Source organism: Schistocerca americana, chromosome 10 (genome assembly GCF_021461395.2).
Source record: "Schistocerca americana isolate TAMUIC-IGC-003095 chromosome 10, iqSchAmer2.1, whole genome shotgun sequence".
NCBI classification, from domain to species: Eukaryota; Metazoa; Arthropoda; class Insecta; order Orthoptera; family Acrididae; genus Schistocerca; species Schistocerca americana.
In genome coordinates this window covers 191,477,669-191,607,213 of record NC_060128.1, presented here as the reverse complement: position 1 = coordinate 191,607,213, position 129,545 = coordinate 191,477,669, and the positions used below count along the sequence as shown (strand labels likewise).

The window sequence follows — 129,545 nt, the reverse complement described above, 5'->3', positions numbered from 1 at the left end:
TCCAGAGACTGGTTTGATGCAGCTCTTCATGCTACCCTATCCTGTGCAAGCTTCTTCATCTCCCAGTACCTACTGCAACCTACATCATTCTGAATCTGCTTAGTGTATTCATAACTTGGTCTCCCTCTACGATTTTTACCCTCCATGCTGCCCTCCAATGCTAAATTTGTGATCCCTTGATGCCTCAAAACATGTCCTACCAACCGATCCCTTCTTCTAGTCAAGTTGTGCCACAAACTTCTCCCCAATCCTACTCAATACCTCCTCATTAGTTATGTGATCTTACCTAATCTTCAGCATTATACTGTAGCACCACATTTCGAAAGCTTCTATTCTCTTCTTGTCCAAACTATTAATCGTCCATGTTTCACTTCCATACATGATTACACTCCACACAAATACTTTCAGAAACGACTTCCTGACACTTAAGTCTATACTCGATGTTAACAAATTTCTCTTCTTCAGAAACGCTTTCCTTGCCATTGCCAGTCTACGTTTTATATCTTCTCTACTTCGACCATCATCAGTTATTTTGCTCTCCAAATAGCAAAACTCCTTTACTACTTAAAGCGTCTCATTTCCTAATCTAATTCCCTAAGCATAACCTGATTTAATTCGACTACATTCAATTATCCTCGTTTGACTTTTGTTGATGTTCATCTTATATCCTCCTTTCAAGACACTGTCCATTCCGTTCAACTGCTCTTCCAAGTCCTTTGCTGTCTGTGATAGAATTACAATGTCATCGGCGAACCTCAAAGTTTTTATTTCTTCCCCATGGATTTTAATACCTACTCCTAATTTTTGTTTTGTTTCCTCCAGTGATAGTGACCGGGCCAAATATCTCACGAAATAAGCATCAAACGAAAAAACTACAAAGAACGAAACTCGTCTAGCTTGAAGGGGAAACCAGATGGCGCTATGGTTGGCACGCTACGTGGCGCTGCCATAGATCAAACATACATCAACCGCGTTTTTTTTAAATAGGGGCCCCCATTTTTATTACATATTCGTGTAGTACGTAAAGAAATATGAATGTTTTAGTTCGACCACTTTTTTTCGCTTTGTGATAGATGGCGCTGTAATAGTCACAAAGGTATAAGTACGTGGTATCACGTAACATTCCGCCAGTGCGGACGGTATTTGCTTCGTGATACATTACCCGTGTCAAAATGGACCGTTTACCAACTGCGGAAAAGGTCAATATCGTGTTGATGTATGGCTATTGTGATCAAAACGCCCAACGGGCGCGTGCTATGTATGCTGCTCGGTATCCTGGACAACATCATCCAAGTGTCCGGACCGTTCGCCGGATAGTTACGTTATTTAAGGAAACAGGAAGTGTTCAGCCACACGTGAAACGTCAACCACGATCTACGACAAATGATGTTGCCTAAGTATGTGTTTTAGCAGCTGTCGCGGCTAATCCGCACATCAGTAGCAGACAAACTGCGCCAAAATCGGGAACCTCAAAAACGTCGGTGTTGAGAATGCTACATCAACATCGATTGCACCCGTACCATATTTCTATGCACCAGGAATTGCATGGCGAGGACTTTGAACTTCGTGTAGAGTTCTGCCACTGGGCACAAGAGAAATTACGGGACGATGACAGATTTTTTGCACGCGTTCTATTTAGCGACGAAGCGCCATTCACCAACAGCGGTAACGTAAACCGGCATAATATGCACTACTGGGCAACGGAAAATCAACGATGGCTGCGACAAGTGGAACATCAGCGACCATGGCGGGTTAATGTATGGTGCGGCATTATGGGAGGAAGGATAACTGGCCCCCATTTTATCGATGGCAATCTAAATGGTGCAATGTATGCTGATTTACTCCGTAATGTTCTACCAATGTTACTACAAGATGTTTCACTGCACGACAGAATGGCGATGTACTTCCAACATGCTGGATGTCCGGCACATTGCTCGCGTGCGGTTGAAGCGGTATCGAATATCATATTTCATGGCAGGTGGATTGGTCGTCGATGCACCACACCATGGCCCGCACGTTCACCGGATCTGACGTCCCCGGGGAAAGTTGAAGGATATTTGCTACCGTGATCCACCGACAACGCCTGACAACATGTGTCAGCGCATTGTCAATGCATGTTCGAACATTACGGAAGGCGAACTACTCGCTGTTGAGAGGAATGTCGTTACACGTTTTGCAAAATGCATTGAGGTTGACGAACATCATTTTGAGCATTTATTGCATTAATGTGGTATTTACAGGTAATCACGCTGTAACAGCATGCGTTCTCAGATATGATAAGTTCACAAATGAACTTCTATTACATTGGAACAACCGAAATAAAATGTTCAAACGTACCTACGTTCTGTATTTTAATTTAAAAAACCTATCTGTTACCAACTGTTCGTCTAAAATTGTGAGCCATATGTTTGTGACTATTACAGCGCCATCTATCACAAAGCAAAAAAAGTGGTCCAACTAAAACATTCATATTTCTCTACGTACTACACGAATACGTAATAAAAAATGGGGGCCCCTATTTAAAAAAAGCGGTTGATATCCGTTTGACCTATGGCAGCGCTATCTAGGGGGGCCAACCATAGCGCCATCTTGTTTCCCCCTTCAAGCTAGACGAGTTTCGTTCTTTGTAGTTTTTTCGTTTGGCTCTTATTTCGTGAGATATTTGGCCCGGTCACGAGCAATGGACCACCCTGTATTCACAATCAATTATATGCAGTCAGAAATAAATATACTATTACATGGAGTATGTTTTAAATATAGTTTCTGTAATAAAGCTTACCGATTCAGAGTGAGAAGTACAGTACAAGTTATCGAGGATATTAAACGGAGAAATATTTTGAATGATGCAGAAGGTGTTTTATCTGCATTTTCGGTATTATAAACTCCCTCGCTATTCTTTCATTCGAGTTACGTTTCTAAACAAAAAGATATTAAAAGAGTGAAACGGCATAACACGCCTCAAGTAGCCCATAGAGGAAAAGAGCCTTTTTTTTAGATGACTTCGCAACGCTACACACACACAAATCACGTGGACATAACGTTTATCCAGAAGAACGAAAATAAATTTTAGTGGTGTAATAACTTTCGTGTTTGAAGTAAAAATATGAACGGCTGCAAACCAACGTGAAATTAGTCCAAAAACATCAGTGCAAACATACAAAAAACCAAACAGTGTGCATTCATCATACACGTCTCCATATTATCGGAACCAAAAGCGCCCTAAGTGAAATCACTCTTCAATATCTTTTACATCTTCGGAGCAAAGCAAAACTGTAAACACATTTCATTCCAAACCACTGAGGACGTTTTAAACGAATAAAACAAAACGCATGTGGTGAACGAATTACGATGTTTTTAAGTTACAAGGACGTCTTTGAATACCTTAAATGCTTCGCATATATTTCTCTAAGTATGTGAATTAATACATAGTTTAGTTTGTTGCGTAACCGAGACGATACCTCCAGAAAAGTGGTCCCCAAAATATCCCACTGCCCACTGGTTCTGGTAGAGACAGGCTATTTGACTGCTTTCTGGAAATCGTCTTAAATGGTTAATTATGTCATTGTATGCTCGTAACATGCTTTTTTCCTATTGTGTTGGCAGAAGAGCCAACACCGTGTTGCTAGAGGAGGCCGAAACGCACGCTTTTAAGCTCACCCAGGCTGGCGTTAGGTCTGGAAAATGACAATGTAATTAATATAGCCAATAAGGTACGTTGCTGCTGGAATACTTAACTTTAATCCATAATTGGTGTACATCGCTCTTGACTGTACAGGTTTTACAATCTCAATAGCAACTGATAATGGCGCTTTGCTAGGTCGTAGCAAATGACGTAGCTGAAGGCTATGCTAACTGTCGTCTCGGCAAATGAGAGCGTAATTTGTCAGTGTAGGATCGCTAGGAAAGTCGGCTGTACAACTGGGGCGAGTGCCAGGACGTCTCTCTAGACCTGCCGTGTGGTGGCGCTCGGTCTGTAATTACTGACAGTGGCGACACGCGGGTCCGACGTATACAAGCGGACCGCGGCCGATTTAAAGGCTACCACCTAGCAAGTGTGGTGTCTGGCGGTGACACCACATTTCCCGCTCTTGAATTTCAGTATACTTTTATAAAAGCCCCCAAGACGCTCCATTCGACTGACGTGACAGCTGGCTCGCTGCTTCTACTGGCATAAAGATAATTCATAGAGTTGTCTTGTTTTGGAATTAACGTTTCGGAAAATGGATAACAAATGGTGTGTAGTACCACATTGTACAAATACATCCATAAAAACTCTTGAAAACTTGTTTTTGAACGTTCCAAAGAAGGAGCGTAAAGAGTGGTTGCACGGTACCGGCAAAATGCCACCTCATCGATGCCCAAGTTCCCTTACTTAATTAAAAATGTCTTGCACTCTGAAATTAACATTCATTCAACTCCGACATACGCTTTCCCACTGTTACAAAGAAAGATAACGTCATTCTAAGAAATCAAGCTTCTAGTAAAAATTGTGGTTGTACCGCTTCATCTCACATCATTTCGTAGCTTGGTCGGCAGAGCGGTGGACGGTAGAATAAAATAAGAAGATATCCGCAGGTCGTGCGTTCTAATCCAGCCTGCCACAATATTTTGACTTATTTGTAGAAAGAATCGGCAGCTCTTTCATGTGAACACAAAACCACAATTAGAAACAGTATTATTGTGTTTTCCTTGGCGTTTAAATGCTCTTACATTTTCAATAGTGTTCACACACGTCACGTTCAAAAAGAGGTTTTCTAGTTATGTGACCACACACTTTTTACTTTATTACAAACAAGGCTTTTTTCTATCTTCGTATTGACCAGCTAGTATCCTTATTGTTTAAGCTTTTAAAATTTCATCTTACAGAAGGTGAAATTAAGCCTGCTTCAGACGCTGACGTTAGTTTACAAACAGCACAATCCTTGTGTTTGTGTTACCTGCATGTTGTACATGTTTTATATCTGTCTACATATAAAATCCCATCGTCCTACAGCTCATTGTACTGAGGGAGTTTCAAATCAAGTGATTCCAAGCACTATGGGACTTAACATTCTGAGGTCATCAGTCCCCTACACTTAGAACTACTTAAATCTAACCAACCTAAGGACATCACAAACATCCATGCTCGAGGCAGGATTCGAACGTGCGACAGTAGCAGCAGCGCGGTTCCGGACTGAAGCGCCTAGAACCGCTCGGTCACAGCAGCCGGCTGAGGGAGTTTGGCGACATCTTCAGTACTGGCAATGATTTCCAAAACAACTGAATTGTTTGTACGCAAGTGCATTTGTCCATTTCTCAGATTAAGATTGATGCGACGCAATAAACCGGGTGATCAAAAAGTCAGTATAAATTTGAAAACTTAATAAACCACGGAATAATGTAGACAGAGAGGTAAAAAATGACACACATGCTTGGAATGACATGGGGTTTTATTAGAACAAAAAAAAAAAAGTACGCCATATTGCTAGACTCGTGAAAGATCACCTGCGCGCGTCGTTTGGTGGTGATCGTGTGCTCAGCCGCCACTTTCGTCATGCTCGGCCTCCCAGGTCCCCAGACCTCAGTCCGTGCGATTATTGGCTTTGGGGTTACCTGAAGTCGCAAGTGTATCGTGATCGACCGACATCTCTAGGGATGCTGAAATACAACATCCGACGCCAATGCCTCACCATAACTCCGGACATGCTTTTTACAGTGCTGTTCACAACATTATTCCTCGACTACAGCTATTGTTGAGGAATGATGGTGGACATATTGAGCATTTCCTGTAAAGAACATCATCTTTGCTTTGTCTTACTTTGTTATGCTAATTATTGCTATTCTGATCAGATGAAGCGCCATCTGTCGGACATTTTTGAACTTTTGTATTTTTTGGTTCTAATAAAACCCCATGTCATTCCAAGCATGTGTGTCAATTTGTACCTCTCTATCTACATTATTCCGTGCTTTATTCAGTTTTCAAATTTATACTGACTTTTTGATTACCCGGTATAATACAGGCACCATCGGAACAACTATTATAATGAATTCTTGCTAACGCAGTTGCCGTATTTCGTGTAAAACTTTTAAAAATGTATGACACTTTTAAGGTTGGAACTTGTGTTATGTTCATCGGTAGTCACATTCTCTATCTGTTGCGCCATTGAGCGCTTCCTAGAGCTGGCCTCTCTGCTGAGTATCCTATGTAGCGGAAATCAGCACTAAGATTTCCCAATAATTAATTTATTGTGCTTTGGGTCATAGTTCATGACTGACAGTAGACTATCTAGATATAAGATAGGAGGGACCCATTTGGGGAAGTTCTGCAGTTCCTTAGTTTTGAGCGATTTTGTAGGGAGCAGAGAAACGAATGTCCGTCGCAAAGTATATCGCCGCTCTAAATGGGTGGGCATAAGCGCATCAACTTTCACAAGACATCCACTATCACCGTTCAAAAAATTCCTTTCTATTGTCATTTAACAGTTGTAAATGCGTTTTCCATCACTAAATAGCTAAACTCGTTGCAGAAAAAGTACGTAAAAACCTCGTAACTGCTGTTGGCAGTCCTGCAACACACACACTGCTTCGTGCTACTCCAAGTCTGTGACGTCATCAGAGCTGGCCAATTTCAGAGCGTTTTCGATAACGTGACCAAGTACTGATATTTGACGATTTTTAAAGCTTTAATTACAGAAAAATAACATACTTTGTGACAATATTGACTGTAAATGCGATCTGAATGTTATAATCATTCAGAACAACAACAAGCCAAAGCAAATTTCTAACACACGAAAGTAGCCTATTGGCAGTATTCACATCGCATCGCCGAATGTGTTCGCATTTGGGAAAATTTTTAAATGTTCTGAAGAAAGTAGAATGATGGAGCTGGTATCCCATTTTTCAGTCAGAGTCTTTTAACAAGAACCTATTCGCAATTTTGTGCTCTGGTATGAGCATTTTCCGCTGCTTGATCGTTATGTAAAAACTCTAACGGCAACGTAGTTATTATATAACTTTATTCCCATTCCTTAGGAATATTTTACCAGTACACTAACAGTTGCTTACACGGATTTTGTAACTGTAATGTGACGGCTAGCGCAAAGCGCTCCAGCTATACAAATGGTAACATATACGCTATTGACAGTCTAGTAATATATATATATATATATATATATATATATATATATATATATATATATATATATATATATATATATATATATATGTGTGGTTTGCATCACAACTTGCACATAAGGTAACGTACGTAGCGCACTGAACTGTAGCAATAAAGAAATAAGGATACAAAATGTGGCACTCTACTGTATGTGTTTCCTACGGGCCAGAAGAGACTTGAAACAGCGCATTACAGAACTGCTTAGCTATGATTTACTTTCATCCTACAGACATTTACTGAAGAACAAGAAATGGTAAACAGCAGAAGACATGATGAATTGCAGAAAGACGTCATATGTCTACACAACAACATGAAATTTAGTTCATTACGCTTCGAAATAAACCAATTTATGAATGCGTGCCGGCCGGTGTGGCCGAGCGGTTCTAGGCGCTTCAGTCTGGAACCGCGCGACCGCTACGGTCTCAGGTTCGAATCCTGCTTCGGGCATGGGTCTGTGTAATGTCCTTAGGTTAGTTATTGGTTTAAGAAGTTCTAAGTTCTAGGGGACTGATGACCTCCGATGTTAAGTCCCATGGTGCTCAGAGTCATTTGAACCATTTATGAATGCGTAAATTAAAAAATGGAGTGGAACTACCTAAATTACCTAACGTACCAGACAAGCCACGATACCTATTGCTGAACAGAAAACGACCACACAGGTGTCATAACAAAACGAGACAAAAAGGCTTGTTTACCGAGTAAGAGGTTTAGCAGTTCCACGTTTGCAACTACACTACAACCACAAAACACAGTCGTGTTTTGAAGAAGTAGTAAATGTCATCATCATCATCATCATCATCATCATCATCATCATCATCATCATCATCATCATCATCATTTAAGTCTGCTTATGCCTTTCAGCGTTCAGTCTGGAGCATAGCCCCCCTTATATAGTTCCTCCATGATCCAGACCAACGACGACGACTGAAGAGAATCGTTCAACGTGCCCGAAGTGTAGCCCTTGCCTTGATAGCTGCAGATTTCAGTACGGCGCCATCATCAAGTGTCAGCGTGCGAACGATTCAACGAAAACATGATCGACATGGGCTTTTTGAGCCGAAGGCCCACTCTTGTACCCTTTATGACTGCACGACACAAGGCTTTACGCCTCGTGTGGGGCCGTCAACATCGACATTGGACTGTTGATGACTGGAAACATGTTACCTGGCCGGAGGAGTCTTGTTTCAAATTTTATCGAGCAGATGGGCGTGTACGGGTAAGGAGACAATCTCATAGGTCCATGGACCCTGTATGTCAGCAGAGGACTGTTCAAGCTGGTGAAGGCTCTGTAATGGTGATATGGGACCCGTGATACGTCTAAATACGACTCTGACAGGTAACACGTATGGAAGCATCCTGCCTGATCGTTTGCATCCATTCATGTCAATTGTGCATTCGGACGGACTTACCCAATTCCAGCAGGACAATGCGACACCCCACACGTCCAGATTTGCTACAGAGTGGCTCCAGGAACACTCTTCTGAGTTTAAACACTTCCGCTGTCCACTAAACTTGCAAGACATGAACATTATTGAGCATATATGGGATGCCTTGCAACGTGCTGTTCATAAGAGATCTCCACCCCCTCGTAGTCTTACGGATTTACGGAGAGCCCGGAAGGTTCATGGTGTCAGTTCCCTCCAGCACTACTTTAACATTTGTCGAGTCTATGCCACATGGTGTTGCGTCACTTCTGTGAGTTCGCGGGGGCCCTACACGTATTAGGCAGGTGTACCAGTTTATTTGGCTCTTGAGTGTATATATTTCTCATGGATCAAGTACTGTGTTCCTTGCTTTCAATGAAGTAATATGCAATTACGTACGATTTCGAGAGTATTTCTACGTGAATACTTCGTAGTTTACACCATTTCGTTCATGAGTTCTGCCTGTGTTTACATTTGTTTTGCTAATTAACTAACTCTTGGGACCCAAAATATACAATAGGTATTTTGAACACGACATTATCTTACCGAAAGTGTCTGGACGGCCATTAGTGGATATCAGTATGGATGGTGTGTGTGTGTGTGACGTTTGTTTGAACGCTGCTGAGTACAGTTGCAAAGAGATTTCTGATCTCTGTCGAGGAATGGTAGCGAACTGTTGCTCTAGAGCCGGAATCAGGAAAGGTAGTGACGCCGGTCTCTGGGGTGTGGAGCGAAGTCAAAGCTGTAACACATCCCAAAGGCGTTCAATTGGGATCAGGTGGGGATTCTGAGCAGGACAGTCCACTTGAGGAATGTTGCTGTCCAAGAGAGAATATATCCTCACAAATGCAGCTTTAGACTGAGGTGACGAAAGTCCTGGGGCAGCTCCTAACACCGTGACGGAGTTCCTTTTGTCTAGCCTAGTGCAACAGCTACACGTGGCACAGACTAAGTCATCAGAAGTCTGCTGCAGAAATAAAGAGCCGTGCTGCCATAATTGCGAAAGTGTTGCCTGTGCAGGTTTTTGTGCACGAACTGAACTCTTTATCGAGTCTCATAAACGTTCGATGGAAATCATGATGCTGGCCGGTGTGGCCGAGCGGTTCTAGGCGTGTCACTCTGGAAACGCACGACCGCTACGGTCGCAGGTTCGAATCCTGCCTCGGGTATGGATGTGTGTGATGACCTTAGGTAGGTTTAAGTAGTTCTAAGTTCTAGGGGAATGATGACCTCAGAAGTTAAGTCCCATAGTGCTCAGAGCCATTTGAATCATTTTTGAAATCATGTTGGAAGGTAGGGGAGGCGAACTGATTTTATCGAATTGTCCAGAATGTTTTTCAGACCAATCTGGAACAATTGTGGCCAGGTGAGATGGCGTATTGCCATCCATAAAAATTCCACCTTTGTTTGGGAACATGAAGTCCATAGATGGCTGCAAATGACCTCCAAGTAGCCGGCCGTAGGCATTTCGAGTCAATGATCGATTCATTTGGATCAGAGGACCAACTCCATCCCATGTAAACACAACCCAGAGCATCATGCAGCCACAACGCACAGTGTCTTGTTGACAACTTGGGTCTATGGGTTCGTGGGGTGTGTGCCACCCTCTAATTTTAACGTCAGCTCTTACTAGCTGACATCGCGACTCGCCTGACCGGGCTACGGTCTTCCAGTCGTTTAGGGACAAACCAGTACAGTCACGAGCCCACGAGATGCGCTGCAGTCGTCCTGTTAGCAACGGCACTCGCGTCAGCCGTCTGCTGGCACAGCCTCGCTGTCGTGACGGATACGTTCGTGGTACGCCCAACATTGACTTCTGCTGTTATTTCATGCAGTGTTACTTGTCTGTTAGCACCGACAACTCTACGCAATGAACCGAGCGCGGTGGCGCAGTGGCAGGCACAGAGGACTGGCATTCGGGAGGGCGACGGTTCAAACCCGCGTCCAGCCATCCTCATTTAGGTTTTCCGTGATTTCCCTAAATCACTTCAGGTAAATGTCGGAATGGTTCCTTTGAAAGGGCACGGCCAAATTCTTTCCCCATACTTCCCTAACCCGACGGGACCGATGACCTCGCTGTCTGGTCCCCTCCCGAAATGAAGCAATCAAACAACTTCATATACCAAGGGACCAATTTCAGTCAAACTTGGCACACGTAACATTTACCGTCTGTAAAGAATCGCTGTGGGGTAAGAACCTCCCACCTAGCAAACGAGTGGCGGTGAGAGTGAAAAACCATTGCGGCCAACGAGATGAGAATACCCGTACTGCAGTATTCGAGAATGAGAACACTTCGAGTAGATTTCCCCACCATGTTATAGTTCTGGGTGGAGATTTTAATTTGCTGGATATAGACTGGGAGACTCAAACGTTCATAACGGGTGGCAGGGACAAAGAATCCAGTGAAATTTTTTTAAGTGCTTTATCTGAAAACTACCTTGAGCAGTTAAACAGAGAACCGACTCGTGGCGGTAACATATTAGACCTTTTGGTAACAAAGAGACGCGAACTATTTGAAACAACGTAGAACAGGGAATCAGCGATCATAAAGCGGTTACTGCATCGATGATTTCAGACGTAAATAGAAATATTAAAAAAGGCAGGAAGATTTTTCTGTTCAGCAAAAGTGACAAAAAGCAAATTACAGAGTACCTGACGGCTCAACACAAAAGTTTTGTCTCAAGTACAGATAGTGTTGAGGATCAGTGGACAAAGTTCAAAACCATCGTACAATATGCGTTAGACGAGTATGTGCCAAGCAAGATCGTAAGAGTGGTCTAACAACCGAGTTAGAAAACTGCTGCGGATGCAAAGGGAACACAGCAAACATAAACATAGCCAGAGCCTTGCAGACAAACAAAAATTACGCGAAGCGAAATGTAGTGTGATGAGGGCTATGCGAGAAGCGTTCAGTGAATTCGAAAGTAAAGTTCTATGTACTGACTTGGCAGAAAATTATAAGAAATTTTGGTCTCATGTCAAAGCGGTAGGTGGATCAAAACAAAATGTCTAGACACTCTGTGACCAAAATGATACTGAAACAGAGGATGACAGACTAAAGGCCGAAATACTTAATGTATTTTCCCAAAGATGTTTCACAGAGGAAGACTGCACTGTAGTTCCTTCTCTAGATTGTCGCACAGATGACAAAATGGTAGATATCGAAATAGACGACAGAGGGATAGAGAAACAATTAAAATCGCTCAATAGCGGAAAGGCCGCTGGACCTGATGGGATACCAGTTCGATTTTACACAGAGTACGCGAAGGAACTTGCCCCCCTTCTTGCAGTGGTGTACCGTAGATCTCTAGAAGAGCGTAGCGTTCCAAAGGATTGGAAAACGGCACAGGTCATCCCCGTTTTCAAGAAGGGACGTCGAACAGATGTGCAGAACTATAGACCTATATCTTTAACGTCGATCAGTTGTAGAATTTTGGAACACGTATTATGTTCGAGTATAATGACTTTTCTCCAGACTAGAAATCTACTCTGTAGGAATCAGCATGGGTTTCGAAAAAGACGGTCGTGTGAAACCCAGCTCGCGCTATTCGTCCACGAGACTCAGAGGGCCACAGACACGGGTTCACAGGTAGATGCCGTGTTTCTTGACTTCCGCAAGGCGTTCGATACAGTTCCCCACAGTCGTTTAATGCACAAAGTAAAAGCATATGGACTATCAGACCAATTGTGTGATTGGATTGAAGAGTTCCTAGTTGACGGAACGCAGCATGTAATTCTCAATGGAAAGAAGTCTTCCAAAGTAAGAGTGATTTCAGGTGTGCCGCAGGGGAGTGTCATAGGACCGTTGCTATTCACAATATACATAAATGACCTTGTGGATGACATCGGAAGTTCACTGAGGCTTTTTGCAGATAATGCTGTGGTGTATCGAGAGGTTGTAACAATGGAAAATTGTACTGAAATGCAGGAGGATCTGCAGCGAATTGACGCATGGTGCAGAGAATGGCAATTGAATCTCAATGTAGACAAGTGTAATATGCTGCGAATACATAGAACGATAGACCCCTCATCATTTAACTACAAAATAGCAGGTCAGCAACTGGAAGCAGTTAATTCCATAAATTATCTGGGAGTACGCATTAGGAGTGATTTTAAATGGAATGATCATATAAAGTTGATCGTTGGTAATGCAGATGCCAGACTGAGATTCATTGGAAGAATCCTAAGGAAATGCAATCCGAACACAAAGAAAGTAGGTTACAGTACGCTTGTTCGCCCACTGCTTGAATACTGCTCAGCAGTGTGGGATCCGTACCAGATAGGGTTGATAGAAGAGAGAGAGAAGATCCAACGGAGGGCAGCGCGCTTCGTTACAGGATCATTTAGTAATCGCGAAAGCGTTACGGAGATGGTAGATAAACTCCAGTGGAAGACTCTGCAGGAGAGACGCTCAGTAGCTCGGTACGAGCTTTTGTTGAAGTTTCGAGAACATACCTACACCGAGGAGTCAAGCAGTATATTGCTCCCTCCTACGTATATCTCGCAAAGAGACCATGAGGATAAAATCAGAGAAATTAGAGCCCACACAGAAGCATACCGACAATCCTTCTTTCCACGAACAATACGAGACTGGAATAGAAGGGAGAACCGATAGAAGTACTCAAGGTACCCTCCGCTACACACCGTCAGGTGGCTTGCGGAATATGGATGTAGATGCAGATGTAGGCACTTGCCGTTGGCTACTGCGTTGTCCATGGTGACAGGTAATGCCTGAAATTTCCTATTCTCGGTATACTTTTTTACGCTCTGTATCTCGGAATAATAAATTCCCCTAACGATTTCCGAAATGGAATGTCTCATGCGTCTACCTCCAACTACCAAACCGCGTTGAAAGCATGTGAACTCCCGTCGCGTGGCCATAACCACATTCGACATGCTCTCACACGAATCACCTGAGATTAGATTAGATTAGTACTTGTTCCATAGATCATGAACACAACACGACACTTCGTAATGATGCGGAACGTGTCAGGTTAATAAACCGTGTCTATACAAGATACTATATTACACAGAATATTATGTGACAATTAACATTTTTAATTTTTTTTGTGAGGGTTGGGGAAATTACCCAGTTACTATATCCAAAAATTCATCTAATAAGTAGAGGGAGTTGCCATTAAGAAATTCTTTTAATCTCCTTTCAAATGCTATATGGCTATCTGTCAGACTTTTGATGCTATTAGGTAAGTGACCAAAGACTTTTGTGGCAGCATTTTACCCCCTTCTGAGCCAAAGTTAGATTTAACCTTGAGTAGTGAAGATCATCCTTTCTCCTAGTGTTGTAGCCATGTACACTGCTATTACTTTTGAATTCATTCGTATTGTTAATAACAAATTTCATAAGTGAATATATATAATGTGAGGCTACAGTGAAGATCTCCAGCTCTTTAAATAAGTGTCTGCAGAATGATCTTGGATGAGCTCCACAATTATTCTGATTACACGCTTCTGTATAATGAACACTCTTTTAGTCAATGACGACTTACCCAAGAATATGATGCCATAGAGAGAATGAAAATAGGCGTGGTAAGCTAATTTACTGAGAAGTATATCGCCAAAATTTGCAATGACCCTAATAGCATAAGTAGCTGAACTCAAACGTTTCAGCAGATCCTCAGTGTGTTTTTTCCAGTTCAACCCATCATCAGTGCATACACCTAGAAATTTTGAATATTCTACCTTAGCTACCGATTTCTGATCGAAGTCTATATTTATTAATGGTGTCAGTCCATTTACTGTGTGGAACTGTATATACTGTGTTTTGTCAAAGTTTAATAATGAGAGCCCATTTGCAGACAACCACTTAATGATATTCTGAAAAACATCGTTTACAGTTTCACCAGTTAATTCTTGTCTGTTGGGTGTGATAGCTATACTTGTATCATCGGCAAAAAGTACCAAATTTGCATCTTCGTGAATATAGAATGGCAAGTCATTAACATACAGTGTGGTCAGAAAATGTCTGAAACGCTTGTAGGGATGTTGCAGGGCAGGTTGTACTGAGATATGAATGTTACAAAAAATGCGATACGTTGCATCGTTTCCGAGTTATTTAGCATTGAAGTTAGGCAATTAGATCGTCGCGCCCGTAACTTCAAGTTCCAGCTAACGAGACAAAGCACTCGTTGGGCAACACCGCCCCTGGCAGGCCGCTTGAATGCGAGCGCGCGACGCCCCGATTGGCTAAATTCTATGCTAAATAACTCGGAAACGGAGCAACGTATCGAATTTCTTTCTTAACATTTATGTCTCAGTACAACCTGTCCTGTAACATCCCTACGAGCATTTCACACATTTTCTAACCACCCTGTAAACGAAGAACAGCGGAGGACCCAAGACCGAACCTTGTGGCACCCCATTCTTTTTGTTCCCCAGTTTGAGAAATCGCCAGTTTTTTGCTTATTTCAACTCTCTGCACTCTTCCAGTTAGGTATGATTTAACCATTTGAGCACTGTCCCATTCATACCACAGTACTTGAGCTTATCTAGAAGTATTCCATAATTTACACAATCAAAAGCCTTTGAGAGATCACAAAAAATCCGAACGGGTGACTTCCAGTTACTCAGAGCATTCAACATTTCATTAGTGAAAGTATATGTAGCATTTTCCGTTAAACAAACCCTTCTGGAAACCAAACTGACATTTTGTTTAACTTTATGTTTACAAAGGTGTGAAGCTACTCTACAATACATTACTTTTTCAAGAATTTTGGATAAGGCAGTCAGAAGAGATATTGGGCAGTAGTTGTTGACATCAGTCGTATCCCCTTTCTTATGCAGTGGTTTAACGATGGCATACTTCAGTCTATCTGGGAAAATACCCTGCTTCAGAGAGCTATTACATATGTGGCTAAGAATCCCACTTATTTCTTGGGAATAAGCTTTTATTATCCTGCTTGAAATGCCATCAATTCCATGTGAGCTTTCATTCTTGAGAGAGTTTATTATCTTCCTAGTTTCAGAAGGAGAGGTGGGTGGAATTTACATTGCATCAAATGGTGTGGGTAAGGCCTCTTCCATTAACTGCCTTCCTTCTTCTAATGAACGCTTAGATCCTATTTTCTCTACAACATTTAAATTCAAAATGTTTTCGACTTCCGGATTGTTATTTGTTAAGCTTCCATTCACTTTGATAGTAATGCTGTCATCCTGTACTCTTGGTTGTCCTGTCTCCCTTGTAATAATATTCCAAATTGTTTTGATTTTGTTATCAGAGGTGTTAATCTCGGACATGATGCCCATGCTTCTGGATTTTTTAAATAACCTTTCTTAATGTAGCACAGTAGTTTTTATAATATTTTGCTGTTTCTGGGTCATTGCTCTTTCTTGTTGTTAGATACAGTTCCCTTTTATGGTTACAAGATATTTTTATTCCTTTAGTAAGCCAAGTTTTTTGGCATGTTTTCTTATAATTGGATTTAACTACTTTCTTGGGGAAACAGTTTTCAAATTCTTACGAGTGTATCATGAAATGAGTTATATTTTAAATTAGTATCGGGTTCCTTGTACACCTCATCCCAGCCGAACTGCTGAAGATTTTCTCTGAAATTTATAATTGTTGAGTCATTAATTGCACTCACAACTTTGGAGGGTAGTTTTGAATTACTGAATGGAGCTATGTCATATACTGTAACTAGCTGAGCATCATGATCAGAATGGCCATTCTCAACAGGACAATAATTTATGTTTTTAAACCTATCTTGGTCTATAAAAGTGTTCTCTATCAATGTGCTGCTGTCCTTTACTACCCGAGTAGGAAAATTAATGGCAGATGTCAAATTGAAAGAACTGAGCAAGACTTTGGGTCATTCTACCGTTTACACTCTTTCAGTGAATCAACACTGAAGTCCACACAAATAATAATTTGCTTTCCCCTATCTGACAGATAGCACAACAAGACATCCACGTTTTCCAGGAATAAATGAAAGTTTCCTGATGGGGACCTATATACTGTTAAAATTATAAAAGAGTCCTCCTTCAGTTTAAGTTGACAGGCACATGCTTCTGTATGTTGCTCTAGACAAAACTTTTTTGTATCTATGCTTTTTACACAGTGATAACGTTTGACATATATGGCAACTCCTCCTCTCACCTTATTGTCTCTACTCATATGTGCAGCTAGTTTATAACCACTGATACTTACCTTTCCCATATCAGACACAATGTGATGCTCAGACAGACATAGTATATCTATTACATTATCAGATTCAATGTCATCTAAACAAACCAGGAGCTCATCTACTTTATTCTTCAATCCCGGAATATTTTGGTGAAAAATGGTAATATTATTTTTTACTTTACTTTTTTGTGAGAATGTACTTTTTTCTTTAATCCACCAATATTTTCGTTAAATGTGGTAACATTATTATTTATTTTCCTGTTGTGAGAATTTTGTGAGTTTGGGACCTCTGTAGCACCTGCCTGCCTGAACTTCTCATTGGACACTGATATTAGTCTAAAAAAGAGGTACATCCATGAGTACTAGTGTACCCCCTTATGGATTTCGCTAACAACCCTGCCAGTTTACCCTTCCCTTTCCTATTGAGATGTTGGCCATGCCTTGTGAAATCCCCCCTATCAATAGCGTCAACAGGAACCAAGCCAATGTTTGACAGAGTGGCCGGCCTATGCAACTGATCCAACTCCATATTTACCCTCCTGACAGATCGGTTCAACTGGGGCTGATCATGCCGCACGAAAGCAGGCACCAGCCCAGCATTGGTATGGGTCGTTGCCGAGGCTGTTTTCACCAGGTTGCACTCAATACTGTAGCCCTGATCCCTATCAATACTGTTTCCCACTCGACCCACTATCATCACAAGTGTCACACGTTTATAATGTGTATGTGCAGACTGAAGAGACCGAGTGGGCCTCCGTGTGAATAGCAATGTGGATTGAGCAGGGAGGTGAGCTAGGGTAGTCTGTGAATTTCTACTAAGCCAGTGCGCCAGGATCGCGTACTGCTTAGCGCATCTGTCCACTGAGCGGAAGACCCGGGTTCGAATCCCAGTCAAGGTGCAAATTTTTATGCGTCGCTTCATTCTGCGTGTATAGAACGCACCTGAATGTCCACTAATAGGTGTCGTGAACTTTTGATCGGACTGCATAGTTTATGCAAGTCTGTAGGCTTTCGTAACCGTTGTCACTGAAGTTAAAATCTTCTGGGTTATTAGGCCGCGCCAAGTTTCTTCTAAAATGTTCGACGTTTCGACCCCTCTGCTGGGATCTTCCTCAGGATCTTTTGGTGTCCACTACTGCTAGAACACATATTTTATGAATTTTGAAGGCGAATACTGCGACAGTCATTACAACGAGCTGTTTCATAAAAATGCTTTTTCTTTCATTTTCTCCGTAAACAGCTGGAGAGCTGGTCCTCGGATCACGAAGTATTACAGAAGCTTGGATTCTGACCCATTCGTCTTCTGAAATAAAGCAGCTCCCTGCTGTGTGTGTGTGTGTGTGTGTGTGTGTGTGTGTGTGTGTGTTTGACTGCGCTGTAGGTGAAGGCAGGAGGAACGGCAAGCGACTCACTCGGGGAGCGGTCGGCCGCTTTATCTGTCCCGTGTCGTATCTCAGCGTGCGATAACGGGCGAGCACTTAAAGAGCCGCTACTTAGCACAGTCACACGCGCAGTGCAAGGTCGGAGAGCCACGCCGCTACGTCTGCTGCTGACGGGTAAGTGCGTTGCTCACTGCCTCTATGATTATTAGTGGACCTGCATGTCAACCTGTATACCACACACATACTTCGTCTACGCCAACACAGACATCTGCACGTATTGGCTTAGTGCATACGTTCATAGCGTTTTTCCATAAGTTTAATGAACACAACACATAACGGAGACTTTAGTCATCAACAATATAGTATCCTTCACTATTTACAACAGTCTGCCACCGTGGGGGTAACTTTTCGACTGTGCGACTGTGGAAACCACGTGGTTTTGAGACGAAGCACTTGTCGAGCCATGTTCGGAGGGCATTTTCATACTGAAAGGAAGTTTTTTGATGGCTGTTCGATAGAGCGCGTAATAGGTGAGTAGTTGAGGCTGCAAGATCGGGAGAATAAGATGGCTGTGGAATCACTTACCAGCCTAACTACTACATAGTGATTTTTGACCGTGTAGCAGAAAGCGCGAGGGCGCTATCGTGGAGTAGCGTCGCTTCGGCCAGTCTTTCTGGTCGCTGTTCTTGCACTCCCTCTCTAAGACGTCTCAGTTGTCGACAATAAATGTCAGCCGCGATGCTTACATCTCGTGGAAGCGATTCGTAGTACACTGCATCGTCGCTCTCCCACCAGATGCACAAATTACCTTTTGTGGATACGCGCAGCTTTCTGTACGGGAAGTTTCTGCTTCGTTTGGGCTCAACTATTCGTTTGTTTTCCTTACGTTACCACTTCTCGTCACCAGTAACGGTACTGGATAGAAACGGCCAGCACTGTTCACGAGCCAATTGATGACGTACAAGCAGAGAAGCTGACGTTACCACCCACAGATTTTTGTGATTTTTGGCTCAGAGCATGCGGTACCCATACAACCGATTTTTGAACCTTACCCACTGCACGAAAATGTCGCATGACGGTGGAATGATCACACCACATCACAACTGTCAGTTGTCCAGTACATTTACGTGTCATATAGTGAATTAATGCGTTCACACGATTTTCTTCAAGCGCCGAAGGTCTTCGTGAACGCTGAGAGTCACTAGTGTCAAAAGGATCTTCCCTAAAACAAGAAAATTACGTTCTTGCTTTGCTCTATCCGATGGCGTTGTGCCCAGACAAGGCACGAATGTTACTCCCTGCTTGCGCTACTTTCGCCCCTCTGTTGAACTCAAAACAGAAGGATACCTACGTCTACATCTACATCCATACTCCGCAAGCCACCTGACGGTGTGTGGCGGAGGTTACGTAGAGTACCTCTACCGGTGCTCCCTTCTATTCTAGACTCGTATTGTTCGTGGAAAGAAAGATTGTCGGTATGCCTCTGTGTGGGCTCTAATCTCTCTGATTTTATCCTCGTGGTCTCTTCGCGAGATATGTGTAGGAGGGAGCAATATACTGCTTGACTCCTCGAAGAAGGTATGTTCTCGAAACTTCAACAAAAGCCCGTACCGAGCTACTGAGCATCTCTCTTGCAGAGTCTTCCACTGGAGTTTATCTATCATCTCCGTAACGCTTTCGCGATTATAAATGATCCTGTAACGAAGCGCGCTGCTCTCCGTTGGATCTTCTCTCTCTCTTCTATCAACCCCATCTGGTACGGATCCCACACCGGTGAGCAGTATTCAAGCAGTGGGCTGTAACCTACTTCGTTTTCGGACTGCATTTCCTTAGGATTCTTCCAATGTATCTCAGTGTGGCATCTGCTTTACCGACGATTAATTTTATATGGTCATCCCATTTTAAATCAGTTCTAATGCCTACTCCCACATAAATTATGGAATTAACTGCTTCCAGTAGCTGACCTGCTATATTGTAGCTAAATGATAAAGGAAATGTTCCGATTTCTCCACTTCATCTTCTAGCCTACACACGTCAACTCACTATCTCCAAATGTCAAAATGATACATACAAAGTCAAACAGCAATAGTAAACTACGTATAAAAGCCGGCCGAGTGGCCGAGCGGTTCTAGGCGCTACAGTCTCGAACCGCGCAACTGCTATGGTCGCAGGTTCTAATCCTGCCTCGGGCATTGATGAATGTGATGTTCTTAGGTTTGTTAGGATTAAGTAGTTCTAGGTTCTAGGGGACTGATGACCTCAGAAGTCAAGTCCCATAGTGCTCAGAGCCATTTGAACCATTTTTACGTACAAACAATAACACTCGATAAATAAATCCATAGCAATGGAAATACCAGCATGCAAAACAGAAACGCTACTAACTTATGCGCCAGCCTAATACATCTACATGACTGCTCTGTCAACCGCACTTACGTGCTTGGCGCAGGTATCGTGGAACTGCTTTCAGAATATTTGTCGGCCTGTCCACTGTGCAACAGCGCGTGAGTAAAACTGAACACCCAAATCTATCATTGCGAGCTCTGGTTTCTCTTAGATTATCATGATTATAATTTCTCTCTTGTAGTCGAATTAAGTCGGGTGATGCTGAGGGAATTAGATTAGGAAATGAGACACTTAAAGTAGTAAATGAGTTTTGCTATTTGGGGAGCAAAATAACTGATGATGGTCAACGTAGAGAGGATATAAAATGTAGACTGGCAATGGCAAGGAAAGCGTTTCTGAAGAAGAGAAATTTGTTAATGTCGAATATAGATTTAAGTGTCTGGAAGTCGTTTCCGAAAGTATTTGTATGGAGTGTAGCCATGTATGGAAGTGAAACGTGGAGGATAAATAGTTTGGACAAAAAGAGAATAGAAGCTTTCGAAATGTGGTGCCACAGAAGAATGCTGAAGATTAGGTGGGTAGATCACGTAACTAATGAGGAGGTATTGAATAGGATGGGGAGAAGAGGAGTTCGTGGCACAACTTGACAAGAAGAAGGGATCGGTTGGTAGGACATGTTCTGAGGCATCAAGGGATCACCAATTTAGTATTGGAGGGCAGCGTGGAGGGTAAAAACCAAAGAGGGAGACCAAGAGATGAATACACTAAGCAGATTCAGAAGGATGTAGGCTGCAGTAGGTACTGGGAGATGAAGAAGCTTGCACAGGATAGAGTAGCATGGAGAGCTGCATCAAACCAGTCTCAGGACTGAAGACCACAACAACAATTTCTATCTACGCTGGTGGGCGCCAACAAAATGTTTTCGCTCTCGGAGGAGGGAAGTTGGTGTCCGAAATTTTGTGAAAAGATCTCGCTGCTACGACAGACGTCATCGTTTCACTGATCGTCACCTCATCTCATGTATCATATCCCCATTTCGCGAAAATACGAAACGCGCTGCCCTTCTTTGAACTCTTTTGATGTCCTCCGTCAATCCTACCTGATGAGGATCTCACGTCGCACAGCAAGGACGACCTACTCCATCCTCCAAGTCTTCTGCCAATAAAACGGAGTGTTTGGTTCGCCTTCGGCAGAACATTTTCTATGTAATGGTTCCAATTTAATCTGCTTTTTGTTAAAAGATGTTAAGTCGTGGACTGATCGTGAGATTAAAATTCAGGGTAGGGATTGTAAATTAATAATATTCTGTCTTCAGTAACAATTTTTTATGAATCCAAGCAGAGACAACAGCTGGTAGTGGACATTGAAATAAATCAATGGAAAAAGTTGAAGACTTTTGCCGCACCTGGGTCTGAACCCTGATTTAGCGCTTCGCATGAACGATTGCCTTAACCGCTTCGGCCATTCGGACACGGCCCCGGCACATAAGCCTCAGTAGTTCAGCAGTTCCCTGATTCCCGAAGCGATTAAGACAACCGCTCATCAGAAGCGCTAAATCCGTGTTCGAACCCAGGTCCGGCACAAGTTTTCAACTTTTTCCATTAATTTATTTCAATTTCCACTAGCAGCCGTTCTCTCTCTATTCTTCGATTCATATATGGCTGTAGCATGAGACAACCATATTTTTATAGACAAGGTTTTGTTTTGTAAATACTGTACAACGCGTTTTGGAGCTACACACCCATTACCAAGGACTGTATAGATGTGATGAGCGTTACAATCGATTAGTTTTTCGACTAACTGTAACTGGTACGGGATTTTACTTCACACCTATTTGTTTAACCTTTAAATCAAAGGGAGTGGAGGGCTGACCCAATAAAGCGAGCATTTCAATTCCAATTGGTTTATTAGCTACCCAAAACAATCACATAAAGTTTGACAGGCGTCACTCGGACAAGATTATTTTTAAGAGACTTACATTACATGAAATCATAAGCAAGTTACACTACTGGGCATTAAAATTTCTACACCAAGAAGAAATGCAGATGATAAACGGGTATTCATTGGACAAATATATTATACTAGAACTGACATGTGATTACAGTTTCAAGCAATTTGAGTGCATAGATCCTGAGAAATCAGTACCTAGAACCACCACCTCTGGCCGTAATAAAGGCCTTGATACGCCTGGGCATTGAGTCAAACAGAGTTTGGATGGCGTGTACAGGTACAGCTGCCCATACCGCTTCAACACGATACCACTGGCGTACTGTGACAAGGCAGTTGCTCGGCCACCATTGACCAGACGTTTTTAATTGGTGAGAGATTTAGAGAATGTGCTGGCCAGGGCAGCAGTCGAACATTTTCTGTATCCAGAAAGGCCCGTACATGGACCTGCAACGTGCGGTCGTGCATTATCCTGCTGAAATGTATGGTTTGGCAGGAATCGAATGAAGGGTAGAGCCACGTGTCGTAACACATCAGAAATGTAACGTACACTGTTCAAAGTGCCGTCAATGCGAACAAGAGGTGACCGAGACGTGTAACAAGTGGCACCCCAAACCATCACGCCAAGTGATACGCCAGTATGGCGATGACGAATACACGCTTCCAATGTGCGATCACCACGATGTCGCCAAACACGGATGCGACCATCATGATGCTATAAACAGAACCAGGATTCATCTGAAAAAATGACGTTATGCCATTCGTGCACCCAGGTTCGTCGTTGAGTACACGATCACAGGCGCTCCTGTCTGCGGTGCAGCGTCAAGGGTAACCGCAGCCACGGTCTCCAAGCTGATAGTCCGTGCTGCTGCAAACGTTGTCGTCTTGCAAACGAGCCTATCTGTTGACTCAGGGATCGAGACGTGGCTGCACGATCCGTTACAGCCATGCGGATAAGATGCCTGTCATCTCGACTGCTAGTGGTACGAGGCCGTTGGGATCCAGCACGGCGTTCCGTATTACCCTCCAGAACCCACCGATTCCATATTCTGCTATCAGTCATTGGATCTCGACCAACGCGAGCAGCGATGTCACGATACGATAAACTGCAATAGCGATAGGCTACAATCCGACATCTACCAAAGTCGGAAACGTGATGGTACGCATTTCTTCTCCTTAGAGGAGGCATCACAACAACGTTTCACCAGGCAACGCCGGTCAACTGCTGTTTGTGTATGAGAAATCGGTTGGAAACTTTCCTGATGTCAGCACGTTGTAGGTGTCGCCACCGGCGCCAACCTTGTGTGAATGCTGTGAAAAGCTAATCATTTGCATATCACAGCGTCTTCTTCCTGACGGTTAAATTTCGCGTTGTAGCACGTCATCTTCGTGGTGTAGGAATTTTAGTGGCCAGTAGTGTAATAAACCATTAGGCAAACATTAAGAACCGCCACTCAGGCAAAATATGACCATAACTTTAACAAAGCAACTCTAGTTAAGACACAACAGAAAATGTGTACTAATCGAAGCAAGGCCCAAGGGCGAAGTTTAAGCACGAACGGTGGAACTGACTGAGAGAAGTAACACTTAACTTCGAACTAAGACGTAGCTCCATTTGCAACCCCACGTCGAGTAGGACACCAAAATGTAAACCAAGCAAACGCTACCGAAGAGGAACACACGAGCTCAGGCCAAGTCCACCGCCCGTAAGCCAAACTTGTAATGTGAATGGAATCTCTACGCTTCGGTTGGCCGCTGCCTCGGCTCACTGAAACACAGACCAAACCCGACAACAGGAGGCAGGAAACTTCTCTTAACTTCAATATCTTAGATAGACCAGTAAATTAACCCTATAAAATCAAGGCTAAACAACAACTAATTCGACTCGCAAGTCCTTCAAGTGGAGCGCAGTGGTCAGCACACTGGACTCGCATTCGGGAGGACGACGGTTCAATCCCGTCTCCGGCCATCATGATTTAGGTTTTCCGTGATTTCCCTAAATCGCTTCAGGCAAATGCCGGGATGGTTCCTTTGAAAGAGCACGGCCGATTTCCTTCCCAATCCTTCCCTCACCCGAGCTTGCGCTCCGTCTCTAATGACGTCTTTGTCGACGGGAAGTTAAACACTAATCTCCTCCTCCTCCTTCAAGTGGAACCGTACTTGATAAACACTAAGAGTGGGAAATGAACTGGCTCACGAGAACCGATACTGACTATACCTTAAGGACACACATCTGCAAATACATCGACGTTATGCGGAAGCAGAGCATACGATTAGTAAGAGGCCTCAAATAAAATAAAACAAACGTAACATCACACGTCTCGCAACGTCTTACTGTACCAAGAGCGAGCACAATGACAGTTAACTAAGCGCTCTCAGTAAATAGCGTACTTAACTTGGTGTCTTGATACTGGGGCGATTTTGTGAAGATGTCAATTTTTTTTATTTTTCCCTTTATTGAATTTCGATTCGCCCCGAAGGAGGCGGGCTGGCAGCAGCTTAGTACGCTGCTCTGCAGCCTACAGACTTTTTTAAAAACGTAAGAAGAAAAGAACAATAAAAGCAGGCGACAAAACGGTGATTTAAATTGTAAAACGGCGGAAAATTGTCGAAAGTTAAAATATAAAGCAAAGGGGTTGGCAATGCTAATAAAATACACAGGAGTCAGACAAGTAACATAGTAGACACACACACAAAAAAAAAACATGGCGACAGTCTGGTTTCTGTCACACCCAGCGACAGTATGATGTCTGTTCGCAACACTTCCCAAAAGACACACAACACAGAACACTCACTGTAAAACACTGCACGAAAATGTCGGCACAAAGATGACACTCCCTAGCCAAGGGAAGATGTCAAACCATCGCTTCACAAAACCGTAACAGCGTGTTCCTCCAAGGAAGCGGGCACATTCACAGCCCACGAGGTTGCCGGAGAACGCACAGCGCCGGCCATCCCCCGCCGACTCCAGTACAACCACGTGACAACAGCCTCCCGGCCTAAGGCACGCCGTCTTCGCTTCTGTCGGCCAGCCAATCGCCGACTCGCGCACCGCGGCGTAACGTTCTCAAAGCGTTGCGTCCTCTCCCTGTTCTCACGGTCGGCGCTCCCTCGTATCTCGAGCCGGCCCAAGCCTCTGCACTACGAAGTCGATCGCACTCATGTCAGAGATACTACTGGCGCCAGTCCCACCACAGCTCAGTAACAGAATGACCCAGTTATTAAATGTAACGAATTTCCTTTCCTTGTCTAATACATACATAGAAAGAAGGATCCTTTATTGTACGATTATATGATTGCAGAACAAACACTGGTAGCAGTTTGTAAGGTGTCCGGCAAATCCAACACCTTCCATGAAAACCCTGACATGATAAGCAAATCCAGTAGCATGTCACATAGCTCCAAATAATCGTGACATTAAATTAACCAAAGTAATACGAGTAACGAGTGAGCAAATGGAATACCACAGACTAACACAAGAATGCCTAAATGCGTGTCATACCTTCCCACCGTGAAACAGACGCAGTTCCGAGGGGAGAAACGAGAACAGAAGCTGAGAGCAGAACCGTGTTAAGCTAGAAGGCCATACGATAAGGGACGGACACCCACGTCGCCAGCTAACTACCAGGACCACCCCCCAGCCCATGTTAAAGGCTAGAGCCCTCCAGAAGAACAGTATAGATCTTACGATAACACTAAAAGGGCCACACCAGCCGCAAGTTTTAGCGGGAGACTTTTTCGCGTCTCTGTTACGTTGCAAACGTTAAAAACATTGCCCCACCACGAAAAGTATAACGTTTCTCATTGGATAGACAGAATTTTTGTAGGTGGAGCTTAAGGTTAACATTGAGACCCTGATTGGTCAGATGAAAACACGGCCACATAGTTTTTTTTAAACCAACTTCGGTAAATGGTAGTAAGGAGAAGTTAGGAGAGGAGTTGCTTCCGAGACGGCGAGATGCATGGAGCTGCGCCAGCCTCCGCCCCCTGACAAACACCGACAAGGTAATGAACGCACGCGATGCCGAATTTTTGAGCACATAAGGCTTCACTCAGAACTGCAGAAGTCACATCTGTTACACCCCCGTTTTGCGTAATACTAGTGTCGATCGTCAATTGAATCTCATAGTATTCACATTTGCTATGTAAGTTAAAATCTGAAACGCGATGATTTTTCTGTTATATAATTATTGAGAAGCCACATCAGCCACTGTAATTTACGACAAGTTAGATAAGTAATTAAAGATAATTGAGGGTCACTGTACAACATTTTTATAGTTTTCTCTTTTGTGAAACTTAATTTAAACCTAGATTATAGATGTGATATGGCATAGGTCATCCTTCGATCCATTGTAGAACTTGGAAACCCATTCAGGGAATATTCGTTCACATTTTTGTTGAACGCAGTTGGTTTTTATCATCCTGTATTAAAACATTTCCTTTTATCAATAGCGCAATTTATAAACAATGTTTTGTGAGTAGAATAAAATTTCCAGTGGTAAACTTAACTGCTTTTTCGACGTTATTTTACCAGCTAACTAAAAATAGGAAAGCCTTGAACCCCTTCCACTAAATTTAGTTAGTATTAAGATTCTTTTACAGGGAGTGCAGTGCAGCTGACGCAGAAATCATTAAGTATTTGGTTATATCATCGCTAGTCTCACTGAACTCTTCTGAACTCTACATGTCATGTGTGGTCTGGCGTCTCCTTACCAGCAACAGGTCCCAGGTTCAAACTAGTCAATTCCCTAAAAAACACGCTCAGAGCGCCGTTGCGCGAAAGTGGTAGGGAGACACGACTTAGAGCAAACAGGAACCACGCAGAATGTTAGAAGTTACTTCTGTAAAATATCTGGGAGTATGTGTGCGGAACCATTTGAAGTGGAATGATCACATAAAATTAATTGTTAGTAAGGCGGGTACCAGGTTGAGTTTTATTGGGAGAGTCCTTAGAAAATGTAGTCCATCAACAAAGGAGGTGGCTTACAAAACACTCGTTCGTCCTATACTTGAGTACTGCTCATCAGTGTGGGATCCGTACCAGGTTGGGTTGACGGAGGAGATAGAGAAGATCCAAAGAAGGGCGGCGCGTTTCGTCAGAGGGTTGTTTGGTAAGCGTGATAGCATTACGGAGATGTTTAGCAAACTCAAGTGGCAGACTCTACAAGAGAGGCGCTCTGCATCGCGGTGTAGCTTGCTGTCCAGGTTTCGAGAAGGTGCGTTACAGGATGAGGTATCGAATATATTACTTCCCCCTATACTTATACCTCCCGAGCATATGACGAATGTAAAATTAGAGAGATTCGAGCGCGCACGGAGGCTTTCCGGCAGTCGTTCTTCCTGCGTACCATACGCGACTGGAACAGGAAAGGGAGGTAATGACAGTGGCACGTAAAGTGCCCTCCGCCACACACCGCTGGATGGCTTGCGGGGTATAAATGTAGATGTAGATGTACTGATGGAGTCTTCCATGATGTCAGTACTGATTATACATTCTGTTAATCTCCGCTGATTTTTCTTCTGTCATAAGCCTTCATACGGCTAAGTTTTATCAGCATATAGTTCACATTAATTTGTATCTTTTTTCTCTTAAAAACATATTTTCTTTTCTGTCTCAAATATAATAAACTGGACACTGCCTTGACGAAATCAATACTCTACTTTAAAAAAATGTTTAGCTGCTCAACCTGTGCACTTTCATCCTGTAGGTGCCAAGAAACCAAAAACGCAGATAGGAGGAGGACGAGATGAACAGACGTAGGAGAGGAAGAGATGGACAGACAGCGATGGGGGGGGGGGGGGGGGGAGGGGATGGGCACAGAAAAGAAAGGGGACGGACCGAGAGGCGGATGGTGTAGATGAACAGAGAAGGGGAGCAGTGGAGATGATGGACGGGGACAGGGAGAATGGATAGACAGGAGATGGAAAAAAAAAGCAACACAGGGGGATGTGTAGAGAGAGGCGGGCAGAGGGCGTGGATGGAGAGGAGAAAGAAGGAGATGGCCAGACAGGGGGCAAGAGCAGTAAGTGACTCATTTGTCACTCACATAATACATTTTATGTTAGCTGCTTTACTTCGTGCTATCCAAGAAACCCGTCATTTCCCAGGTAAGTTTCCTTTAATTTGTGTCTATCGTCACAAACTTTTTATACAGATTACCGGTTTCGGTCTGTAATGACCATCATCAGCTCTGTTTTATAAAAATAAAGTCCTAATCTACTGCAGCCATAGGACTTTATTTTTATAAAACAGAGCTGATGATGGTCATTATAGACCGAAACTGGTAATCTGTTAACAAAAGTTTGTGACCATAGACGTAACTTAAAGGAAACTTAATGTATATATAGGTACTGTTTTATTCGCGACAATGTGATTTCCCAGGTATTTATTAGTTCCAATTTTCTGTTACCCCATTTCCTTCTTCCTCATCTCCCTCACTCCATCTGCTTCTTCTCCCTCTGTGTGTCCATCTCCTCTTTTCCCCCTCTATGGCTGTCTCGTCCTTCCTCCTCTCTCTATTCACATCCTTCTCCCACCTCTCTACGCATCCCCTCTATTTTTTCCGTCTGCTCCTCTCTCTATCCATTCCCCCTGTCCCTGTCCAACTCCACCGCTCCCTTCTCTGTTCATCTACACCATCCCCCTCTCGGTCCATCTCCTCCCCATCCCTTTCTGTGTCCACCTCCACCTCCACCTCCACCTCTGTCTGTCCATCTCTTCCTTTCCTACGTCTGTTCAGCTGGTCCTCCTCCTATCTGTTCCCATCTCCTCCTTCCCCCTCGCTGTCTGTCCATGTCGTTGTCCTCCCTTCTGTTTCCACATTATCACACTCACCCCAATAGACCGGTGGTGGTTCTTACCCCTACAGTTTTTCTCTCCAGATTGTAATTAACGTTTGTATCAAATTTGTTTGAAATCGTTCCAGGGCTTAGGATGAGTTTTTTACTTGTGGCTTTACTCGCATTTGCCCAGCAAAATATACTTCACATATATTCTACAGATTTCACCTATATATATCTAGCGAATTTCATTCTGCTGTTTCACTGTCTTACAGTTGAATGTTTATGATGTTTCTCTCTAACTATGTACTGCAGGTAGACCCAGTGGTATGTCTTTATTGTGTCTGTGAAATGTGTTGTCATTACAGTTGGTAGTAAACAAGCAACAAATTAAAACGCCCTGTGTGATGCGACAGTTTCTCACCCATCTCAGTGTTTACGACATCATATTTCCTGAACTGTGTGTCTTACAATGAGATATATTTTTCTAGCTACGTTCACGGGCACATTTGGATACTGCGTGTGAAAAGTGTTGCGAGTACAGTTAGTAGTAAAGAACTAATAAATTAAAGCGTCATATTTCAAGTGGTGGTGTTACTTCATCAACAGCGAAAGTATGGTAAGCAACAAACTTTTTTCCTTTCATCATTTTGATGCGGTCGTCAACGAGAAAAAGTTTCCTAAATGTTGCAAGCCTCTAAGTGCTGTTATTCTCAAATCTGAAGTATGAGAAACCCAATGACTTGAAAATGGCATAAAACTTGGAAACCTGGGTCGTAATTAAACAAACAACAACAGAGTCAAATGGCGGTGTGTTCATTTAAAAATTACAGTATGGGTATTCGACCCGTCGTAAGCTACACTAATTTTTCACCCCCATCCCCACCCCTTCGATGGGTGGGTGGTTGTTAATTCTGTCCAGACACTAAATGATATGTGAACCACTAATTTTCAATGCGATAGGGTCGGCAGCTGCAATGCAGTTGTAACAACTTCTCGAAAGTAACGTGCTCCTAAAGTAACGTAAACACCTCGAACTAATTTATGAGCATAACATGATGTCATAGGAGCAACGACGTACATGACATAATCTGTTACTAAAAATCATCCATAAAATACTTGCAAATGGCCTAAGGCCGAAATTATACAATCGTACTAGAAATAAAGAGAATGGCTGATGAAGGCTTTAAGAAATCATTCAATAAATAAATAAATAAATGTGAACCAAGTTTGGTTGAAATCGGTCCAGTGGTTTATGAGGAGATATGGAACATAGATACATTCATCTACACACACATATATCAATTTTAACAATGTATACGGATTACAAGAATTTCACACTTTTCCACTTTTAAGTTGTAACAAACAACCTTTTAAGTACTTAAGTATGGAGCACACTCATACACCTTTACAAAAAGTTATTCTGAGTATGCCCAACATACATGAAATCCATAAGTTTTTCAGTTGTTGTTGTTGTTGTTGTCGTCCTCAGTCCAGAGATTGGTGCGATGCAGCTCTCCTCTTCTCCCCAATTCTATTCAGTACGTCCTCATGAGTTACGTGATCTACCCATATAATCTTCAGCGTTCTTCTGTAACACCACATTTCGAAAGCATCTATTTCCTTCTTGTCTAAACTATTTATCGTCCATGTTTCACTTCCATACATGGCTACACTCCATACAAATACTTTCAGAAACGACTTCCTGACATTTAAATCTACACTCGATGTTAACAAATTTTTCTTCTTCAGAAACGCTTTCCTTGCCATTGCCAGTCTACATTTTATATCTTCTCTACTTCGACCATCATCAGTTATTTTGCTCCCCAAATAGCAAAACTCATCTACTACCTTAACTGTCTCATTTCCTAATCTGATTCACTCGGCATCACCCGAGTTGATTCGTCTACATTCCATCATCCTCGTTTTGTTTTTGTTGATGTTCATCTTATATCCTCCTTTCAAGACACTGTCCATTCCATTCAGCTGCTCTTCCAGGTCATTTGCAGTCTGACATAATTATAACGTCGTCGGCAAACCTCAAAGTTTTTATTTCTTCTCCATGGTCTTTAATTCCTATTCCAAACTTTTCATAAATGTGTACAAATAATAAAAATAAAAAAACTCGTGTTATAAATTTTATCAGAAGCTTACATATCGATTTAGAAACACCAATACTAATAAAATTGCTCTCTAACAAGGCTGACGTCCCTTGACGATAAATATTCTTGATTTCTTTAAATAACTCTTCATGGTTGACGTTTCAGATAAAAATTAGCAGCACAATGCAAGATGTCTATTTTCTAGCTTGATAACGACGTTTGTTAGACAGAGATGTCCATTTCAGTCAACAGGACCCGGAAGACTTCATCAGTTTGGGTGAGGTTGACAGTGTCATCTGCGAAACTTATCAGCCTTAGGCAGGTAATACTGCAGCTTAAAAGGACCATCATTCCTGATTAACAAAAAAATGGTTCAAATGGCTCTGAGCACTATGGGACTTAACATCTTAGGTCATCAGCCCCCTAGAACTTAGAACTACTTAAACCTAACTAACCTAAGAACATCACACACATCCATGCCCGAGGCAGGATTCGAACCTGCGACCGCAGCAGTCCCGCGGTTCTGGACTGCAGCGCCTAGAACCGCACGGCCACCGCGGCCGGCCCTGATTAACAGCACTGGAAGTGAGTTACCGGATGTTTTGGACAAGAAGGATAAGAAAACTTAACTCGTCTCTTGGACTTCATGGTCGTCAGAGACACGACACTATATCGGTTGCACGACGATGCTGAATGGAACGAGCCCCAAGTTCTTCACGGGAACCGCCGCAGCACTCACCTACTTGCTGTAGGTAAACTGCTGCGAAGCTGAAACAGGGTAGTTGTACGGTGTTATCCGTGTCCGTCCTCCGCCGAGCAGGCTGTTTGGTTTGGAATGTGGGAATTACGGATGACCACTTGTCTACGGGTGACTCGACAAGTTCTTCAGTGACGTCATCGGCAGGTCGTTTCGAGGGCCCATTGTGCGACTTAATCTACTCTTCTCAGCAGGTGACTCACGCTGGTAGAGCGATAACTGGAATGTCATGCAGGTCCACTGATAAATGGACAGGCAGATCAGCGCCACCCTAAGATTCATCTCGCTAACTTTGATTCGTAATGAGACTGATTATCTTTGCAAGATGTGGCAACCCTGCAGGCTTGCATAGGCACAATATCTTTGACCTTGGTCTATAAGCTGCTTCTAGTCCAAGTGGCACATCGATGCAACTGGTCATTCGTGAGTTGTGCTGCAATAAGTTAAACCCTGTTTGTGTCTCTCATCCCAGAAATAGAACCGCATAATATTGCGCAACGGTGTGGCATTTCTTTTTGCGTTAAATTGGGTGAAAACGCGACGACAACTTAGGGTAAGCTTCAGAACGCTTTTGGAGAGGAGGTTATGTCAAGAGCTGAAGATTTTCATTGGCATAAAATGTTTAGTGAAGGCAGAACGAATATTGAAGATGAAGACCTCAGTGGACGACCATCAACCTCACGGGTGCATGTGAACCTGACATAATTGTTCATAAAGCGTGGGTGGCTCCTGGACGAACAGTTAACCAATACCAGTACAAAGAAGTTTTAGAAAGACTTCGTAGTAGAGTTCTTCGTGTTCGTGCCAACATTGCTGATAATTGGATTCTACATCACGATAATGCGCCATTCCATACTGCTCTCTCAGTACAGCAATTTTCAACCTCAAAACAAATTTCAGTACTACCACAGCCACCTTATTCACCAGATATCGCTCCGCGCGACTTTTTTCTATTTCCAAGAGTCAAAACGGCGGTCAAGTGACACCATTTTCAAACAACACAAGTTGTCCAAAACGCTTTGACGAGGGTCTTGGAGGATATTACAGAAGATGATTGCAGAAATGATACCATCAATGGCAGAAGCGCTGGAAAAAGTGTGTGCAATCATAAGGGAACTACTTTGAAGAAGAAAACACTACACTTGACTAAAACAGTAAGCAACATTTTTTTTTTCACTTCAGTCTCATTACTTTTTTGTGGCACCTCATACATGTACCGAACTTACTACGATACTAATGGATACATATAAGACATAAACAATCTTGACGAAATAACGTAGTTTATTTCATAACTCCAGAAACAAAATAAGGCGTTTGCATTTTCTGGCTGTAAACTGGTACAAAGGTACTGATTGTCCTGTTGCGTTATTACATTGTTAGTACTTTGTTCAACCTCTGTTCTTGCTAACTATCTCAAAAATTCTCTTCGGTAGTGATTTTGTTAGAGTTTGTACACTAAAGAGCCAAAGAAACTGGTACACCTGCCTAGTATAGCAGCATAGGATCCCGTGAGCACGCAGAAGTGCCTCAGTACGACGTGGCATGGACTCGACTAATGTCTGAGGCAGGGCTGGAGGGAACTGACCCCCTGAATCCTTCATGGCTGACCATAAATCCGCTAGAGTACGATGGGGTGGAGATCTCATCTGAATAGCACGTTGCTCAATGGTGTTCATGTCTGAGGTGTTTGGTGGGCAGCGGAAGAGTTTAAACTGAAAAGAATGTTCCTGGGACCACTCTGTACCAATTCTGGACGTGTGGGATGTCGCACTGTCCTGCTGGAATTGCCCAAGTCCGCCGGAAGGCACAATGGACGTGGACGGATGCAGGTGATCAGACAGGATGCTTACGTACGTGTCACCTGTCAGTCGTATCTAGACGTATCACGGGTCCCATATCACTCCAACTGCACACGCCCCACACCATTACAGAGCCTCCACCAGCTTGAACAGTCCCCTGCCGACATGCAAGGTACATGGATACATGGATTCTTGAGGTAGTCTCCATACCCGTACACGTCCATCCGCTCGATACAATTTGAAGGGAGCCTCGTACGACCATGCAACATGATTCCAGTCATCAACAGTTCAATGTCGGTGTTGACGGTTCCAGGCGAGGAGTAAAGCTTTGTGTCGTGCAGTCATGAAGGGTACACGAGTGGGGATTGGCTAAGAAATCCATATCGATGATGTTTCATTGAATGGCTCGCACGTTGACACTTGTTGATGGCCGAGCACTGAAATCTGCTGCAATTTGCGGAAGGGTTGCCCTTCTGTCACGTTGAACGATTCTCTTCAGTCGTCGTTGGTCCCGTTCTTGCAGGATCTTTTTGCGGTCGCAGCGATGTCGGAGATTTGATGTTTCGCCAGATTCCTGATAATCACGGTGTACTTGTGAAATGGTCGTACGGGAACATGCCCACTTCATCGCTTCCTCGGAGACGCTGTGTCCCGTCGCTCGTGCACCGACTTTAACGCTACGTTCAAACTTGGTAACCTGCCACTGTAGCAGCAGTAACCGATCTAACTGCGCCAGACACTTGTTGTCTTATACAGGTGTTGTCGACCGCAGCGCCGTATTCTGCCAGTTTCGTATCACTGTATTTGAATACTCTGGCGCTTGAGTGTAGCCTGTTTGTGCCTGGGTTTTACTGAGGGTTTCTGCCGTCATTTCTTGAATGTAAGACGTTTGTCGTGTGACAAAATTTGTCGTACACGTCAGACAGTTATTGGCAACTGTAAATCAGGAACATGTTGAGACGAATAACATATTGCCCTTGCTTTGCGCAAAACTGACCCGTTCTATGGCTCAGACAGTTTTCTAATTTGCCGATGTGTTCCGTTTTGCCCATATCGTGCGCCTAATCTTACGAAATTATCAATCACTGTACTTGAACGGTTCAACTTCTTAGCAATGTGATGGTTAGAGAATCCCATTTCCTTGTACGCGCTGATTTTTGCTTTTTCGTCACGTGGTAACTGTTTTCCGCGTGGCATTGTCACAATCGTGGTTTATGCACACAACACGCACTGTCACTAAAGGTGTCTGCAGTAAAGGCACGAACGCACAAACAGTAAGCCGCACAGAGCCCATTGCCTTTATACAGAAGCCCACCCTCCACCACCTGAGACGATGATGTCTTGTTACGTACTGTACTACTGACATCAAATGCAATACCATTTGACTGCGTCTGTCAGTGTACACTATTGCATATACAACGTGCACAACAATTCCAATCAACAATGCTAATTTTGCGGTAACTATCCACGCCTTTATACTGATTTCCGCCACTGTACTTGCTCGTTGGTTGAGCTTCTTTGTGTGTCAAAATACCTCCACGTTTGAATCGATAAACTGCGAGACTGATCATGTGTAAACAATGGCTGAGCACAAATAACGGGTACATCACGTCTGTTCGTGTTCGTCGCGCAGTATTTGTTTTGTGTGTGAAGTCGTAGTACCAGTGTAGGCGCATGCACTACTTTATTATGAGTCTTCTTTGCGTCCGAAGCACGGAAACACGATTGTGTAGGCTACAGGTTCGGATGGCACTGTGAAGAGAAGACTGCTAGCACACCGTGTCAGGCAGCAAAAATATGCCCCGGAATGTAAGTGAAAATCGGGATTAAATAGAAAACTACAAAATAATGGCAAGATGTCATCTCAGATGACTTGTAAATGTGCTATGAATGATACAAACCACAAGTAAGAGCAGAACTCTCGTCGAAAGGAATTCAAAATGCCTAAAAAGTCCAGCCCCGAACCAATGCGCCAACTAGAGCAGCGCCGAAAAGGAAATGGACAAACGACGCAAAGCGATGACGTAGCTGGACCATAGGAGGTGGATAATCTACAACTTCCAGAATGAGATTTTCACTCTGCAGCGGAGTGTGCGCTGATATGAAACTTTCTAGCAAATTAAAACTGTGTGCTGGACCGAGTCTCGAACTCGGGACCTTTGCCTTTCGCGGGCAAGTGATCCACCGTCTGAGCTACCCAAGCACGACTCACAACCCGCCTTCACAGTTTTAATTCTGCCAGTACCTCGTCTCCTACTTCCAAACTTCACAGAAGCTCTTCTGCGAACCAAGCAGAACTAGCACTCCTGAAAGAAAAGATAACTACAACTTGTCACCTGCAGAACAGCAAAACGTGGCAGAAGACAAGTTGTAGATTGTGTAGAAGACTCACAGCTACCAACGTAAACATTCAATACCTGCATGTAAGGTGTGTAAACTAATGCACACATTCTCACTTTTTCGAAATAAGCTATAGAACTAGAACTTTAGACATACTGCAATAAATAACATACAGTGCATCAGCCCGGTAATATCTCTCTCATCTGTGAACTTGTGAACTGTAAGCCATGTGTAATATCTGACAACAGTCACTTCATTCACAAATGCAAATATTTTGTTCGAAATGTTTTCTCTAAACGTTAATATGTTATAACAGTTTTACAGAAAGGAAATGAAGTAACCCACTGAAGATAGCAGAAAAGTGATGAAACATATGGGGTTAAAACAAATCTCCAAAGGTATCTTACATAAGGCGGAATTCCTCCTCCAACTGAGGGCTTCTCTCAGTACCACCCTCACCACAGCTGATGTTGAGCTCAACTTGAACGTTCAACATGTTTCCGTTAGGGCAATGAACATCAGAAACTATGCTCGTCTGTAGGGTGAAACTAAAACACTGTCTGTTCAGAAGTACCGGGACACTCACATGTGAATCACAACTGACCAATAGACTGTCGCGAGAGGCGGGCCCACCAGTAAAAAAAGCAGGCTTTCATTTATTTACTTATTTATTTTCACTTCTGGCCTGAAGGTCATAAAGCCAGTAACGCAGGCTTAGAGTGTTGTGCTGTCAGCAGGGAAGCAGAAACAGCTCAGGAGACCTCAGTGGTTTCGAATGTGGACTGGTCGCTAGATAGCGCCTGAGTAACAAATCTACCACGGACATTTGATGACAGTGCGCAGCACGGTATGTTCCGAAAAAGCCGCGCACGAAAACGCGATTTTTCAGGGGGTTATGTCTCGGCCTGTATTGACCGCAGAGCCGAGGGGTCGAGTGTTTTCCATAGCCCTTCGCCTGGCGATCATTTGTATACCTGTCGCAAGAACAGCCGTACAGTATCTATCCTACAGTATAAGGTCAAAATGTAAACTTCTTCGAGCCCTTGCAAATTGAGCAAATAGGTTGGTTGTTTTATGTTATGTGTGCTCCAGACTGGGCCTCAGATGGCTCGCAAATGCACCATCTGTTGTCCTACAGCTCCTGAGAAAATCCCCAAAAGCTACGGTTTTCGGGTACGAAAAGTACCAGTTGTGTGATGGCCACTTCTGTAATTTCTGTTCATGGCAAAAACTCGAAACTTCTAGCGTAGGTTCTTAGGATTGGGGAACCTTGCAGCTTTTATCGGTATCAGTACGCGTTTCCCTGAGGTTCAAAGTTACTGTACTTCTGCTCCCAAAATATTCACGTAATATTCGGTCTGAGACGTAAATGTCGTTTTAAGTGACGTTGTGAACGCATGTCGAGGATTCTGGGCTCATCCAAAGACTTGTGAGGTAACAAAGCTACGTTTTAGTTGCCACTTTTTTCAACAATAAAGCTTTATGCCACGCTGCCTCTGTACAATGTGAAACGTCACGTTAGAAAAACTATGAATGACTGTGCTGGTAAACTTCTACGTTATTTGATACAAAGGCAGCTGAGTAAAACTGAACGTACTCAGACAGTTCTCTCTTTACTTATTCTGATCATCACTTAACTCACACACAATTTTTAGCGCAACGCCATCTGACTTTCAAAAATCCCTACAAAAGAATGGCCCTGACTAAGAATAAGCTATACCTTTCAAGAATCACTTACCTCACAAAAATCTTCGTTACTCTAACTACTGCAATACAGCGAGCGCCAATACTGCCAGCTAAATAAAAGATTCTAACTACTGAAGGAACTAACTACCGATAGGCATAGTTAACAAATGAAAGATTTTGATAGAGAACAAACAATATATTTACCTTAATAGTTTTCAAAAGTCATCATATATATATCAATTCATGACATCCATCTTTACAAATTTCCTCTTTATGGCGGACACACGTCCAGATCGCCCGCTTATAGCAACCTCTCAAAACTCTGCCATCTCTCTCCCCACATCCACCACTGCTGGCGGCTCACCTCCAACTGCGCAACGCTACGCGCTGTTAACAGCCAACAGCTGCTCAACAGTACACAAGCAAATATTCCAACAATGAGTCCAACCAACTACAGACTTCACACAGCGCAGCCAGTGATTTTCATACAGAGCGCTACGTGGCGTTACCAACATAAAAACCTAAACAGCCTACTTACAAATGGTCACTTCACGCCTGTACATACTGTTGTTACTCGACGGTGACACATGGCAGCGTAACCACCTTGAAAAAAAGAAAAAAAAAAACAATTTTGTCATACGAAATTCTTTGTACTTGTAAATCAAAAATCAAATAGCACGTTTTTTTGTTATACTCTAGGAGTAGCCTAAAATTATTGTGGGCTTTTGTGTAAAGTAGTGTAAAGTGCATTTGCGTTGGATTGTGTGAACCTCATATTATGCGCATTTATTTGTGGTTCTTGTGTCAAAGAATATAAATATGTCGTAGCATATGATCAAACTGTGAAAACTTTACTGATCTGTAGAATTCGTTTTATACACTGTGAAAAAGAAAGTATCACTTTTTCGAATCAGCGTAATGGTCTCGCAGTGTGATGGGTAAGCCTGAAATTCTGCTCAGAGGTGCCTACAAGCCGCCTCTCCAGTGGCGCAAAAGCGAGGCGCCCTGCGCCGTCAACGTCGGGTTTGTTGTGGCGTAACAAGCTAGTTACGCCACACTGAGAAGGGAGCCGAAAGGCACGCGTACACACACGCCGACTGGCGTCAAGTCTGGAACAGGATACGTTATGACTGCTATCAAGAAAATACGTAGCTTTGGAATACACTTAACTTTTAATCACTCCTTGTGATACATCTCTCTTGACTATACAAATGAGACTCGTAAGATACATGCACTGTTACAATTGGCGCCTTGCTAGGTCGTAGCCATGGACTTAGCAGAAGGCTATTCTAACTGTCTCTCGGCAAATGAGAGCAAGGCTTCGTCCGTATTGTCGCTAGCAATGTCGTCCGTACAACTGGGGCGAGTGCTATTCCGTATCTCGAGACCTGCCTTGTGGTGGCGCTCGGTCTGCGATCACACAGTGGCGACACGCGGGTCCGACATGTACTAAATGGACCGCGGCCGACTTAAGCTACCACCTAGCAAGTGTGGTGTCTGGCGGTGACACCACAGGGTTCAGCGATGCTTCAGAGTGCAAAGTGCCGACACGTGCGGAAAAAAGACCGGCGCAGACGTTCGTGTGAGGTGTATGCGGGACACTGAGTATGGAAAGTGATACAGAGTACTACTTGAGGTAGTCTTATCAAATACGAAAAATACGAATTACATTTTACTTTATTCGGTTTGTATATTACGCCATAGGCGAGCGCGGTCGGGTTGGGCTAGCACTTGGATGGGTGACCATCCGGTCTGCCGAGCGCTGTTGGCAAGCAGAGTGCACTCAGCCCTTGTGAGGAAAACTGAGGAGCTACTTGATTGGGAAGTAGCGGCTCCGGTCTCGGAAACTGACATACGGCGGAGACAGCGGTGTGCTGACCACATGCCCCTCCATATCTGCACCCGGTGACGCCTTAGGACTGAGGATGACACGGCGACCGGTCGGCACCGCTGGGCCCCCAATTCCTGTTCAGGAGCTGTTTCTTTTTTACAGTCGACTATCACGTAAGCAAAGTTTGTGTGTTCAGAGCTTAAATTTTTGCTTGTTTGCTTCCTTTACATTTACTTACTCTTTAACTTCGCATCACCGCGGCACTGCCGACGATGACATTTACTGTTCGTTTGAGCCTCAGTCTACATTGCAAAATCTTTGATGTTTTTTTACAAGCAATGCGACTTCTTTGGCGGCGATAGTCTCTTAAAGTTCATAGTGCCCTTGTAAGCCGAAAACCGGTTAACTCAATAAACGAATCCTGTGGAAGTAATCAATATAGTTCTTTTCATTTATTACAATATTTAGACATTAAAGCTCTAACGACGTAAACTAGTTTCATCACATGGGGGACTGTTATGCGGAAGGCGAACGGAAGAACGCGTTTTATTGGCAGAACACGCAGAGAGATGAAACAGCTCTTCTAAAGAGGCTGTCTACACTACTCTTGGCCGCGTCCTCTTTTGGAGTGCAGCTGCGTGCTGTGGGATCCTTACCAGAAGTAGCGGGGAGAGAGTGCCATGCATGTGATACACGAGTTGGGGTGGCAATCAGTAGAGCAAAAGCGATTTTCACGAAATTTCTATCACCATCTTTTTCCGACGGATGCGAAAGTATTCTGTTGATCTCATGTACTACATCTACATCGACCTCTACATCTACGTTTCCATGCGTATTCCACAAGCCACCATGTGGTACGTGGCTGAGGGTACCCTGTACTACTTCTAGTCATTTCTCGTCCTGTTCTACTCGCAAACAGAGCGAGGAAAAAATGACTGTCATACGCCTCCGTAAGAGCCCTAATTTCTCGTATCTTATCTTGGTGGTCCTCATGCGAAATGTACATTGCCTGTAGTAGAATCGTTCTGCGGTCAGCTTCAAATGCCCATTCTCTGAATTTTCTCAACAGTGTTCCTCCAAAAGAATGTTGTCTTCCGTCCAGTGATTCCCACCACAGTTCCCGAAGCATCTCCGTAATACTTGCGTGTTGTTCGAATCTACCGCCAACTAGTATAGCGGCCCGCCTCTGAACTACTTCGAGGTCTTCCTTTAATCTTACCTGTTGCGAATTCCAAACATCCGAGCACTATTCCAGAATAGATTCTCCTCTATGTAGCCTCCCTTCGAGATGAACGACACTTTACCCAAACTTTTCCCAATAAACCATAGTGGATCATTCGTCTTTCCCTCCAAGTCTTTAAATGCTCGTTTTATTTCCTGTCAACGTAACTGTGTCAAGCAGTACACTGCTAGTGCTGCATCTGAACATTACGGGTTTGTTTTTCCTACTCATCCACATTAACTTACATTTTTGTACATTTAGAGCTACCTGCCATTCGCCAGACTAGAAATTTTGAACGGTGACTCGACGATATATTCCTGTACAGAACAGCATCATACACACACATCAAACAAAGTTTTGCACCAGAGTTCCGAGACTTCCGGAACCTGAACAGAAAATTGGAATAGAGATCAACATAAACATCGTTCCCGCCCTTTTTATTGCTCTTGAAAACCATACATTGTATGTTGTAGCGTCATACAGCGAGACCTTCAGAGGTGGTGGTCCAGATCGCTGTGAATACCGGTACCTCTAATACCCAGCAGCACGTCCTCTTGCACTGATGCATGCCTGTATTCGTCGTGGCATACTATCCAAAAGTTCACCAAGGCACTGTTGGTCCAGGTTTCCTACTCCTCAACGGCGACTGGGCGTAGATCCCTCAGAGTGGTTGGTGGGTCACGTCATCCAAAAACAGCCCTTTTGAATCTATCCCAGGGATGTTCGATAGGGTTCATGTCTGGAGAACATGCTGGCCACTCTAGCGATGTCGTTATCCTAAAGGAAGTCATTCACAAGATGTGCACGATGGGGGCGCGAATTGTCATCCATGAAGACGAGTGCCTGGCCAATATGCTGGCGATATGGTTGCACTGTCGGTCGTAGGATGGCATTCATGTATCGTACAGCCGTTACGGTGCCTTCCATGACCACCAGCGGCGTACGTCGGCCCCACATAATGCCACCCCAAAACAGCGGTGAACGTCCACCATGCTGCACTCGCTGGACAGCGTGTCTAAGGCGTTCAGCCTGACCGGGTTGCCTCCAAACAAGTGTCAGACGATTGTGTGGTTGAAGGCGTATGCGACACTCATCGGTGAAGAGAACGTGATGCCAATCCTGAGCGGTCCATTCGGCATGTTGCTGGGCACGTCTGTACCGCGCTGCATGGTGTCGTGGTTGCAAAAGCCAACCTCGCCATGGACGTCGGGACTGAAGTTGTGCAATATGCAGCCTCTTGCGCACAGTTTGAGTCGTAACACGACCTCCTGTGGCTGCACGAAAAGCATTATTCAACATGGTGGCGTTGCTGTCAGAGTTCCTGCGAGCCATAATCCGTAGGCAGCTGTCATCCACTGCCCTTGGGCGGCCTGAGTGAGGCATGTGATCTACAGTTCGTGTCTGTCTGTCCCTCCGCCATGTCCGAATAACATCGCGTAGGTTCACTCCGAGACGCCTGCACACTTCCCTCGTTGAGAGCCCTTCCTGGCACAAAGTAACAATGCGGACGCGATCGAACCGCGGTATTGACCGTCCAGGGATGGTTGAACTACAGAGAACACGAGCCGTTTACCTCCTTCCTGGTGGAATGACTGGAACTGAGCAACTGTCGGACCCCCTCCGTCTAATTGGCGCTGCTCGTGCATGGTTGTCTACATCTTTGGGCGAGTTTCGCGACATCTCTGAACAGTCAAAGGGACTGTGTCTGTGATACAATATCCACAGTCAGCGTCTATTTTCAGGAGGAGAGAGAGAGAGAGAGAGAGAGAGAGAGAGAGAGAGAGAGAGAGAGAGGCGTGCTGTCTCTCTTCCCTGGGACACTCCTGACGGTACCCTCTTCTCTGATGAGCACTCGTCTTCGGGGCAACATACAGAGTCTTATATCTTTAGAAGTCTTCGACCCACTCACATAGCTGTGAACTTCTCCATAAGTTCGTATCTTCTTTAACAGCGTGCAGTGGAGAACCGTGTCAGACGCTTTCTGGAAATGTGGGAGTATGAACTATGCCTGTTGGCCTTCATCTAGTTACACTGGGGGAAATGGGCTTAGTAACGAAGTACGAGGAATCAGGTTGTTCCCACATGGCCGCGCGGGATTAGCCGAGCGGTCTCAGGCGCTTCAGTCCCGGACTGTGCGGCTGGTCCCGGCGGAGGTTCGAGTCCTCCCTGGGGCACGAGTGTGTGTGTTTGTCCTTAGGATAATTTAGGTTAAGTAGTGTGTAAGCTTAGGGATTGATGACCTTTGCAGTTAAGTCCCATGAGATTTCACACACATTTGAACATTTTTTGTTCCCACGTGCGTTTCGAGATTGGAACGGTCGGAAATAGTCTGAACCTGTTTGTATGAAACCTGTGCCAAGACCTTAAGCGTGAACTACGGAGTAGCCGTGAAGATGTAACTGCACGACTGGCGCCCTCTGGCGGCAGAGATTGCATCAGAAGCCGTACCGTCCCCGGCCGCTGTACCGTGTAGAGGCGAGATATCGGCGGACGCGGCACCGCCTTATCTCGAGTCCGCATCTCAGCTCGGCTGATCACTCATCGGCGTGAGTCGTACAGCCCGTGACTTGCAAATCTGGTGCAACACGGGCACAAGAAAATACACTTACCACTATCAGTACGGAGAAAGTACCCGTTATCTACAGATTCGACCTCGATTCCCGGAAGTACTTAAACGTCTCTTCCTTTTCATCCTCGCAAGCTTCGTCGCGTCGTTCCACTAACAGAAGGGATCGGCTGATAAAAAACACTTGGAAAGGTATCAAGGAATCGTGAATACCTAACTTCCTGGGAGATAAAATCTGTCTCCTGGACGGAGTGTCGAACTCGGGACTCACCTTTCGCAAGTATGTGCTCTACCGACTCAGCTACCCAAGCACGACCTAAGATCCGTTCCACAGGCTCACTTCTACCAGTATCTTGTCTTCTATCTTTCAAACCTCAGTTGCAAGGCTAGCACTCTTGGCTGAAAGGATGCTGCGGAGATATGGCTTAGCCACAGCCTGGGGTATGTTTACAAAATGAAATTTTCACTCTGCAGTAGACTTTGCGCTGATACGAAATTTCTCAACGTTCGCAGGAGAGCATCTGTGAAGTTTGGAAAGTAAGTAACGAGGTACTGACAGAAGTAAGACTGTGAGGCCAGGTCGTGAGTCGTGCTTGGGTAGCTGAGTCGGTAGACTACTTGCCCGCAAAAGACAAAGGCCCAGAGTTCGAGTCTCGGTCCGGCACACAAGCTTAATCTGCCAGGAAGTTTCATATCAGCATAAAACTCCACTGCAGAATGAAAATTTCACTCTGGAAGGAACTGACAAGGGTTAAAAGTTGTAAAGGCAAGCCAAGACTTGAAAACAGTTATCAGGTTCCAAAGGTTTTTCGTTTGCAGTCGTTATGCCGAGACTGAAGGGGTTGCACAGCATAAACTAGCTTAGAGGACTGCAGCAAACCAGTCTTCGGAATGAACGATGCTGGGGGTTGTGCCCTATCTTCGAGGACTCTATGACTGCAACTTTAAACAAGATAACGCTAGACCACATGTTGCCCGTACTGCCCTCAACTCCCTCGATGCAGAGATTGTTGGACTGCCGGCGGAAGTGGCCGTGCGGTTAATGGCGCTGCAGTCTGGAACCGCAAGACCGCTACGGTCGGAGGTTCGAATCCTGCCTCGGGCATGGATGTGTGTGACGTTCTCAGGTTAGTTAGGTTTAACTAGTTCTAACTTCTAGGGGACTAATGACCTCCGCAGTTGAGTCCCATAGTGCTCAGAGCCATTTGATTGTTGGACTGTTGGCCTGAACAACTCTTTCCCAGGTCTGTAAATGTCTCGTCACGGTTTGACGAGAGACTGGCACGATACCATTCCCCAGGCACTGCGACTGACGAAATACAGTAAAGAGCAACGTGGCATCAAACGGTGGTATCTCTCATCTAAGCTCAGTTCCACTCGATGCTCAGCCTGGTGAGACACTGCTGTTACTGCCCAGAAATGGCAGCTCTTCGTACTGAATTTCGCACCCTGTACACCCCCAAATCAAGTACAAATGTAATCATGTGTTTCCTGTGCTGTATAACCATAAGTTTTTTTTATTTTTTTGGAGTTGCAATTTTAATGGCCCCAGTGTACGTTGTGAATTGGTAACACTGTCAATGACACCAGTCTTACAAGGGAAACTCCCCATATCATCCCCCCTGAGATCTAGTGGTAAAATGACCCCGCGGATAGCCAGTCAAAAATTAAAAAATTAAGCATGAAAAGGAAGAAGGTGTATTGAACTCTGAAAATGGAAGCAAAGAAGAAACAGTGAATTGTCCAAGCTGAAGATGTACAACATTGAGCGTAGTTGAAGGATGGCGGTGTCGTGGTTGTGTGGCGATGGTACGAATTGGAAGATCCGTGTTCAAACCTCTGTCGTTTCCAGTTTTTTTTTTTTACACAATTATGAACTTCCCATCCGGTCAATGACGTATCTGTTCACCTTCTGTAGCCTTGGCAGTTATCGTACTGTACATTGGTTATAGAATATGAGTCATGTGGTAAGAATATACTACCGTCGCCAATGTGATGAATAGTGAGAACAGGCGAGATGCCGCATACACGTATCAAAGAAATGAAAACAACAAATAAAAGGCTTTGAAGTATGTTACAACGAAGAATCGTAGTATGTGATACTTGTGTGGAGCGAACAGGGTGTATACGCGTATGCGTCTGGAGGCACCTTCCTTACACCCCAGTGTTGCAACCGGACACAGATTTGAACGCAACGAACAGACACGTCAGTGATCGGACTGACAGTTCTTAACTTTGTGGTAAAAAACATAGGGCACGACAGAGACTGGAACACGGTTCTCACTCTTCGGAGTCAAACACCATGACCGCATAACCACGATGCCGTTACTGTTTACATTTCTTCACAGTTCAGTACACAATGTTCAAGTCTTCTTGTTTGATTTGTGTTCAGTTTTCGACTGACCATCATTGGGCCATCCTACCACTAAATCTGAGGGGAGGGGGGGTGGGGGGTGGGGAGGGCGATGGGAAGTTCCCTCCCCTTTTTGGTCGTGCCACCCAGCAGGATCACCGTCTCTCAAGCGTACTGCAGTATTGTCCTCGCGTTTTTCAATTGTTCATGTTAAAGTACTCCTCGCTCGGAATACTTCGAAAACACCACAAATGGATGTGATTAAACTTTGGTTATTTGAACAAGTAAAATTCAAACACAGTCAGTCTGCTGTTTCTGATGCAATACAAGAAGAGAAAATAAACATTCTCCAGAATTGTTATTCTACATCTACATATATATTCCGGTAGCCATCAAGCGGTGTGTGGTGGAGGGCACTATTCCCCCCAAAGTCATATTTCCCCCCCTCTGTTCCACTCGAGGATCGCGCGAAGGAAAAACGACTGTCTGAACGCCTCAGTACGAGCTTAAATTTATCTTATCTTTGAACGGTGATCATTGCGCATTTGAAAGTTGTTGGCAATAATATATGCTCTGCATCCTCGGCGAAGATCAGATTTTGGAATTTAATAAGCAGCCCTTTGCGTTTAGCGCGTCGTCTATCTGGAAGCGTGTCCCACTTCAAACTTTCAATGATACTTGTAACGCTCTCGTGATGGCTAAATGTGAGAGTCACGAATCTTGCCGCTCTTCTTTGGACCTTCTCTATCTCTTGAATCAGACTCAGCTGGTAAGGGTTCCATACAGACGAACAATACTCCAAGATTGGACGAACCAAAGTATTGAAAGCAATTTCCTTTGTTGAAGGACTACATCGCTTCGGGATCCTACCAATAAACCGCAATCTAGCGTTTGCCTTACCCGTTACTTGTGTAATCTGGTCATTCCATTTCAGATCATTTCGAATAGTCATATCCAAATACTTGACGGATGTTAATGCTTCCAAAGACTGGGCATTTATTTTGTACTCTTACGTTAATCGTAGAGGGAGACCAAGAGATGAATACACTAAGCAGATTCAGAAGGATGTAGGTTGCAGTAGGTACTGGGAGATGAAGAAGCTTGCACAGGATAGGGTAGCATGGAGAGCTGCATCAAACCAGTCTCAGGACTGAAGACCACAACAACAACAAACGTTAATGGGGATTTTCGCTTTGCTATACGCAGCAGGTTACACTTACTAATATTGAGAGATAACTGCCCGTCACTGCCGGCCGCTGTGGCGGAGCGGTTCTAGGCGCTTCAGTCCGGATCCGCGCTGCTGCTACGGTCGCAGGTCCGAATCCTGCTTCGGGCATGGATGTGTGTGATGTCCTCAGGTTGGTTCGGTTTAAGTAGTTCTATGTATAGGGGACTGATGACCTCAGATGTTAAGTCCCGTAGTGCTTAGAGCCTTTTTTTGTTTTTGTCCGTCATTACACCACGCACTTATATTCTGCAAATCCTCACTGATATGCTCACAACTTTCGTGTGATACTACTTTCCTGTAGACGACAGCATCATCGGCAAACAGTCTAATGCCGCTGTCAGTACCATCAACCAGATCGTTTATGTAAATCGTGAAAAGCAGCGGACCTATAACGCTGCCCTGGGGCACATCTGATTTACGCTTGTTTCTGTTGAAGTCTCCCCATTCAGGACGACATATTGCTCTCTGTCTGTTAGAAAACTTTATATCCAACCGCATATGCCATCGGATAGACCGTAAGGGGGCACTTTTTGGAGCAAGCGACAGTGCGGAACTGAGTCGAACGCCTTTCGAAAGCGGAGAAATATGGCATCAACCTGGGAGCCGGTATCTAGAGCCTGTTGTATATCATGCACAAAGAGGACCAGCTGTGTCTCGCATGACCGCTGTTTCCTAAAACCGTGCTGGTTTCTGCAGATGACCTTCTTAGAGTCTAGAAAGGTCATTATGTCTGAACACAAAATATGTTCCATGATTCTACAACAAATCGAAGTCAGTGAAATTGTCCGGTACTTATGTGCATCCGATTTTGTACCGTTTTTATAGAATGCTGTGACCTGGACCTTCTTCCAGTCCCGTGGAACTTTCCGATGTTCCAATGATCTATGATAGGTGGTGGATAAGAATGGTGCTATATTTGTAGCATAGTCAACATATAATCTTACGGGGGTACCGTCTGGGCGAGATGCCTTCCTGGGGTCTAAGGCGTTTGTTCGATAATTGAAAAGGGGAATGGTGCTGCAGTCCTCTACCATAAACGAGGTTTTGAAAGCTAGGTTTAGAATATTTGGCCTACTGTTTGTCACCACCCGTTACATTACCCGTACTGTCAGCAGAGAAGGTACTGAATTATTTGTAGCCTTCATAGATTTTACGTACGACAAAATGTGAATGTGGATGTGAAGGAAAAGTTCGTCACAAACAACTGTCCTTTAACGAAACGAAAATATATTCTTGAGAGCGTACATTATGCTCTCTTGACTAATGCAAAGTCTGTCTTCAAAACAAAATACGTAATCAAACTCTTATCTCAGGAGACCGATTAACCATGGACCTTGCCGTCGGTGGGAAGGCTTGCGTGCCTCAGCGATACAGATAGCCTTACCGTACGTCCAACCACAATGGAGGGGTATCTGTTGGTTCTCGAACAGAAGAGGGGCAGCAGCATTTCCAGTAGTTGCAGGGGCAACAGTCTGGATAATTGACTGATCTGGTCTTGTATCATTAACCAAAACAGCCTTGCTGTGCCGGTACTGCGAACGGCTGAAAGCAGGAGGAGGGGGGAAGACTACAGCCGTACTTTTTCCCGAGGCATGCAGCTCTACTCCATGGTTAAAAGATGAGAGTCGAGAGGCACGAAAGGGAAGCAGTGGTTGAGAAGGAGCTGACAGGGTCGTAGTGTATCCCTGATGTTATTCAATCTGTATATTGAGCAAGCAGCAAAGGAAACAAAAAAAAAAGTTCGGAGTAGGTATTAAAATCCATGGAGAAGAAATAAAAACTTTGAGGTTTGCCGATGACATTGTAACTCTGTCGGAGACAGCAAAGGACTTGCAAGAGCAGTGGAACGGAGTGGGCAGTATCATGAAAGAAGGATATAAGATGAACGTCAACAAAAGCAAAACAAGGATAACTGAATGTAGCCGTATTAAATCAGATGATGCTGAGGAAATTAGAATAGGACATGAGACAAAGTAGTAAATCAGTTTTGCTATTTGGGGAGAAAAATAACTGATGTTGGTCGAAGTAGAGGGGATATAAAATGTAGACTGGCAATGGCAAGGAAAGCGTTTCTGAAGAAGAGAAATTTGTTAACATCGAGTATAGATTTAAGTGCCAGGAAGTCCTTTCTAAAAGTATTTGTATGGAGTGTAGCCATGTATGGAAGTGAAACGTGGACGGGGGAATAGAAGCTTTTGAAATGTGTTGCTACAGAAGAGTGCTGAAGATTAGGTGAGTAGATCGTGTACCTAACGAGGAGGTACTGAAGAGAATTGTGGAGAAAAGCAATTTGTGGCACAAACTGACTAGAAGAAGGGATTCGGTGGTGGAACACATTCTGAGACATCAAGGGATCGCCAATTTAGTACTGGAGGGAAGCATGGGAGGTAAAAATTGTAGAGGGTGATCAAGAGATTAATACAGCAAGCAGAATCAGAAGGATGTAGGTTGCAGTAGTTACTCGGAGATGAAGAGGTTTGCACAGGATAGAGTAGAATGGAGAGCGGTAACAAACCTTTCTTTGAACTGAAGATCACAACAACAACAACAACATCTGACGAGCAGTACGACTTATCCACTAGGAGCACAGATAACCGGAGCGCAGTTGTCCAGGTGGTGAAGGCGACGTCCGATCCGAGGCAGTGTCCGAATGGTGACGGTATATCAGTCGCTGGTCGGCGAAGACGGAACTGGCTTTCGCCGGCTCCGTGAAGGCAGAATAACTAGCGCGGCGGAAAATTACAACTTTCCTATCGGCTATCGAAGTTGCGGCGGGTGCAGCGAGAGGTTCGTGTCTGGAGCGACCCCAGCTGCTGCGGCCTCTGGAGGCTTTGTCGGATACCGCGGAAACCAACAACACAGGCCTCGAGCGGACGACAACCCGCTAAGCACAGGTGCGCTGCGGGTAGGCGTCGTCGAAGGCGAAGCCGAGACCCACACCGCATACATGTTGGCAATGAAATGTAGGGCGTTCAAACTGCATGGTTGGCCGCGGGGCATGATGGGAATTGTATGGTTTGGTTTAGCGACGAAGGCCACTTTCATTTGGATGGATCCGTCAATAAGCGAAACTGTCGCATTTGGGGGACTGAGAATCCGCATTACGCGACCGAGAAGTCTTTTCACCCTCAACGGGTGACTGTGTGGTGTGCAATGTCCAGACACACAATATTCAGTGCGATATTCCTTGATGGCATGGTCACTACCGAACGGTATGTGAAGGTTTTGGAAGATGGTGTCATCCCCATTATGCGAAGTGATCCTGATTTCGACAACATGTGGTTCGTGCAAGACGGAGCTCGGCCTCATCGCAGCAGGAGAGTGTTTGATGTCCTGGAGGAGCACTTTGGGAACCGCATTCTGGCTCTGGGGTACCCACAGGCCACTGGCATGGGCTTCGATTGGCCGGCATATTCTACGGATCTGAACACATGCAATTCCTACAAATACGCTTCTCGGGTTTTTGTGTAACTCGCACAATATTTCTTGCAATAGTCTTGCTGCAGTTAGAGCAGTCGTTACCACCACCTGATGATGTTGAGCAATTGCATCGACGAAATATTGTGCGAGTTAGACAGTACGATCCGGCGGCAAACCCGAGAAGCGTATTTGTAACAGATCCGTCGGGAAAGCATGAAAACTCACATGCGATTCCTTTTTATGGAGGTATATTAAAGACAAGGTGTACAGCAGTAACCCAGAACCATTGCTAAGCTGAAAACAACCATTCTTTGGGTCATCGACTGCATCGATATTCCGATACTTCAGCGCGTCATGTAGAATTTCGTTACTCGTCTGCCTCACATCGTCGCCAATGATGGCAGGCATATCGAAGTGCCATCGCCTACATCCGAATATCTGCAGTGACGTTTACATGTTGAATGAAGTGTGTGCACGCCGTAGTTTGTAGTTAATTTACGTTTTTTTCTTATAGTTCAATAATTGTCATCCTGTGTGATCTCAGAAAATCTGGCAACGCTACTAAAAATGTACAAAAGAACAAAAGAAATCAGACAAGTATTAATCGCACGTGTTATATCACGTGGAAAGTGGTTGACGAGGATACCATTACTGGATGATGTTTCGAAAGCAACACAAAAAAACTTAGTCACAAATTTCACTTTCTTCCCACGGTAGGACGAGCATCACGAAGAAAATCTGTTTAGAAGGCGTGTCGCTTCGAATAAAACACTCGACTTTTCGATATCTGTTACCGCCGTCGTTGTCATGAGTAATGAGGTACCGACTGCCAGGGTTGGCCACCTATTCAAATCTCGAGCGTTTCATGTGAAGTGACTCGACTTGTAAAGCCGGAAGATTTTATTCACGCTCGCCTCCGCGAATGACTCCGAGGACACGGTTACTGAGCTTACAGAACTCATTCAGCTTTTGCCGTTTCAAAATTTATTTATTAAAAAACTTGTTTCGCCAGAGACGATCAGATTGTGGTTTCTCCTCGTAGTCGTCGCATGAACGCGAACATGACAGATATCGAAACAGGTTACAGCGGGGTACGAAGTCAACTAGAATCGCTCAGCAGAGAAAAGGTGGCACGGTGGGAATACGAATAACACTCTTCATAGACTGAAGAAAGTGCATTTTTAAAGATTGAAAACCTATGCTGCTGTTTATTTGCTGGCTGACTAATTTCGAGGTTTGCTGTTTTCACAAGCCACTTACTGCAAAGAAAAAAATTTCTAATGAGTATATGTATCGTATGTGGACAATAAGTACAAAATGCCGTACGTAAGTGTTTACCATACGAACGATATTACCCCAATGCCTTTATTGTCCGCATTCGAGACATATACTCACAGCAAGTGCAATCTTAAAATAAGTTGCTAATAAAGCAGCAAATACACAGCAGCTTTGGTGTTAACCATTTAAAAAAAGGCCTTTTATTCAGTATTTGAGAGCCGAAACACGCGACTTACTGAAATGTATTATGTTCTGCATACAATAAGCAAAAGAGCTTGCTGCTCTTCTAGCAGCATAGGTAGCTGGAGGAGCGAAGCATTTCCAGTAGGTGGAAAAATGTGAAGATCATACCTGTTGCACAGATGCACAACACTATAGGCCTGTATCGCTCAACTCAGTCTGGTATACGATTTTAGAAAACGTTTATTGCTCGCGTATTGTGACATTTCTGGAGACCAAAAACACAGACTAGTCGCAACGCTAGGAAACTGTTGTGAAATGCAGGCCAACCTGTGCAAGTTCGACGCTTGCTCTAAGGATTCGCAGTCCAGTCTTAGCATGAACAAATGCAACGTGTTACGCGCAGAAATGGGCGGACGCGCCCGTTACTTCATGATTACGTGATTCCAGAACACTGGAAGCAGTGACGTCCATAAAAATCTAGGAGTCGGCGTAAGGAGAAAACTGAACTGGAATGGCCAGATAAAACTAATCGCAGGTAAGGCAGATGCCAAACTAAAATTCATTGCAAGAATCCTCAAAAAGTGTGAGGCAACCACGAAGGAGGCAGCTTACTCAACCGTCATTCGACCGGTGCTTGAATACTGATTGTCAGTACGCGGTCAGTACCAGAGAATATCAGTATGTATTTACTTATTGCTTCCGTCAGACGTTCTCTCTGTCTCTCTCTGTCTCTCTCTCTCTGTCTCTCTCTCTCTCTCTCTCTCTCTCTCTCTCTCTCTCTCTCTCTCTCTCTCTCTCTCTCTCTCTGTGTGTGTGTGTGTGTGTGTGTGTGTGTGTGTGTGTGTGTGTGTGTGTAATAGGTAATGTTTTAACATTTTTTGAAGCTGTTATGTGTTTTGATTGATTACAGACGTATTTCACAGTATAAAAGTAGGAACAATAATACTAATAATCAGAATAGTGGTGGTGTAATAAAAATAATAATATTGTTAATAGTAATCAGCAAGTACTAGTTAAGAAGAACAAGAAATATATAAATATATAGGGTATCCAAAAAAACCACCGACGAACTTTAGGGGTAGTTTCCTTGTACAGAAATAAGTAAAAATCGTCTAGTAAAATGGGCTAAAGGAAACCTTAAGTGGTGTAAGCACTTGTTCATCTTCGATACCATGAAAGAGATCTCTTCTGCTGCAAGGTCATTCCTTACCATAGTCTCCTATTGGATATGTCACAGGAATACAACGTTGCGAATGAGGTTTTAAATTAGAAGTTATGAAATACAGGCCTGCCCTACCCTCGCAGCACGTATATTGTAAATAACGATTGTATAGGCATTTCTGTTCCTCCAATTACAGCGCCATCTGTGGTGAAACGAAGAAAATGTCTCAGACAAAACTTCTGTAGATTTTGACGTAGAATCGTATTCTACAAGAAAAAACGAGAGTTCCCATTGAAGATTTCAAAGTGGGCCGCCACCCACGCACAGGGTGGAGGTTGGGGGTCTCGAGACAAACTTTTTGTGATTCAATGTCTTCAGTTAAAAGGAACACTCTTTATATCCATGAATATACACTGAAGCGCCAAAGAAACTGGTATAGGCATGTGTATTCAAATACAGAGAGATGCAAACAGGTAGAATACGGCGTTGCGGTTGGCAATGCCTATATAACACAATTGTCTGGCGCAGTTATTAGATCGATTACTGCTGCTAAGATGACAGGTTATTAAGATTTAAGTGAGACTGAATGTGGAGCTATAGTCGGCGCAATAGCGATAGGACACAGCATCTTCGATGTAGCGATGAGGTGGGGATTTTCCCGTACGACCATTTCACGTGTGTACCGTAAATATCGGGAATCAGGTAAAACATCAAATCTACGACATAACTATGCCCGGAAAAAAACCCTGCAAGAATGGGACGAAGAACGACTGAAGAGAATCGTTCATCGTGACAGAAGTGTAACCATTCCGCAGATTGCTGCAGGTTTCAATGCTGGGCCATCAACAAGTGTCATTGTGTGAACCATTCAACTAAACATCATCGATATGGGCTTTCAGAAGGCGAATGGCCATTCCTGTAGCCTTGATGACTGCAAGACACAAAGCTTTATGCCTAGCCTGGGCCTGTCAACACCGACACTGGACTGTTGATAACTGGAAACATTTTGCCTGGTCGGACGAGTCTCGTTTCAAATTGTATGGAGCGGATGGACGTGTACGGGTATGGAGACAACCTCATGAATCCATGGGCCCGTGTGTCACCAGCTGGTGGAGGCTCAGTAATTTGGTGGTGGGGGGGGGGGGATGTGTGCAGTTGGAGTGATATGGAACCTCTGATACATCTAGATACGACTCTGACAGGTGACACGTACGTAAGCATCCTGTCTTATCAACTGCATCCATTCATGTCCATTGTGCATTCCGACGGACTTGGGCAATTCCAGCAGGACAATGCGACACCCTACACGTCCAGAATTTCTACAGAGCGGCTCTAGGAAACTCTTCTAAGTTTAAACACTTCCGATGGCTACCAAACTCCCCAGATATGAACGTTATTGAGCATATCTGGGATGCCTTGCAACGTGCTGTTCAGAAAAGATCTCCACCCCCTCGTAATCTTAGGGATTTACGGACAGCCCTGCAGGATTTATGTTGTCATTTCCCTGCAGCACTGCTTCAGACAATAGTGGAGTCCACGCCACGTCGTTTTGCGGCATTTCTGCGTGGTCACAGGGGCCGTACACCATATTAGGGAGGTGTACCAGTTTCTTTGGCTCTTCAGTATTAGTGCATTTATACAGAAATGTGAATATGCTCGGGAACGGCATCAGAACACATTACCACTTTCTCTCTGCCGCACTGACAACTTTTTTATTTTTATAATAATTGTTTTTTATAATAATGCTGATGTGTGTGTGTGTGTGTGTTTGTCTCGGAGGAACACAAGAGAAGATAGAACTGATAGAAGAAACAGGGAACATCCAAAGAAGAGCAGCACGTTTCGTTACAGGGTCATTTAGTAAGCGTGAAAAGCGTGACGGAGGTGCTCTGCCAAGTCCAGCGGCAAACGCTGCAAGAGAGGCGTTCGGCATCACGGTGTGATTTATTGTTAAAGTTCTGAGAGCATACGTTCCTATGAGAGTCAACCAGTACATACCTTCCGATACCTTTTATGTCGCGTAAAGACCATGAAGGTAACATCGGGATTAGAGATTAGATTAGATAAGTTTTTCGTTCCATATATCCGTGCTGAGGAGATCATCGTGGATGTGGAACATGCCAATTTTTTTAAAGCTGAAGTAACAATACTAATATTATGAGTATATAAAATACATCATTTGTTTCTATTAAAAAATTCGTCAATGGAGTAGAAGGAGTTGGCCAGTAGTAAGTCTTTCAGGCTCCTTTTAAACTGATCTTTATTTGTAACTAATTTTTGTTTGTTTGCTGGCAAACTATTGAAGATGAGTATTCCTGAGTAGTGATCCCCTTTTTGAACTAAAGTGCTTTTAAGTCCTCGTCCAGATCAGTTATGTTCCTGGTATTGTATGTATGAACTGAGCTGTTTGTTGGAAAAAGAGATATATTACTTAGGACAAATTTCATTAAGGAGTAAATATGCTGAGAGGCAGTAGTTAGTATGCCCAGTTCTTTGAAGAGGTTTCTACAGGACCTCCCTGAATTTACTCCACAAATAATACGTATTACACGCATTTTGACTCTGAAAACTTCTGTTTGACTTGAAGAGTTACCCCAAAATATTATACCATATGACATTATGGAATGGAAGTAGGCAAAGTATGCAAGCTTTTTCATTTTTATGTCGCCTATGTTTGCTAACACTCGAATTGCAAATACAGATTTGTTAAGGCGTTTCTGCAGTTCTGTGGTGTGCTCCTCCCAACTGAATTCATTATCAAGTTGTAATCCCAAGAATTTAAGACTGTCAACCGCGTCTATCTGCTCTTCTTCATACTTTATGCATATGCTGGGTGGAAACCTCTTACAGGTTCACAATTGCATATAGTGAGTCTTTTCGAAGTTTAATGTCAGTGAGTTGGCTTTAAACCATTTATTAATATCCATGAAAATATCATTAGCAGATCTTTCTAGAGCTACGCTCGACATACTATTTATTGCAATACATGTGTCATCTGCAAACGAAACGAACTCTGCTTCTGGCAGTGTAACTGATGAGAGATCATTAATGTACACAAGAAAAAGCAATAGGCCTAAGATGGATCCTTGTGGGACACCACATGTAATTTCTTCCCATTCTGATGGTGACTGATGACTTAATTCACTAGTCCCTTGCACTGACACCCTTTGTTTCCTGTTAGCGAGGTATGACTTGAACCATTTTGCAGCGCTGCCCGTGACACCATAGAATTCTAATTTATTTAAAAGGATGTTGCGGTTCAGACAATCAAATGCCTTTGACAAATTGTCCAGAGCCTTAGCAACCATCATTCTTATAGCGTGCCTTTCGCGTCTGGAACATGATAGGGTGGAGTGGCACTGAGACACGAAGTAGCCTCCACGGCACACAGGAAGTTGGCTTGCAGTGTACGAATGTAGTTGTAGATGTAATGGCTGTCTCTCACGCGTGGATTGCTTTGTTACTCGTTGCAGCTGAGCGACCGCTGCCCGCTCTCATGTGCTGCTGCGAGATGGTGCTGGTGCTGGTGTTGGCCGCCATTCTGGCGGTGTTCGTCTGGAAGAGGCTGACGGCTCCAGAAGAGGAGCCGTTCAGTCAGCGGAAGCTGGAGGACGCGTGGTGGGGGCCCGGGGAGCCCAGACAGGTGGATGAATCCGTCCGGCCCTTCTCCATCGACGTCCCGGACAGCGTAAGTGGCGAGCAGCGGGTGGTCACCAGCAAGGGGAGGCGTTTCCGTGGAGTTCTGGAAGTAACTGCCACGTACTTCAACAGGAATAGCACTTAAGGCGTACTCTTTGCCCAGTCACACATCCAGTTAAAAGGGGGTAGTCATGAACTTTGACGTATCACTTGAAAAGGGTAAAGTTGCGTAATTAATTCGAGGTGGATGTTTTACCAAACAGCGAAAATGTAGACTTGTACCAGCAAGGTCAACGGTCAGTAATGTATCGTTCGGAAAAACGTATCGCGTCGCACTGAGAGATGAATATGGAGAGAAGGAGCAATATCGCCATCAAGACTGGTGGTCCCATCTTGTTTGTTTTTTTCGAATTGAGCATTAAAATTTAGTGAATACCGCTGGTACTAGCACCAAGGTGATATTCAGGAGGGATTACGGAATTGTCTGATTCCACCCGTCTGCTTTGATCCATGACGTCATCAGTATGGGAGAAATGGCTATTCTAAGCGTCTGTAATATGGCGCCTATGATGTCGCTATATACACATGGCAACAAACACGAAAATAAGAATAAATAAGACAACAGCATCTCCCTCCAAAAATGCAATCAAACTAATGGGGAAGCCGCGGGAAATTGGGGGGTTTTAGGGAGGGGACAACAGTAAAAAAAGACACCACTATCACAAAACACACAAAATTACGAACAAAAAAACAATTACAAAATCTACAGGAATCTGACACTTCCCTTGACCTATATAGGTCAACTGCTGCTGACGATACAAAAACACCAACACCAACAGCAAAATCTACGAAAATTGGAATCAGACATTACTCTTGACCACAGCTCACGATACCAAACCACCAGTACCTACATATAAAACTACAAAACTTGGAATCGGTCGTTTCCTTTGACCTATATATATTTTTTTTTGGTTATCAGTCTACTGACTGGTTTGATGCGGCCCGCCACGAATTCCTTTCCTGTGCTAACCTCTTCATCTCAGAGTAGCACTTGCAACCTACGTCCTCAATTATTTGCTTGACGTATTCCAATCTCTGTCTTCCTCTACAGTGTTTGCCCTCTACAGCTCCCTCTAGTACCATGGAAGTCATTCCCTCATGTCTTAGCAGATGTCCTATCATCCTGTCCCTTCTCCTTATCAGTGTTTTCCACATATTCCTTTCCTCTCCGATTCTGCATAGAACCCCCTCATTCCTTACCTTATCAGTCCACCTAATTTTCAACATTTGTCTATAGCACCACATCTCAAATGCTTCTATTCTCTTCTGTTCCGGTTTTCCCACAGTCCATGTTACACTACCATACAATGCTGTACTCCAGACGTACATCCTCAGAAATTTCTTCCTCAAATTAAGGCCGGTATTTGATATTAGTAGACTTCTCTTGGCCAGAAATGCCTTTTTTGCCACAGCGAGTCTGCTTTTGATGTCCTCCTTGCTCCTTCCGTCATTGGTTATTTTACTGCCTAGGTAGCAGAATGCCGTAACTTCACTGACTCCGTGACCATCAATCCTGATGTTAAGTGTCTCGCTGTTCTCATTTCTACTACTTCTCATTACCTTCGTCTTTCTCCGATTTACTCTCAAACCATACTGTGTACTCATTAGACTGTTCATTCCGTTCAGTAGATCATTTAATTCTTCTTCACTTTCACTCAGGATAGAAATGTCATCAGCGAATCGTATCATTGATATCCTTTCACCTTGTACATTAATTCCACTCCTGAACCTTTCTTTTATTTCCATCATTGCTTCCTCGATGTACAGATTGAAGAGTAGGGACGAAAGGCTACAGCCTTGTCTTACACCCTTCTTAATACGAGCACTTCGTTCTTGATCGTCCACTCTTATTATTCCCTCTTGGTTGTTGTACATATTGTATATGACCCGTCTCTCCCTATAGCTTACCCCTACTTTTTTCAGAATCTCGAACAGCTTGCACCATTTTATATTGTCGAATGGTTTTTCAGGTCGACAAATCCTATGAAAGTGTCTTGATTTTTCTTTAGCCTTGCTTCCATTATTAGCCGTAACGTCAGAATTGCCTCTCTCGTCCCTTTACTTTTCCTAAAGCCAAACTGATCTTCACCTAGCGCATTCTCAATTTTCTTTTCCATTCTTCTGTATATTATTCTTGTAAGCAGCTTCGATGCATGAGCTGCTAAGCTGATTGTGCGATAATTCTCGCACTTGTCAGCTCTTGCCGTCTTCGGAATTGTGTGGATGATGCTTTTCCGAACGTCAGATGGTATGTCGCCAGACTCACATATTCTACACACCAACGTGAATAGTCGTTTTGTTGCCACTTTCCCCAATGATTTTAGAAATTCTGATGGAATGTTATCTATCCCTTCTGCCTTATTTGACCGTAAGTCCTCCAAAGCTCTTTTAAATTCCGATTCTAATATTGGATCCCCTATCTCTTCTAAATCGACTCTTGTTTCATCTTCTATCACATCAGACAAATCTTCACCCTCATAGAGGCTTTCAATGTATTCTTTCCACCTATCTGCTCTCTCCTCTGCATTTAACAGTGGAATTCCCGTTGCACTCTTAATGTTACCACCGTTGCTTTTCATGTCACCAAAGGTTGTTTTGACTTTCCTGTATGCTGAGTCTGTCCTTCCGACAATCATATCTTTTTCGATGTCTTCACATTTTTCCTGCAGCCATTTCGTCTTAGCTTCCCTGCACTTCATATCTATTTCATTTCGCAGCGACTTGTATTTATGTATTCCTGATTTTCCCGGAACATGTTTGTACTTCCTCCTTTCATCAATCAACTGAAGTATTTCTTCTGTTACCCATGGTTTCTTCGCAGCTACCTTCTTTGTACCTATGTTTTCCTTCCCAACTTTTGTGATGGCCCTTTTTAGAGATGTCCATTCCTCTTCAACTGTACTGCTTACTGCGCTATTCCTTATTGCTGTATCTATAGCGTTAGAGAACTTCAAACGTATCTCGTCATTCCTTAGTACTGCCGTATCCCACTTCTTTGCGTATTGATTCTTCCTGACTAATGTCTTGAACTTCAGCCTACTCTTCATCACTACTATATTGTGATCTGAGTCTATATCTGCTCCTGGGTACGCCTTACAGTCCAGTGTCTGATTTCGGAATCTCTGTCTGACCATGATGTAATCTAATTGAAATCTTCCCGTATCTCCCGGCCTTTTCCAAGTATACCTCCTCCTCTTGTGATTCTTGAACAGGGTATTCGCTATTACTAGCTGAAACTTGTTACAGAACTCAATTAGTCTTTCTCCTCTTTCATTCCAAGCCCATATTCTCCTGTAACCTTTTCTTCTACTCCTTCCCCTACAACTGCATTCCAGTCGCCCATGACTATTAGATCTTCGTCTCCCTTTACATACTGCATTACCCTTTCAATATCGTCATACACTTTCTCTATCTGTTCATCTTCAGCCTGCGACGTCGGCATGTACACCTGAACTATCGTTGTCGGTGTTGATCTGCTGTCGATTCTGATTAGAACAACCCGGTCACTGAACTGTTCACAGTAACACACCCTCTGCCCTACCTTCCTATTCATAACGAATCCTACACCTGTTATACCATTTTCTGCTGCTGTTGATATTACCCGATACTCATCTGACCAGAAATCCTTGTCTTCCTTCCACTTCACTTCACTGACTCCTACTATATCTAGATTGAGCCTTTGCATTTCCCTTTTCAGATTTTCTAGTTTCCCTACCACGTTCAAGCTTCTGATATTCCACGCCCCGACTCGTAGAACGTTATCCTTTCGTTGATTATTCAATCTTTTTCTCATGGTAACCTCCCCCTTGGCAGTCCGCTCCCGGAGATCCGAATGGGGGACTATTCCGGAATCTTTTGCCAATGGAGAGATCATCACGACACTTCTTCAATTACAGGCTACATGTCCTGTGGATACACGTTACGTGTCTTTAATGCAGTGGTTTCCATTGCCTTCTGCATCCTCATGTCGTTGATCATTGCTGATTCTTCCGCCTTTAGGGGCAATTTCCCACCCCTGAACCTCATCCGCTTCTCCGCCCTCTTTGACAAGGCCGTTGGCAGAATGAGGCTGACTTCTTATGCCGGGAGTCTTCGGCCGCCAATGCTTTGACCTATATATGTCAACTATAACTATTGATACGAAAAAACCACCACCTACAACTAAGAAAAACAAAACCAAAACCACAACACCTCAAAATTTCAGAAGTTAAATATCCATAGATGAATTAAAACACATTCAATACACAAAAAATTACAACTCGAGAAAAATAGACCCAAAAAAACAATCACTTACCACCAACAAATGTCGGCGCTGAACTGCGGTCGGCCACCTCACACACACACACACACACACACACACACACACACACACACACACACACACACACAGAGAGAGAGAGAGAGAGAGAGAGAGAGAGAGAGAGAGAGAGAGAGAGAGAGAGAGAGAGAGAGTGAGAGGGGGGGGGCATCAAACTCAACAAGGGAACTTCTACAAACACAAACAACTCGAACTCCGCTCCGTTTTGACGTCACACACCACACACCCTTGCGTCATGGGCCAAAGCAGACGGGTGGAATCGGGCGCTTCCGTTGAGCCATTCAGGAAGAAAATATACTTGCTTGCTGGTTGGTTGGTTGGCGGGAGCGGACCAAACCATCGGATTAGGGAAGGATGGGGAAGGAAGTCGGCCGTGCCCTTTCAAAGGAACCATCCCGGGCACTTGCGTGAAGCGATTAAGGGAAATCACGGGAAACCTAAATCAAGATGGCCAGATGCGGATATGAACCGTCGTCCTCCCAAATGTGAGTCGTGTGCTAACCACTGCGCTGCCTCGCTCGGTGGAAATATTGTATCAACAACATGAAAAGTAACTCTCCATTTTAATCCGTGAATGCAACTATTTATTTTACAATGCGAATTTGGTTTTGTTGCATTAGAACATATGTGAATGAAGTCGCAGACACACTGCCGGACAAAAAATAGTGAAGCACAGGGAAAGTGAGGTGGAAAACAAGTGTGTTGTGTTACGAATGGAGACCGAAATGCACGCTTTTTAGCTCACGCAGGCTGGCGTGAGGAGGGAAGAACTATACTGACGTGAGGTCTGGAACATGACAAGGAATGAGAATTCAGAAAGCGGACGTAATTAGTTTGATACTTAACTTTAATCCATTAATGATGAACGTCGCTCTTGACGGTACATGATTCACAATATTATCTGTTCAGAATACATTCATAGTAACTGAATATGGCGCCTTGCTAGGTCGTAGCAAATGACGTAGCTGAAGGCTATGCTAAACTGTCGTCTCTGCAAATGAGAGCGTATGTAGACAGTGAACCATCGGTAGCAAAGTCGGCTGTACAACTGAGGCGAGTGCTAGGGAGTCTCTCTAGACCTGCCGTGTGGCGGCGCTCGGTCTGCAATCACTGATAGTGGCGATACGCGGGTCCGAAGTATACTTAACGGACCGCGGCCTATTTAAAGGCTACCACCTAGCAAGTGTGGTGTCTGGCGGTGACACCACAAAATGAAACTCACAGATTGAGATGGAGTGTCATGCTACTTCACTGGTTACAGACTCGAGTCAAATTTAGAACGAGTTGGCAACATGAGCCGACTTATCAACATGATATCCCACCCCTGTGACCCAGAAGCACACACCAATTCGGTTAGTAAGGGTGCCACAAAACCTTTGTATCCCTGTCGGAGGCGAGGTGCCCCACAACTGTAGTAACTGGTCCTCGATGTCACTGGGACAGTTCACATCCAAGGCGGTCCCACACACCTCGAACAGGGAACGGATACTGGGACCTTCCTGATAGCAGTAATACCTAAACACTGCGCAGACATTTCATAGAGACACGTACGACGTGTGGAGGAGCATTGTCCTGTTGGAAAATGGTATCATAGTACTGTCACATGAGAGGCTGCACATGAGGGTACAGGATGTCTGCTAACACCACTGGGCCTCTCCAAAGCGTTGTAACCATGGGCCCTCTCCCCAGGTGGCCGAAATACTCGCCGACTCTTGGAGTGACGTAGAACCACGACTCATCGCTGAACACAGTGTGACCCCATTCCTCAGCAGTGGTCACGACAGCTTTCCAACGCAGCCGTGTCTGGTGCTGTGTCACCGGCAACCCACGTGTGGGACGGTAATCCCATAGCCCGCTGCTAGTCTCCAACCAATGGTTCAGGATGACACAGAACGTGTTACTTGGTCTCAGGTGGCAGGCACAGATGTAGAGGCACTACAGTGTGCTTGGCGCACAGTACGGCGATCCTCCCTTATGGTGATCAGAAGTTATCGACTCGAACATGGAAGACAAGTGAACCACGGCCAAACACGGCGTCAAGAAGAAAGCAGTCGACCTAGAGACACCACAGGACGGGAGAACCGAGCAGTCGTCAGACAGGTACTTAGAGCTCCAGATTCGTCATTACCATAGATCCGACGTGTAACTGGTGCTTCAGTGACCACAACGACCATTAAGAGGAGCCTCGCAGCGCCCATTTTGCTGATTACCATTGACCTCTGTACACCCACAAACACGTTTGCCGTGGTGTTGGCCACGTTCGGTCTGCAATCGTCTTAAGTCGCGCTTGGAACTGAGACCTGATGATGAACAGCCAGGACGTGTCTGGCGACGCCCAAGGCAGCGCTGGGATACCAACCTGACCGTGGACCACCATTCAGCTCGACAGGCAAGAGTGACGGTCTGGGGTACCATTTCATTTCATAGCAGGACACCTTTGGTTGTCATCCACGAAACCCTTACAGTAAATGTAAAAATGGAGTAAAAAGGAGACTGGATTGGTTATGAGACGGAGAAACGTGTAGTGAGAAGCTCAACACACACACACACACACACAGAGAGAGAGAGAGAGAGAGAGAGAGAAGCTGTATTATATATAGTAGATCCGGTTAGGAAAATGTATGGCAACTATGGACACCTTTTCTTTGTCGCTGGATGCTGATTATTTTCCAGCTTTTTACTGACTATTATTATTCAACAATGACTTTTATCAAGAAATAAATTAGTTTCTCAAAGAGAATTCCAGGTATATTTTGTGTAGGAGCTGCTGAACAGCTTTGATGAAGGGTGTGTTTGTACGCATTGTCTTTTTGTTAATTTTACTACATTTGTATGTGTTATTATTATAGTATGAATTTAACTTTTAAGGTTTAATTGTTTTAATGAATATTTTAGAATGATCCCATTGTGTAACTAACGCTAAATAACGAAAAAATAATCAATGTAAAGTGTGGTTCAAGTAATAAACAGCTCTAATTTTAGAGCATTATGAAATATTTGATATGGCAGTAGGCTGAATACATCTGTAGCCATAAATCTTTACATCTTGAGCCTGTGTCAGAAGTTCTTTGGGGAACACAGTTGAAAGTTAGAGAGTAAGTCGTGTTAGATGTTTGTAAGGTATCACTGTTACTGATGGGCAGCTGGTATAGGAATGGGACATTTTGAGACTTTCATTATTTACTGCAATTTTGCAATGCAAAGCTAAATACTTTTTGTAAATATTATCTTGTATGAACATGTGGCTCTTTGCATGTAATGTTTGTACACATGATGACCAATGGTTCATAGGCGCTTTGTATAATAATTGTATGTACCTATTACCTGGTTATTGTCTTTCAGTAGAGATGACCCAAACATAGATTCACGGCCGAAGTCGATTCTCTTTAATAGAAATAAAGTAATACAGCTGTGTATAATGCAATGGAATTTTTAGCCTCTATAGGTTTGTTCCCCATTTATTTCTGCGCCAAAGTTTCACTAGAGGACTGTAAAGATCTTTTTCCTTCTAGCATTATATTGTTGGCTGTGTGTTACACTCAAAATGCGATGGATTGTTGACAACTAATTTCATCAGTGAATAAATGTACTCTGACGTTGTGGTTTAATGGTTTAAACTGATACCTGCAAGATGTACAAATGTGGAGACCACATTTAGTTCTAATTTTTTTTTTTTTACAATGAATAATTTTTATCAACATGACGATTTAACCTGCAATACTGTTCCAGAATATTGAAGTTCAGTGGGGATCCCTGGTTGCAAGACAAAGTTCGTTTTGGGAAACCACTGAGAAACGAAATACCCTGGATGCTAGGACATACGAAAGTTAGCGTCTGGCCATAGTGTGTGACGGGGGTGGTTCGAGCATGGGGTGATTCCGTGATGTTTTGTGTTTATCAGAACATGACCAGGAAACACACAGGTCACCATTAACTCGCTCCAAGACGTTTCTTTAAAAATTCTTTGGTGCCAAGTGTTGTCCATTCGTATGCGCTCATGGGAGTCCAAACGAACATTGCATCGCACTTCTTAATAACACGGGTACTGTCTTTTCGTATTTATTCGCTGATAACAGGTCCTTGACTCAAATGTACATATGTCCCTCCTGGACAGGTATATACGTAATGTATGAGTGCAGGTTGTGACATATGGAAGTTAATCTCTGGCCGTGATTCCTGCACGGACAGCCGAAGCGGTAAAACTGAAAATCCGGGATCGAGTCTCTGTCTAGCATAACTTTTCGTACATTACTAGTGATTTGCGAACTGGGAACGCTTTTTCATAAGCTACTGAGAAAGTTTAGGGATCGAGCTACTGCGACAATCTGCAGAAAGATTCTACTGCCATCTATATACATATCATACAAGGACTGAAAAAAGAAGAAAAGAGATACTGGGGCTTGTATAGAAGCATACAGACAGTCGTTTTCCCCTCGCCCCATTTCTGAGTGGAACATGAAAGGCAACAGGTAACAGTGATGCAATGTACCCGCTGCCATGCACTGCATGGTTATTCTAGAGTGTATGATTCTGGAGCACGTGTAATGTCTGCAAACCTTGGGATCTTGGGTCTGGCCTTCGAATCTCAGTCCGCCACACAGTTTTAATTTGCCAATAAGTTTCATTACAACGTGCACTCCACTGCAGAGTGAAAATTTCATTCTGGAAACCTTGGGTTCTTCACATACACATTGTAACAGTGATATTCGTGTATAGATTGCTGCATTACTGTAATAATATAACTTTCGGTATGTAGGTGATTCAAGACTTGCACGAGAAACTGAAATCCACGCCGAAGTTGACACCGCCATTGGAAGGGGTCGGCTTCGAGTACGGCTTCAACTCTGAGTACCTGAAGGAGGTGGTGGAGTTCTGGCGGACGCAGTATGACTGGAGGGAGCGCGAGAAGTTCCTGAACCAGTTCCCGCAGTTCAAGACGACGGTTAGCGGCCTGGAGCTGCACTTCATCCATGTGAAGCCAGCCGAGGTCCCTCAGGGCACAGTGGTGGTGCCGCTGCTACTGCTCCACGGCTGGCCGGGCTCCGTCAGGGAGTTCTACTCGCTGTTGCCGCTGCTCACCACACCCAGGAAGGGCGAGGGATTCGTCTTCGAGGTGGTGGCCCCTTCCCTGCCCGGGTATGGCTTCTCGCAGGGGGCGGCCAAACCCGGTTTCGGTACCGTGCAGATGGCGGCCGTCATGAAGAAGCTCATGGAGCGACTGGGCCACAACAAGTTCTATGTCCAGGGTGGAGACTGGGGGTCTGCCGTCGGGACTGCTCTGGCGAAATACTTCCCTAGCTAGTGAGTACTGCCACAAATATTTTACCAATGCATAGAGATGTGCAACTCGATCCCTCTCTCGTACAAGGTTTCAGGTTTGAGCATAAGTTCAGAGTGTTTATATTATGCATGTTGGTCTTACAGTTGCTATGGGTTTATTTACCGACTGTCATCTGTTGGTGCCTGAGTTTAAATACTGTCATTTTGTCGTCTGAAGAAAGTGAGTGGAACTGTGGTCGCTAGAAAATGCACCACCAAGTAGAGAAATTGGAACACTGCCGACATATTCTCCTGTTTGAATTCAGACAGAAACAGATGCAATAAGAACAATTTGCGCCCTGTGTGGGAATAATGCCACTGGACAGGCCACCTCAAGAAAATGCTTTCCTCGTTTTAAGTAGGTTCGTTTTGAATTTAGCGACCCTGAATGGGGGAGGAGAAGATTAGTGCTTAATATCCCATCTACGAAGAGATCATTAGAGAGGGAGCACCAGCTCGAGTTTGGGAAGGCTGGAGAAGGAAATTGGCCATGTCCATTCAAAGGAACCATCCCAGAATTAGCCGGAAGTGATTTAGGGAAATCACGGAAAAGTTAAATCAGGATGGCTGGACTCAGGTTTGAACCATTGTCCTCCCGAATGCAAGGCTAGTAGGCTAAACACTGTGCCACATCGCTCGTTGTGACTCTGAACATCCAGGATTAATCTACAATGATCCATGTCAGTGTACTTGAGAACTGGAAGATGTTATACCGAGTGAGGTGGTGCAGTGGTTAGCACACTGGACTCACATTCAGGAGGACAACAGTTCAAACCCACTTCTACCCACCCTAATTTAGGTTTTCCATTCTTTCCATAAATCGCTTCAGGAAAATGCTGGGATAGTTCCTTTGAAAGGGTACGGCCGACTTCGTTCCCCATCCTTCCGTAATCCAATGGGACTGATGACCTCTCTGTTTGGTTCCTTCCTCCAAATCAACCAACCAGATATGATGAACTGTGATAATTCCTCCATATAACAACATTTGCACCCAGTGGGGAACGTTCAAAAGTCAGGTGTGCAGGTAATACATGCTCCAAGCCAAAATCACAAAACTCAGTGGGTGGCCAGGTGTGTACCTTTGCTTGTTCTTCCTCAATTTGATCATGAACAACATCGACCATTCCTATTTCTCATCGCTACTGGTGACCAGAAATGGTGTCTTTACGTTAAGATAATGAAAAAGAACAGTGACTGAGGCAAAAGCAGCAACTCCTCATACAAAAACCTGCACACATCCACAAAAAATAATCTCATGCATGTGGTGGAACAACGATGTTGTGTGTGGTGTTTGACTAATTTCTTCCCCGAGATGTAACTATCACTCCTGACATTTATTGTCACCAACTGAGACGTCGAGCAGAGATGCAATGCAGAAGAACGACCAGGAAGTCTGTGTGAAGTGCTACTCCACTGTATCCTGCTAGGCTATACAGGAGTTGAGCAGGGGTGTCCCTTCCATACCAATTTCATTCACCTGATCTTGCGACCTCAGAGTTTCACCTTTCCACTCTCTGTCAAACAACATTCGAGGCCCATCCTTTCCATGCAGGATTGCGCACCAAACATGGCTTGACGTGTTCTTCGTCTCAAAATCACACGATTTCTACAGTCGCAGGAACAAAAAGTTAGCCTGACGTTAGAAGAATGTTGTAAGTAGTGAAGAAGAATATATTGTTGATGACTAAATTTTCTACTATGTGTATCTGTCATGATTATTGAACTTGTGGAAATACAAAACTTGCGCCCCAAGTGTCACACATATAAGAAAAAAAACACATAGGACAAGAAGTCAGTCCTCACAGAAGACATTGCTCGAACACTATGCAACATCACCTCTAGTGCTGATAATAGTTTAGTGGGGTCAGGAACGCCCCGAGTGTTACTGACCTTGAAAAAGGCCACACTGTTGATGCAGGTTAATAGACAGGGCAGCAGGTAGGGAGAACCAGGTCCTCTGACGTCACACAACCATAAGTCAGTGGAAATAATAACAGGTTTCATTTAGCAGTGAGAGTCAGTGGCACAGCAGAGTGGGCATTGTGTGTGTGTGTGGGGGGGGGGGGGCAGCGCTTGCTCGGGTCAGCACCCACAGGCAGAGTCAGTGACTCAGCACTGCCGGACTGTGTCAGCACTGCTGACGCCGAGCGTGCTGTTGTGGCTACCTACCGCCTTTGTAGGACAGTCGCTCCTTTAGGTGCAAATGCGGAGACCGGCCAGTGGCTTGTAGTGCAAGTGGTGTGCAAAGTATCCAAATGCGGACTGTAAACCGAGGTCCCCACTAAGTCAGTTGACGTCAGCTAGCAATAGCCTCAGACGGGACACACCAGCTGTCTTGCAGAGGCATCATACCTGGATGCAGTCCACAGTGCTGCGGGTAGTGTAGCATCTAGTTGTCACTGAGTCAGGATGACGGTAATTTCCGAAAACGATTGCCTATCGAATGTGTTGTTCACTTAGAATATACAAGAAGAATCACTTAAAATGTCCACTGCAGATATTGCGGAATGGAAAGTGCTACTGAAGTACAGTTTTTACAGAAATGCTTGGTAGTCAGGGGCTCCTATTGTTAGCCAAACAATAGATTGTAATAATAACTAGACAGTGTATTTTTAAAAGCAAACATACACTTTTTTAAATTTAACAATGGATATTGACATTAACAGACTAAAAGTAGGGTAAATTTAACAGAAATTGGTGTTTATAGTAGTATTCTACTGTGTGTCGCTTATGAGATATACCAAGAGTTGTACATACCTGTAGTAGCACACACTGAAGAACACCACATGTGTATACAGTATTTATCCTGACTAAGAACCAGACAAGTGACCACCACAGGTTGCGTTCAAAATGGCCACCGGCAGCAGTGTGAGCAGGCTGCAGTAATGTATCATTGCATATCGTCGTGTGCAGCTGCTATGTTCTTCTAGACAGCATCTGTCAGCTTTCACTGCAGGAAAAAGTCTACAAGCATCACATCTGGGAAACAGGCCTGCCAAGGTACAGGTCCTCTGCTTCCAAACCAACGATTTGGAAACAATTCCTGAAGACATGCAGTTGTACTTTGTGAACTAAGGACTGGACAGACGTCATGCTAGTACCACATGTTCCTTCTAATCTGCAGAGGATCATCTTCTAGCACCCACGGAAAATGGTCTGTTAGGAGGCTGCGATACTTACATGTGTTCAGCGTGCCATTCATGAAACACAGACATGAGTTGATGATTCACTAGCCCACACCACACGTTACACTCCGTGGATGCTGACATTCAACCAGATGCAGCCACAGGGATTGCTGGGATTGCTGGCAAACCAACAGTGCATGTTTCGGCTGTTTACGTGGCCATTACTGGTAAATGTGTTTTCATCACCAAACAATATACATGATATATCTGAAGTATATTGTCTTAATGCCCATGGAAGTTAACGCAATTTTCATATTTTCTTGTAGTGATGTGGTAGGGATAGAACCTATATCAATGGAGAATGCATACGACACTTGCCTGACTCTTACCACTTCCTCATGTGGTTGTGTGGCAGCTAACGTGTGGAGCAACTGCAAGAGCAGCAAGAACGTTAATTTCCCCCTCTGCTCTCACCACTTGTTTCCTTCTGTTACAGTGTCTATATGTTACACAATCACTTTCAGGTAACTGGTTGAAGAGGTTGAAAAATAACTGCCTAGATGGCTGATGTCTATTGGGATAGCTTTTCGTATACATCGTACAAGAACGAATTGTATTCTTCCTACACTCTCCATACACCATACGCATGTTGGCTTTTTCTGCATTGGTAAACCCCATCGTCCACTCACGACCTACTGCTAGGTCCGTCATACCCTTAACTGACAAGCAAGGTACAGCGTATGCAAGGAACACATAAACACGCTTTAAGCAAACACAACAACATCGTACCAAGCAACTACGCAGAGTTAAGGGAACATTGTACGTGAAAATCGTTGAAATTTGACATTTTCTGTTATGTACTCCATAATGTACTTTGGACTTTCCTGAACATTTTGGTATATAATACATTACAATCAGACAGTTGTGAGGCGTTCAAATAATATTTTGAATGTTGACGTGTGACTGTCAAATTTCGCGGCTACGCATATACTGCCACAGTTGAGCAGTCATATCTTGGGAATTATACAGTCTAGAAGGCTGTGAATTGCTTTGTTTTGTCCCTACTGCAACGTCTCAGAAGTAGGCATTACGAATAAACAAATCAGTCCTTTGTTTCTGATACTAGTTTTCGCTGAAAGTAGTGTGATTATCGGCTATTTTTGCAGTGTTAACTTCTATTGCTTTTTATACGTAAATAAAATGACTAAGCGTTTAAGCAACTTCAAAAAACGCAAATTTGCGGGTAACAGATATGTGAGACCTGCATTTTCTTCAGAAGTACTTGAAAACACGTGTGCTAGCAGTGAAGGAAACCACGATAATGTTTCTGGAGTGACAACGCCCCCCGGTGCATCGAAAAGGAAAGTAACTTTGGAAAAGGGTGACAGTGGTAAAAGTAATGATATTGTGGACAACGTCATTATTGATCTGCAAATCCTTGAACAAGTTCTTTCTGAAGATGTCTCTTACTGTCTTTTTGGCGGTGAAGTGAAATTTATGAGGATGTTGGAGCTAGAATAGGTATTGTGTCTAAATTAATTATTAAATGTCAGAAGTGCAAAAACGAAAAAGCGTTTCATGCTTCATCAGAGTGTTCAGGTAATGAATTGTATGATACTAACGTGAGACTGTTCTGTGGCCTTAGAAGCATTAGTGAAGGTGCGAGGGCTGGTAAAGTTCTCTGCACTGTGTTGAATTTGCCAAAACCACCTTCTGGGTATACGTAATACGTAACAGCAATTGAGGACTCTGCAAATGCTGTGGCTGAAGATTCAGTGGTTGCGGCTACTTTAGAAGCTGTTGAACAAAATGAGGGTGACACAGACATGAGCATTGCTGTAAATGGATCCTGGCAAACGCGTGGGTTTAGTTCTAAGAATGGTTTTACATCTGCAATAAGTATTGACACTAGAAAAGTTTTGGATTTTGAAGTTCTCAGTAAGTACTTCCAAGGTTGTACAGTGAATCAGAAGAACAGATTACTTCATAAGCAGCAGTGTATGAAAAGTTATGGTGGCACAAGTGGAGGAGTGGAAGTAAAAGGAGCAGTTAACATTTTCCAGCGTTCGCAGAAGGAGAGAGGTGTCAGATATGTGAAATTATTTAGGTGATGAAGACGGCAACGCTTTCATTGTAATACAAAACAGTAAGCCATATAATGTTCCTATACAAAAACGTGAGTGTGTAGCACATGTCAAAAAAATGTTGCGAACATGTCTGTGTAACCTAAAAAGCAATCTAACACAAAACTGTCTGATGGCAAGACAATGAAATATGCTGGAAGACTAACAGCAAAGTAATTGATGAATTACAGGAATATTATGAGAAGGGCGTTAGAGATAACTGTGGCAATTTAGAGAAGATGCAAAAAGCTGTATGGAGCACTTCCTTTCATCGAATATCAACTGATGAAAAGCCATGTCATGCTTCGTGTCCACCTCCACCAAACACTACAGTGGCCTCTGGACTCGTGACCGTATCGGCTCAGGAACCGTGGGCTGGTCACGTGAGTCCTGGTTTCAGTTGGTAGGAGTTGATGGCAGGGTTCGAGTGTGGCGCAGATCCCACGAAACCATCGACCCAGGTTGCCAACAAGGCACTCTGCAACCTCGTGGTTGCTCCACAATGGTGTAGGCTGTGTTTACATAGAAGACAGTTGGTCCTCTGATCCAAATGAACCGATCATTTAAGGTAAATGTTTGTGTCCGGCTACTTGGAGACTATTTGCAGCCATTCACGGACTTCATTTTAATGGCGCCATGTCACCGAGCCACAATTGTTCGCGATTGGTTTGACGTAAATTCTGGACAGTGAATGAAATTACAATGAGATCCAGACCTTTAGCTGCTCACAGGCGTTGATAATTATCAGCGGGGACAGGTGAAAATGTGTGCCCCGACCGGGCCTCAAACCCGGGGCCTCCTGCTTGCATGTCAGTCGCTCTATCCGACTGAGCCACCGAGGACACGAAGGGTAGTGCGACTGCAGGGACTTTTCTCCGGCACTTTTCCCGTGAGACCCACATTCCGAACTTACTGTCCACACACTACATGGGTAGTGCCCCTGCACACTATACTCATTACTGGGGGCAGTTAATCTACCGATTCCCGTAAGAGTTTGAACAAGGTGAGTGCATCCACACTGAAAAAGATCATTGGCCGGTAAGCCTTAACTATATGAAGATGGTATCTGTTCTTTCGGTCATGTCCGAAAGTAGGTCGACAGTAAGTCGGAAATGTATGTCTTATGTAGAGTGTGCCAGACGTGGAAATGTCGTGTGGCTAGGGCCTCCCGTCGGGTAGACCGTTCGCCTGGTGCAGGTCTTTCGATTTGACGCCACTTCGGCGACCTGCGCGTCGATGGGGATGAAATGATAATGATTAGGACAACACAACACCCAGTCCCTGGGCGGAGAAAATCTCCGACCCAGCCGGGAACCGAACCCGGGTCCTTAGGATTGACAGTCTGTCACGCTGACCACTCAGCTACCAGTGCCAGACGTAAGTCCCTGTGTCCTCGATATCTCAGTTCGGCAGAGCATCTTCCATGTAAGCAGGAGATCCGGGCTTCGAGTCCCGGTCGGGACACATACTTTCAACTGTCCCCGTTGATATTTATCAATGTCTGTAAGCTTTTAATATAATCCATTATGGAGTCGAGGTTATACTGGTTATCACTGTTAGCTTTCAACTGCGATTCTTATATTTTAACAACGCGTTTCAAGAGACAATGCTTTCATCATCAGGTTTTAAAGTCTATGTCATGAAATTGAACGGACTAAAAAGACAAAATACCATCACAAATAGTTGGGAAATCCATAGAGTAAAACAGAATTAAAAGTATATTGGACTGTGGGTCCTCGTAATGTAAGACGAGGACCCACAGTCCAATATACTTTTAATTCTGTTTTACTCCATGGATTTCCCAACTATTTGTAATGGTATTTTGTCTTTTTAGTCCGTTCAATTTCATGACATAGACTTTACAGCCTGACCGGAAATCGAACCTGGAGTTCCCGCTTTACGTGAGAGGACCGCTTGACCACGCTGGCTAACCGCGCACGAATCACGGCCGGATCCGAACTTCCGTATGTCGCCATGCATGTGTCACGACCTGGTTTCGGCGAATAAATACGAAATAGCAGTACCAGTGTTATTAAGAAGTACGATGTAATGCTCCTTCGGCCACGCAAGCGTGTACACGAAATGATAACAGTAGACACTCAAGAACCTTGAAATAAACATCGTGGTGTGCGTTCATTGTAACCAGTGTGAGTGTTTCCTGGTGACAATGCGAAAAACACTCCCAAAACAGCACAGAACTACCCCTCGCTTGAACTACCCCTCAACACTCAAGGGGTTAAACGGTTTAGTGGGCTGACGTCCATTTTTTGTCCATTCAAGGCGTACAGTTTTGTGTCGCGATGTGAACAATGGCCTTTTGTAGGTATCCGACCCCAGTGTTCATTGCATTTAGTTCCCTTCTCAATATTTTGAATATTCTACCTTAGCTACCGAATTCTGATCGAAGTCTGTATTTATTAATGGTGTCATTCCATTTACTGTGTGGAACTGTATATACTGTGTTTCGTCAAAGTTTAATGAGAGCCCATTTGCAGAGAACCACTTAATGATTTTCTGAAAAACATCATTTACAGTTTCACCAGTTAATTCTTGTCTGTTGGGTTTGATTGCTATACTTGTATCATCGGCAAAAAGTACCAGCTTTGCATCTTCGTGAATATACAATGGCAAGTCATTAATATATATTAATAACAGCAGACGACCCAAGACTGAACCTTGCGGCACCCCATTCTTGATTGTTCCCCAGTTTGAGAAATCAACTTTTTGCACTGATTTGATGTGGATCTCCATGCTACTTATTCTGTGCAAGTCTCTTCATCTTCGAATAACTATGGCAACACACATACTTTTGAATCTTCTTACTGTATTCATTTCTTCGTCTCCTTCTACAAGTTTTACCCCCATTGCCCACCCCCCCCCCCCCCCCCCCACACACACACAGACACTTCCCTTCAAAAGTAAATGTGTGATTCCTTGATGTCTCAGAATGTATCCTACCAATTGATCCAGTCTTTTAGTCAGATAGCACTACAAATTCTATTCTGTACCTGCCCATTGATTGCATGATCTACCCATGTAATCTTCGGCATTCTTCTGTAGCACCACATTTCAAAACCGTCTATTCTCATCTTGTCTAAAATGTGTGTAGTCCATGTTTCACGTCCATACATGACTAAGCTCCATACAAATACTTTAAGAGAAGACTTCCTAATACTTAAATCGGCATTTTATGTTAAAAATCTCTTTTCTTCAGCGACGATTTCCTTACTATCGCCAGTCTACATTTTTATATCTTCCCTACTTCAGCCATCATGAGTTATTTTGCTGGCACAATAGCAAACCTCATCTACTACCTTAAATGTTTCTTTTCCTAATACAATTCCCTCAGCATCGCCTGATTTAATTCGACTACGTTCGATTATCCCTATTTCGTTTTTGTTTATGTTTTTCTCGTAACTTCCTTCCAAGGCACTGTCCATTCCGATCAACTTCTCTTTCAGATCCTTTGCTCTCTCTGATAGAATTGGTTGGTTGTTTCGGGGAAGGAGACCAGACAGCGAGGTCATCGGTCTCATCGGATTAGGGAAGGACGGGGAAGGAAGTCGGCCGTGCCCTTTGAAAGGAACCATCCCGGCATTTGCCTGGAGCGATTTGGGAAAATCACGGAAAACCTAAATCAGGATGGCCGGACGCGGGATTGAACCGTCGTCCTCCCGAATGCGAGTCCAGTGTCTAACCACTGTGCCACCTCGCTCGGTCTGATAGAATTACCATGTTATCTGCAAACCTCGAAGTTTTTATTTCTTCTCCCTGAACTTTAATTCCTACTCCAAAGGCTTCTTTGGTTTCCTTTATTGCTTGCTCAATACTGATTGAATAACATCGGGGACAAGTCGCAACCCTGTCTCACTCCGTTCTTGACGCACTGCTTCCGTTTCATGCCCTTCGACTCGTAGAACTATAGTGTGGTTTCTGTACAAGTTGTAAATAGCCTTTCGCTCCAGGGATTTTACTCCTGCTACCTTCAGAATTTCAAAGAGAGTGTTCCAGGCAACATTCTCAAAAGCTTTCTCTATGTCTATAAATGCTTTTAAAAGCAGGTTCGTCTTTGCTTAACCTGTCTTTCAAGATAAGCCGTAGATTTAGTACTGCCTCGGGTATTCTTACGTACCCGCGGAATCGCAACGGATCTTCCCCCAGGTCGGCTTCTACCAGCTTTTCCTTTCTCCTGTGAAGAATTCGTCTTAGTATTTTGCAACCATGACTTATTGAACTGATGTTCGGTAATATTCACACCTGTCAACACCAGCCTTCTTTCGAAATTGCTGTACCTGTGATTATTAGAAATAGTCCTAAATAATCGTGTGTATTTATAGCTACTAACGTTTGTATCGGCCAGTATTTGGCGGTAGTAACTGATTCTCGTGTGCGCGTTGCAGCATACTGGGACTGCACGTCAACATGTGCTCTGCAGACAGCCTGAAGGCCAGGATCAAGGCCACGATCGGCGGCTTCTGGCCGACGCTGTTCGTGGAGCGCCGGTACGCGCGCAAGGCCTTCCCCTACTGGAAGAACTTCTTCAACCTGGTACTGCAGGAGATGGGCTACATGCACCTGCAGGCTTCCAAACCGGACACCATAGGTAAGGAAACTTTTCTGTTCCAGCTATCAGCTAAGTATTCGCTTCTTTCTCTACGTCTGTAGACAGGGTGTTCCAAAATTCCTATTACAAACTTCTAGGACTTGTAGAGGGGAGCGGATAAGTAATATTTTGAACAAGAAACTATGACGGTTTGAAATCAGATGCGTAATGAATCAAGGTCTGCTTCCACTCAAGCTAACGGGTCCTGTACAAGTGATCTTGCTAGAAAACGTAGTGGCTCCGTTCTTGGAAACTGGGCCTGTGGCTGTCCACCAGGAAGTGTGGTTTCACGATCGTGGTGCATCATCTCACTTCCCGCATCTCAGCAGATATTTTAGGTCGAGGGGGTCCACTCGCGTGGCCGCAGCGATCGCCGATTTTAATTCGTCTGGACTACCATTTGTGCGGTCGTATGCAAAGTTTACTTTACGAGACTCTCTAGTATGATAAAAGAGAAAAAAATATTTCAAGTTTTGCAGTTTTAACCTGATATTTGTATATATATTGTGTTTCATACTAGAATGTCGTGTTCCCAGTTTGGCACAGCTTTGCCACAGGAAACACGAAAGCGGCCGAAACGTCCGTCTTCTGGTCGGCTCCTGATCGTTGTCAGAAGGTGGCTAGTTTTTTGATTACGCAAAGACTTCTATTATTCGGAAAAGAAAAACCCGGATTTCTTTACGTAATCAGTATGAATTTTATAATTACTTAAGGGACCTTTAACAATGAACAATAAAAATAATTGCATTTAAAAATGAAATCATTAATAAATGGGGCGGCTATGAGTTGTATAGAAGACGAGGAGCGGCCTCCTGTCTACGACCAAGATGCCGCTGTATTCTCTGCTGTAGTAAAGGCAGTTTGGCATTTATAAAAATAATACGGCATGGAGGTAAAAAAAAAAAAAGTAAAAGAATAGAATAAGAAATCTGGTAAACACTAAATATATTCAAATAATTCTAACAAGTAATTAGGGCTTATTTATAGACAGTATAGCTTACATAAGTACTTTTCTAACTGTATGGTGCGATCAGATTTCAGCCTGCCCTGTGCTAGCTCCTTGGTTCACGTTTCTGTCGCAAATTACAGTCATTACTTTTCTCCTTCCTTCGAGACAATTCTTGCACCGTTCAACACCTACATAACAATAACTTGCCGGTTTGGAGTATCGAACATAAATTACTCGAATTTTATTAATAACTGTTGTCTGCACGCTGGCAAGACCGCTCACTTTTATGGCTTGAAGACGACCTTCTTTACGTTTTCACATTACAAGCAAAAGTACGATAAAATCTAAAGACCTACAAAGGTTTTTACTGTCATGTTTTATTTAGACCAGGGGTCTCCAAACTTTTTAGTCCGCAAGCCACATTGACTCCTCCACCAAGTCATAGGGGCCAAGATCTACCTAGTGGGATTAAAGCACCCTAGCACTCCACGATCATCGTAATGTAAGGCTAAAGGAAAGATGAAATCGCAAAAATCTAAGGTTGTGGGAATAGCTAGCACTGAAATGAACTACGATTTTTATTTAATTACATAATTTTGATTGATGGACGTACCTGGCCGAAATTCTGGCGTATTTTACTCTGGCGAATTTCACCGACAAAAAAGTATGTCACTGCACATTCTTCACGAAAGCGTCCTGCAAAGTTAACGAAATCTCAAAATCATTGTTCACTATTACTGCAAGACGTAACAGAGGTACAGTATGTCAACGCATTTTTATTTCAAGCGGCGCAACAATAAGTTTAGTTACGCAGTCTTGTAGCGAGTAGCAGAGCCAATGTCGCGGTTTATTGGTCGCGATAGGCCTCGAAACTCAATTGTTGGCAGTACAGGTATTACCTCAAATATTGGGTGGACCGGATACCGGGGATGTCCGGCCAGCTAACGCGGGTCGGTTTCGGACCGCGGGCCGTAGTTTGGAGACCCCTGATTTAGAGCGAAGCGGAACGATCAGTTCAGCTTCTGTTAAAATGTTTCTTCGACTGCGCAATCGATGTATTAGCGTCCGCGCTAGATGCGCATCTTTACAGTTACGTAAATGATATAAAACAAATGTCTTTCAAAGAATAGGTCTCATCTCATAAGTTGATCATTTAATATACAGATAGGTGAATGCCTTTCCAAGGGTACTCACAGCTTTCATACGACGGAAATCCAAATAATATTACAACTCCTGCAGAGACAGACAGACAAAGACATGCTGGCACGAGTTTCGGCCGCTGCACTGGAAACTGAAGAGACGCCAGGTGGGATGGTGACTGTGTACCAGAACACGCTTCGTAGGTACAGTGTCTGTAACAGCGTGGGTGGTCGCCGCATCGAGCCCCTGTTGTAACGCATCAGTACTTCCCGTACATAAAGTGTGCTGGGTTATTTTTTTTATTTTGGAGTAATGTAAATACGTAATGTTTCAGTGTTAATACACACAAATTTGCTTAAGTGATAAATGGATGTTTCCTTTCGAATTGTTACCTAATAACTGCACTGCATCTCGCCTAATTCAGTTCCTCAAACACAAGTGGACGAGTTAAACATCTGAACTGAAACCTTCGTAGAATTTAAACAGTACGTTTACGTACACGAGTTCCTATTGAAAATATCATGTACTCGCTCCCCTCTACAGATCCTAGAAATTTGGAGCGGGAATTTCTGAAGACCTTATAAGTGACTGATTCTCCATCGCCCAACCGAAACCGCTACGTATAGAATCATGAAATATGGAGAGGGTGTTGATCTTATAACGCAGGCGTCATTTAAGAAGAGATTTTTCAAAATTCCACCCGTGAGAGGGTGAAATAGGCGATGAAAGATTTTTTGAAAATATGTTGCTATTAAGACAGTTTTCAAGTTTGGTCTACGTAAATTGGTACTTGGTTTCTCCGTCAGAAATAAACAAATATATGTTGCAGCATTGTTTTACCCCTGTGGGGGGAGAAACAGCGTTTTTTCTTTTGAAAATAAATTATTTTTAAAGAACAACTAAAGTATTTTTAAAGCCACGTAATGACACTTGGTTTTTGACTTCTCGGTTACAAATAAAATATTAAATATTTCAGCGGTTTTGGAAATCCAATCCCTAAGGAGGTGAAACAGGGTCTGACTAGTTCATTGACCGAGAGGATGTGGAACCGATGCTTTAGACACAGTTTAGGAACTGACTGTTCGAAATTCCTCTCCTAAAGGCGTGAAATGAGGGATGAAAAGCTTTTTGAAAATATGTCCTTATCAGGACAATTTTGTAGCCAGAAGTACTCAAACTGGTGTCTGGTTTCTCAATCAGAAATAATAAAAAATTTGTATTAACTGTTTTTCGAAATTCAGCACCTCAGAAAGTGAAACAGAGGACAAACATTTTTAGTGAAGTATGTTGCTACGTTAAAAAAATGTTAAAACTGAAGTTATAAAAATTAATATTTCGCCTCTCGGTTATATGTAAATGTCGTGTGAATAGAATCTCCCGTCGTGTAGACCGTTCGATTTGACGCCACTTCGGCGAATTGCGCGTCCATGGGGATGAAATAATGATGATTAGGACAACACAACACCCAGTCCCCGAGCGGAGAAAATCTCCGACGCAGGCGGGAATCGAACCCGAGCCCTTAGGACTGACAGTCTGTCGCGCTAACCACTCAGGTGCCGGGGGGCGGTCTGTTATACGTAAAGAAATATGTATTAGGGGAGGATAGTTTCTGTGGAACTCTCACCACAAGAACGCAAAAGGCATGATTAACACAAACCTTTCACTTTAGGTAACAGAATAGCTTTTTGGTTACGAACACATTCGGAAAAAGACATTGCTTCTTTGGCCTTAATTAGTGTGTAATGGTTCAGAAGATGCTGCGATTTGTGAACAATATGAAAATTCGACTGAAAGAAAAAAAAAAAAAAAGAGTCTGTGCATATCATATAATCTAAGCGGGCGAAGCTAGTTTACATATGAATCGCTAACTGCACAACGGAAACACATAACTTTCAAAATTCGTTTTATTGCACCAGAGAACTACAACTGGCTAGGCGTATAGTTTATTGCAGACACGGAACTCGTCTTCTGTCAATAAAGCTCCTTAGGAACAGGTACAATTCACCGGTCGCTTCACGGAAGGCAACCCGTCCTGGACGCGTTCCCTTTCCGCTGTAAACCATACGGGGATTTTGGCATCTGCACGAGAAAACTGAGAAAACAGGAATAACATCACACTGATAGTGGGATAATGCACCCTGTATGAATCCTTCGCAGGAGAACGAGAAAATTAGCTTCCTTCCTTGCAGGTTACAGTACATAGTATTCAAAATTCTGCGCGGAAAAAAGAGAAAAAAAACCCTTGACTTTGAAATGGTTCTTCTGCAAAAGATGCTGTAAGGGATAGTGACATTTATTTTGCTATATCAATGTATCGTGAATTTACTTTCAACAAACATATTACTATAGGTAGCTCAACCTAAGATAAACATCAATGGTCTCCCTTTATTTAAGCAATTCTGAGGTGAATCTACACTCCTGGAAATTGAAATAAGAACACCGTGAATTCATTGTCCCAGGAAGGGGAAACTTTATTGACACATTCCTGGGGTCAGATCATCACATGATCACACTGACAGAACCACAGGCACATAGACACAGGCAACAGAGCATGCACAATGCCGGCACTAGTACAGTGTATATCCATCTTTCGCAGCAATGCAGGCTGCTATTCTCCCATGGAGACGATCGTATAGATGCTGGATGTAGTCCTGTGGAACGGCTTGCCATGCCATTTCCACCTGGCGCCTCAGTTGGACCAGCGTTCGTGCTGGACGTGCAGACCGCGTGAGACGACGCTTCATCCAGTCCCAAACATGCTCAATGGGGGACAGATCCGGAGATCTTGCTGGCCAGGGTAGTTGACTTACACCTTCTAGAGCACGTTGGGTGGCACGGGATACATGCGGACGTGCATTGTCCTGTTGGAACAGCAAGTTCCCTTGCCGGTCTAGGAATGGTAGAACGATGGGTTCGATGACGGTTTGGATGTACCGTGCACTATTCAGTGTCCCCTCGACGATCACCAGTGGTGTACGGCCAGTGTAGGAGATCGCTCCCCACACCATGATGCCGGGTGTTGGCCCTGTGTGCCTCGGTCGTATGCAGTCCTGATTGTGGCGCTCACCTGCACGGCGCCAAACACGCATACGACCATCATTGGCACCAAGGCAGAAGCGACTCTCATCGCTGAAGACGACACGTCTCCATTCGTCCCTCCATTCACGCCTGTCGCGACACCACTGGAGGCGGGCTGCACGATGTTGGGGCGTGAGCGGAAGACGGCCTAACGGTGTGCAGGACCGTAGCCCAGCTTCATGGAGACGGTTGCGAATGGTCCTCGCCGATACCCCAGGAGCAACAGTGTCCCTAATTTGCTGGGAAGTGGCGGTGCGGTCCCCTACGGCACTGCGTAGGATCCTACGGTCTTGGCGTGCATCCGTGCGTCGCTGCGGTCCGGTCCCAGGTCGACGGGCACGTGCACCTTCCGCCGACCACTGGCGACAACATCGATGTACTGTGGAGACCTCACGCCCCACGTGTTGAGCAATTCGGCGGTACGTCCACCCGGCCTCCTGCATGCCCACTACACGCCCTCGCTCAAAGTCCGTCAACTGCACATACGGTTCACGTCCACGCTGTCGCGGCATGCTACCAGTGTTAAAGACTGCGATGGAGCTCCGTATGCCACGGCAAACTGGCTGACACTGACGGCGGCGGTGCACAAATGCTGCGCAGCTAGCGCCATTCGACGGCCAACACCGCGGTTCCTGGTGTGTCCGCTGTGCCGTGCGTGTGATCATTGCTTGTACAGCCCTCTCGCAGTGTCCGGAGCAAGTATGGTGGGTCTGACACACCGGTGTCAATGTGTTCTTTTTTCCATTTCCAGGAGTGTAGAACTTCCCTAGTAATCTGCCTACAAAGCCAGACTATCTATCAACACCTTAAAAATGTATAGTATTAAAAAAGTTTAGTTCATATTCCAGAAGGAAGGATGCAGTTTTGGGGTGTTATTTTGACATATCCAACAAGAATGGGATATGAGGCTACAGAGAGCGTTTAAGTCCATGAAATTATTCTGATGTATTTAGTTTGAAGAAAATATGTAAAACAAACTAGCATCGTCGTAATGTAAGGCTTTCGATATATTAGGTTGGTGCATAAATTCGTAGCATTTTTCTTTACGCTTAATAAACACAACAGATACACGTAACAGAGACTTTAGACATCAATAAAGTATTCTCCGTCACTGTTTCGTCTGCCAACGCTGGGGTGACTTTTCGATTCCGCGACTGTAGAGATCAGGTAGTTCCGGGGCAAAGGACTCGGCGATCCATGTTCGGAGCGCGTTTTCATCCGTAAAGGAAGTTCCTTGAAGATTTTTCGGTAGAGACCGGGGAAGGTGAAAATCTGAGGGCGCAAGATGAGGTTAATAAGGTAGGTACAGCGTTGACTTCCCAACCCAACTCATGAATAGTGCTATTCGCCAGTCTAGCAGGATGTTGGTGGGCATTATCATGGAGTAGCATCACTTCACGCAGTCGTCCTGGTCGTTGTTCTTGGACTGCGTCTGCAGGACGTGTAAAGTTTTGACAGTAAATGTCGGCAGGATGGTTACGCTCGGAGAAGCAATTGGTAGCACACCACACCGCCGCTGTTCTACCAGATGCATAGCGTTATCTTTTGTGGATGCGCGCAGGTCTTTGTACGGGGAGCTGCTGATTTGTTTGCGCTCAACTGTTCCTTTCTGTTTCTTATGTTAGCATAAAAACACCATTACTCATCACTAGTAACGATACAGCATAACAATGGTGAGTGTTGTTTACGAGAAAATTGATGCTGAGCAGGCAGAGATGCACACCGCTGATTTCTTGTGATTTTGGCTTACAGTATGAGGTACCCATACACACGATTTCCGAACTTTCCCCACTGCATGCAAATGCCGCACGATGGTGGAATGATCACAGTTCATCACATTTGCTACTTCTCGAGTACATCTACGTGGATAGTTGTGGATTAATGCATTTACGTGAACTTCATCAAACCCTGAAGGTCTTCTTGAACGTGGGGAATCACTAATGCCAAAGCGATCCTCTTAAAAGGAGAAAACCATCTTCTTGCCATGCCGTGTCCAGCGGTGTCGTCCCCGTACACGGCGCAAATGTTTCTGGATGGCCCCCGCTGCTATCACCCCTTAACTGAACACAAACAGAAGAATATGTCGGAAATGTTCAGGTTTCTGCACTCGGCGCTCCATTTACTAGCGCCTACATCTCTACTCACTATCTACAAATGAAAAAAATGTCCCGCTATGTATCGTAATCTCAAACTGTCCCACTAGCTCCAATTTTCCTTCCTGTATGTGCATAGTAGGAAAAGGTCTTTTTCAGTAACCAACGAAGAGTGATTTTGATGGGTGTGCGTGCCTGCGGCCGACTTTTTGAAATTACACTACTGGCCATTCAAATTGCTACACCAAGAAGAAATACAGATAATAAACGGGTATTCATTGGACAAATAAATTATACTAGGACTGACATGCGATTACATTTTCACGCAATTTGGGTGCATAGATCCTGAAAAATCAGTACCCAGAACAACCACCTCTGGCCGTAATAACGGCCTTGATACGCCTGGGCATTGAGTCAAACAGAGCTTGGATGGCGTGTACAGGTACAGCTGCCCATGCAGCTTCAACACGATACCACAGTTCATCAAGAGTAGTGACTGGCGTTTCACCAGGCAACGCCAGTCACCTGCTGTTTGTGTATGAGAAATCGGTTGGAAACTTTCCTCATGTCAGCACGTTGTAGGTGTCGCCACCGGCGCCACCCTTGTGTGAATGCTTTGAAAAGCTAATCATTTGCATATCACAGCATCTTCTTCCTGTCGGTTAAATTTCGCGTCTGTAGCACGATCTTCGTGGTGTATGCAATTTTAATGGCCAGTTGTGTATTAAGCCCAAAATCTTGTGTGCGTTCCTTGTAACTTAACTTGAACGACCTGACAGTTTGAGCGATGTAGTTCACATTACAGCTGTTGCACCGAACTTTGTAGATACCAGATTTATCATATTTGTCTTTCTCCAGTTTTAAACTGTTTCTTAATTCTCATAGTAACATGTTGTTGCTTCTAAATGCGGCTTCAGTTTTTTGAACGGCGTAAGTATATTAGCTCCTTCCAGAGATAAGCTACCGAAATACGGCATTTATTACATTGTAACTTATTAGAAGGCACTGCTGCTACTTTCAGATGCTCAAAATTTTGAGTGCCTCCATAGTTTCCGTTTGCTTCCACATCTCAACTGTTTGCCACTATTTCTGCTACAAAATTTATAATAAAGAATTATTAAACATAAGATGTGAATTATCATTATATTATAGTCATTCAATTGAGTTTCTGGACCACGTTCGGCACTGCCGGGGTTTCCTACCCCTCATGTCATTATGTTCTATATATCTTACATAGTATGAAGGCCGTCCAGCAGGTTGGTTTTATACAGGAAACCGCTACACTACATTATTTCCCACTCTTTTGGCTACAAAACCCTGTTTTCCAACATAATCTCCGTTCTGTGCGAGGACCTTACGCCACCTCACTGGTAGGGCATGTATGTCCAGATGGTTCCTCTCTACTGGTCGACCTCAGAGCCAACGTCTTACTACATGAATGACTTCCTAATCATCCACATATCTCTTCCTGCGGGGTGCATCATTCACTGGGCCAAACTGATGGAAGTCGGAAGGTGTGAGATCCAGGCTGGAGGATGGATGAGGAAGAACAGTCCAACAAAATTTTATGAGCTCCTCTCCAGTGGGCAGACTTGCGTGAGGCCGACAGGAATGTCCGGTTGTGCAGCGAGGTGTCTGATTACGATCTGTGGATGAAAGTGAACAGATGTTCGAACATTGCAGGAGTCACAGCTGTGCTGGACCAGCCGGTATGCTGAAGATCGGACAGCTCTGCGAGACCTGACTGCGGTGATGACAGACGCCTCGTCCAACGACTCACCGTGCTTTTGTTCACTACCAGACCACCTTCGACATTCTGCAAGCTCCTGTGAATACCTGCGATGCTCTCGCTTTGCACCGAACAATTATGGTGGTTACGTATGGAGCCATCACCAACTGGGACTTTATGAAACTGCCGGCCGTTGTGGCCGAGCGGTTCTGGGCGCTTCAGTCCGGAACCGCGCTACGGTCGCAGCTTCGAACCCTGATTCGGGCATGGATGTGTGATGTCCTTAGGTTAGTTAGGTTTTATTAGTTCCAGGTCAAGGGGACTGATGACCTCGGATGTTAAGTCCCATAGTGCTCAGAGCCATTTAAACTTTATGAAACTATAGGAGCTCCGCATTTTTTCGACCGAAGTTGGACGAGAAAAAAATGTGTTGGGTTTGTTATTGAGCGCCTCTCGTTCATAGACGTCTGACCATATCTTCCTGGTGCTTCACATCCTTTGTCAGGCAGTGTACTTATTTAATTTATTTTTTCTTTTCGCAGTCTCTTTATGTGCTCTGTCTTGACTTTCCGTTGCTCACCTTTTCTATCCTTCGCTGCCTCTCTTCAAACTCAATAGCATATCCTTGTTTCGTCTTCCTCAAGGGCAGTTAATTCTTTTTATACATTTTTATGTGTGTTTTGCTGTATGCACTCAATAATCGTGGTTTGTCCAGGCATTGCACTGCAGACTACACCTGTTGGCTTGGCCGCCTACATCCTGGAGAAGTTCTCCACCTGGACCGACCCGTCTTGGAAGACTCTGCCCGACGGAGGTCTGACCAAGAAGTACGAACTGGCGGACCTCCTGGATAACGTCATGATCTACTGGGTCACCGGCTCCATCACCACCTCCGTCAGGCTCTACTCTGAGCACTTCAGCAAAGCAGCGAAAGTCGGCCGCAAGAGAGTGTGAGTACTGATGTTATCTATGGGTACAGTAACCTACCCTACTGTAGAAAATCATTTGTCTGGGTTGCGCACGTAAACATTCGGTCTCTCGACTGGGATTTCCCATGTATGAACTGTCTACGAGTATAGCTATAAGAACACGGTATCTGACAGTGGACTTACTACGCTCCATCTCTTTTAGTAACAGTGTCTGCAAGTATAGTTTATGACGTTGAGGTGGGAGGTTCCTACCCCATTCTGTGGCATCTAATAGACAGGCCTACTAGATCAGTGGCTTGCCAAACGAGTGCAATTATCATCAGAGATATTTTCATGATCATCATACCCACTGCAACTATGCTTGAAATATGAGCCCTAGTGCCCATCAGTTAGGCTATAATTTATTCTCGTCCTTACTTTTTAATGCAAAGGAATGGATAACGCATATGACTAGTAGCTAGTGCACATTTCTGATGGACTCACTCCACCCTGGCAAGGCCACATTTCCTTCCTGTGGTATATGTTTTATCCAAAGCTTAGACATCCCAGCAAGAAAGCCGGATACCAATATAGGAAAGAAGGCCAATTTGCATGTTTAATCATTCAGATGTGCACTTCCTTAAAATAGATCCCCGAATCCAGTAATTGTGAATTGAATGAATGGCTGGTCGTCTGCTGATCACAGATAGTGAAGGTAGCTTCTATAACCATCTTTTGGACAGTCCTCTCGTCACCTTTGGCCGAACCAAAGAGGGGAAGTATACCAGAGCACCAGAGGGCCTGGAATGTGGCTGACCAATACGGTGGCAAGGTGCTCCCCCCACTTCTGCGCAGGCGCGGGATGACCCAATGAACGGCCACGTTTCGGCACTACGTCGCTGGTTCCTGAGGTGTAAAGACATGCTCTATGTGTGCTCCAGAAAAACAAATTGTGGAATATTTAGGAGTAGATGAACAAATAATTGCTCTTCTCAGTACGTTTCATTTTGGCCGCCTAACGGCAGATGAGATTTTCTCCAGTTTTGCCTTACAAATAGTGAACAAGAAATACTGAAAATCATTGCGTTCCGCAATATCTCAATCTTTGTGTCATTTGGCACACAAATAACCAGTAGCCCTTGAGAACCATGTTAATAATTAAAGTTTACGTAAGAATACGTATATTTTCTTTTCTAAATAGCACCGCTCACGCAAACTATTTATTAGAAGGCGGTGAGTCGCGCGTTGTGTTTAAAAAATATTATATCGTACGCACTTCCGGGCTGCCGATGTCCGTACGAGTGTTATAGCGGTGTAAGTTAATTAAAAGTCTCATGCTAGCCCACGAGATTTAAAGCCACCCCAACCAAAATAATGAAATATATAATTATAAAAATATATAATTATACCGTGATAAGTGATAAGAGTGCCCGTGGTCTAGGGGTAGCGTCTTTGATTCATAATCAAAACGTCTTCGGTCCCGGCTTCGATCCCCGACACTGTCTAAATTTTGATAAATAATCAGCATTGGCGGCCAAAGACTTCCGGCATAAGTCAGCCTCATTCTGCCAACGGCCTTGTCAAAGAGGGCGGAGGAGCGGATAGAGGTTCAGGGCACTCTCTTGTCCTAGGGATGGGAAATTGCCCCTAAAGGCGGAAGAATCAGCAATGATCAACGACATGAGGATGCAGAAGGCAATGGAAACCACTGCATTAAAGACACGTAACGTGTATCCACAGGACATGTGGCCTGTAATTGAAGAAGTGTCATGATGATCTCTCCATTGGCAAAAGATTCCGGAATAGTCCCCCATTCGGATCCCCGGGAGGGACTGACAAGGGGGAGGTTACCATGAGAAAAAGATTCAACAATCAACGAAAGGATAACGTTCTACAAGTCTGGGCGTGGAATGTCAGAAGCTTGAACGTGGTATGGAAACTAGAAAATCTAAAAAGGGAAATGCAAAGGCTCAATCTAGATACAGTAGGGGTCAGTGAAGTGAAGTGGAAGGAAGACAAGGATTTCTGGTCAGATGAGTATCGGGTAATATCAACAGCAGCAGAAAATGGTATAACAGGTGTAGGATTCGTGATGAATAGGAAGGTAGGGCAGAGGGTGTGTTACTGTGAACAGTTCAGTGACCGGATTGTTCTAATCAGAATCGACAGCAGACCAACACCGACAACGATAGTTCAGGTATACATGCCGACGTCGCAAGCTGAAGATGAACAGATAGAGAAAGTGTATGAGGATATCGAAAGGGTAATGCAGTACGTAAAAGGGGACGAAAATCTAATAGTCATGGGCGACTGGATTGCAGTTGTAGGAGAAGGAGTAGAAGAAAAGGTTAGAGGAGAATATGGGTTTGGGACAAGGAATGAAAGAGGAAAAAGACTAATTGAGTTCTGTAACAAGGTTCAGCAAGTAATAGCGAATACCCTGTTCAAGAATCACAAGAGGAGGTGGTATACTTGGAAAAGGCCGGGAGATATGGGAAGATTTCAATTAGATTACATCATGGTCAGACAGAGATTCCGAAATCAGATACTGGATTGTAAGGCGTACCCAGGAGCAGATACAGACTCAGATCACAATATAGCAGTGATGAAGAGTAGGCTGAAGTTCAAGACATTAGTCAGGAATAATCAATACGCAAAGAAGTGGGATACGGAAGTACTAAGGAATGACGAGATACGTTTGAAGTTGTCTAACGCTATAGATACAGCAACAAGGAATAGCGCAGTAGGCATTACAGTTGAAGAGGAATGAACATCTCTAAAAAGGGCCATCACAGAAGTTGGGAAGGAAAACATAGATACAAAGAAGGTAGCTGCGAAGAAACCAGGGGTAACGGAAGAAATACTTCAGTTGATTGATGAAAGGAGGAAGTACAAACATGTTCCGGGAAAATCAGGAATACAGAAATACAAGTCGCTGAGGAATGAAATAAATAGGAAGTGCAGGGAAGCTAAGACGAAATGGCTGCAGGAAAAATGTGAAGACATCGAAAAAGATATGATTGTCGGAAGGACATACTCAGCATACAGGAAAGTCAAAACAACCTTTGGTGACATTGGAAGCAACGGTGGTAACATTAAGAGTGCAACGGGAATTCCACTGTTAAATGCAGAGGAGAGAGCAGATAGGTGGAAAGAATACACTGAAAGCCTCTATGAGGGTGAAGAATTGTCTGATGTGATAGAAGAAACAGGAGTCTATTTAGAAGAGATAGGGGATCGAGTATTAGAATTTAAAAGAGCTTTGGAGGACTTACGGTCAAATAATGCAGAAGGGATTGATAACATTCCATCAGAATTTCTAAAATCATTGGGGGAAGTGGCAACAAAACGACTATTCACGTTGGTGTGTAGAATATATGAGTCTGGCGACATACCATCTGACTTCCGGAAAAAGCATCATCCACACAATTCCGAAGACGGCAAGAGCTGACAAGTGCGAGAATTATCGAACAATCAGCTTAACAGCTCATGCATCGAAGCTGCTTACAAGAGTAATATACAGAAGAATGGAAAAGAAAATTGAGAATGCGCTAGGTGACGATCAGTTTGGCTTTAGGAAAAGTAAAGGGACGAGAGAGGCAATTCTGACGTTACGGCCAATAATGGAAGCAAGGCTAAAGAAAAATCAAGACACTTTCATAGGATTTGTCGACCTGGAAAAAGCGTTCGACAATATAAAATGGTGCAAGCCGTTCGAGATTCTGAAAAAAGTAGGGGTAAGCTATAGGGAGAGACGGGTCATATACAATATGTACAACAACCAAGAGGGAATAATAAGAGTGGACGATCAAGAACGAAGTGCTCGTATTAAGAAGGGTGTAAGACAAGGCTGTAGCCTTTCGCCCCTACTCTTCAATCTGTACATCGAGGAAGCAATGATGGAAATAAGAGAAAGGTTCAGGAGTGGAATTAAAATACAAGGTGAAAGGATATCAATGATACGATTCGCTGATGACATTGCTATCCTGAGTGAAAGTGAAGAAGAAATAAATGATCTGCTGAACGGAATGAACAGTCTAATGAGTACACAGTACGGTTTGAGAGTAAATCGGAGAAAGACGAAGGTAATGAGAAATAGTAGAAATGAGAACAGCGAGAAACTTAACATCAGGATTGATGGTCACGAAGTTAATGAAGTTAAGGAATTCTGCTACCTAGGCAGTAAAATAACCAATGACGGACGGAGCAAGGAGGACATCAAGAGCAGACTCGCTATGGCAAAAAAGTCATTTCTGGCCAAGAGAAGTCTACTAATATTAAATACCGGCCTTAATTTGAGGAAGAAATTTCTGAGGATGTACGTCTGGAGTACAGCATTGTATGGTAGTGAAACATGGACTGTGGGAAAACCGGAACAGAAGAGAATCGAAGCATTTGAGATGTGGTGCTATAGACGAATGTTGAAAATTAGGTGGACTGATAAGGTACGGAATGAGGAGGTTCTACGCAGAATCGGAGAGGAAAGGAATATGTGGAAAACACTGTTAAGGAGAAGGGACAGGATGATAGGACATCTGCTAAGACATGAGGGAATGACTTCCATGGTACTAGAGGGAGCTGTAGAGGGCAAAAACTGTAGAGGAAGACAGAAATTGGACTACGCCAAGCAAATAATTGAGGACGTAGGTTGCAAGTGCTACTCTGAGATGAAGAGGTTAGCACAGGAAAGGAATTCGTGGCGGGCCGCAACAAACCAGTCAGTAGACTGATGACAAAAAGAAAAAAAAAAGTGGCCACATACACACACATAAACCGTTATACCGTGATACAAACTCTTATCATATGATGTCTACCATTACTTGGTTTCCGCGTAACTGCTGTGGTGTGGAATTAATGCAGTTATTCCGTGTAAGTCAGTGGCGACTGCTACGTGTGGTTTGAAATATGCGCGCAGGCGCCAGTTGCAACCTACAACGATGCTGACATAACGTAGCAGTTTGAATTCTAAATATTGTTTTTGGAACGCCATGTGTATCTTGAGCGCGTGTAAATGCATCTTACATATACGTTGCGTGACTTAATCTCAATACACAGGCAAAAAGTTATTTATTATTAATGGAAATGTTACGCTCTCTTCCAATGAATGACAACCGAACGTAACCTGCAACTAACCCACCGATAACGTAGAGCATGAAATGATTTCTTTTCCCAGAAAATTAATCTAATGTTGCACAGAAAGAAATAATGGTATAAACGCCTGCGTGTTATTGAAGTAATTGGAAAAAATTTCTTTACCTTTATCTCTTTAAGAATTGAGTTAACTTTTAATCCTTTGAATTAAATAAAAATATTTGAAACCACAAGTGAAGCCTCACCTAAGCCATGCGGGGTTAAATCTCTGAATAAGTTTCGTAACCAAAAATATTAACTAACTTTAATATTGAAAACTGACTTTGGAAATTCATAAAAGCACGTAGAATTATTTTCCTTTACGAGCGAAGCTCGCAAACAATGAAATATTTTTTAGCAATCGTAAAGGCTGACTCAGCGCCACCGAAACATTCGAAGCCAGATTTGCAATCGACAGCAATATTATCATTGTCTTTAAATAAATTTCACTTGAAGGCAGAAGAATTTTTGAAAGGAAACATAAGATACTTTGAATTAACAATATATTGTAACCTTAAAGTACAGACAGCATGTTATACATACATGGATCCATAGGCGACAGAGAACAAACAGGCGAAAAGCAGAGAACAAACAGGGGTGAGCAACATGCCTCTTGTGTGTATACACCATGTGATCAAAAGTATCTGGACACTTGGCTGAAAATGACTTACAAGTTCGTGGCGGCCTCCATCGCTAACGCTGGAATTCTGTATGGCGTTGGCTCACCCTCAGCCTTGATGACTGCTTCCACTCTCGCAGGCGTACGTTCAAATAGGTGCTGAAATGTATCTCGGGGAATGGCAGCCCATTATTCACCGAGTGCTGCACTGAGGAGTGGTATCGATGTCGGTCGGTGAGGCCTGGCACGAAGTCGGCCTTCCAAAGCATCCCAAAGGTGTTCTATAGAATTCAGGTCAGGACTCTGAGCAGGCCGTTACAGGGATGTTATTTTCGTGTAACCACTCAGCCACAGGCTGTACATTATGAACAGGTGCTCGATCGTGTTGAAAGATGCTGTCGCCATCCCTGAATTGCTCTTCTACAGTGGGAAGCAAGAAGGTGCTTAAAACATCAACGTACGCCTGTGCTGTGATAGTTCCACGCAAAACAACAAGGGGTGCAAGCCCCTCCATGAAAAACATGACCGCACCATAACACCACCGCCTCCGAATTTTACTGTTGGCACTAAACACGCTGACAGATGACGTTTACCGGGCATTCACCATACCCACACCCTGACATTGCGATTCGTCACTCCATACGTTTCTCCATTGTCCAATCGTCCAATGTTTACGCTCCTTACACCAAGCGAGGCTTCGTTTGGCATTTACCGGCGCGTTGCGTGGCTTGTGAGCAGCCGCTCGCCCATGAAATTCAAGTTTTATCACTTTCCGCCTAACTGTCATAGTACTTGCAGTGGATCCTGATGCAGTTTGGAATTCCTGTGTGATGGTCTGGATAGATGTCTGCCTATTACACATTACGAACCTCTTCAAGTGTTGTCGGTCTCTGTCAGTCCACAGACGAGGTCGGCCCGTACGCTTTTGTGCTGTATGTGTCTCTTCACGTTTCCACTACACTATCACATCGGACCTAGGGATGTTTAGGAATGTGGAAATCTCGCGTACAACCGTATGACACAAGTGACACCCAATCACCTGACCACGTTCGAAGTCAGTGAGTTCCGCGGAGAGCCCCATTATGCTTTCTCATAATGTCTAATGACTACTGAGTCACTGAGATGGAGACCGAGCGAGGCGGCGCAGTGGTTAGCACACTGGACTCGCATTCGGGAGGGCGACGGTTCAATCCCGTCTCCGGCCATCCTGATTTAGGTTTTCCGTGATTTCCCTAAATCGTTTCAGGCAAATGCCGGGATGGTTCCTTTGAAAGGACACGGCCGATTTCCTTCCCAATCCTTCCCTAACCCGAGCTTGCGCTCCGTCTCTAATGACCTCGTTGTCGACGGGACGTTAAACACTAACCACCACCACCACCACCACCACTGAGATGGAGTACCTGGCAGCAGGTGGCAGCACAATGCACCTAGTATGAAAAACGTATGTTTTTGGGGGTGGCCGGATACTTTTGATCACATAGCGTATGTCCAATTGGGCGTGACTTAATTTAGCGAGCTATTGTGACCCATTAGGTGGAGGTGTGTAACGTTACTTCTCCCCTGCTGCACTGTGTAGCGGCCATCTGCCGCTGCAGTTCACTGTGGTCGACAACCTCGCCTCTCCGAACAGCAGCGCCCTTTGTTCGGAACGCTCTCCACACACGTGAAGCAATGCTGTGAGCAGCAGCAAACTCCTGGGCTGCACTCGTCATTCTTCAAGTTTGCCAATGATTCTTCCCCATCTGAACTCATCCAAATGTTGTCTCTGGGTCATGTTGTAATGAAGACCACCACCACCACCACAGGGTACCTCAACCGCTAGCTGACTGACACACACAGTCTTTTCCAGTTCCTTCAACTGCCCTGCTTAGCTGAGTGGTTACGCGGTTGCCTATCATGCAGCGGGACCGGGTTCGATTCCGGGCCGGGTTGGAGATTTTCTGCATTGGCGGACTGGCTGTTGTGTTATCATCATCATCATCATCATCGTCATCGTCATCATCAAGATCTCATCATAACGGACGCGCAAGTCACACAGAGTGGCGTCGACTGAAACAAGACTTGCAACCCGGTGGCAGAACTTCTCCGGACCGAACCTCCCGCCCAACAACGCCACACGATCATTTGATTTCATTTTTTTCTTCTAGTGTAGCCCTATTTGGCGCTATGGTCACATTCACCTCATGTCCATCTTTCTGTGGACCACTGGGAGACCTCTGGCAACACGCTGCCGGACTGATATCAATTACTGCAGTGTCGTTAATTTGTCGCATTACTTTGTCTACCTCGTCCGCAACTTTCTCAGAGCAGTGTGCAGTTGGTGTATAGCTCTTGATATTAGTGCACTCCTAATTAGCCCCGTGCTCAGTCACATTTGGAATGTGTAGGCGGTTTCCTGACAGACTGGAAAACTCGTTGGTGAAACCACTTCACAAAATTGAATGAGCTGTGGATGAAGCCCGACCAACAGGCATTACATGCATTGATCAAAAATGATAGTGCATTGAGAATGGCTAGTTTCTAGCTGAAATCTAGATCTGCCAATAACATTTAAAAAGGACGACTGACAGCTGAAATCTATTATTTACAAAACTTTGCAAATTGTGAAAGACAGATAAAACAGACGACTACGGGCCCATTTCTTTGCTATCAGTGTGGTCGAAAGTTTTGAAAAAGTAGTCTTTCAGAAATAAGTGCCGCATTTCGGAACAGATAATCTGCTGTCAGGTACGGAATTTACCTTCAGTAGAAGAGTACCAGCAGGAAAAAAAGTTACCCTTTTATATCAGGTACTGTCAGGACTAGACGGTAGGCTGACAACTGTAGGTATTTTCCGTAATTTAACAATAGCATTTAATTGTGCGGATCATCAAATACTTTTGCGTAAACTGAGACGTCGTGGCATTAGGATAAATTTCAGCAGTGGTTCACTTCAGACGTAAGTGTTCAGTGTCAACAAAGAGGAAAGAGGTTAGAATCTGACTGGGGGGGGGGGGGGGGCGACAAAGTCAGAGATGCCGAGGGGTTCTACTCTGGCTCTATCCCTTTTCTTGATATATGCCGATAATCTGACACTAAACGTGAGTGATGATGCAAAAATAATTCCCTATGAAAATGACAAGTCTTAATGCTGAAGGCGTCGAACGTAATATAAATGATGTCGCTACTATGGTAGTCTGGAACATAGTACGTGGCTCTGAGAGAACAGATTAATGTTTTGATGTGATTTTCTCGTATTATCAGCCGTTGTCACGGCATCGTGTTGCCGCAGCTTTTCGACGGCTTTCCAACTCGTCATCATCTGCCGCAGTTCTTGCCCAGTACGTTCGTTTATAGCTACTGGACCGTTGGCGCTGCTTCTGGGATTCGGTCATCCGAGAGGCAGGCAGTGGAAATATAGCGTACCTGACGTTCGTGTCGACCAGAAAAACTCAGCCCTATATGAGATGGGATCCGAAGAAAAATAACTGACGACGACAAATAGAATTTACGGGAAAATAATCCCGAAATATGACGCAAGCTATTGATAGAGCCGCCAAACAATTAAAACTTAAGTTATTAAACTCTTAAGATCAACCGTAAATTGATATACCGGGCGCTAAAAAAGTCAGTATAAATTTGAAAACTTAATAGACCAGGGAGTAATGTAGATAGAGAGGTAAAAATTGACACACATGCTTGGAATGACATGGGGTTTTATCAGAACCAAAAAAAAAAAATTGCTACATGCGTGAAAGATCTCTTGCGCGCGTCGTTTGGTGATGACCGTGTGCTCAGCCGCCACTTTCGTCATGCTTGGCCTCCCAGGTCCCCAGACCTCAGTCCGTCCGATTATTGGCTTTGGGGTTACCTGAAGTCGCAAGACAACATCCGACGCCAATGCCTCACCATAACTCCGGACATGCTTTACAGTGCTGTTCACAACATTATTCCTCGACTACAGCTATTGGTGAGGAATGATGGTGGACATATTGACCATTTCCTGTAAAGAACATCATCTTTGCTTTGTGTTACTATGTTATGCTAATTATTGCTATTCGGATCAGACGAAGCGCCATCTGTCGGACATTTTTTGAACTTATGTGTTTTTTTGGTTCTACTAAACCCCATGTCATTCCAAGCGTGTGTGTCAATGTGTACCTCTCTATCTACGTTGTTCCGTGATTTATTCAGTTTTCAAATTTATACTTTTAACCACCCGATATATAATGAGGAAGTAATGAAAATTAACTTTTAAATAAATAGATGTATAATTTTTTAAAATATTTCATGTTTACGAACATGATTTTCATTTACCTCCCCATGCAATAAGATACGTTATTTATCTAGGTTGAAGTTGACTCACCTATAACCGATAAGCTCCGTAAACGACGCAGCTCGTGTCCGGGGCTGAGGAAATCTACACCATGTCCATGTTGTGTTGCAGCATCGAGAAGTACCCGCCGACAGCGGTGGCGCAGTTCGAGAACGACCTGATGTTCACCCCTGAGTCCATGGCCCGCGACACACACCCGGGGCTGGTGCGCTACAACGTCTACAGGGGTGGACACTTTGCCGCCTTCGAGGAGCCCAAAGTGCTGGCCGACGACGTCTGGGACTTCGTCAAATCTATACGAGCGTAAATGTGTGTGTCAGAGAGAGAGAGAGAGAGGGAGAGAGAGAGAGAGAGAGAGAGAATCGTACACATAATCATCAGAATTAAATGTTAGAGTGTATGCGTTGCACTAAGGACAAATTTAAACTGTAAAGTTAATTGTAATCACTGTAGTAAAAATAGTTTCTTTTTTTAACCAAACTGCGTTCGTTGCTTATTATATCCCTGTTACCCTCATACAAGGTGCCCCAGGAGGATTGGTCAGCATTCAGGGACTTGCCAGCAACGTTTATTCGAAGCAGAAGAATCTAATAATTGTGGGGTCCAAAATACACACCTCAGAAGCGCTCGTTCATTTTCGCTACTGTGAAAACACATCGCTTTTTCTAAACAAGTACTCGTAACTCTTAACGTGTCCATTTTGTACTAGTGTTTTCTGCTTCTACTGATCGTTGGTGCACGATGTTCGACGCTCTGAGACAAAATAGGGGTAAGCTGTACGGAAAGATGGGTAATGTATAATTTGTACAAGAACCGAGACGGAGCTTCTCGGATTGAAAACGTGTAAGACGGGGACGTAGTCCTTCACCGCTACTGTTCAATCTATATATCGAAGAAACAAAGGTGGAAATACTAGGTAGGTTGGACAGTGGAATTAAAAATGAAGGTGAAAACATAGCAATGATAAGATTCGCTAACGACATTACTGTCCTCGGTGAAAGTGAAGAAGAATTACAGGGCCCGCTGAGTGGAATGGTCTAAAGAGTATAGAATTTATTTATTTATTTATTTATTTATTTTTGGTCATCAGTCTACTGACTGGTTTGATGCGGCTCGCCACGAATTCCTTTCCTGTGCTAACCTCTTCATCTCAGAGTAGCACTTGCAACCTACGTCCTCAATTATTTGCTTACGTATTCCAATCTCTGTCTTCCTCTACAGTTTTTGCCCTCTACAGCTCCCTCTAGTACCATGGAAGTCATTCCCTCATGTCTTAGATGTCCTATCATCCTGTCCCTTCTCCTTATCAGTGTTTTCCACATATTCTTGTCCTCTCCGATTCTGCATAGAACCTCCTCATTCCGTACCTTATCAGTCCACCTAATTTTTAACGTTCGTCTGTAACACCACATCTCAAATTCTTCGATTCTCTTCTGTTCCGGTTTTCCCACAGTCCATGTTTCACTACCATACAATGCTGTACTCCAGACGTACATCCTCAGAAATTTCTTCCTCAAATTAAGGCCGGTATTTGATATTAGTACACTTCTCTTGGCCAGAAATGACTTTTTTGCCGTAGCGTGTCTGCTTTTGATGTCCTCCTTGCTCCGTCCGTCATTGGTTATTTTACTGCCTAGGTAGCAGAATTCCTTAACTTCATTGACTTCGTGACCATCAATCCTGATGTTAAGTTTCTCGCTGTTCTCATTTCTACTACTTCTCATTACCTTCGTCTTTCTCCGATTTACTCTCAAACCATACTGTGTACTCATTAGACTGTTCATTCCGTTCAGCAGATCATTTATTTCTTCTTCACTTTCACTCAGGATAGCAATGTCATCAGCGAATCGTATCATTGATATCCTTTCACCTTGTATTTTAATTCCACTCCTGAATCTTTCTTTTATTTCCATCATTGCTTCCTCGATGTACAGATTGAAGAGTAGGGGCGAAAGGCTACAGCCTTGTCTTACCCCTTCTTAATACGAGCACTTCGTTCTTGATCGTCCACCCTTATTATTCCCTCTTGGTTGTTTTACATATTGTATATGACCCGTCTCTCCCTATAGCTTACCCCTACTTCTTTCAGAATCTCGAACGGCTTGCACCATTTTATATTGTAGAACGCTTTTTCCAGGTCGACAAATCGTATGAAAGTGTCTTGATTTTTCTTTAGCCTTGCTTCCATTATTGGCCGTAACGTCAGAATTGCCTCTCTCGTCCCTTTCCCTAAAGCCAAACTGATCGTCACCTAGCACATTCTCAATTTTCTTTTCCATTCTTCTGTATATTATTCTTGTAAGCAGCTTCGATGCATGAGCTGTTAAGCTGATTGTGCGATAATTCTCGCACTTGTCAGCTCTTGCCGTCTTCGGAATTGTGTGGATGATGCTTTTTCCGGAAGTCAGATGGTATGTCGCCAGACTCATGTATTCTACACACCAACGTGAATAGTCGTTTTGTTGCCACTTCCCCCAATGATTTTAGAAATTCTGATGGAATGTTATCTATCCCTTCTGCATTATTTGACCGTAAGTCCTCCAAAGCTCTTTTAAATTCTAATACTCGATCCCCTATCTCTTCTAAATAGACTCCTGTTTCTTCTATCACATCAGACAATTCTTCACCCTCATAGAGGCTTTCAGTGTATTCTTTCCACCTATCTGCTCTCTCCTCTGCATTTAACAGTGGAATTCCCGTTGCACTCTTAATGTTACCACCGTTGGTTTTAATGTAACCAAAGAGTACAGAATATGAACTGAGAATAAATCGAAGAAAGATGAAAGTACTGAGCAGTAGCAGAAATGAGAACAACGAGAAGCTTAGACGAAGGAATTGTGCTACCTAGGCAGCAAAATAACTCATGACGGATGGAGCAAGGAGGACATAAAAAACAGGCCACCACTCCCAAAAAGTGCATTCCTGGCCAAGAGAAGTCTACTAGTATCAAACACGAGTCTTAAAATTTCAGGAAAACATTTCTGAGAATGTACGCTTGAAGAGCAGTATTGTATGGTAGTGAAACATGTACTCTGGGAAAACCGGAACAGAAGAGAATCGAAGCATTTGAGATGTGGTGCCACAGACGAATGTGAAAATTAGGTGGACTGGTAAGATGAGAGAAATGAGGAGGTTCTCCGTACAATCGACAAGGAAAGGAATATGCGAAAAATATTGTCAAGAAGAAGGGACAGGATGGTAGGACATCAGGGAATACCTTCCGTGGTAGACGGACTGGTAGAGGGTGACGGATTAGAACAGATCCGGAAATAACTGATGACGTAGGTTGCAACTGGTATTCAGATGAAGAGGGTAGCAGAGGAAGCAATGTGGTGTCACCGCCAGACACCACACTTGCTAGGTGGTAGCTTTAAATCGGCCGCGGTCCATTAGTACATGTCGGACCCGCGTGTTGCCACTGTCAGTGATTGCAGACCGAGCGCCACCACACGGCAGGTCTCGAGAGACTTACTAGCACTCGCCCCAGTTGTACGGACGACTTTGCTAGCGACTACACGGACGAAGACTCCCTCATTTGCAGAGGAAATAGATAGAATAGCCTTCAGCTAAGTCAATGGCTACGACCTAGCAAGGCGCCATTAACAGTTTATATTCTTTATAACGTACCGTCAAGAACGATGTATAGAAATGATGGATTAACGTTGAGTATTCCAGCAGCTACGTACTTTTCTTTATAGCATTCATTACATATCCTGTTTCAGACCTCACGCCAGCCTGCGTGAGTTTAACGCGTGCATTTCGGCCTTCTCTAGCAATATAACAAGCAATTTGTGACAGGCCGCATCAAACCAGTCAGAAAAATGTTGACTTAAGGGGGACGTTGATGAAATTGAGCAAAAATGTCAATTTTCGATTTATTTTTCTATTTGTTAGTACACCTCATGCACAATAAGTTCGCAAAGTTTGAATGCTGAAATCGCATTCGAAGTGCCTGAAAATTAATTAAAAGTGTGACGCGGCGTCCCTGCCACGCTCACGTTTTGAAGCAGCACTTCAATACCAGCACAGTGAACGACAATTCTGTGTATTGCTTTCAACCAGACGTGTGCGGGATGCATCTAGAAGGCCGTGATACATACTCTTTGGTTTTATAGATCATCTTTGGCCGATCCTGCACTTCTCAAGAACTGTGTTCATGGCAAAACCCAAAATCCAATTGAGTAAATTCACTCATATGGAAACGATGCCCTAAAAACACATTTGCATCTGTTACAGTTGTCAGATTTACAGCTTATGATGCAGTTATAGTATTTAATGATGGGAACGTCGCGAGGATGAAGGTATTAGAAAGAATGGGCTTCAAGACAGGAAATTTTACTCAAGACATCCTGCGAAAAATAGATTTACAGCGCGTCTCTACAGCTAAAAAGTCAGTTGAAGTCCTGGTAAAGGAAAGAAGACAGACAACAAGAAACCAGAAGAGAAGCCTTGAAGGGAACGACGACCCAGAGTACAAATGTGGTGCCATCTGAAAAAGTGACATAAGGAAAAAAGTTAGGTGGAACTTCAAATTGCGTTTCCCGAAAAATTTGTTTTTTAAAGTTTATGTATCTTTTCCTCAGATTCTATGAATGCTAGAATTATGAAATTTTGTACACATATTTCTATAAACCTAATAAAAGTTGTCTCAAGAGCAAATTTTGAAATTCTGATTGCAAGCTGAGATATGGGGCAAAGTGCTTGGAATTTTGCATGAATTTAAAATTGTACTTGTGGAATTATAATTAAAAAATTATGAAAATTCTCATATTTCACCTATTCTAAAAACCTCATGAGAGAAGCTTACAACATATAAAGAGATGAAACAGTGAAATTTCTACAATACTTTCTGAGAGAAAGTCTTTCTGAGTCTTGCTGCAACCCCTGTCCACAGTACCAGCAGCCCTTAGCGGCTCGCCATCTGACAAGTGTTCATGACGTCGCCATTCCGGCCGACATCTTTTTTAATATGTGACTTGTAAGTACTGCATCATTTCGAGTCAGTAAAAACTTTAATTTTATTAATGTACTATATACCCAATGTTTTAGTACAGTTAGTCTAATTCTGAAGACGACGCTCATAGTAGCGTCGAAACCAGGTCAATTTGGACTTAGTATTTGTGACCGAGGGCTTATTTGTTACAATATAACATACATTATTTTTTGAAAATAAAACTTCAAATTTCAATTAAAAAAAGTTGAAAACATATAATCAAATGATTTTAGATGTAAATGTGTTACTTATATATATATATATATATATATATATATATATATATATACAGGGCTATTACAAATGATTGAAGCGATTTCATAAATTCACTGTAGCTCCATTCATTGACATATGGTCACGACACACTACAGATACGTAGAAAAACTCATAAAGTTTTGTTCGGCTGAAGCTCGAGAGCGCAACGAGACAAATTGGCGACAGGAGCCGAGAAAGCGTATGTCGTGCTTGAAATGCACTCACATCAGTCAGTCATAACAGTGCAACGACACTTCAGGACGAAGTTCAACAAAGATCCACCAACTGCCAACTCCATTCGGCGATGGTATGCGCAGTTTAAAGCTTCTGGATGCCTCTGTAAGGGGAAATCAACGGGTCGGCCTGCAGTGAGCGAAGAAACGGTTGAACGCGTGCGGGCAAGTTTCACGCGTAGCCCGCGGAAGTCGACGAATAAAGCAAGCAGGGAGCTAAACGTACCACAGCCGACGGTTTGGAAAATCTTACGGAAAAGGCTAAAGCAGAAGCCTTACCGTTTACAATTGCTACAAGCTCTGACACCCGATGACAAAGTCAAACGCTTTGAATTTTCGGCGCGGTTGCAACAGCTCATGGAAGAGGATGCTTTCAGGGCGAAACTTGTTTTCAGTGATGAAGCAACATTTTTTCTTAATGGTGAAGTGAACAGACACAATGTGCGAATCTGGGCGGTAGAGAATCCTCACGCATTCGTGCAGCAAATTCGCAATTCACCAAAAGTTAACGTGTTTTGTGCAATCTCGCGGTTTAAAGTTTACGGCCCCTTTTTCTTCTGCGAAAAAAACGTTACAGGACACGTGTATCTGGACATGCTGGAAAATTGGCTTATGCCACAACTGGAGACCGACCGCGCCGACTTCATCTTTCAACAGGATGGTGCTCCAACGCACTTCCATCATGATGTTCGGCATTTTTTAAGCAGGAGATTGGAAAACCGATGGATCGGTCGTGGTGGAGATCATGATCAGCAATTCATGTCATGGCCTCCACGCTCTCCCGACTTAACCCCATGCGATTTCTTTCTGTGGGGTTATGTGAAAGATTCAGTGCTTAAACCTCCTCTACAAAGAAACGTGCCAGAACTGCGAGCTCGCATCAACAATGCTTTCGAACTCATTGATGGGGACATGCTGCGCCGAGTGTGGGAGGAACTTGATTATCGGCTTGATGTCTGCCGAATCACTAAAGGGGCACATATCGAACATTTGTGAATGCCTAAAAAAACTTTTTGAGTTTTTGTATGTGTGTGTAAAGCATTGTGAAAATATCTCAAATAATAAAGTTATTGTAGAGCTGTGAAATCGCTTCAATCATTTGTAATAACCCTGTATATATACACGTTGCGCCGCAGCTGTTGCGGAAATGGAAAGTGCTATTCATGTGCTGTTTCCACAGAATGGACTGGTAGTCAGGGGCTCATATAGTTGGCCAATAGACAGATTGCAGTAACACTTAGAAAATGTACTTTTTTTTTAAATGGCATAGCTTTTAACCTTTCCGATGGACTCGCATTCGGGAGGACGTTTCCAACAATGCAAGAGCGACAGCTGTGTGCGGTCAGGAGGCGCGCCGCGCCACATATGGGACAGGTTGGCGCGACCTGGTTGCCATGATGGCAGACGCCTCGACGAAACAACTCACTGTACTTTTGTTGATTGCCAGGCCTTTGTACACGCTATGCAAGTGCCTACGAATATCTACGATGCTCTGGATTTTCCTACGAAAGGAACTCAATGGCCGCTCTCTCCTTGGAACACAGCTCCGTTACAGTCGCAATTCTCAAGGCTACATATAGCGCCGACGCTTACCGGAATTCGTGAAACTTTAGGAGCTGAAGCTGGAATATTCCACGATGCCCCACGACAAAAATGGGGGTCCCCCATGAATCAGTATTGGGGCCACTCCTGTTCCTTATTTATATTAGTGATACGCCCCCTACTATTACGGCTAACTCTTAAATATTTCTGTTTGCTGATGACACTAGCTTGGTATTAAGGATGTTGTGTGCAACATCGGCTCTGTTTCAACTGGTGAAGTTCATGACGTTCGTGACTTGTAGAAAATAAAGCAACGATAATTCACAGTAAGACTCAGTTTTTACAGGTTCTAACACACAATTCAACAAAACCCGACGCTTTAATCTCACAGAATGGGCATACGATTAGTGAAACTGAACAGTTCTAATTTCTAGGCGTTCAGCTAGATAGTAAACTGTCGTGGGAAGTTCATGTTCAGGAGTACGTCCAAAGACTTAATGGTGCTATTTTTAATATTCGAACGGTATCCTAAGTGAGTGATCGTTCGCCGCGCGGGATTAGCCGAGCGGTCTCAGGCCCTGCAGTCATGGACCGTGCGGCTGGTCCCGGCGGAGGTTCGAGTCCTCGCTCGGGCATGGGTGTGTGTGTTTGTCCTTAGGATAATTTAGGTTAAGTAGTGTGTAAGCTTAGGGGCTGGTGACCTTAGCAGTTAAGTCCCATAAGATTTCACACACACACACATTTTTGAGTGATCGTTCGACACGAAAATTAGTCTACTTCGCTTATATCGTATGGTATATTTTGGGGTAACTCTTCGCATTGTAAAAGAATATTTTTGACTCAGAAACGGATGGTTCGGGTAATAAGTGCTGTAAGTTAACGAACCTCTTGTCGACTCCTGTTGACGAGTCTGGGTATTTTGACATTGGCCTCACAGTATATATATTCCTTACTGTGATTTCTTGTTAACAGTATTAGCTTATTCCCAAGAATAAGCACCTTTCACTCAGTTAATATTAGGCAGAAATCCAATCCGCATTTGGATTGCACTTCCTTGACTTGTGAAGAAAGGTATGCAGTATATTCCTGCATCCATTTTCAGTAAGCTACCACAAGAATTCAAAAATCTTAGCCGTTATCCACGCGCTTTCAAATCGAAACTGAAGAGTGTCCTCATTTGTCACTCGTATTCTGTCGCGGAGTTCCTTGAAAAATTAAGCTGACTCTTACTTTATATTGTTGACTGCGTTTATTTAAACTTATGGCTTGTCTTTTTTTAACTTGATAAACATTTTATTTTATCTGTTATTACTTTTAGGTTGTAATTTCATGTACTGACACGTTCCGTGACCTTGGAAATTTGCTCCTCAGTTTGCTCCTACGGAAGAAGACGTGTAAAACAAAATAAAAAAACAAATTCCGTCTTTTTTTCAACTGAAAATGGCAGAGAAAATAAATGTGTTGCAACACTTATCGAACGCCCTTCGTTGTTAATGTAGCGTTACTGCAGGTATGATCGTGTAAAAACTCTGGTAATCTTCGGAGTCTTTTCTCTGAGACATTTACGGGAAGTGCAATCAGCATTTTCGGGTACCCTGGCCAATGACGCGCTGCCCGCTCAGGAAAACAGGTATGACGTCGTCTTTCGAATACCATGCTCTGGTGTGTGCTACGGGGGGAGGGTGCTTCGTGCTGAGTGCGGCCCGTCGCTGAATTGCTGTTTGGTGAGATCATTCGTGTAATTTGGTTGTCCGTAGGAAGTACATATCTGAAATATTTCTTCGTTAATCATGCAAGAGTTACTTGCATTACTTGGTTAAATTTTCACTAATTCGCCTTGCAAAAATTCTGTGAACAGCGAGAGTTGAGTTGACTTTTGAAACCGCCGTTGCCGGCTTTTTGCTTTCTTGCAAAGACAGTAATTACGAGACTTGCCACGGTATTTGACTTTATTCATTCAATCGGTGGATCATTAGGCTCCACTCGGTCACCCTTCCTGTTGGTTGGGCTTAGTAAAAGATTAGTGAGTTGTCCTCAAGTTAATTGTAGAAAGCAATATCTAAATATTGTCTCATTTAATTTTCTCTGTTCATTTGTTTCTCATATAAATGCTTTAGCGTGACAGACAATTTGCAGCCATTATAAAATCACTCAGTGCTACTGCATCTTTGACTTACAAGCCACGTTTTCCATTTGATATTTCACATGAAGTTAGCATATTTTTGACCAACCCTTGTAATTAACTTGTAGTCGTTTGCTGTCCAGGAGCACAGGTCGATGACTTCATATGTATAGTTGATCTTTTGATCTTACAAATACCAAACAAAAACTTCGAGAATCTTGACTTCTTGTTATTTGTACGCAAAAAACATCATGGAATTGATTTACTGACCGACCGAAGTTTTCTGCTGTCTCAGTAAGCCGGCCGGTGTGGCCGAGCGGTTCTAGGCGCTACAGTCTGGAACCGCGAGACCGGTACAGTCGCAGGTTCGAATCCTGCCTCGGGCATGGATGTGTATGATGTCCTTAGGTTAGTTAGGTTTAAGCAGTTCTAAGTTCTAGGGGACTGATTACCTCACATGTTACGTTCCATAGTGCTCAGAGCCATTTGAACAATTTTTTTGTCTCAGTAAGGTATTGTTGGCACCTTAACCTTAGGCAACAACATTTGCAGTGACACCCTGTAACCATACATCCAGCTGCAGTCTGCTAAAGTGACAACAACAACCGCCCTCGCTGCTGCCAGAAAGATCCCCATTTCCGCTGAGGCTGCTGCTTTTATAATTATCGCTCGTGGCATCATCCCTGTTTCGTCAGACAAGCCGTACCTCACAATTACGACTTGTCTTATGGCTCTAAGTACTGTGTAAATTTCAGACATGTTGATGGCTAATTGTACAGATAATAACTAGCGACTTATCACGAATTCCGTATGTCAACTGATCTGGGTGAAATAAAGCAACAAAGCAAGGTCAAAAATAGTACCCTATTCTGGGGTTACTTTGGCTCTTCGCGGGTAAGTTCGACACACTCGTCGGTAAAAGATTTAATTCTTTTCCGTTAAAATTACATCATTAGCATGGAAAAACAAGGTAATGTACGTTTACAGAGTGTGAAGAATGATCTAGAGGATGTGAGATCCATGACTTAGTACTGTGTTGGCAACATTGGATTCAACGTGGCTCAAACATTTAAAACGCTATTATACCCAACAACTTCTGCCTGGAGGCTTCACACCAGTTAAGTGAAAAATATGGTGAGTGTAATTTTGCATACTATCAGCATTAGGTAACAGGGCGAGAAACTGTCATTTTTGTGACATTTAATTTAGGTAATACGTTTAACACTTGTGTAAACTAGTGCACATTTTGTGCAAAATATGAGATTACTTTAGCCCTGGCAACAGTAACCCCAAAAGGAAGATTTAATGGCGCTAGAATCTCATGTTGGTTCTGAAAGTTTCTCTGATGTGTAAGATGATGTCCAGCACCATAAAGTGCTGAAAGATAAATTAAGAGCAATACGCTATCGTTATAAACAAGAAAGAAGAACTGTCCGAAATCTGGACTGAGGTGAGTGACAACAGTGGCGAAGTGAACTGTTGAGACAGACCAAGTCCTGCTGCGAATAGTCAGAAAAAAACATGAACTGTTTTATCGTTGGGAGGATTTGATTAGAATTATCAGTCCGACACGACTAACAAAATGTAGCTCTTTTAAAATACCAGAGCTTCAGTGATTTGCATAGTAAATCTCGCAGCCGGCCGAAGTGGCCGTGCGGTTAAAGGCGCTGCAGTCTGGAACCGCAAGACCGCTACGGTCGCAGGTTCGAATCCTGCCTCGGGCATGGATGTTTGTGATGTCCTTAGGTTAGTTAGGTTTAACTAGTTCTAAGTTCTAGGGGACTAATGACCTCAGCAGTTGAGTCCCATAGTGCTCAGAACCATTTGAACCATTTTTTAAATCTCACACTCATACTATACAGTATCCTTAACATATGATATACGATCTTTGGCAATAGCTACCATAGTGTAACACGTACCTTGAAAATTTGTTAGAGATGAATTATACAACACCTATATGTTTACCTTACCACTTTCAGAATGAAGTTCAATAGTCCCTGTTCATACCTTCAAAAACTAGCGTTTTATTTATCCCTCGCGCTCCTGCATGTCTACTCTAGAGGTATTCATAGAGTTTACTTTGTCCCTATATCATATTAAGACTATTTCATGAAGAAATGACTGAGTCTGTGAAAGTAGCGACGGTAATATTTATTTTATGGTACTGTACCAACAAAAGTTAGATTTCTTCGGTAATAACATGCTTAATTGATGGTAAAAATCTTTGACAACACTAGGAAAAAGTATTCGGAATTTTCTTTCTGCCACTATCCTTTGTTTTCCTGCGACATATAAAAAGATAGGCAAAAGTTGGGAGAAAGGAAACCCAATTCATGGTAATCGGATGGTTTTATAGACTGCCTGGGTTAGTAGCTGTAGTGTAGATAGCTACAGAGACAACTTTTATAATATCGTTAGTAATTTTCCTGATGATGGAGTTGTAATAGATGGTGACATCTACTTCCCAGGTATAGATTAGGGGAGTCATACCATCAAAACTGATGCCGGAGACAAGGATTCGTATCACATTATTCTGTGTCTTGTCGCAAGGAATTACCTCGAGCAGGTAATAAGAGGACCAACTCGTGAATGTAGCGCATTAGACCACCTAGCAACAAGCAGGTCTGACCCTATCGAATCAGTTAACCTTCACGCGCTCGCGCGGGCGGTGATGTGACCGCCTTTTTGCAATTTCGAGCCATACTTACTCCACAAAGGTAACGAGGCGGCGGGAGGGACATGTATTCTCTAGTTGCACCTTTTTCCGAGAGAAGCTGCTCAAAGTTGGTCCAAGTCGCACCTCTCTGCCTCTCAGGACAAGTTCAAATAGGTCCGAACACGTTCGGGGGTCAGTTTACCGCCTTGCGAGCGCTTACGAGACTTTGTTCTACTCGTCTACTTCGGAAGGTAAGTATTTCTTTTTGTAATTCCCCTATAATCCCTAAATTTTATAGACTCTTCCAATTCTCTAGTGAAGGTGCATGTGCTCCAGAATTTCAACATCAAGAAGAACACAAAGATGGCCTGCATGTATATTTTTCCGCTTACTTGACTTAGCAGGAATAAATTCGTTTCGCATTTTTCAACACAGGTAATATGAAAGAAAAAACGAGAAAACAATTCTTACATGCGTTATCTGTCGAACTGATGAGCGAAAACCTGAAAGAAAGAGCTAAATTGAAGCATTTACCAAAAGATTTGTTAGTATTTACGCAAAAATTACAGAGAGAGTGACGTAGTTTATCCAGCTGTATCAAGCCCTACAAGGTGAGGAATATGTTATTTGTATGGCTCAAAAAAGAATATAAAAACAAAGCGAGAATGCGGTGAATGTGGAAGAAACGTCTGTCTACGACATTCAACCACGACAGTTACGTGCAATAATTGTTGTCAGCCTCAAAACGAAAATGAGATGCATACAGACTGATCAGCATTTTTCATCTGACAGAAATGTTTGTGACGTTTTCAATCAAAAATTCTTTTTTCAAAGCAAAATTAACTTTTCTTGCGACGAGTTAAGACAGTGAATAATTCTAGTCTTAAGTATTACATTACATAGTCCCAAAACACTCATCATCATCATCATCATCATCATTTAAGACTGATTATGCCTTTCAGCTTTCAGTCTGAAGCATAGTCCCCCTTATAAAATTCCTCCATGACCCCCTATTCAGTGCTAACATTGGTGCCTCTTCTGATGTTAAGCCTATTACTTCAAAATCATTCTTAACCGAATCCAGATACCTTCTCCTTGGTCTGCCCCGACTCCTCCTAACCTCTACTGCTGAACCCATGAGTCTCTTGGGTAACCTTGCTTCTCCCATACGTGTAACATGGCCCCACCATCTAAGCCTGTTCGCCCTGACTGCTACATCTATAGAGTTCGTTCCCAGTTTTTCTTTGATTTCCTCATTGTGGACACCCTCCTGCCATTGTTCCCATCTACTAGTACCTGCAATCATCCTAGCTACTTTCATATCCGTAACCTCAACCTTGTCTATAAGGTAACCTGAATCCACCCAACTTTCGCTCCCATACAACAAAGTTGGTCAAAAGATTGAACAGTGCACAGATAGCTTATTCTTGGTACTGACTTCCTTCTTGTAGAAGAGAGTAGATCGTAGCTGAGCGCTCACTGCATTAGCTTTGCTACACCTCGCTTCCAGTTCTTTCACTATGTTGCCATCCTGTGAGAATATGCACTCTAATTACTTGAAACCGTCCACCTGTTCTAACTTTGTTCCTCCTATTTGGCACTCAATCCGTTTATATTTCTTTCCCACTGACATTACTTTCGTTTTGGAGATGCTAATCTTCATACCATAATCCTTACATTTCTGATATAGCTCTGAAATATTACTTTGCAAACTTTCAATCGAATCTGCCATCACAACTAAGTCATCCGCATATGCTAGACTGCTTATTTTGTGTTCACATATCTTAATCTCACCCAGCCAGTCTATTGTTTTCAACATATGATCCATAAATAATATGAACAACAGTGGAGACAGGTTGCAGCATTGTCTTACCCCTGAAATTACTCTGAACCACGAACTCAATTTATCGTCAACTCTAACTGCTGCCTGACTATCCATGTAAAGACCTTTAATTGCTTGCAAAAGTTTGCCTCCTATTCCATAATCTCGTAGAACAGACAATAACTTCCTCCTAGGAACCCGGTCATATGCCTTTTCTAGCTCTATAAAGCGTAGATACAATTCCCTGTTCCACTAATAACACTTCTCCATTATTTGCCGTAAGCTAAAGATCTGGTCCTGACAAAAAACCCACACCGATTTTCATCAAATTGGTCCTCAACTAATACTCGCACTTTCCTTTCAACAATAGCTGAGAAGATTTTACCCACAATGCTGGTTAAAGAGATACCTCTGTAGTTGTTACAATCTTTTCTGTTTCCATGTTTAAAGATTGGTGTGATTACTGCTTTTGTCCAGTCTGATGGAACCTGTCCCGACTCCCAGGCCATTTCAATTAGCCTGTGTAGCCATCTAAGACCTGACATTCCACTGTATTTGATGAGTTCCGACTTAATTTCATCCACCCCAGCTGCTTTATTGCACTGCGATCTATTGACCATTTTCTCCACTTCCTCAAATGTGATCCTATTTCCATCATCATTCCTATCCCATTCTACCTCGAAATCTGAAACATTACTGATCGTATTTTCACCTACATTGAGCAACTCTTCAAAATATTCCCTCCATCTGCCCAAGGCATCCACAGGATTCACCAGCAGTTTTCCTGACCTGTCCAAAATACTTGTCATTTCTTTCTTATCTCCCTTTTGAAGACTGCTAATTACACTCCAGAATGGTTTTCCAGCAGCTTGAACCATAGTCTCCAACCTGTTTCCAAAGTCTTCCCAAGATTTCTTCTTGGATGCTGCAATTATATGTTTGGCTTTGTTTCTTTCTTCAACATAACTTTCTCTGTCTACCTGAGTTCTAGTATGTAGCCATTTTTGATACGCCTTCTTTTTCCTTTTACAGGCTGCCTTGACTGTGTCATTCCACCAAGCTGTTTGCTTCATCCTACTTTTACACACTACTGTTCCAAGACATTCTTTAGCCACTTCTAGTACTGTGTCCCTGTACCTTGTCCATTCCTTTTCCATTGACTGTAATTGACTACATTCAAAAAACTGCAATTAAAAAAAATGTTCTTATATGTCATTTGGGTATTTGGCTCCATTTTTGTATTCCATTGTATATTTTATTGTTAAATAATTTTGATTACAAATGTGTCTGCAATATTGTATGAGATATCCTATGCCGATATTTTATGGAAATATGACCTTTAAAAACGGTAAACCTCAAGAGATCGATGAAAACTCTCGGGCGGCCGGCCGACCGCCCGCGCGAGCGCGAGCGTGACTATTTCTAGCGCGACCGCATGAAGGTTGACGTACAGGAAGGTATCAGTAACCATGAGGCTGTGATAGCAACTATGATTAGAGATTTCACTTGGAATGTTAAGAAAGATAGGAAAATATTTTTATTTACCAAGAGTGTGACGGCATAACAACTTTAGAATATCTGGGTAATCAGCACCAAATATTCAGTGCTGAGGATTAAGATATGGAGGTCAACAGGAAAAAAATTTCATTGTGTCTTAGATCATTATGTTCCCAGCAAGATCTTAAGCGAAGTGTTAGAGCACTGCTCCGTAAACGAAGAGAGCATCATCACAGATTCAAGAGAAGTAAAAACCTAGAAGATAAACAAAAGCTGAACAAAATTAGAATCATACATTAATAGCTTCAGCTGCTGACGGGTGTTGATATATATCAACGGGGACAGGTGAAAATGTGTGCCCCGACCGGGACTCTAACACGTGATATCGTGCTCACCTCTCAGACGCTCTATCCATCTGAGCCACCGAGGGTACAGGGGATAGTGCGACTGCAGGAACTATCTCGCGCACGCCTCCCGCGAGACCCACATTCTCACCTTGTATGTCCACACTACATTCGTAGTGTCCCACTCCAACACACTCATTAGTCGTGGAAGACATTGTTATCAAGTCCCGTAAGAGTTCGGGGAATATGTGCGCATTCGCACGGGAGAAGAAGGTCATGGCCGGTATTGCCAGAACTATATACTTGTATGGATATGGTGTCTCTTCTTTCGGACATGTCAAAGAACAGACACCATATCCGTATAAGTATAAAGTTGAACAAAGTGAAAATGAGTAGATCAATGAGAGGAGCGTCCAGAGATTTTGAAAGTAAAAATGTTGTCAACCTATCTGGGTTGAAACTCTAAGAGGATTTGCTCTTACGTAAGATCAGTAAGCGGCTCGTTATCATTTATTCGTTCACTCTGTGTTCAGACTGACACCGAAACGGAAAATGACAAAGAAAGGGCCGAAAAAGTGAATTAGATCTTCCGAAATTGTTTCACCACCGAAGACCGTAACACGGTTCCTCCTTTCAGTCATCGTACGAAATTCGAAATGGCAGCTATTGAAATAACTGATCGCAGAATAGAAAAACAACTACAATAGACTAGTGGGAGAAAGGCCTCAGGAACATATTCAATACCTATAAAATTCTCCAAAGATTACGCGAAAGAACTTGTGCCCCTTCTAGCAGCAGTTCATAGTAGATTGCTGGAGCAACGGAGGCTGCTTAGCGACTGGAAAAATGTACAGGTCATTCTCGTTTTCAAGAATAGCCGCAGCACACATGCACACAATTATGGATCTATATCGCTGAGGTCGTACAATTATGGAACATCTTTTATGCTCAAGAAATGTGACTTCTTTTGGAGAACGCAAATCTCCTCTGTGAAAGTCAGCACGGATTCCGCAGAGACGTTGCGAAACTCAGCTCTACCACCACTGGCACCGAGAAGGAACCAGCTTTCATCGGAGAAAACAGACCTCCATCCTTCGCTCCAATGAGCTCTCACTTGATACCACTGCAGTTTCATATGGCGATGGTTTGGAGTCAATGGAATGCACGCTCCGGAGCATCTGGACCGGAGCTGTGCTCGAAGTAGTTGATTTGTAACAGTTTGTTGCGCCACTGTGGTGCCAACTGCTGCCAACATTGCCGCTGCAGACGCACCAGAGCCGTAAGTGAACACGATGGTCTTCTCTCGCGGTAGAGCCACGTAGCCATCCACAAGTCGGTTTTCTTGCGGCTGTACGTTCCCGGGGCCACCGCTGCCAGCAATCACGCACAGTGGCCACATTCCCGGTTAGCCTTTCTGCAGTGCTGCAGAAGGATCAGTCAGCTTCTCGTAGTCCTGTTACAAGACCTCGTTCATACGACTTACGCGAAATTTGACATTTTCTTTTAGATCTGGTAACACGCCTACCAACTTTCGTTTATGTCGCCGCGATTTCTTTCCGTCAGTGTAGTTGGGTTCAGGTGAACTGTCCGTCTCATGTAGGCGGAAGGAGAGCGGATACATTTTATCTGTGATTCGGAGTTTGGTTGGTATCTTGCAAATTATGGACACGCTGTTGGCTAACTTTAGGAACCGCCACTGCATTGAATATGTATTTGTATTTTTCTGCAATGAATCACGTTTATTTATAAAACTTTGAACATAGCTGCTAATGTTCAGTGACCGTGTAAGAATTATATTAGAACAAATAAGCCCTCGGTCACAAATATTAAGTCAAAATTGGCCAGGTTTCTATGCTACTATGAGCGTCGTCTTCAGAATTAAACTAACTGTTCTAAAACGTATTAGGTATATAATACATTAATAAAATTAAAGTTTGTACTGACTGGAAAGAGATGCAGTACTTACAAGTCACATTTTAAAAAATCTAAGCCCGAAAGGCGACGTCATGAATAGATTTAAATAAGATGGCGAGCCGCTAAGGGCTGCTCGTACTTGGGTGAACAAGGGTTGCGACAAGCGGCTCGCCATATTATTTACATCTATTCATGACGTCGCCTTTCCGGCTTAGATTTTTTTTAAATGTGACTTGTAAGTACTGCATATCTTTCCAGTCAGTACAAACTTTAATTTTATTAATGTTTTATATACCTGATATGTTTTAGAACAGTTAGTTTAATCAACAAAAGCAAAACAAGGATAATGGAATGTAGTCTAATTAAGTCGGGTGATGCTGAGGGAATTAGATTAGGAAATGAGACACTTAAAGTAGTAAAGGAGTTTCGCTATTTGGGGAGCAAAATAACTGATGATGGTCGAAGTAGAGAGGATATAAAATGTAGACTGGCAATGGCAAGGAAAGCGTTTCTGAAGAAGAGAAATTTGTTAACATCCAGTATTGATTTAAGTGTCAGGAAGTCATTTCTGAAAGTATTCGTATGGAGTGTAGCCATGTATGGAAGTGAAACATGGACGATAAATAGTTTGGACAAGAAGAGAATAGAAGCTTTCGAAATGTGGTGCTACAGAAGAATGCTGAAGATTAGATGGGTAGATCACATAACTAATGAGGAAGTATTGAATAGGATTGGGGAGAAGAGAAGTTTGTGGCACAACTTGACCAGAAGAAGGGATCGGTTGGTAGGACATGTTCTGAGGCACCAAGGGATCACCAATTTAGTTTTGGAGGGGAGCGTGGAGGGTAAAAATAGTAGAGGGAGACCAAGAGATGAATACACTAAGCAGATTCAGAAGGATGTAGGTTGCAGTAGGTACTGGGAGATGAAAAAGCTTGCACAGGATAGAGTAGCATGGAGAGCTGCATCAAACCAGTCTCAGGACTGAAGACCACAACAACAACAACAGTTTAATTCTGAAGACGACGCTCATAGTAGCGTCGAAACCTGGTCAATTTTGACTTAATATCTGTGACCGAGGGCTTATTTGTTCTAATACGTTTATTTATCTTGCGTTTAACATACTGCAAGGCGTTTCAGGCACGTTTTACTCTTCAGGCGTTTGTGGATACAGAAAATTTTTACACAATTTTAAGCTACCTTGCAAGGCCACATCTTGTATTACGAGCGTATCTTTACAACTGTGTTGTAACGTTTGTGCAGTGGATTACGTCCAGATGAGTGTCAGAGTAAGTAGTGAAGTAGCGTAATGTTACAGAATAGGTCCGCCACTGTACCAACGTACAAATGAAGCGTTAGGACGCGAAAATCGTAAGTGGACAACTGCCATATACAGGGTGTTACAAAAAGGTACGGGCAAACTTTCAGGAAACATTCCTCATAAATAAATAAAGAAAATATGTGGACATGTGTCCGGAAACGCTTAATTTCCATGTTAGAGCTCATTTTAGTTTCGTCAGTATGTACTGTACTTCCCCGATTCATCTGTGCTGCTAGAACATGTGCCTTTACAAGTACGACACAACATGTGGTTCATGCACAATGGAGCTCCTCCACATTTAAGTCGAAGTGTTCGTACGCTTCTCAACAACAGATTCGGTGACCGATGGATTTGTAGAGGCGGACCAATTCCATGGCCTCCACGCTCTCCTGACCCCAACCCTCTTGGCTTTCATTTATTGGGGCATTTTAAAGCTCTTGTCTACGCAACCCCGGACGCCTGTGATACAACACGCCATTCTCCAGGGCTGCATCAGCGCATCAGGGATTCCATGCGACGGAGGGTGGATGCATTTATCCTCGCTAACGGAGGACATTTTGAACATTTCCTGTAACAAAGTGTTTGAAGTCACGCTGGTACGTTCTGTTGCTGTGTGTTTCCATTCCATGATTAATGTGATTTGAAGAGAAGTAATAAAATGAGCTCTAACATGGAAAGTAAGCGTTTCCGGACACATGTCCACATAACATATTTTCTCTCTTTGTGTGTGAGGAATGTTTCCTGAAAGTTTGGCCGTACCTTTTTGTAACACCATGTAAAATGTGTATGACACGATTATCGCACGCTAACAACTGACTCAACAAGTGCGTCCCACACATTCTGAGGTGTCAGCCACAACAAACACCGAGGCGCGGCTCCCCGCTGCAGCTACATCACTCGAAGTCAATTCCTGGCCAACTCCCGCCTCCCCTCACCCTCCCTCCATATACCCAAACACTCACCCCAACAGCGAACAATGGACAGAAAAATTCTACGTTAATTTAGATTAAGACAATTTATCTTTAGTTAACATTTTTCTGTGTGCGAAGATGAGCAAAATTTGCCCGAAGAGCGTTGCAGTGTGTTACACTTAGAGTAAATAAATATGACTAGTGCCATAAAATGCAAACAATTAAGAAATTAGTTATAAATACTTTGCTTAAAACATGAACCGGTTTGCTACTTACATCCCTAGCACGTACAGCCTGGAGACCTTTCCACCCGACACTCTCAACTGCAGTGCGGGCTGCGGCTTAAGGAACTGTGATTTCTGCATTAACCGTGGGAAGCAGCTTTTAAGTCGAAGACGCCCTTTTATTACTGTTATATACTGGTTCCTAAACTTTCTTCAGTTTGTCACGCAGCTGCTAATTTTCCTAATAAGGGATTTCTCGTAGCTGTGTAGCCATACAACCTTAGCCATAACAACTTATACCTGTCAGATGTGCATGGGAATGGTCACACTGAGGTAAGTACAGTGTATGTAGACCAAATAGTGTTTGAATGTGCCGAATGTGTGCCGTTCATGTGGTGAATCTGAACTCATTATTATTATTATTATTATTATTATCATCAGCACTACTACTAACTGAACCCAGCCACACTTTCTGTGGCTCAGTTGCTTAAACTGAAAAGAAAGAAAATGGAAAGCACACGTTTCTTAAATGTATGGGAACTGGATATGCCTCCTGGTTTCTCCTCTGTCTCTGTCCATCAGCCCTTCCCCCTTTCTTTGTCCACCTCCTCCTCCTCCCCACTCTCTCTGCCCCTCACCTCCTGTCCTCCCTATCTCTCAGTCCCTTTGCTCTTTCTCTGTCCATCATCTTTTCACCTCCCTCCCTCCCTTCCTCTCTCTCTCTCTCTGCCCATCCCGTTTCCTATGTCCATTTCCTCCGCACCTCTTTCCATCTCCATCTACCCCTCTCTCTAACCCTGAGCCTTGGTTATTGTTATTGCAAATTGTCTGTAGGAGCAGTAATAGTAGTAGTAGTATCCTAATGAAAAACTAAAGCGCCATAAATACAACTCTGCTTCTACCAATCTTTCACTATTGTATTGTTTACATGTAAGTTTATATATCAGAAAGTGTGTTGTCTATACGGGTCTAAATTACGTATATACAGGGTGTTACAAAAAGGTACGGCCAAACTTTCAGGAAACATTCCTCACACACAAATAAAGAAAATATGTTATGTGGACATGTGTCCGGAAACGCTTACTTTCCATGTTAAAGCTCATTTTATTACTTCTCCACAAATCACATTAATCATGGAATGGAAACACACAGCAACAGAACGTACCAGCGTGACTTCAAACACTTTGTTACAGGAAATGTCCCAAATGTCCTCCGTTAGCGAGGATACATGCATCCACCCTCTGTCGCATGGAATCCCTGATGCGCTGATGAAACCCTGGAGAATGGCGTATTGTATTACAGCCGTCCACAATACGAGCACGAAGAGTCTCTACATTTGGTACCGGGGTTGCGCAGACAAGAGCTTTCAAATGCCCCCATAAATAAAAGTCGAGGTCAGGAGAGCGTGGAGGCCGTGGAATTGGTCCGCCTCTACCAATCCATCGGTCACCGAATCTGTTGTTGAAAAGCGTACGAACACTTCGACTTAAATGTGGAGGAGCTCTATTGTGCATGATCCACATGTTGTGTCGTACTTGTAAAGCCACATGTTCTAGCAGCACAGGTAGAGTATCCCGTATGAAATCATGATAACGTGCTCCATTGAGCGTAGGTGGAAGAACAAACTAAAATGAGCTCTAACATGGAAATTAAGCGTTTCCGGACACATGTTATGTGGACATCTTTTCTTTATTTGTGTGTGAGGAATGTTTCCTGAAAGTTTGGCCGTACCTTTTTGTAACACCCTGTATATTTTCATATCATACGTATTAAAATATACATATATTAAAGAATTAACTACCTAAAAATTCTCCCCTATTAGAATACAAAGCCATGTCAAAATTTCAAAGCAATCGGTGAATAACTTTCGGAGATCAACGATTTTCAATAAACCAACATTTATGTCTTGATTACGAAGTCTTTCGCGACGGAGTCCTTGCACAAAACGTTCTCGGTTTATTTGCCGCGTCGAATTCGGATAAAATCCCAAGCTTTCGATGACTACCTCCGTCATCTTCTTCAGGGGTAAGACTGACTGTCGTGGACCGGTGAGGCTTCCGCTTTTATAAGCAGTGGACGGCTTCTCATTGGCTGGATGACGTCACGGTGAAAACTGCGCGTACGGAGGTGGCGGCCTCTCTGTCCATAGATTTCGTTTGCGCGCTTTGACCAGCATTGCTTGCAGCGCCATCCATCGCAACACGCGGGGAACTGCGAGGAATGTAAGAAGTCTCCCTCTGCGCTCTTTCTTTATCAACTGCGCCCTTCCATGCATTGCTGAGTGCATAACCGGAGCCCCTGTTGAAATTATTTTCACAGAGTCTAATTTCAACTGCTTCCCTGATGACAGAGTCCCAATAGTTTGAAGCGCGAGCAAGCAGTCTTGTTTCATCGAATAAAATCTTACGTTTATTTAACAAACTGTGCTCAGCCACCGCTGATTTCTCTAGATACCTGTTCTTCAGGTGGTGCTGATGTTCTACACAGCGATCGGCAACAGTTCTTATAGACTGGCCCACATAATTTTTGCCACACTCGCAACGAATGCTGTAAATTCCCGGCACTCTCAGGCCAAGATTGTCTTTCACGGATCGTAACATTTCCTTAATCTTCCTGGGCGGCCGGAAGACTGGTCTGATTCCCTGACGAAGATGACGGAGCTAGTCATCGAAACTTTGGGATGTTATCCAAATCTGACGCCGGAAGTAAACCGTGAACTTTTTATTCAAGGACTCCGTCGCGAAAGACTTCGTAATTAGTTTCCTCTACGGGGAGGATGTAGCGCGCAGCGTTCTTCGGCTGGAGAAGCTGCGCTTGAAACAGTCTCAGTTGCTGAGTAATCTGGCTTTTCTACTGCGTTGTCGTGACAAGGAGGTTGTACCAAATTTCGCAGTTGTCAAACATCACATCCGAACTGCTGCAATGAATAGAATTTTGCGGAAGAGAAGTCTTGCTATCGTCAGGGAGAGGATATACCATACGAGGGATGAACTAGATGTCAACACTCGCTCCTTATATAGTTGCCATCTGTTTTTGTCTGCAGTTTTGTCACCTTGGGACTGGGAATGGGTAGACATGACCTTGTCTGCACATTAGCGTGATAATTTAAGCAAGACTACAGCAAAACAGGCTGATAAATTTGTGCGCCTAAACCGGGGAGAAGGAATTTCTGGGTCCAGCGTCGTACGTCGCACTGTTATCAACTTCTCCGACAAGGAAATTGATGACGCCACCATCTCAGTTCTCACTAAGGGATTGAACTTTTCGCCAGCTCCACAAAAGCTACCAGTGGCCGAGATTATCAGTGGAGTAAAACAAGCGGTTCGGCGCCTTCCTGAAGAGGCAGCAGATGAGGTAAGGCTTGCAACTAGTCGGATTTTAGCAACAGCCAAGCCTCCCAAGTCCAATGTAAGCAGAGTGGAGAAACTGGCATTGAAATCGTTGGGGAAGGATGAAGAGTTAGTTGTACTACCAGTCGATAAAGGGAATGCCACAGTTATCCTCAATGCCACCGATTATCACAAGAAAGTGACCCTATGATTGGAAGATGCCACGTACCAGATTCTTAAACGGGATCCCACAGCAGCACTTAGCAGGAAGAGAGGGGAGCTACTGAAGAACTCTGGCCTCCCAGAAGAACTAGTCAAGAATCTACGACCAAGAGCACCAAGGCCACCCAGGTTATATGGTCTACCCAAAGTCCATAAGGATGGGGTCCCGTTGAGACCTATTGTTAGTGCTATTAGGTCTCCTACATATCGGTTGGCAAAATACTTAACCAAATTATTAGCACCTATAATCGGCCACTGTAGCCATCATACTAATTACTCAAAAATGTTTGTTGACATAAATCAGACGAGGATAGGTCCGAATGACATCATGATCAGATGTGGTCTCTTTGTTTACAAAGGTACCGGTGGAAGATAGGTTAAAACTGTTGGCTGCTCATTTCTCTCCTGAAATACTGAAGTTATTTCGACACCCTTTCACGACCACCTATTTTTTGTATGGTGGAAAATATTATGAAATGACTGACGGAACAGCCATGGGTTCGCCACTGTCACCAGCCATAGCTAACTTCTTCATGGAGGATTTCGAAGAACGAGCGTTGAACAGTGCTCCCTCACGTCCATCCTGCTTCCTCAGGTATGTTGACGATACATTTTTAATCTGGCGACATGGCGATCAGGCACTGCAGCAGTTTGTTGATCATTTGAATGGTATACATCTGAACATACGATTTACAGTGGAGGTGGAGAAGGATGGGAAGTTACCCGTCTTAGATGTGCTTGTGGAGCGAAAATCAGATGGACGTCTCGGACAGAAAACCAACGCATTCAGATTTATATCTAAACGCGCGTAGTTGTCACCACCCAGCTCAGAAGAGAGCTATGTTGTATACCTTGGTACACAGAGCAAGGATTATTTCGGACAAGGATCATCTCGGCTCCGAGATTAACCATCTGACGACGGTATTAAAAAATGGATATTCTGATCGTGATATCAGATCTACTCTGGCGAAGAAACCTAGGAAGGACGTTGTTGGAACAGATCAAGAGGACGAACACATCGCGCGGCTACCATTCTGCGGTGCAACGACCAGCAAGATCGGTAGAGTCCTGAGCCGGTAAGGAATCAGACCAGCTTTTCGGCCACCCAGGAAGATTAAGGAAATGTTACGACCTGTGAAAGATAATCTCGGCCTGAGAGTACCGGGAATTTACAGCATTCCTTGCGAGTGTGGTAAAAATTATGTGGGCCAGTCTATAAGAACTGTTGCCGATAGCTGTGTGGAACATCAGTGTCACCTGAAGAACAGGTATCTAGAAAAATCAGCGGTGGCTGAGCACAGTTTGTTAAATAAACATAAGATTTTATTCGATGAAACAAGACTACTTGCTCACGCTTGAAACTATTGGGACTGTTTCATCAGGGAAGCAGTTGAAATTAGACTATGTGGAAATAATTTCAACAGAGACTCCGGTTATGCACTCAGCAATGCATGGAAGCGCGCAATTGATAAAGAAAGAGCGCAGAGGGAGACTTCTCACATTCCTCGCAAGTTCTCCGCCTGTTGCGATGGATGGCGCTGCAAGCAACGCTGGATAAAGCGCGCAAACAAAATCTATGGACATAGAGGCCGCCGCCTCGGTACGCGCCGTGTTCATCGTGACGTCATCCAGCCAGTGAGAAGCCGTCCACTGCTTATAAAAGCGGAAATCTCACCGGTCCACGACAGTCAGTTTTACCCCTGACGAAGATGACGGAGGTGGTCATCGAAAGCTTGGGGATGTTATCCAAATTTGACGTGGCAAATAAACCGAGAACTTTTTATGCAATATTTATGTCTTCACAAAATTTCTCTTTTGTTAAATACGGAGGGTGGTGAAAATAAAAGTGGCGGATGAAGGGTCTCAGCTCGGGGTGCTTCCACAGTAAGTCAGTGATTACATTCACAAATCAGTTTATTAACACAATCAGGCTATGTTCACAAATTTAAGTTTTATGCTCTTGTTAGTAGTTCAAAAGAAATAAGAAAAAGTCCTTCTCGAAGACTAAAGGAATGACTTGTTTGACAACTAAAAGTTCTTGGAAAACGATAAAAATAAAACTTTGCCTGAGACTGTCCTCTTTTGAACGAAAGCGAGTATCTTCTTAGATATGCATAGTAGACAGAGTATTAAAGTCTCATATCAGGAGGAATACAAGAAGCTCGAGCCTCAGTCCACAGTTACGCGGGACGGAACTGCCTGGGCGAGGGCTGTTATGCCCACGCGGCTGATGACTACTACACGGCTATTGGTCTGACTATGTGGGCTCGGGTTGGCTGAAGAAAATGGCGCGGCGGATGCTACTATAGGTGGTCCGTATATGTGGCCGTCTCCACTGCTCTTGGCGCCCTCTTAAGTAGCCTGCTCCCTGCAGGTCGGGCGAAGTTGTGCTGATTTCGGCCGGTGCGCCCGTCATTTCTGCAGAGATGACCCGCATAGCGGTGCTACGTTGCGGGTTGCCGGCGTTGAAGGGGACACCGGAAACACGCCAGCCCAGACGGGTGAATGCACGCACACAACACCCCCAACAGAAAGGAGCAACAGCCCATACAGCCGGACGAACCTTGGAGAACATTTACACAGTTTTCATGTCTGACAGTGTTGTTAACAGAGATCGAGATGGTCGCGGCCCTAGCTGCCCACCCAGGTCACCTGATCTGTCGGTGTACGATTACTTTTTGTGGGGAGCCCCCGAGTCTAAGGTGTATCGCAACAACCCTCATAGTTTTCGAGACTTGCAGCAGAACATTTCGGATGAGAAAACTCAAAGCAGTGCGCCTCCGATCCGCCTTCAGCAACTTGCAGACCGGGGCCCAAAAGCGTCAAGAGATGAATGACGGCCACTTTCGACACCTGCTATAGTTGGGTTAGTACTGTATTTCCTTTCCCCTGCTGTGTTTCTTATACCATGGAACTCTGTTCTCCAAGCCACTTTATTTGCCCCACCCTGTATACTACGTATATACCAGATCGCGTTCTAGTAGATCTATAAAAACACATGAGTATTCGAATGCAACGCCGCGTCAGAACTTCAAAGCAATCCGTAAAGAACTTTCGGAGATTTGAGATTTTGAAGTAACGAACATCTACCTTTGTACTTGTACAGAAAATGTAGCTGTGCCTAATCGCGTGTTTTTATTTACATGTTTTTTAAATATATGTAATACATAAATTTATATAAATTTAATAATAGGGAAACGTTGTTACAAAAACCACAATATGGTACAAATACATATATTGTACATCATATATTACAGAAACAAATACCTCAAAGCACGCCTGTAATAGAATGCAACGATGCGTGACAATTTCAAAGCAAACGGTCAAGAACTTTCGGAGATACACGAGTTTGAACGAACTAATATTTATATTTTTATTTACTTTTATTATTATTGTTATTATTATTATTGTTATTATTACTATGACAGTAAAGAAACCAAATAAATTTCCTATTGTGGGTTTCGTATTTTACCACTGGTCAGAGACTTCCCAAGCTCTACAGTGGCATGATGTATCGGCGGACAATTCTTGCACTTCCGAGTAATATGGTTTTCTGTAGACGGCTGACAATTATTTTATCACTGCCAGTGGTCTTCAAGCTATGGCAGTGCCTCCGGTATGCTGAGAACCACTGGGATCTCTCTCATTGGCTTGCGCCAGAGTCACTGCAGTTCGATTTTTAAGTCCTCGTGTCTGGTATGTTATTCACGTTGTTTCTCGTCGATTCTGCTATCACCGCGGAGGGCGATGTTCACACACTTCCTTCTCTTGCACAGCTGTGATGTCTGGTGTACTGTGTTTCAGCATTCGATCAGTCTGAAGTCTGAAGTTCCACAGTAAAGCGTCAAGTTCGTTTTCTGTTTAAAATAACAAGTTTATTTATTATGATCAGCATGGCTAAATGTCATACCATCATCCTGAGAGCCGTGCAAGGGTACGTATGGCAGAGTTACAGAGAGTAGTGAAACATATGGCGTAACAAGAAGATACATAAACGACGTGGCATATACCCCTGTGGCTTTTGCTGGCGGTACCGTGGTTGCTCAACGTTAGCTGCCAATGATGGCCTCAGAGCCACGGGCTAAAACAGCGTGCAGTTTGCGCGACGAATACGGATTACGTCAGCACCGCCTAGTGGCAGACGCTTCACACACAGTGAAATGTCGATGTTATACGAAATTTACTAACTAGGTTCTCGTAGGCCAGGTACAAATACGTAAGAAGTTGAACCATTACGAATCATCAGGCAAGTGGTCTTACGTTAAAAACAGGTAAACTTACAGAATGACCCAAGAAGCATTGTTACATTTTGACTCTGGTATGAATGCCTTCAAGTGAACTACAATATAATTACACTAAAAGACACACCTATATATATATATATATATATATATATATATATATATATATATATATATATATATATAGTGTAATTTTCTTCCTAATTATATTCCAGTTCACTTGTTTATAGACGACGATATACAGGGTGAGTCACCTAACATTACCGCTGGATGTATTTCGTAAACTACATCAAATACTGACGAATCGATACCACAGACCGAACGTGAGGAGAGGGGCTAGTGTAATTGGTTAATACAAACCATACAAAAATGCATGGAAGTATGTTTTTTAACACAAACCTACGTTTTTTTAAATGGAACCCCGTTAGTTTTGTTAGCATCTGAACATATAAACAAATACGTAATCAGTGCCGTTTGTTGCATTGTAAAATGTTAATTACATCCGGAGATATTGTAACCTAAAGTTGACGCTTGAGTACCACTCCTCCGCTGTTCGATCGTGTGTATCGGAGAGCACCGAATTACGTAGGGATCCAAAGGGAACGGTGATGGACCTTAGGTACAGAAGAGCCTGGAACAGCATATTACGTCCACATGCTAACACCTTTTTATTGGTCTTTTTCACTGACGCACATGTACATTACCATGAGGGGTGAGGTACACGTACACACGTGGTTTCCGTTTTCAATTACGGAGTGGAATAGAGTGTGTCCCGACATGTCAGGCCAATAGATGTTCAATGTGGTGACCATCATTTGCTGCACACAATTGCAATCTCTGGCGTAATGAATGTCGTACACGCCGCAGTACATCTGGTGTAATGTCGCCGCAGGCTGCCACAATACGTTGTTTCATATCCTCTGGGGTTGTAGGCACATCACGGTACACATTCTCCTTTAACGTACCCCACAGAAAGAAGTCCAGAGGTGTAAGATCAGGAGAACGGGCTGGCCAATTTATGCGTCCTTCACGCCCTATGAAACGCTCGTCGAACGTCGTGTCAAGGGTCAGCCTAGTGTTAACTGCGGAATGTGCAGGTGCACCATCATGCTGATACCACATACGTCGACGCGTTTCCAGTGGGACATTTTCGAGTAACGTTGGCAGATCATTCTGTAATTGAAAACGGAAACCACGTGTGTACGTGTACCTCACCCCTCATGGTAATGTACATGTGCGTCTGTGAAAAAGACCAATAAAAAGGTTTTAGCATGTGGACGTAATGTGCTGTTCCAGTCTCTTCTGTACGTAAGGTCCATCACCGTTCCCTTTGGATCCCTACGTAATTCGGTGCTCTCCGATACACACGATCGAACAGCGGAGGAGTGGTACTCAAGCGTCAACTTTAGGTTACGATATCTACGGATGTAATTAACATTTTACAATGCAACAAACGGGTCTGATTACGTATTTGTTTACATGTTCAGATGTGCTAAAAAGGCTAACGGGGTTCCATTTTAAAAAAAACGTAGGTTTGTGTTAAAAAAACATACTTCCGTGCATTTTTCTATGGTTTGTATTAACCAATTACACTAGCCCCTCTCCTCACGTTCGGTCTGTGGAATCGGTTCGTCAGTATTTGATGTGGTTTACGAAATATATCCAGCGGTAACGTTAGGTGACTCACCCTGTATATATCGTCCTCTATTTTCTAGACAGAACCCTCTGATGTGTATTCGAAAATTACGCCGTTGTCAAGACAATGCAGAGGCCAAGATGGCAGCCTCGAAATCAGAGACGTGTGTACCCAAAGGGACGCCGTTGTCATGATAACGCAGAAACCAATACGGTAGCTCAGAAACCAAAGATGTACACATGGGGACGCAGACTGTACTCGTGGTAACGACCCAGGCCCGTTTCTCCAGCGACGATTGAGTGGACGGCTCATAACAAAACTGAAAAGGATCGTCAACACGTGACGCCGTGTGACTGAAAAATCGGTGTCGTGTTACGCGAAACATATAATGACAAACTAGGCACTAAAACGGACAAATGTATTATAAAACGCTGTAAAACTGTTACACTGTACGTTTTAGTGATACAGTAAGCACTAGACGAGATGCTGTTGCACCGTGCTATGGTAATGACAAACGGCTGCTAGGGAAAGAGACGCTCTTGGTAATGCCGGTATTTTCCATGGTAACGGCAGATAGTCGATATCCTTAACGACCTTTGATTTAAGGGCTACCATCTTGGCGTTCGCGTTGTCTTGACAACGGCGTCATTTTCGAAGACACATTAGAGAACATTGTGTAGCAAATAGACAACGGCATGTATGTATTTAATGGGTGTTTCTTTTAATCGACCACCCGTGTTCTAGGGGAGCCGGCACGGTAGCTCGCCGTGTTCGGTCAGAGTGTTTCCTGGTCTCTGTAATAAAATAACTGAGTGAAGGGATCAACAACGAACAACAACGGATGTCATGCAACGTCCGCTATGACGAATAAAAAAAAGGGGGTAGCGTCTTTCATTAGTAATAAAAACATCCTCGGTCCCAGGTTCGAAACCCGCTATCACTTAAATTTTGATTAATAATCAGTATTGGCGTTCGAAGACTTCCGACATAATAAGTTATCCTCATTCTGCCAACGGCCATGTCAAAGAGGGCGGACGAGCGGGAAGACGTTCAGGGCACTCTCTCTCTGGTCCTTGGGGTGGGGAACAGCCCCTAAAGGCGAAATAATCAGCATTGATCAACGACATGAGGATGCAGAAGGCAATGGAAACCACTTCATTAAAGACACGTAACGTCTATCCACAGGAAATGTGGCCTACAATTGAAAAAGTGTCATCATGCTCTCTCCACTGGCAAAAGATTCCGGAAAAGACCCCCATTCGGATATCCGGGAGGGGAATGCCAAAGGGGAGGTTACAACGAGAAAAAGATTGAATAATCAACGGAAGGATAACTTTCTACGAGACGGGGTGAGGAATGTCAGAAGCTTGAACGTGGTAGGGAAGGTATCTGAGAAGGGAAACGCGAAGGGTCAGTCTAGTAGGGGTTTGTGAATTGAAATGGAAAGAAGTATTTCTGGTCAGATGTGGGTAGGATAATGTCAACAGCAGTACAAAATGGTAGAACGGGAGTAGGATTCGTTATGAATAGGAAGGTAAGGCAGAGGGTGTGTTACTGTGAACAGTTCAGTGACAGGGTTGTTCTTATCAGAATCGACAGCAAGCCAACACAGACAACGATATTTCACGTATAAATGCTGACAACGCAAGCTGAAGAAGGAGAGAGAGAGAGAGAGAGAGAGAGAGAGAGAGAGAGAGAGAGAGAGAGAGAGAGAGAGAATATACGAGAACATTGAAAGCGTAACACGAAAATGAAAATAAGGAGATGCAAATATAGTAGTCACAGGGACTGGAATTCACTTGTAGGGGAAGAAAAAGTTAAAGGGGAGTATGGTGTTGGGACAAAGAAAGCGAGAGGAGAAAGACTAAGAGAGTTCTGAAACAGATTTCAGCTAGTAATAGCGAATACTCTGTTCAAGAATCACAAGAGGAGGCGATGTACTTGGAAAACGCCGGGTGGTGTGGAGAAGATTTCAGTTAGATTACATCATAAACAGAGATTCCGAAATCAGAGTCTGCATTGTAAGACGTACTGAGGAGCAGATATAGACTCAGATCACAATTTAGTAATGATGAGGAGTAGGATGGAGTCAGAGTTTAGTCAGGAGGAATCAATACACAAAGAAGTGGGATACGGAAGTACTAAGGAATAACGAGATACGCTTGAAGTTCTTTAAGCCTAGTGGAGTTTAGTTTTTATAGGCAGTACAGCCGAAGAGGAATGGATATATCTAAAAAGGGCGATCACAAAATTTGGAAAGAAAAAGACACAAAGAAGGTAACCGCGAAAAAACCAAGGGTAAAAGAAGAAATAATTCAGTTGATCGACGAAAGAAAGAAGAAAAAAAAATGTTCAAGGAAATTCGGGAAATACAAGTCGCTTAGGAATGAAATAAATAGAAATTTCAGGGAAGCTAAGACGAAACGGCTGCATGTAAAACGTGAAGAAATCGAAAAAGAAATGATTGTCGGAAGGACTGACTCGTCATATAGGACAGTCGGAAAAACTTCGGTGAAATTAAACCAAAGGATGCTAACATTAAGAGTGCAATGGAAATTCTGCTGTTAAATAGAGAGGAGAGAGCGGATAGGTGGGAAGAATACATTCAAGGCCTTTATCAGGGGGAAGATTTGTCTCGTGTGATGGAAGAAGAAACAGGAGTCGATTTAGAAGAGATAGGCGATCCAGTATTAGAATTGGAATTTAAAATAGCTTTGGAGAACTTAAAATCAAATAAGGCAGAAGGGTAGATAACATTCCATCAGAATCTGTAAAATCGTTAGGGGAAGTATCAACAAAACGACTATTGACGTTGGTGTTTAGAATGTGTGAGTCTGGCAACATACCGTCTGATTTTCGGAAAAATATAGTCCACACAATCCCGAAGAGTGCAAGAACTGCCAAGTGCGAGAATTATCGCACAATCAGCTTAACAGCTCATGCATCCAAGTTACTGACGAGAATAATGTACAGAAAAATGGGAAAAAAATTGAGGATGTGTTACATGACGATCAGTTTGTCTTTAGGAAAAGAAAAGGCACCAGGAGGCAGTTCTGACATTGCGGTTGATAATGGAAGCAAGACTAAAGAAAAATCAGGACACGTTCATAGGACTTGTCGACCTGGAAAAAGCATTCGACAATGTAAAATGGTGCAAGATGTTCGAAACTCTGAGAGAAATAGAGGTAATCTATAGACAGAGACGATTCATATACAATATGTACAACAGCCAAGAGGGAATAATAAGAATGGACGACCAAGAACGAAGTGCTTGGATTAAAAAGGGTGTAAGACATGGATGTAACTTTTCGTTCTTTACATCGAAGAAGGAATGATGGAAATGAAAGAAAGGTTCAGTAGTGGGATTAACATTGATACGATTCGCTGATGACATTGCCGTCTTGAGTGAAAGTGAAGAAGGGTTAAATATGATCTGCTGGGCGAAATGAACAGTTTAATGAGTACAGAATATGGATGGAGACTAAATTGGAGAAAGATGAAGGTAATGAGAAGTAACTGAAATGAGAACAGCGAGGAACTAAACATAGGGGTTGATGGTCATGTAGTAGATGAAGTGAAGCAGCAGCAAAATAACCATTGATGGAGTAAGGAGGTTGTTAAAAGCAGATTAGCACTGATAAAAAGGGCGTTCTTGGCCAAGAGAAGTGTACTACTATCAAACATAGATTTTAATTTCAGGAAGAAATTTCTGAGAATGTACATCTGGAGTACATCGTTGTATGGCAGTGTAACATGGACTGAGAAAACCGGAACCGAAGAGAGTCGAAGAAGGTGAGCTGTGGTGCTGGCGTTGTATGTGTCGTGTGAAGCGGCCACAGTGATGCCGTTCGCCCCGTCTGCAACGAACCAGAATGCGATCATCATTTTGGAACACTGTGTGATGCTATTCCTGTCACCGTTGACGTCGTTGCATACACCACTGCCGTCTAGCTGGTTTCTACAAAGTCGTCAAAGGTAGGCGGATAAGTGGTAGACGCGAACGTGACCTGTGCCGCAATAAACGGCGACGGACCGTCAC

The 129,545-nt window shown here is 43.6% G+C and overlaps 1 protein-coding gene across 1 annotated transcript; it reads left to right on the top strand.

Moving 5' to 3' along the window:
* The first annotated feature begins 18,181 nt into the window (after positions 1–18,181).
* LOC124552446 (juvenile hormone epoxide hydrolase 1-like) lies at positions 18,182–96,722 on the top strand. Its single transcript, XM_047126724.1, has 6 exons — positions 18,182–18,273; positions 56,570–56,784; positions 65,870–66,414; positions 76,081–76,283; positions 85,988–86,222; positions 96,356–96,722. Exons 2-6 carry the CDS (start codon positions 56,593–56,595, stop codon positions 96,549–96,551), a joined length of 1,371 nt encoding a protein of 456 aa, XP_046982680.1. The 5' UTR covers positions 18,182–18,273; positions 56,570–56,592; the 3' UTR covers positions 96,552–96,722.
* The last annotated feature ends 32,823 nt before the right edge of the window (positions 96,723–129,545 follow it).

Excerpts from the sequence above, each read along its gene's own strand:
- LOC124552446 (XM_047126724.1), top strand. The coding sequence starts at position 56,593 with ATGTGCTGCTGCGAGATGGTGCTGGTGCTGGTGTTGGCCGCCATTCTG. Across the intron at positions 76,284-85,987 it reads TTCCAAACCGGACACCATAG|GCATTGCACTGCAGACTACA; the intron begins GTAAGGAAACTT and ends TGGTTTGTCCAG. Across the intron at positions 86,223-96,355 it reads AAAGTCGGCCGCAAGAGAGT|CATCGAGAAGTACCCGCCGA; the intron begins GTGAGTACTGAT and ends GTTGTGTTGCAG.